The sequence below is a fragment of the Patiria miniata genome, unplaced genomic scaffold (genome assembly GCF_015706575.1).
Source record: "Patiria miniata isolate m_02_andy unplaced genomic scaffold, ASM1570657v1 HiC_scaffold_6, whole genome shotgun sequence".
Classification (NCBI taxonomy): domain Eukaryota; kingdom Metazoa; phylum Echinodermata; class Asteroidea; order Valvatida; family Asterinidae; genus Patiria; species Patiria miniata.
In genome coordinates this window covers 10,566,633-10,703,694 of record NW_024037073.1, presented here as the reverse complement: position 1 = coordinate 10,703,694, position 137,062 = coordinate 10,566,633, and the positions used below count along the sequence as shown (strand labels likewise).

Genomic DNA, 137,062 nt, shown 5'->3' with positions numbered 1-137,062 from the left:
ATGAATATTGAAATTTAATTTTACAAAATGTGCACTTGTTTTTAGTTGTACTACTTAAAGATCAGAGACATTTCAAATTAAAAGTCCGTTGCCAAACCATATACACGTAGCGTAGGAGGACTTAAGACGATGGAATTCACTAAGATAAAATTACATTTTGCTTATGAAAAAAAATCCCTATCTAAAAGGCTTACTGTGTTTTCAAACTATGCAAATTCACTCTTTGTACATGAAAAAAATTCGCTCCCTATGTGAACAAGACATAATTGGGTGAAATGTATGCGTTCAAAAAGATCTAGCTTTGACCGAAGTGACTCCTGTTCAAACAACGTATAGGCCTACTTTCGTCTTTTCACTCAAAATCTATTCCCTAGTTTCTCTTCTTTGGAATTGTATGTGGGCACATTGCATGATACTTTACGGTTCATTTGGAATGGGTCTTCCGTCTACTCTGTGTTATTATTTTATAAAGTCAAAGCATTAAGGGTGGGTTTGTCTCACAGAAATCCATTGCAATTAAGACAGAGACTACGCAACCAAAAAGGCCAACAAAAACATTCTGTTAGTTTGGCAATACTTTTTTTTTATCGGTAACTCTCGTGACAAGAAAAGGACATGGCAAAATTAAAAAAAAAACCTTCATTTGAAAGTTTTCCCAGTCATATCCTACCATGATTTCAATTATTAAAACAATATTAAATTAATCATAAATCTCCGGAGGGATATGTTCCAGGAACTCACGTTACAGTTTGTCCGCCCAGCTTTGTTACAAAGACATATTTGGTAGGCTTAAATACCTTGATTAATACCTATGATCTGCTGGCCGAATTCGCCCAAGCCATTCAAACTTCCTAGAAACGATAAGTTTGTACATACACCTTATATTTTTTTCAGTTGTGGTCTTAGCCTAAATGTGGGGGTCTAATAATGGTACTTTTTCGTTCAATTGAGGATCGAGACCACATTTGGTAGGACTCCATTGTACATGTGTATATAATTTGAGTAGCTCGAATGTTATAACTTTGGTAATCCTATTATGTTCAGCAGCAGACATTATACTAACATAATTATTTAGTTGTGTTCATTACGTTTAAATCTTGTTTAGAATTTAAAGGGGATACGCTTTGTTCAAAAACAGTGTACTTGTTTGAACACTTTTTTTAAATACATGTTTAAGATTTATAATTATTATATTCAGTTTTGATGTTAATAGTCCAGAGGATATGTGAAAAAATTGTGCACTTTTGCATAAAAGCGTGAAACTTGGCACAGATGTTTATATATTCGCGAGAAAATGTTTTAGATGTGGAGCCATCGCAAATTTACCCTTTTAGGGGCGTGGCAACCATTTAAAAAAAGGGGGGGGGGGACTTGTCGTGCCCGCAGTAAAAATGTTTTTTCCCACTTGTTACAAAAGCAGGAAACTTCACAAGACATAATTATATAGATTGTTAGTGTTTTCCAGATTCGGAGCCACCACAAAAGTACCTTTTTAGGGGCGTGGCAGCCATTAAAAGAAAAGGGGGTTTAATTATTATGCCCACTTTGGAAAACATTGTGCCCATATTTCATGAACGAATAAAACGTCCCACAGACGTTTATATTCATGAGAAAAAAAATTCCAGATGTGGAGCCATCCCGAACACACCCTTTTAGGGGCGTGGCAACCATATAGGAAAAAAAAGGGGGCGGGTTTTTTATTATGCCCACCCTGGAAATATTGTTCCCACACTCATAGAGAAATGGAACTTTCCACAAACATTGACATTCATGAGAAAACAAATTCCAGATGTGGAGCCATCTCGAGCACACTCTTTTAAGGGCGTGGCAACCATATCAGGAAAAGGGGGGCGGGGTTTTCATTATGCCCACCCTGGAAATATTGTTCCCACATTCATAGAGAAATGGAACTTTTCACAGACATTGACATTCATGATAAAAACAATTCCAGATGTAGAGCCATCGCGATCACACCCTTTTAGGGGCGTGGCAGCCATATTGAAAAAAAGGGGCGGGGTTCTCATTATGCCCAACATGGGAAAAATATGCCCACATCTCATAAACGAATGAAGCTAATTTCCACAGACATTAATACTCACGAGATAAAAATAACACGTGGAGCCATCTTAAACACACCCTTTTAGGGGCGTGGCAGCCATAATAAAATGGGGGGGGGGGGTAGTCATGATGCACCTATAAAAGAAAGTTCTTATGTAGAGCCAGAGCAAACTCATCCTTTTAGAGGTGTGAGGGGCCTACTCACTGTGCCCACAATTGCATTTTTATATTTTGTTGTTGATTTCTTATAATGTTGATTGGCCTATAACCTATATTATTTGGTAATACAATGACTTACCCCAAAGAGCATGGGTAAGTACCGGTAGGCTAACCCGTGTTATATTGTTCAATGTGTGTACTTGCACCTATATTATCATGCACATCTAAATTCCAGAGTGATTTCATAATTAAAAATACACAGCACACAATGGCAGCCCTAAACTCTAACATTTAGCATTAAAGGGCCATAGAAATCCTTTTTTTACGGGGGGGGGGGGGAGTGTAAAATCCCCCTACTTCTTACCTGTTGCGCCGCATTGACAGCAGATTGGGTAACAACACGATGTACTCGCCTCACAAAGTGGTGGACACATCCACTATGACTTCACATTCAATGAATCTGTGTACCCCCACCACACAACACCTCTGTTCTCTTAAAAATGGTATATCAAGCTCTTATGAGTGTTTTTTTTTTACCCCGACCAAATCCATTAAAAAAAATTATACGTTATACAGGTGCGACACTGCATATGCCTTTTGGTCTGTCAGAAAAAAAGGCAGGGGAAACAATGTATTTGAAGAAGTAACACTAGTCTTTCCAGGACTAACTGAGGTACCCCAGTTTATACCCCTAATTCAGATATTGCTGCAGTTGAAAGGTTATCAATAATTCTATAGACGAAATAACCAGTAACTGGGTTAATATAGATGAGGCAAGAATGCAATAGTGTAAGAAAACAAAGGGTTTGTCAACAGTAAATTCCAACTATAAAGGCGGCCCTACTCCAACACATTAAACAGCTATCTGAGGTGGATTTTATTATATGAAACGCGGTCAAAATTGTCCACGTTGTGCATATTGAGTACCCCCCCCTTTTAAAAATGGATGCCGCACCTCTAAAAGGGTAGGTTTGTGATGGCCTCACATTAAAAAAAAAGATTTTTATGAATGTACTGTCCGAGTGGAATTTAATCCATTTATGAAAGGTAGGCACAACTTCTTTTATAGGGGCATCATGACTACCCCCCCCATTTTATTATGGCTGCCACGCCCCTAAAAGCGTGTGTTTACGATGGCTCCACGTGTGATTTTTATCTCGTGAGTATTAATGTCTGTGGAAATTAGCTTCATTCGTTTATGAGATGTGGGCACATTTTTCCCATATTGGGCATAATGAGAACCCCGCCCCCCCTTTTTTCAATATGGCTGCCACGCACCTAAAAGGGTGTGTTCGCGATGGCTCTACATCTGGAATTGTTTTTATCATGAATGTCAATGTCTGTGAAAAGTTCCATTTCTCTATGAATGTGGGAACAATATTTCCAGTGTGAGCATAATGAAAACCCCACCCCTCCCCTTTTTTCTGATATGGTTGCCACGCCCCTAAAAGGGTGTGTTCGAGATGGCTCCACATCTGGAATTTGTTTTCTCATGAATGTCAATGTTTGTGGAAAGTTCCATTTCTCTATGAGTGTGGGAACAATATTTCCAGGGTGGGCATAATGAAAACCCCTCCCCCTTTTTTTCCTATATGGATGCCACGCCCCTAAAAGGGTGTGTTCGGGATGGCTCCACATCTGGAATTTTTTTTCTCATGAATATAAACGTCTGTGGGACGTTTTATTCGTTTACCCCCCCTTTTCTTTTAATGGCTGCCACGCCCCTAAAAAGGTACTTTGTGGTGGCTCCGAATCTGGAAAACACTAATAATCTATATAATTATGTCTTGTGAAGTTTCCTGCTTTTGTTACAAGTGGGAAAAACCATTTTTACTGCGGGCACGACAAGTCCCGCCCCCTTTTTTTAAATGGATGCCACGCCCCTAAAAGGGTAAATTTGCGATGGCTCCACATCTAAAACATTTTCTCGCATGAATATAAACATCTGTGCCAAGTTTCACGCTTTTATGCAAAAGTGCACAATTCATCGATATTTTGTCACATATCCGCTGGACTATAAGCCTCATGGTAAAGATATTATACAAATATTGAATGCTTCGAGTGGTGTAGTAAAACTAGCCTCCCGAGGTGATCCATGGACATTCTATTTTCCCGAGGCGAAGCCGAGGGAAAATAGAATGGTCCATGGATCGCCGAGGGAGGCTAGTTTTACTTCACCACGAGATAAAGCATTCAATATTTGTTTTATAACACTTCACCCACAGATTCTGCTTGATTTTAATATTTTAAATTATTTAAATCTGAACACAGTTGAAATAAACTTCAATTTCAATACAAAATTGGTGGAAAATGTATTTCTCTCTTAAAAACTACCCCTTCATGAAATGTTTGAACCCAAGTCTGCGGCGCGCTCTCTTTGGAATAATATGCGCTACGCACAACGCGCAACGCGCACACCAGCATGCATTTGCACACAAATACCGCGCCGTGGAAATAGTACTTTGGTTGCTATGCGCATAGTACTTTGGTTGCTATGCGCATAGTACTTTTGGCTGTGCACAGAAAGATAGCAAAATTAGAAAGTAACATGTGACTCGCTCTCGGCCAATCAAGACACAGAATCTGTGGGTGAGGTGTTATAAAAAGATATATGATTAGATTAATCATAAGTATGCATTTTCGTCGTTATTGAAATTCAGCCAGATTATGTATTAATGTAGCTCAAGGGCGGATCCAGAACACAATTTTTTTGGGGGGCCAAAAAACATTTTGGTCTCCCCAAAAAGTGGGTCAAACAAATTACGGCGTGGGGTTCGGGGCCCGCTTAAGGGCCCTGAAATTTTTTTTGGATTCTAGATGCTCTGTGGTGTGATCTGAGGCAATTTCTGACCACTTTAACCAATGTTTTTTTGAGGAAAAGATACTGGTGTACTCATTGCCTGCCTCTATATTACGATGTCACATGGCCCCCTTTGGCCCCCCTGGATCCCCCCTTGATGTAGCTCCTATTATTGTCAGAACAAATAGTGATGGTCAGCGTTAAAGCCTCAATGGGTGACGGTAAACTTGACAAAGTGTGCCCCCGACCCCACACTATTTTTGTTAAATACATATACTGCATGGAGTATCACTGGGACCTCGGCGTTGCATACAAACACCGCTGAATGACAATCATGTTCAGAATGCTAATAAGGGACTGTGCCCGATACATGGGTTCACACCTGTAAATAGGCCTAAACCCATCTGCCGATCTCATGAATAAAAGTTATACCCTCAAACTATTCGATATTAGAGAGTTCTGAGCAGTGGCGTATCCAGAGTGGGGGGCCCGGGGGGGGGGGGGGGGGGGGGGGAGGGGGTTGCGGGGGGGGGGGGGGGGTTGCAGGGGGGCATTTGCCCCCCCCCCCCGGCGGATTTTTGTGACAATGTGTTTTTGTCAGCAACAATTTAACTAAATGTTTATGGACTTTTTCTGACATCAATCCCACCAAAGAAAACCCGCTCAACAACAGTTACAATGCGCCGTGATAATGTCCATATAATATGTAGTATGCATAATAATGGTCAGTTTTGAAGAGCGCCCCCATTTGGAAGATGGGTACCAGCTGCCCCCCCCCCTCCCCGCTTTTTGTTTTTACGGAGGCCAAGTGTCCGGAGAAAAAAAAATCTCTACATTTCGGCGCGGATGTGCGGCTGCCCCCCCCCCCCCGACATCAAAAGCTGGATACGCTGCTGGTTCTGAGAGCAATCCAATTAGGGGAATGGAATAGATATGGCAATGAAGCCCAGGCCCGGGTTTGGGGCTTCCAATTCTAAGTAATTTGGAAGCAGTTGGGCTCGAAAGTGGCGCTATTTTGCCATGTTGTGGCGGGATCGTTTTTCAGGATGGTTACTTTTACGCTTTTGGAAAAATAGGGGTCGTCTTCTTTGGGTGAGAATTTTTCAAAAAGTCAATGATCAACCCACCAAAAATTGAAAAGAAAATGAAAGATGACATGTTGATCATTATTTTTCTGAGCAGCTTAAACAGCTGAAAAAGTTCTGAGAACTTTAAATTTTTGCAGTATGGGCATTTAGCACTGGTGTCTATGGGCATCTGAATACATGGATGCATCCATAGGGTGCGAATAAAAATATGAAGCAACATATTTTTTGAATTGGTAAGGCAAGTGACGAAATCTCTTTTAGTATCCCATTTACCTGTGTTTAGTATTTGCTGTGCTCAAACTTCATTGGTTGTTTCGCACCCTACTTCCGATTTCGAGATATTGTATTGCTGCAAACGATAACAAAATGTACAAATTGCACAACGATCCATCGTTGTAATGGAGGATCCCCACTTTCCTTCCTCCTCAAAATAAGAAATTCAAATATAAAGAAATACATTAGGAGGAAGGATCCATAAATCATATTTTAACAAAACAAAATGAGGGAAAAAACTCGGATGTCGATATCGGGCCTAAACATGGTCAGCTTGTATGCGCCTTGCCCTGCTGTGCATCAAAGTAAGAGCTGCCATGTGTACGCATCAACGTTAGGCCAAAAAATAAACTCGGTCTCTGGTCAGACCAAAGTTCTGGAATTGATACGGTGACGCGGCTTTGTTTTCGCTTTTTTTTAAGCTTGGATTGTACAGACAAGGTGGGGTACTATTTTGCTTTTTTTAAGGTGTCCTCCTGTACATTGGTGTCCTCCATAATTTGCCTTGGTGCCCTTGATCATTTGCCTTGGTGCAATTTCCCATTCCTTGGTACTCTTTAGTGCAAGCATTTGAGGAGGTGCGGTAATAGAGGGCGCTGTTGGAGCTACCGTTCGCTCGTACCCCTCGCCCTGCAAACAGGACACTGGGATACTCTGATGAATTAACGCTCTGATTGGTTTGATTTTGCGTGACCTGTGACCTGCGCGTCATCACGGTCATGACTCTGCAAGGTTTGAAACGGCCGTTAAGACTGATTCATGACTCTTTTATTCCAGTTTAGAGATGTTTTTTTTTTCGTTGAAAAGCGTAATATTGTAGAAAATCCTGTAAAACTTATCAGTGTTGTAAATTTGCATTTCCTGTCACTTGCTCAGGCTCCGTTTCGAATCACGAACGGTCGGATTGCATTATGCGACGCTCAAAATTTTCTCCACATGGTCCGCAATGAAACAGAAATCACATCCGGTATGGAACATGCGCATTTCTTTGGGAAGTTTTCGGATAGCATTTGCGCACATTGTCTAACTGCGGTCTTGAACAGCTGCAGCCAGATGCTTTATACATAGGTCTTAGGCCACTTCCTTCACAAGATTCTGTGAAGCTCAGAACATTCCAGCGTCCTGTTTGCAGGGCTGGGGTACGAGCGAAGAGCTATCGCGGAACATTTTGGGAAAAAAGATTGACGCGCATAATTAAAATATACGCACGCACTGACCAGAGAACGACTTTTTTTTGGCCTTACGTTAGTTCGTTCCGGTTCAAAACGCATGAACACTATTGGAACTTATCTACCCGTAGTTGTACGCTTCCACCGCTCTGGCCCCACTGCCTGGTTCATGCCAATTGTGCAAAGACATGTCCGGTACCGGTGCACTGCATGCATGCAGTGGGGATGTACCACTCTTGAATCGTGCGGCACCAAGGACGCAGAAGTTGGAGAAAATCTCCTCGCCCAAGAGACTTATTTACGTGTGGCAAAAAATTTCCGCCACGTCAAATGTAAACAACTATTCCCCCCCCATCTTTCTAAGGACCGGTGAGACATTAGATTAGTTTCATTTCAACCAGATCTTTGAAATGGGGTAAGTAAACAATCTGAAACATAAAAGTTTCGGCGATTTCAGGACGATGTGCCCCTTTAAAGTAGGTTAAGAATAGATCCCACTGGAAAACTTAGGCCTTAATTGTTTTTGATAGAGTAAAAAATGGGATTTCTCACAGTTTGCTGGCTGGATGCCAAAATCGTTCCTTTTTGAAAACCACATGCAACTTGCATATAAAATAACCCGTGTTTCCCACGCGACGGTGGGTTTTTCTGGCTTGGAAGTTCCACCGCACAATTCTTACTTAAAACAACCTCAGGCAAAAAAAATAAGTCTCCGGTTTCTGGTATGGAGCTTTTCCAAAAAGTGGTACGGCAACGCGGCTTTTTTTTTGTTTTACCTGACTTTTTTGCTTCAAATGTCGCTGATGACTGCAAATGGTGCCCGACTAAACTTAGTGCAAATATATGGGAGTCCAGATGGGCCACATAAAAGCTTATTCTCGATCATAACCCCATCTAAAAACACGTTAAAATTGTGCAGTAGCAGGATTCCAGTCAAACCAGTGAGTTTGGCGGTTTTGAGACATCATCTTTCATTGAAAAAAAACTTTTTTATTTTGCCGACGGGCATGGCTACGGCGACGCGCGTGCATACCAGAAACCGGAGACTTTTTTTTTGGCCTAAATAGTGCGGCTCTCGCTTCCGCGACGAACAAATACACAACCCGGAACAAGGTTATTACTGACGTAGTTGTATTTAACAAAAGCATATACGTGGCCAACTGCTTATTCATCTCATCGTGCTGCTTCGTATAGCACATTGCTTTGGGTTTAATTAAAGCCTTTATCCTGGCCAAGTCACTCAAAACTAGTTGGCACCAAATTGTGCTGTATGTACTTCCTCCTGTGGTGTAAAGGATGTGCGTGAGCAGACCTACACATAGGAATAACCGTTTGCCGATCATTTATACATGTATGCATACTTTGCATGTAAAACTGTCATATTTCATTAAAAAAAGCTAGCATCATGGCTGACGAAATCAATAAATCAAGACAGCTGCTACTGATGATCACCATTTTGCGATTTCTGAATTTTGCACCAACGCTGTCATCAGGTAAAGACATTTCTTCTTTAACAAGACCTTTTATCCTTCCAATCCTTCGTATAATTGCGTGAGCAAGGTACGTTGGTCAACAGTGCACTATAAAACACTTATTTTATTAGATCCGTTGAATCGGGTATGCCCACACAGTTATTAAAAAATAATGTTGATGTCTGGTATGTACAAAGTTATCACAAGCTTTATGAGTGTTTTTCCTCATAGCTTTATTCGACTACCCAGGTGAGACAATGGGAATGTTTGTGTTTAACTTGGGACATAATTTAAGGAAAATGTGCCCACAGGCCCTCTAATCAGTAGTGGATTAACGCACGTGCCTATTGGGCCCGGGCCCAGACCGAAGGCTTCGAATATTTGGGGGCCTCCAACGAAACGAGGACCATATTTCATCCTTCCTCAGGGACAGCTGCAATTTCAGGACATTCATTAGCTGGGCCAACATGTGAATTCAGGTATCCACAGTTATTAAAATCTCCAATGATGGTTATATAACTACCAATGTGGTTATATACGTCTGCTTGACTCCGAACGTGGCGTATTTAAAGTATCAACCCAAATCCCACATGAAGACGAATTCCGGTAAGCGTCTTGCACTTGTAGTCCAGTCAATGTACGACAAAATAGGCCTTGACCTTGAAGTAATTGCAATATAATTGATTTTAACACTCTCACATAAAGGAAAAATCACTGATTAGCATACTAGAAATCTAATTTTATCCAGTGACGGAGTGGAAGGGTGGTTTTACTCGCCTTTTCTTGACTGTTATTTTTTTCGCAACGCCTTATAGGGGCCATTCAAAATCTTCGATGGTTTTAAATTTCGATTTTTTTTTTTCTCGAAAATTTGGGTGGGTGGGTCAAATTAATTTATTGAAATTTTTGTGAATCGAAATTCACTTTTTTTCAATTAAACAGATAGAAACATAGAAAATAAAAGCTCTTTGGACTTTCCAATTCAACTCTGTACGTTCCGATTCGTAAACCCTTTGCCCGTACCGTACCGGACGGGTACAGTTTGCATCCGGTACATGTACAATGTACCGTTTATTGTGTATACGCCCATCGGAGCGCCATATGCATGGGGACCAGAAGCATGCATAAAATCAGTGCGCCGTGCACATGGAGCGGGATACTACGGAAACGTATTACCGCCACACATTTATTTATTTTTTTCACGTACGTACGTGATAAGTTTCACGTACGTACATGATAAGTTTTCTGTTTCACGTACGTACATGATAAGTTACACGTACGTACGCGATAAGTTTCCCGTACGTACATGATAAGTTTCACGTACGTACGTGATAAGTTTTCTGTTTCACGTACGTACATGATAAGTTTCACGTACGTACGCGATAAGTTTCACGTACGTACGCGATAAGTTTCACGTACGTACATGATAAGTTTCACGTACGTACATGATAAGTTTCACGTACGTACGTGATAGTTGACATGCTCCCAGACCAAAAGATTCTGGCTATTCCCGATGAATCTTAGGTCCGGTAGCCTTCGGTAATACATTGTATTACAATTTACGTCACGTGACTAAAACGGGAGAATTCCTCCTTTTTCCCGAACATTTCCGAAGTTTGCCGAATTCGTTTCGTCGACAATCGGATAGCACCCGAGTATTTCCGAATATAATATAGGTTTAATTAACTGTTAATTGCAATTTTTTTTTTTAAATGAGTCGATAATTAATATTCATTGCTTTCATTTAGAAATCTTGTAAATTCAACGACGATTTTGTGCATCAAATATAATCGGATCGCATGGGCGAACTTTTTGCTGCGTCATGTACAATTTTGAATTTGACGACCATTACTGAGATTTCCAAAACTCTTACTCTTATACACAAAACATCAAACGAAATTTTGTACCCCCAAAAATTACTCTTACTCTTATCTTTAATACACAAAACATCAAACGAAATTTGTACCCCCAAAAATAATTGATTTTAACACTCTCACATAAAGGAAAAATCACTGATTAGCATACTAGAAATCTAATTTTATCCAGTGACGGAGTGGAAGGGTGGTTTTACTCGCCTTTTCTTGACTGTTATTTTTTTCGCAACGCCTTATAGGGGCCATTCAAAATCTTCGATGGTTTTAAATTTCGATTTTTTTTTTTCTCGAAAATTTGGGTGGGTGGGTCAAATTAATTTATTGAAATTTTTGTGAATCGAAATTCACTTTTTTTCAATTAAACAGATAGAAACATAGAAAATAAAAGCTCTTTGGACTTTCCAATTCAACTCTGTACGTTCCGATTCGTAAACCCTTTGCCCGTACCGTACCGGACGGGTACAGTTTGCATCCGGTACATGTACAATGTACCGTTTATTGTGTATACGCCCATCGGAGCGCCATATGCATGGGGACCAGAAGCATGCATAAAATCAGTGCGCCGTGCACATGGAGCGGGATACTACGGAAACGTATTACCGCCACACATTTATTTATTTTTTTCACGTACGTACGTGATAAGTTTCACGTACGTACATGATAAGTTTTCTGTTTCACGTACGTACATGATAAGTTACACGTACGTACGCGATAAGTTTCCCGTACGTACATGATAAGTTTCACGTACGTACGTGATAAGTTTTCTGTTTCACGTACGTACATGATAAGTTTCACGTACGTACGCGATAAGTTTCACGTACGTACGCGATAAGTTTCACGTACGTACATGATAAGTTTCACGTACGTACATGATAAGTTTCACGTACGTACGTGATAGTTGACATGCTCCCAGACCAAAAGATTCTGGCTATTCCCGATGAATCTTAGGTCCGGTAGCCTTCGGTAATACATTGTATTACAATTTACGTCACGTGACTAAAACGGGAGAATTCCTCCTTTTTCCCGAACATTTCCGAAGTTTGCCGAATTCGTTTCGTCGACAATCGGATAGCACCCGAGTATTTCCGAATATAATATAGGTTTAATTAACTGTTAATTGCAATTTTTTTTTTTTAAATGAGTCGATAATTAATATTCATTGCTTTCATTTAGAAATCTTGTAAATTCAACGACGATTTTGTGCATCAAATATAATCGGATCGCATGGGCGAACTTTTTGCTGCGTCATGTACAATTTTGAATTTGACGACCATTACTGAGATTTCCAAAACTCTTACTCTTATACACAAAACATCAAACGAAATTTTGTACCCCAAAAATTACTCTTACTCTTATCTTTAATACACAAAACATCAAACGAAATTTGTACCCCCAAAAATTATCCAAAAACTAGCCGACCTTAGGTGTCACCCTAAGGTATAACGTATGACGACAAATGTCTCCTTAAGGGTACATTTAACAGGAATTCCGCTTACGATGTCGCCAGATGTTCATGAAATTAATTTGAAGGCCGGTCATTATTATACAATTAGCGGGAAATGAAAAGGGCGGCAAATTCCGCGTTGTGTGTTGTACAGTATGGCAATTAATTCACTGTACCATGACTTCGTGTTATGTAGAATGAATTGGTGTGTGCTAAATATAACCCTTGCACAGGACCGATACACTTTAAGAGTTCATGTTGTACATTAATAGAGGTTAAAGTCCTTATGTACTCCTTTAACCAACACGATCCAATGTACAAAAGCCACTTCAGATATTTTTTTTTGTGCCACGCACTTCCTACATGCTATACTCGGCGTTGGAAAGAATGGTTGGACTTTTATATTGAGTGGTATACAAATAACAATATTCCCATTTTTGATTCTGACTGTTTTTCTATTTATATCTTCTACGGCATGCATGCAATCCTATTCTATATATATTGTATATCCTTGTACATGATAATTAAAAACATGCGTGATATGATGTCTATTTTTTTCGGGTAATATAATCATTATTGTACAACGGGCAATAGTGGTATATATTGACACCTATATGTGGCAAACACAGGTGCTGTGTACGGTCGTTATAGGATATTTTCTTGATGGGCATAATTATTGTTAAGTTTTTGAGTGATGTTGTGAGGTTAAATAGATCGGTTTGTTTCTCTGTCTTGACGAAACATCATAATTTGAAATGAGAGGGAGTTTCAACAGTTTATAAATAAATGCTATATATGGAAAGAAGAGAACTCATCGTGTTTTTCTTCAACTTTCTTTGTCAGTCTTCGACCTTACATGCTGCCCTCAAGCCGGACTCCTTTACCCTTTGATTGGTTAAACCCTCTCACGTGACCGGTCACTCTCCTAACTATCTTCGCTTTACCACGCGCAATACTACCAATGAGTCCGTATTTCATAGAAACTAGCTAAATACACGCCACACCGGCCTCACGCCATCTCGCTATCCTGTTTCAAGATGGCCAGAGAAGAAGTGATGTAGGCCTAAAGGTTGGGAAAGGGGCGTGGTTGATCGTGTGTATTTGAGGGGGCTCCTCAGATGTGATGGGTGTGGGACGTGTCTGATTTAATAAAAAGTCGATTTCTTTTTAATAATTATAGTTTTAAAAAATCTACATCAAGGCGATATAGGCACAGAAGTTAATAAAAAGGGTTCAAAAAAGATGAACTGTAATTTCAGTTCTAACAAAACATTGATATACTTGTATAATACAGAAATTGTTAAAAAACAAAATTCTGAACGCTTGGAAATAAGGAGAAAAGGAAGGAATCAATGGATGTTACTCAGTTCAAAAATTGGTTTATTTAAGGGAATGGTTTTCAACAAAGTGGAAGTTGATCGAAACGAAGGTCTTGACCGGGCATATCGTCAGCCATCATTTCACATAGCAGCAGATGGGATGTTGGGATAACAAAAAATTATTATCGAGTTTGAAATGTGCACCTTCCATGGAGAATTATATAGACAAGATAATTCCCTGTCAGGCATCTTCATGTAACGTAATTAGATTAGGGCAGTGCCATAAGGCATGGCGGTCCTGAATGCTATGTAGTTTCGTGAGTCGTACCCAGCTTTAAATTGTCACTAGAGAGAATACCATCACTGATTCACTTAAATTGAAACAAATTGCACCTGAATTGTTTTTTTTGGGGAACTGAGTAACTTAAGCAGGTGGCTTAGGTATTATTACGCTGGTAGTATATAGTGTGTCATATTGCATGTATAGCACATGGCTAATGAGGAAATATCGTGAGAAGGTTGAGGGTGTCATTTCGTTTCGGTTCAACAAGTACGCCTTTAAACTCAACATTGTTTGTATGAGTTTTACTTTTGATACAGCCAGTATCAGAAGTGGAAGGGGGGGGGGGGGATATCAAGGAGCAAGGAAGCAAAAACCATGCAGCCGCGGCTACACAAAATGTGGAGTGATGTGGCCTCGTGGTTAAGGGCATTGGATCCGTGGTCTGCAGGTAAAGCTGCAGGTGGTGGGTTCAAGTCCAGCTTGGGGTTATGGTGCGTGTGCCCTTGGGCAAGGCACTTTGTGCTTCTCTCCACCCATGGGTATACCTGCGAAGGTACGAACCGTATGTGCTGATATTGAGCTGCCGCAGAAGTGGTCTCGTGGCCTGACGAACAGGGGTAATAATTGAAAGGTGCATTGACACCTTAAGGCGCTATACGGTATAAGGCGCTATATAAGCACCACGTTATTACAATTATTATAAAATAACCTTCCCACAAAAAGAAAGAGAACGAAAAATAAAACTCTGAATCACATAAGCTCGTAAGTTGGCGCCATGACAAAACTATACACTTACAACAAGTTAGTCGTGTTTGCCACGTGGACGAACACAGCTGTTTCGGCTGTTTGAAACGACTTTGTGACACGTGATTAAGTCATCATGACGTCGCATAAAATTGAAATACATAACATATCCCGGTCTAGGTACTGCAAGCTAACAACAAAAATTGCTTCTGCATAAAACAAGAACACGAAAAAGGAAACTCCCAATAACATGAACTAGTAAGTTGGCGGCATGCGGACAGGAGTACAGCAACAACGAAAAGCAAAAGGGCGCACGCGAGAAAAGAATAAGCACACAACAAACAAACAAACAAACAAACACCCCAACGAACGAACAAACGGAACGAATAAACAAAATTGATTCAAAACTATATCAAATTGTTCGTTATACAGTTATTAGCATAACTGTATGATATTACGAAGCAAGTGATTAACTTAAAAATTTGATCAAAACATTAAAAAGCTAAACGTGATAAAGCGAAATCGGAAACGAAGCCGAGCTTTGAAAAAGGGCCATCAATGTCGTCATGTTTATTTTTAGCCACGGAGGCTGCCTGACCTAAGATTCATCAGGAATAGTCAGAATCTTTTGGCCTGGGAACCAGACTAACTAAACGCACGCTGTAAAACACGTGATATACTGATAGTTTTCACGTACGTACGTGAAACTCATCGCGTACGTACGTGAAACTTATCGCGTACGTACGTGAAACTTATCGCGTACGTACGTGAAACTTATCACGTACGTACGTGAAACTTATCATGTACGTACGTGAAACCTATAACATCACGTACGTACGTGAAACATATCACGTACGTACGTGAAACTTATCACGTACGTACGTGAAACTATCACGTACGTACGTGAAAAAAAATAATAAATGTGTGGCGGTAATACGTTTCCGTAGTATACCATGCAGGTTCATTTTGTCGTAATACACGTCACGAGTATCGGTTACGAATCGGGACAAAGAAATAAACCTACTTGTGCTCAAGACTACTTAGGCAACCTGCATGCGCTGTACTGTGCGCATGGTATATCTGCGTGCAATGAACATCATGGCAGCGCCCACTTGTCTGGAAAGCGCGAGTTGAGACTTTTTTCTATCAAAAAACGACTGCAATTTCTGAATAAACTTCATGATAATGAGAGTTATCACACCTCTTTACGGCAAGATAAAAGTTATTTTTTTTTAGAGCGAGCTGATAATTATTATTACCGTTTAGAGCGGATAGTTTTACGTGTTTCCTGGTGGATTCCCTATACGTACGGGAATGCTGGTGGGCCGTGTTGTTGGTAAGGTACTGTATACGGACTGCAGCTGCATTCCACCGTCACCGAACTGGGCATTCGTTAGGCCTATGTTTTTATTGAATGGAAAATCAATATTTTAAGATCGAAAATTGGGGTAGGTGCACTGGGTGGGTCAAAACAATTAGGAAAAAAACAATCGGAATTTAAAAACATCGAAAATTTTGAATGACCGCTTAACGCGTAATTAGGACGTTGACATGTTTTATGCTGAGCTTCTGTTGCCCGTCAGCACATCCTTTGACATCACGCAGGATGTGATCTGATCACAACAAATGGCTTTTTCTTGTCGATATATTACTGAAATCTTTAGTATTTTACCTTGCCGCGAAGTTACCGCACAAAACTGTTAGGTATTGTGATTTGTTTTAATAAAAATGGATTTTTTGTACTAGCTGAATTATTATCCACCAGTTGACTAAACTTTGACCAGAATTTCAACTCAGTTAGTCATTCTTTCAGGGGAAATCCTTGCATCAGACCATTTGTACTTATTTGCTATACCCCCTTTTTGGAGGGGGATACATCGGAAATCCAGAATTCAACGAGAAATCATGGTCATTGGCACAATGACATAACTTGACATGACATATTTTTTTTGGAAATTTGTAAAACCTAAAAAGTCGAAATGAAGATAAATATAATTGGATTAAATCATAGAAATCGAGCAGTGAAACGTTTGCTGTACTCAGGACTGACAAAAGGAATTTAACAGACAAATTAATAGGCAATGTAAACAAATAATTGATTTCCATTTTTCAATAGTGAAATAGTAATTAAATAAACCCAGCTTTGGACATTTTGTTACTTACATTTTGTTCCAGTCGCTGTTCCACTTTGAGCCCCCCAGTCTCAGGTAAGGTAACGGGCTTGGATAAACTTGCAATTTCATTATTTGTTCCCATTTTTTGTTACTGAGCAAAAAAGTGAACAAAATACAAGGAATAATCTACAAAGTTTGCTCCTGTTCAAAACCCACGATTATACACTTACGGGCAATATAAGGTGCTTTCCAAGGCGATACATGCGCGAAATGTAAAGAAAAGGGACACGTACCGGCCGATGGAACCAAACCGGGCTCAACTTATTTTTTTTTAAAAGGGCACTTGTTAAACAAAAAGGGCACATGTTAACACAAGAAGGACACTATTAACAAATATTGGGGGGGGGGGGTAAACAGCTGGGGAAAAAAGGGCATTTGAATGGAAAAGGCAGTCTTTAAAAAGTATTGCCTACAAAAATCCCACACTTTTCCATCACTGCTGGTGTACTTCACTTTCATTCTGTGAAAAGCCTAAATATGAACCCAATAATCTCGGTAAAATCTTAATATTCACGTTTGACGGCAAAAAATAAACACTTTATCACGTGAAATTATACTTTTCAAACTTACCGGAATTAGCTGTTAATTAATCCACAAAAGGTGCTTGAAAAAAACACCTTTCCACTCCATAGAAAAAAAATAGATTTTTCACATGTTGTTTCTGGAATTATTTGAAGTTGATTGGTGCTTGAATTATTTCTATTGCAATTTGTTCTAGGTCAAACCGTCAATTTACCGGACTTTTCTATTTACTGACCCGTTACAAATAATAAGATAAATTAAATTTCGACTCGATTTCTAGATTTTATTTTGAAGTGTGCATACCGTGAACTCTTTTAATTGCGCCGTGAAGTTATTATTAAGGATCACAATCATGATGCTGTATTATGCCAGTAGACTTATAATTATTGGGGTTTTTTCAGCTTTGACCAATGAGAGCTTAGAGATATATTTTGTGATTCAATTAAAACATTTGGGATTTGTTTCCTGGGGCCTTCCACATTTCGTGGTCCGGTGGCCTCCTAATAACGTCATCCGGCCCAGATTATGAATAAAAAGTAATGATTCCCGTAAGCGTATATTTCCCGTTCACTGAAACATAGGAATACCTACAATAGTTTTGTGTTGACATTTGTGTTTACACTTTAAATCCTTTTGGTGTAACCCCCCCTCCGACCCCCAAACCTATCAAAACTAAACAAACCAAAACAGACAAAATGTGTTTGTAGATCCTTTTCTGTTTGCGCATTCACTCAGTAAAGTCGAGGAAAAATTGTGTTGACGGTAACGCCTTAAACATTATTCGGATAGATAGGTACGGAAAAATATATATTAGAATATTTTATTTGTTTATGCATGTTTGTCGGTCCTTTGTACTATTGCATTTCCTTTGGGGTTCCTTTAACATTTTTTTTTATTAACTTGCTTATTTACTAAAGTAACACACACAATAACTCTTAGGGAAACTTTATAATTTAGAATGTATGTTATATTTTAAATTGTTGGTCAAATATGGCAATAAAAAGTTTGAAGTCGGCAATCTGGCCTCCCAAATTCAGGTAGGTTGGGTTACCGTCAACAACACACCGTTTTCTTTAGCCTAAAGCGTAATAAAAAAAAGACAAATCATTACAAATGTAGTCCGTTATATTTCCAAGGATTCCATTGAAAATACATAGATATTTCGAAAAACAAACAATCAAACAAACATATTTTACAGAACTAGCACCAACTACAGAATTAGCAACAACTACAGGGCTACCAACCACCACGGAGCTACCAATCACCACAGGGCCACAGACAACCATGGGGCTACCAACCACCACGGAGCTACCAACCACCACGGAGCTATCAACCACCACGGAGCTACCAACCACCACGGAGCTACCAACCACCACGGAGCTACCAACCACCACGGAGCTACCAACCACCACGGAGCTACCAACCACCACGGAGCTACCAACCACCACGGATCTACCAACCACCACGGAGCTACCAACCACCACGGATCTACCCGACACCACGGAGCTACCAACCACCACGGAGCTACCAACCACCACGAAGCTACCAACCACCACGGAGCTACCAACCTCCACGGAGCTACCAACCACCACGCTTTTTGAGTGGTGGTGTGACTGTCTATCAACCACCGCAGAGTTACCGATCGACCCGTGGTGGTGGTGTGACTGTACCACGGAGCTATCAACCACCACGGAGCTACCAACCACCACGGAGCTACCAACCACCACGGAGCTACCAACCACCACGGAGCTACCAACCACAACGGAGCTACCAACCACCACGGAGCTACCAACCACCACGGATCTACCAACCACCACGGAGCTACCAACCACCACGGATCTACCCGACACCACGGAGCTACCAACCACCACGGAGCTACCAACCACCACGAAGCTACCAACCACCACGGAGCTACCAACCTCCACGGAGCTACCAACCACCACGCTTTTTGAGTGGTGGTGTGACTGTCTATCAACCACCGCAGAGTTACCGATCGACCCGTGGTGGTGGTGTGACTGTACCACGGAGCTACCAACCACCACGGAGCTACCAACCACTACGGAGCTACCGACCACCAAGAGGTTGTGGTGGTGGCTACAAACCACCACGGGGCTACCAACCACCACGGGGCTACCAACCACCACGGAGCTACCAACCACCACGGAGCTACCAACCACCACGGAGCTACCGACCACAACGAGGTTGTGGTGGTGGCTACCAACCACCACGGGGCTAACGACCACGGAGCTTTCAACCACCGCGAAACGACCAACAACTCCAGGGTTACCGACCACAGCAGAGCTACAAGCCACTACAATATTAACCGAGCCTAGCGAGGATGCTGGTAAATTTCTAATTCATTAATCAGACCTTCACGTACTATGTCAGTTGACAGATTTGGAGTCGGCATTAAAGTCTGTGACATGATTTTTTTTACAGCTGCAGCAGATCCTGTCTCAAATGAAGGCATATGCCAATTCACTTTGACAGCTTAAGGTATATTGTTCGGTAATTAAAAACAGAAACCTTTCCTGTACATGCATAGCCAGTACATCAATTCTTTGGTATGATTTGAGGTTTCCAGTCGCTACTCGACCACCACTTCATGACAATGGTTTGTTATTTTACTTTTGTTGCCAGATAACGTGTCTCCAATTCTCATCTGCCCATCAAATGCTGAAGTAACTCTTGATGCTGGAGTAAGCAGTGCTAGAGTTGAATGGTCACCAGATCTACCGTCTGGTAGCGATAATGTTGACGGAATTATCGACACTGTCGTGTGTAGAGACGAGGGCAATGCATTAGTGGTATCAGGTGGTGTTTACGCAGAGGGGGTAACGATAGTGACATGCACAGCCAGAGATTCATCTGGAAACGAAGGAACGTGCAGATTTACTGTCATAGTTCAAGGTAAATGGAAAGTGTGTTCTTATAATAACGGTCTCAACTACTTATGTCGATCTGGACCTGTTTAATACAGTCCTCACTCCAATTGTTCTCATTTGCATATCAGATGCGGATACTGGAAATAACACTGCTATTATTGCAGTGATTAGTGTTCTCAGCACGCTGTTAGTCCTTGTGGTCACAGTTTTCATTGTGCGTTACGTCAAGGCAAGGATTCAACTGAGAACACAGAATGCTGAGGGTGTGAACTCGTCAGATATTGAAATGGTACGTCTGATAAATCCCCCCCCCCACATTCTTTGTCATAGGGCATATAAATATTAGATTATTTTGATTGAGACTCCGAAATCCTGCGACGTTTAGATAAGATTCAAGGTTTTAGGTAGTTTTAAATGCAGTTTTAAATTTTAGAAGGTGTGTATGACAGCGGCGTAGCTAAGGGGGCGGGGGGGGGGGGAGCAGTCGGCCGTTTTCAGGAAAACCCTGTTTTTTTCGCGATTAACTGTTAATTTAAGCGTCCCTTGGAAATAGAATAGCGCCAATTTTTGTCTGACAATGACGATGATGTCGGCTTTGAATAGCGTCCCCCCGGGATGATGGTGTCTCTCCCCCCTTTGATTTTACGGAGGCCAGGTGTCCGGTGTAAAAAAAAACCTGTCTACCTCTTCAACACGGATGTCATTTTGTGCGTCCCCCCCCAAAAAAAAACCCCCTGTAACATCCAGCCCCTACTCGCCCCCTCCCCCAGGATGAGAATCCTGGCTACGCTGCTGGTGTATGATATAAAACTCTGTGGATTGAAATATATTTTGTTCACAAGGAAGCAGTTGCTGGTAAAAGAAAAAAAGTGAGGCTATTATTCGAAAATATATGTTCGTTTTTGCTGGGCGCATTTTTTTTTTAAAGAAAAGGGTTATTACACTCTTTACGTTTGGTTTAGTGGTTTAACAGGTTCAAGGAAAGTTGTAATCCCCAGGATATTGTTATAGTTATTTTGATGACAGTAATATCAAAACATACGACGAGGTTATTTCCCTCTTTTGCCTAAATTCTGCTGTTGTGCGAAAGGAAGTGTGTTAAAGAAATGTAAAAATATGCTGTCCGCTTCAAAAGACGGAAAGTTTAAAGGGAATGTACATCATTGGCTTTTGCTGTAATTTTCAGAAATGGAGTATTTGAGGGGTTAGTAAATATATCAATTATTGTTACACTGACATGTTTGAAGTTTTATGTTCAAAAATGCTGGAAAAACCAGGAAAAACAAAATTGTTCAAGTAGTCTGGTTCCCTGACTCCACTAAAGATGAAATGGATCAATTTATAGTTGCCAGAAAATTGTAAGGTAAGGGAACCAGTCTAGCTGGCCTGCACCCGTTCATGAACATGTAACTAATACCAAAGAAAATTTGGACTGAAAAAAGGTAAATTTGGAGCAGTAGTTGAAATATAGTTAGGTTTTTCCAACGGTGGTCGGCCGACCACCGTTGGAAATGTATACAAAAATACCATTTTCTTGAAAATTGACTTCACACCAGGTGCCATAATTGTACAGGATGCTTTAGACTCTCATTTACCAACATCCTAATAAGGTATTTCTTAAAAACTTGGTGGTTTTATTTTTCGATGTTTGCAAATGTTGTATATTCCCTTTAACACCGACATCTTCGACTGCATCTCTGCAAATAATCGACGTAGTTATATTCTCCTTTCAACAGAATTTAACCACTGTTTATGAAGACAAGATCACCCCAGAGGGTCAAACATCTACTGTTTATGAGGATGTCGGCCTCCCATCCTGGGCCGGTATGTGGGAAATCCTGTGGAGCAATCTAGGTGTTGATGATCACGTCCTTGGCAGTGGTAACTTTGGAGAGGTCCGATTGGGTACTGTGCTTGTTGGTGGGAAGAAGACCCGATCTGCTATCAAGATACTCAAAGGTAAAATGAACCACACTTCTTCACATTGTTTCTGTGTTATTAAGATCAACGTGCATAGCCCGGGCCGTGGTCAGAATTGTGATTCCTTCATACATAAATATAGACAGAATTCATTCGCGTATCACGAAAATTACACTGAATTATCAAATCATAAGGATCGGCTGCCTTTTTTTGTGTGCTCCTTTTAAATGTAAATTTCGATCTTTCATACGAGATGTGGTATAGACAAAGTGGCATAATTATGTTGATAACATTTAATGTTCTGGTCACGCCATGCCATCTTTTACCGCAAATGGTTCTCTTCGGCACTGCATGTATATCTCTTGAAATACAGGGTGAGTAAAGAAGAGCGGAACCCAAACCCCCGAAATTATATTATATTATTTTAAAACATATGTGGCACCAAAAATAATAATAAATGGAAGCCAACTTTATAATGATACTTTTAGATGAAAACAAAATACTGAAATTACCATTTAAACACAATGACCGTAAAACCTCTTTCGTCCAATAATGCGATTTCAAGAATCGTCGTCACAATTGTCTTCAAACACCATCAGCGATAAAACCTCAGTTGAAAAGTTAAAAATATTCAACAAAGTCCTTTTGAAGGCCCGTCTTAAAAAAGTGGATTTTATAAATAACACTGTTTGCCTAACCAGGGTTTTCAATAAAGATATTGTGTACTACAGTTGTTGACAGTTGTTGAAAAAAAGTATTCTGTGTCATTTTCTTTGTTGTTCCAAACTATCAGAATACATAATAAATTTTTGTTTTTTGGACGAAACAGGTTTTACAGTCATTGCGTATAAATGGTGATATACATATAATGGTGATATACGTATATATTCTTTGAACGGATTGAGCAATTACAGTATTTTTTTTTCATCTATAAAGTAGCGTATGAAATTGGCTTTCCAGTAATTTTTATTTTTCGTGCTACATATTTTTTTTAATTTAATATGCAATATTATTTTTGGGGTTTGTGTTCCGCTTTTTGTTGGACTCACCCTGTAGCAATGGTTTGAAAGTGTTTACATATACTATTTAATGTGTGCGAAATAACATGCAAAAGATGCTTGCAATAATGTTTGGAGTGCCCAACGGTTGCTTGTCGGCATGACGCCACCTGACACATGATTTATATTTGGTTGCGTTTTTGCAGTAGGAAATGTGCACTGATGTTCCAAAAATAAAAAAGACACGTCTCTTACTGATTATTTACAAATATTGTAAGTAATACCTTTTGATGATGACAATGATGACATAATTATTTGTACTTGTTTCAGGACAAGCCTCAGCTAGTGAACGTGCCGACTTTATGGACGAATTCCGTACCATGTCCTCCATCGGCCACCATGAAAATGTGGTCTCACTGCTCGGTGCTTGTCAGCATGACGGTAATCTGAAAATATCCACGAAATTTAGGCTTACTTTATAAAAAACTAGCGAAAAGTATTGACCATAACTGCAGCTTTTTTTGTGAACTTATGCCTGACAATTTGCCCAAATTTTCCTGAAAGTAAATTGATTCCTAGATAATATCTAGAACCCAGAAACCCAGACTGTGACATTATTCGAAATTAAATTATTGTTAAAAGAATACTGGAAACATTTCCCTGAAATGTTTTCTACCCTCAAATTTCTAATCCAGGGATTTCCATCATCACTATTGTTTGGAAACACTGATTGACAAATTTATTTGCTTTTATCTCAGACGTCCTGTACGTCGCTCTAGAGTATCTTCCAAACGGTGATCTGCAAAGCTATCTGAGAGCGAATTTTTCGACGTCCAACTCTAAGGCTGCATTGACGTCAGACCAGCTTGTCACATTTGCTGTGGATGTTGCCAAGGGAATGAAACACCTCGCTGAATCAGGGGTAGGCCTGCGCGTCCTTTCATGGTCTTAGATGAAAACATAATAATGACATTTGGAACTTCTGCGATCGAATTCATTCATGCTTTTGTACCGATACAGGTTATACATCGCGATTTAGCAGCGAGAAATGTTCTGCTTGGGGAAGGATTAATCGCAAAGGTTTCCGATTTTGGCCTGTCGCGTGGAGAGGATATCTATGTTCAGACGTCAACTGTGAGTTTCCTTTATATATGAATCATTTTTGTGTTAGTATATTGCGCCGTTCGGCAAGTTGCGGGATTGTAACCATTGTGGGGAACCATTCGAATGATTGGTCCTGTTATAAGTTATCACGAATAATGGCCGACGGTCCTTTGCATACAAAGCATGATTTGTATGTATGAACTTTCTAAGAAGGACATGCTAGTATGTGTTCTACATAACCCCCCGAGGACCGACACGAGAAGGAAGAACAACAGATCCTTTCAGTCCTCGGGAGTTGGGTCTGTTGTTGCAAACGGTCCTCTGTAGTAAGTCTGTGTACATAGTGGAGAGTGTTATGTAACAGCGACAAAGGGAAACACAGAGCATTGTCCTCAAGAGTATAGTAAAACAAGAGTTGTATGTACTGGTACGTGTGTTGGGTTGAGTATGTAAACACCGGCAATCGTAGACCTAGGACAAAAGGATTAGGGCACAAACTATACGTCCACGATTGACCGAACGTCCACCATTGAAAATCGTGTACAAAACCAATGAGAACTGTTGCTAAAAAGCTTGAGTACAAACAAAGGAATAAGGATTAGGGACAATGGGGGGGGGGGGGGGGGGGGTCCACGATTGCTGGTGTTTACACAGCTGTCTGGGTTGGGGGCGGGGGGGGGGCCTGATGGATACTTTCGAAACCTTCCTGTAAACAGCTTTGTTGTTTTTGTTGAATATACTCCTAGAGACGTGTTCCTACCCGCTGGCTGGCAATGGAATCTTTAAGACACCAGACCTACACTACTCAGAGCGATGTGTAAGTTATTATCGGTTATGCCACAATCGAGCCATGCACACTTTTTTTTTACCCCTATTCGTCTGAGAGACATGGGTTGAAAATTGTGGTGAAATCTGTAGAGGGCGACATGGCGTGGTTGTAAGGGAATGTTAAAGGAATTGCGCATGGACTGTTTGAAGGTTCGATAGATTCGTTTGTGATGACATGGGAATTTTTTTCTTGCAATAATCTTGCCCAGTGTTTTCGGGTCTTTCAATATATTTAACTTTAATTCATTTGAAAAGAGAATTTGTGAAAATAGCCCACGGATTTAACAGTTACTAGGACCTAAACTGAAAGACCAATTTTAAAATCTTCCACAGGTGGTCGTTTGGGATCCTGTTATGGGAAATAGCAACCCTCGGTAAGTTCCTTTTTTCAATTCAATCTAAATATCGATCTATAGCGGCTACAACGCTTTGTTGCTTTAGAATTCATCACTTGATAGTTTCAAACCATGCTGAAATATAGGCCTACATTAAAAAAGAAGTCATTGTAACGAGTGGCTTAGGTGGTTTCTCTTTCTTCCCTTTTTGTACTGAATACAAGTGGCCAGCCAACCGTTCTACGACTAAGAACTATAAGTCAATACTTGATTGACTAAGAAGTCACTGAGTTTGAAATATCCTATATTTAAAAAAAAATCGTCTAGCCGACTAGGTGAAGCTGTGTAGTCTTTTCCATTCGTTTTCTCTTGAAGGATGAAACCCGCAATTGCTCCAGTGGAGATGCCATTGGTAAATGAGTTATATGTGAACAATCAATAACAATACAATAGAGACGTACCAGTATATAAAGTGGTCAAGATAGGGGAAACATTTGGGAGAGTTGTGCCTTTGATGATACAAGCATCGTGTTTGGCACACAGTCATGAGAGAGATAATTGGCTGTAGGGCCATCGCAGATTTGTTCATCATTGTTCATCAATGTTCATCACTTTTTGAAAATGGCTGCCATTGCTTGTTATTTTATATATATTTTGTCAAAGGACAAATATGCGACTGTGTGCCAAATGCCATTACATATCTGCGTAACTAAGAAAGTCAGTTCGTTGTTTAAGTAACAGGGATTAATCGCATAATGTGACGTTTGTTTCATCTGTCTGAAGGTGGAACCCCGTATCCAGATGTCAAGAATGCACGATTTTTAGCAGACCTGTTGAAGGAAGGATATCGCATGTCTAAACCAAGAAACTGTGACGATGAAATGTAATGCTGTTGAATTATTTTTTTATTTCGCCATATCAGTTCACTGCACATTATGACTGAGGACATTAAATGACAAGTGTTTGTACTGCACTTGCTCAGCATCTCTTCGAGTAATATACACATATTGACTGCTTCGACTGGTATAGTAAAACTAGCCTCCCGAGGTGATCCATGGAGCATTCTTTTTTTTTCGAGGGGGAAGCCGAGGGAAAATAGAATGCTCCATGGATCACCGAGAGGGGCTAGTTTTTTTTATACTACAAGTTAAATCAGTCAATATTTGTTTTATAACACCTCACCCACACATTCTGCTTGATTTTAAGAGATAACTGTTTAATTTAATATGAATACAATTAAAATGTATTTCCTTTTCATTACGAAATTACTTGCAAATTTACCTGAACTTTTTAAAAAACCACCCTTTCACGAAATGTTTGAACCCAGCTCTGTAGCGCTAGCTGCGCTTTGGGAACATTATGCGCTACGCGCAACGCGTACACCCGTATGTATGTTTAAAAAAAAAACCGGTTGCTATGCGTATGGTACTTGGGTCGTTATGCGTATAGTACTTTGGTTGCCATTCATACAGTCTTTTTATTTTGGCTAAGCAGCAAGATAGCAAAAAAAACGAATATCATGTGATTCGCTCTCGGCCAATGAATACAGAATCTGTGGGTGAGTGTTATAATGGTGTCACAATGGGAGAACCCATCTTCTTGAAAATTATTTTCATAATACAAAAGGGAACACCGGAATAAACGTGTTTAAAGACTACAACTGAAAATTGTATTGCAAGTGGGAAAATATTTAATCAAATCTAACAAGGCAGATCAAGCCTCCATTGAGTATCGAAATAATCATTTTATTACCATTTAGAAGCATTTTGAAGCCATTCAAAACATTCCTATTTCTCCCAAAGGCAACAACGTCAATTCGTCCACTGATGTCATTATTTCTATTCATCTTTTTTTCGTTACATATACCCAGTGATTGGAGGTTTGAACTCTTCCTGTCGACAAATGACATGGTTATAAAATAGGGTGCCCCTAACATAAAACATGTTTAGAATTAATTCATTTGTTGTTTTTTTATTCTTTTATCATACAGATACAACATGATGATCCTGTGCTGGAACGATGATCCGAACAAAAGACCTACGTTTACTGACCTGGTATCCATCTTGAGTAAGATGGATGCAAATAAACTAGAACATGTGAGTTCAAAGTTAATTCACAAAAGTAGTTTTCATCAGAAACAGCGAGTGTTGACGTTAAATGAAGCACAAGGTGTTATGCATTTCTTCATTCAGTTTTGCACACTTCTTGTGTTTTAAAAGCATACATTATCCTACCTCTTTAACCATGTGGATTATCTCTAATCGATCGAGGAACCTGATATCCTTTACCCCCGGGTATTTTTTTGTCTCCTCCCTTTCCCCTTTTTGCGACCTCGAGGGGGAGGGGAGTCAACCCACTCCCCCACGACCCACTACTGATACCGATGACTTTTATGATACATGTATATGATATCATATCATTAACACATTTTCATATTTCGCTTTTACCCAGACCTACATGGCCGTGGATCCAAAAACATATGAAAACGTGGTTCGATTGGAGCTCGACGACAATTAAGCCAGATACCGTCACGTTAGCAAAGTGTGTTCACGTGAGTGATGATGAGAGGGCTAGGGCAACCTGTCCAAATGTTTTTAGTTTTTCTTCCTTTCGATCCATAAATGTAGTAAGAAACCTATTGTAGTTTGTATCGGCATTAAGTTAGTAGCTGCGGCCCGAGCTGCTACGACAGAAATACGTTTTATAGTGGGCAGTCATTTATACTTCGGCATAAAGTCAGGATTTGATGTTCATTCGTAGTGTTTATTTCATTCTTGAACCAAATGATTCTCTCAAACAAATAAGGTCATCCATGGTGTAAATATTGTAATCGGCTATTGGTACTGATTGAATTGTCTGTCATCCATTATTATCCGTGTTCATGCAGATTGGTCTTAAGCAGCTTCTCTGAATTATAGTTCACGAGCCACTTTTTCCCCGGTGAATTAAATCCATAATAGTTTAATGAATATTAAAATTTAAGGTAAAACATTTGCACTTGTTTACACAGACATATTTTCAGTTGTATTACTTAAATTCAGAGACATTTCAAATAAGAGGTTCATTGTCAAAATATATACACCTAGGGTAGGAGGACTTCAGACGACGGAATACACTTAGAAAAAATTACATTATGCTTATGATAAAAAAATCGCGATCTAAAATCGTGAAATGTAAGCCTTCGAAAAGATCGAGTTATGACAGAAGTGACTCCTTTTCAAACTACATAGGCCTATATTTCAATCTTTGATCGGTTTTCACTCTGAATCTATTCCCTAGTTTCACTCCTTGGAATTCGATGTGGGCAATTCCATGATAATTCACGTTTCATTTGGATTGGGTTTCCCGTTTACTCTGTGCTATTATTTTATAAAGTCAAAGCATTAAGGGTAGGTTTTTCTCACAGAAGTCCCTTGCAATTAAGTGACTAAGCTACCAATACGGCAATCAAAATAACATCCTGTTGGTTTAGCAATACTTTTTTTTTTATCGGTAACTCACGTTACAAGAAAAGGACATGGCAACAATTTAAATACCCTGCATTTGAAAGTTTCCCCTGCGCACTGATGGGGGGAACAATCGGTTTAGTGCCCTGACATCAATATGATACAAGTCATATCCTACCATTTCAATTATTAAAAAAAATAATTGATTGATCGATTATATAAAAAAAAAAAGCTAATAGATTTCAATTTTAAAAAAAATATTCAATCAGAAATTTCTAGAGGGATATATTGCGGGAACTCACGTTCAAGTTTGTCCGCCCGTCTTTGGTAAAAAAAAAAAGAGTATTTGGTAGAGTTAATACCTTGATTCTTGAATTGTTGGTCGTAGTATCACCGTGTTGTGTTCGCCCAAGCCATTCATACTTCTCCTAGAAACGATGAGTCTGTATTTTAAGATTTTTCTCGCTTGTGGATTTGCACAAACACATGAACTTATTGTACTCTTTCATGGAATTGTAAATAAGTAGCCTCCAATAAATAGACTCCATTGTGGCTCGAATGTTTCAACATTGATAACTCTGTATGTGAAGCAGCAGACATTATACTAACATATTAGTTGTATTAGTTACGATTTAAATCTTGTTTAAAATTTAAAGGGGATATGCTTTGTTCAATAATAGTGTACTTGTTTGAACTCTTTTTTTATACACGTTTAAGCTTTAGGCGTATGTTATATTCAGTTTTGTATCAAGCCTTATGGTAAAGTTATAAAGATATTCGTGAAATGTTTAGATTAATCATAAGTATGCAGTTTCGTTGATAATAATATTCAGCCAGATATATATTATTTAAGCTCTTAATACGTCCAGAAAGAAAAAAAAACAATAGCACAATGCGTTGTCAAAGCCTCAATGGGTTACGGTAAACTTCACAAAGTGTGCCCACGACCACACGATTTTTGTTAAATACATATACTGCAAGGAGTATCACTGGGACCTCGGCGTTGCATACAAACACCGCTGAATGACAATCATGTTCAGAATGCTGATAAGTGACTGGACACGATATAGAGTTGCACACCTGTAAATATGCTTAAACCCATCCGCCGAGCTCATGAATAAAAGTTTTACTTTCAAAATATTCTATTTTAGAGAGTTCTGAGAGCCACAAAATTGGGGAACGGAAGAGATATCGCAATCTGGGCCAGACTTGGGGCTTCCAAATCTGAGCATTTTGGATGCAGTTGGGCTCGAAATTGCCGCTATTTGCCATGTTGTAAAGGGATCGTTTTTCAAGATGGCTACTTTCCGTTTTGGGAAAAATAGGTGTCTTTTTTGGGTGAGAAATTCTCGAAAAGTCAATGGTCAACCCACCAAAAACTGAAAGGAAGGTTAAAGAAGGCATGTTGATCATCATTTTTCTGTGTAGCTTAAATGCATGTGAGAGTTTTGAGTCCATTAAACACGAATTTTAAATTATAGGCATTTAGTACGAAAGCCCGTTAGTGCCAACATTTTTTGGGGGGAGGAAGTTTTTTGGGGGGGAAATTTTTAATATTTTAATTTTTTTTTACGTACTTGCTGTCAGCGGCGCCTTTCCCCTGAGTAGTCTGGTTCCCAGATCAAAAGATTCTGACTCCTCCTGATGAATCTGGAACCAGACTACTCAGGGGAAGGGCGCCGCTGACGGCAGGTAGGTAAAAAAAAATCCCCCCAAACCCCGCCCCCCCCCCAAAAAAAAAAAATTACAAAAAAAACCAAAACATTCCAAAAAAAAAAAATCAAAAGAAAAATAATAAAAAAAATGCCCTGAAATCGTTCTTGTTTATTATGGACATGAAGTACGGCAATGCCCGCGTACCAAACCTTCGTTTCGTAGTGTAAAAAAAAAAAAAACAATTTCCAAAAAACAAACAAACAAACTTCCCCCCCCCCCCAAAAAAAAAAAGAACGTTGGCACTAACGGGCTTTCGTAATTTAGCACTGGTATCTATGGGAATATTAATACAGGGGTGCATCCATAGGGTGCGATTGAAAATAAAAAGCAACATGTTTTTTTTGAATTGGAAATGCTTATGACGGAATACGTCTAGTATCCCATTAACCTGTTTTCTCGCGAGGTTTAGTATCTACTGTGCTCAAACTTCATCGGGATTGTTGTCACGCACCCTTATTCAGATTTTGAGAAATTTTATTGCTGCCAACGATAACAAAATGCACAAAATTCACAAAGATCCTACTTTAAATACTAGAGGATCCCCACTTTCCTTCCTCCTCTTAATAAGAAATCCGTGTAGAAATCTTACTACGTGTATCAGTGTGGTTCAAGCTTACTCTTCGATTTCGTGATGATACATAGCCTTACGCGTTGCAGACCATTTCCCCTCAATAATAAATACCGCCACTTCTCTAGATTACGAAAATTCCATCCAAAGGCAATCCCCTCTACTTAAAAGTAGTCCTGTAGCCCATCCCCATTTTGCAAAAAAAATATGCCCACGTTCCTTTGCGAAATAGAGCAACATTAGGGCCTAGTTTCTTCTACATTTCACACAAATACTGCAGTACTGATGTACAGTACTAGTACTGATGTACAGTACTACAAATGTTGCATTACTGATCACGGCTTCCACCCTTCTTCATAACAAACCCTCAAGTTCATGGCCCACAAAATGCGAGGTGGTCGATATCAGGTCTGAACTTGGGCAGCTGGTTTCGCCTTGTCTTGGCAGCATTAAACTAAGAGCGCCCCATGGTGTTGAGTCTAAGCCCCTCCCCCTCCCCTCCACTATCACCAAGGGTGCACAGGATGCAACCAAGTAAGTACATTCCAATAGACACGAGTAATAAATCCCCATACTTCAAATTTCTTTAAAAAGTACTCAAAACTCCCACAGGTGTTCAGGCTGCACAGAAAAAAGTGATGAACAACAAGTCGTCTGTCATTTTTCGTTCTTTTTGTGGTGGGTTGACGATTGACCGAATGACTTTTTTGAGAAATTCGTACCCAAAGAAGACCAACCCTCAAATGAATTAATGACTAAATAACAACAATGCTCTTGATATCATTGTTCTGTTTCTTGAATAAACAAACTGGCCCTATTGAAACTATTGAATTATTCATGACTTTAGAGCAACCCACCTACGGAAAAGAAATTCGCAGGCGGCTTGTATGTGCATGCCCTGATTATAGAGCGCCCTCAAGGCATTGATTGAGTTCCAGCTCCTCCCAAACCCCCATCACCGTCACCCCCTATTTTTTCCTCGAAATTGTTTTAATCGGCCGGTGGCGTTTCGGTCCCCTGAAGATTTGTGAGCATTTGTTGCAGATATGCCCTTGGTGACCCCTTTGAATGATGTTGTCCCCCTCACTCTAGGTTCCGCCCACTGAAAACCCAATGCCGCGACATAGCGCATGCATGCGGGCCTATTGGGTAATCCAGCCCTGCAACCGAAACAGAAACAACCCAGCTCTTAACCACTTTGTAATCATTTAAGAAAGAGCCATAGTATTGTCCCACATTAACCTTTCGAGCCGACAGTTGTGATCGGTTTTCACTCTGATGCTTTCATGATGCTATATATTCATGTTAATTTTACTTTTTTTTTTGAAGATTTTTATACGATAAATTTCAAATATTGTCCTTTTTGTTTTACAGTTTACATGATTGCATTAAGTTTTTATCTTTAACTGATTACTTTTAAGTTTTCATCTTATTTTATACGGTAAATGGTTTAAGATGGGCAGTAAGGTCTTTCCACAACCCATGACTTTGTCAAAAATTTATAATAATAATAATAATATTAATCACCCTGGATTGGATATTTGGGAGACATCCCCATAGACTTGTGCACAACATCATTTTCAAACTTAAATGTGCCCTACCCCAATATTCCCTTGTCCTTTTTCCACGAATTTCGGTATGTTTACTAATTAGACCACGAGCAACAAATGTGACGGATGACAACAAAAAGGGACCCCTTTGATGACGATTTAAAAACTCTTTTCCCTTGTATTGTACCAATAGAAAATGTGTAGCAAAATCTGCGACGGGTATGTAGAAGTTTCGTTCAATCTGCAATTAATATAAAACCAAAAAATATAATAAGTCTCTGAATTATGTCAAAATGTACCTGCACATACACAATCACTGAATCAAACTGACTGATTTGAAGCAAACTGACTGATTTGATCCCCAAACTCATGAAATTGTGTCTAGTGTGAATTTTTTCCTCATGGAAAATAACTACAATTTGTGTCTATATAAACCTATGCCTCAATATATGTACCCTAGTACATCCATGTTCACATTAAAATTAATATTCAAGTCTCCAAAATTTAACCTGGGTGACATTAATCCATACAAACTGATGAAACTGACGTGAGATCATGTCACGTGCATCCAATAAACGTGTATAAAACATGTATCGCTGTTTTTTCCCCAAATTTATCCTCAAAAGTTGACCCAAAATTACTATATCTAACGACCGTTATTCTTACCCTCTTTATACAAACTAATCTATAACCCTTTATCTCAATTTCTAAACAATTATAAGTACTCACAACACTGGGCGTTTCAAATGTAATGCAAAAATCAAAGGAACCTTTTGACGGAATTCTACAAACTTAAGAAAATTTGTGACAATGCTGGCGCGCTAAGAGCGCCCTCTGCTGACCAAGAAAAATCTACGCTTATGACGTCACTAACGAACTTTTAAGCTTTCCTACCCGCAACAACAAATATAATCTAATTGGACACCAAAATGTTGCCTCTAAAGGGTGGCTGTGACATTAGGGAGACATGCAAATGTCTCCCTAATGACCGATATCTCCCATCGTGCGAAGATTACGATAACGTCTCCTTAATGGTACCATTACACGTATAATTATAATAAATTTAGTAATAATTACTATTATTCTGAGTAGCTGGACCAGGTATATACACTAATAATTCTTTCTTATACGTTCGTTTACAACTTTGTTAGTTTCTTCCCTAACGCCCGGTCAATTTACACCCTATCAATTTACACCCCGGCCAATGAACACCCTTTGTCTACACACACCTTATGTTTGACCATCTGGATCCCTTCTGTGTCTGATTTTGCAGTAGCAGTTCCGCACATGTCCAATGTACCTAGCGGCTGGTGTGTGACGACAAGTCCCAATGCAGTGGTTGTGGGTGAATATCCAGTATGAACCACTATAAGGATCTGAACTTTTATAAGCTTTTGCCTGATCAGGCCACCATTCGGTCATGTATATGGACATTTGTTTTAACATTAAAAAGGCTTTGAAATACCCTTAGCAATGGCAATAGGCTGAACATTACTTTGATAAAATTAAGGTGCATTTCGTTCATAAAACTGAACAAAATATTTAAAGCCCTTGTAACGTCGGACTTAACTTCAAGTCTACATTATGTGCTCCAATTATGTGTTCATTTCTTTGCCGCAGCTGAAATCTTAATTACGTGTTAAATTAGTCCACTCATTTTTTTAACACTTACTTAGTTAAATATGAATGCAAAACCTGAAAAAGTTCGCTTAGCCTGTGCATCACTTCCAACGCAGCATTTTTGGGCTTCTCTGTATGAATTTCTTCCCCTACTCAAAGTATTGAAAGGTCGCTAAACAAGTCTCCAGCCAGCATGGTATTCCTAACATTTGTTCTCATTCCCGCAGAAGACAAAGCAAATGGACGCAAGGCAGTAGGAAACGCCGAAGTAACTGCAGCTCATTCAAAAGAGGGCTTAACGCTTTGTCGATTCCTTAATATCAAATCAAAAGAGGGTGGACGGACGCTGAGAACTTCCTGACCGATTTTAAATGCATTCTGTAAAGTCTTTCAATGCAGTTTTGATTTGAAATCAGTTCGGCAGGCACGAAGAGTGCTTATTACAAACAACCATGGACTGATCATATCAATCTACGCACAAAGTAGTGAAATAAATTAGTTTCCACAGCAGCAATCCAGTAAACGTTCAACTGCAAGGGACGCGACGATCACGGCCGATAAACCTCCAAGAAACAAAAATGACAACTCGTAACTTCCGGTGGCATCATATAGGAAACCTGAGGGGAAAGAAGAGGAAAAAAAGGTAAAAGCTCACAAAAAATTATTAATTTTTCATATGCACTATTATTACAGTTTGACTGATTTTTTTGTTCAACGTATAATTCAACTATTTTATAGGATAGTGTTTGCAGTGATGACACAAACTAAACATCTCTGTGTGTTGTTTTCTTAATAGACTTTTAGAGTTGCATGCACCTTCGTGATTGTTCTTTGTTATTTTACATGTAACAATGAAACAACTGTGCGTTTCCAAGTGATACCAAACCTTTAATTGCCCTCTTACTCCATCTTGACTCATAAAGTATATTAATATGTTTTCATCTAAATTGAAAAAAAAAAACTCAGGGAAAAATAAAAACGTCATAATTGTACCTGCCAAAGCTCCTCCAGCTAATTCCCCAATCGCAAAGGTGACACTCAATATACCCCACGCCCTGTCGCCTATTTCCCCCTCCAAGACTTGCTGGGACACAAGTATGAACATACCGGCCATCACTCCGAGACAAAGGCCATTGATGGAAGATAACCCAACCAGTCCTGGATAGTTATCTAAAACGATTGGATCGAGCACAAATGCTCCAATATTGCCACAAGCAAGAAGCATGAACATTTGAACCGGTTGGATGTATCCACGGTGCAATATTGGTCCGTATACGATCCTGCCAACGAGGGTACCAACTCCTCCTGCCGTAGATAGAAGAGAAGCTCGCTGGTTCTCAATACCCCTGACCACTGCATGAGGAACGAGGTAAATCATCCAGGCGCTATACATGATGCCAAGTAAAAAACACGCAAAAGCATATATGGTGAACATTGGTTCCAGTAGTAATACATCCAAGGATACAATCTTACTGAAGCCCTTCGCAGCTTTCTTAAAGACGTTGATCACATTGTTCAGTTTACTGTCACCAGATTGTGAAAGCGCTGGTATCATCTCTTGACGTGGAGTGGCAAGGGCTTCATACAGCCGTGGCGGCGGCTTGATCAAGGCTCCAAAAACGCAAATATTTGCATTAAAAGCTGCAAATATGAGTATGGTTCCACGCCATCCATATATCTCAATCAAGGCTTCTGTCAACGGGGGATAAATCATCATCCCAAAGGCACATCCTGTTTGAGTGATACTGATTGGTACAGCCGCATTGGTTGGAAAATACTTGATCACTGCGGCAATGGGAGGGACGTAGGCAAGGGAAACACCAATTCCTGGGGAAGAAAACAAGTTTGATCGAAAAGTAGCATTTACGATTGTGCACTCAATATCTTTGAAACAAGCAATGTAGATTGGATACAGAATATATGATCCATTAATTTCAAATGGCATTAATAGGCTTTTCGGCCTTCTATAAAACATCTTTTAATAGCTACAGCCGATCGGCAAGAAATTTGGTGACTTTTCCTACCTTGTATTTCTTGGATCAATTTGGTACCAAAACAAAGTCTGTAGGATCTCCATTATTTCCAGGGTAACCGATTTTAAAACACTACGGGGGTGGGGTGGTTCGCTGAACTACATTGAAAATAATGTGAACCCCCCCCCCTGCTCTGACACCCTAAAAAAGTTATGACAATTATACCAGTAATAACATCTGCCTGTGCACAAAATTCGGTCAGAGTCAGCTGGGTTACGAGGGTATTTGTATACTATTCTGTAATATATAGTGATGATGATCTTCGGATTTGAACATCGTCCCCATTTGAAAGTATGGCAGGAGCCCCGCCCCCCCCATATTGATTTTACGGAGGCTAAGTGTCCAGAGAAAAGAAAAACATGTCTACATTTCAGCATTGACTTGCTGATGAACCCCACTAGCAAAAAACTTCCTGGATACGCCCTGACTAATCATAACATTAGTTTGTTGTGTATAAAAACATACAGTTTTGTGAGTGAAAACCCGAACATTTCAAGTACTCACTGAAGACTAACTTCATGGTCACCCTATACAATGTACAACGCATGCTGATAACCCAATATGGCCGTCATTGGCGTAAAAGGCCGCTTTCAATTTTTGTCACCTTATTTCTTTTTTACAGTTCATGTATAAAAAGTGTATAAGTACTTAAGATTTTTTTAGTTTCTTTTTTTAGCTAAAAGAACTCAAAATGTTGTCAAAATTAAGAAAAAGGTTTATTTGAATGAATATTGGCCCCCAAAATGCTTGTACCAAATATTGAAGCAATTTGATTAAAAAAAATATACAGCAAAGCGTCATCATGTGTTCAATGAAGCGCAACCAAATGACGTACTGGCATTCTTGTAAAACACCGGAAAACCGGAGAAAAAAATATTCCTGCCAAACTTAAAGAAAATCGGTCGTCGCATATGGAAATGAGGATGTGGAGGAATGTGCCACCTGGACCCGAGAAGACCCAAAATATCTCAGTCCTGATAGGATTAATATTACATTAGTTCAATTAGAGGGGCTTTATGTCAATTTTAACAACTGTATGGGACAGTGACCCGGGTAAGAGTTAAACGTCATGTCGTATAAAAGCTAGGCCTACTTGAAAATAGTTGTGGAGAGTTCGCTTACCCCATATCATTATGAGAAGTGAAAACACAGCAATGTTAGTCGCCAGCGATATTCCAAGGAACGCAAGAAACATGATGATTCCTCCCAGCATGACGAGTCTTCGTGAGCCATACCTTTCGGTCAAGATGTTCACCAGCGGAACTGATAACGATAAACAAATTCATATGCAAAATTCACTCGCTACGGGATTTTTCATATAGGGTCGAACCTGGTCGAAATAGAACTGACCTTTATGGAACACCTTGTAAAAGAAATTAACACGAATATTTGTGCACGTCATAACTGCAAATCACCATGCCATTTAGTATTATGCTAACTTGCTCCATTATCTAAATTATCTTCCTCTAAAGACAGTTATTTAATATTGACGGAATTACTCCTTCTCAGTTAACAAGTGGGCAATTCCGTAAATTCCAGCTCTTTTTGTACGTCCGACCACCATGGGTGTCGCGAACTGGTTGGGAGACGGGGGGAGGCGCTTCCCCTCCCCTGGAAAGGAAAAAAAAAGGAAAACAAAACGGAAAAGGGGGGGGGGGGCTGGTACCATCTGTCGATGGGGGCGCTGTTCAAAACCGACAATTATGCACACAAAGGGCCAATATATGGTGCTTTTCAGGGCGATACATGAGCGAAATTCTGAAAAAGGCACCCAAAACGGCATATGCCACAAGAAAGGCACCACTTCTTTTTTGAAAAGGGCACTTGCTTAGAAAAAAGGGCACTTTTTACAATTTTTTTTTGGGGGTAAGCACGTTGAAAAAAAGGGCATTTGAAAAGGCAGTCTTTACAAAATATTGCGGGGGGGGGGGTAAATACCCCCTTACCCCCCGCCTATGAAAGATGGTAGTACACTAGTTTGGCCTGTAATTGTTTTCTCTTCATTAGATGTTATTAGTAATGTATCACACTTACACTACCAACAGAAGATCATTAAACTGTCTGAAATGTAAATCCGAATTTACAGAATCACCGAGGTGCAAAAGTAGCCACATATTCCTAGGTAATACACATTTTGTGTGGCAGGCTATCAGTAGTACTCGGCTATGTTTGCTTGGTCTTAGTATTGAAATCACGACAAACAGGCTTAATTATTCATGATACAATGGATTTAATCCATTTCTGTAAAGCACACTGTTTCGAAATGAAAAACAGCAAGCGGCAATCAATTCAGATATGTTATCACGTTTATGATAAAATCAATTATACTAAACGGACAAATTGGTTTGGTGGCGTGGGCAAATATCCATGCTTGCCGTCTTATATCTCACGATTGCGGACGTAATATGAATATCTCGCCTTTATACAGCAGCAGTCGGGATTCTAGGCAGCCAATCAGCGTTGGAGTTCTAGGCAGCCAATCATCGATAGTGGGCTGCCGCCAAAATGCCAGGCCAATCCGTAGGCAGGAATACGTATTAATAGCTGTGTTTGTCATTTAAAGTCGCGGATTCAAAAGACAAACATGCAAGTTTAGTTTGAAAAAAAATTCCTTCCTCCTCAGGAGGCGTTTTTTTCGTGCCAAATAAGAAGTCGAACAGCCAATCTTGTTTAGAAATGGGATTTGCTAACTTCCACAAGATGGGACATTTCGCTTGTAAATATACCTCTAAAGTTTTATGTGCTAGATGTCATTTGTAATGTAACAATATAGCGCCGTGATGTGCCACAGTGTTCCCTACCATACCTGGGAGTTTATCCTTATTGTAAACATACATGTGTAACAAATAGCCCGTGACATCCCACACGGATTATACCGGCCGCATGTTCCAGCGGTTGGAACAATTGATTGTAATTTACTAAGAAAGTTTTTGAATAACTTAAACTTATTTGTTCACCTTTATGGTCTATGGTTTTACTGGAGCGATTCCTGTTGAGTAAAGAACATTGATGCATTTGTGTGGATAAGTCATGGGTATCATATATCTGTAGTGACTGCCCCTTTAACCATTACGCGGCTTAATGTAAATAACAACATTGGCGTCACATGTAAAGAACTCGCCAATCAACGCCAGCGAACATCTTTGACTGGTACCCTGTATTGTACATACATGTATATATTCGCTGGTGCGTCCACATGTGCTCTGTGTGGGTTTTTCCATGTGTTCTGTGGTTGGTGAAAAGTTACGAGTTATCGCGTTTTGACATTTTTGAGCACCAATCTTCAGCAGTATTTTATCAGCGTTTATCATCGTCTTCGTGTGTTTTTCGTCAAGTCAGTAATCGTCTGTTTGTGTCCTGAACAATCCTCGTGGATAAAAACTCTATACGAACAGTGGTTCGTGCATCCGCGCCAGGAGAAATATCGCGATCGACAGAGTCAATATTCGTCCCGCGGCGAGAAGACCGAGCGTGTGGACTCGTGCCCAATTCTCGGACAAATCTCTTGGTGAGTTGACAACAGCTTTCGTACTGAGTATAACCAAAAATACCCTACATATCTATATTGTGGTTATTGTTATCACTGCGTCAATGTTGCGTTCTTTATTGATGGATTGTGTGGTGATGGTCTTGGGTATCACTATCCATATACATGTAGTGGTTATTATTACTGAGTCCTTTTTGAGTTTGGGTTTAAACGTTCGTCTATGTCGGTTTTTGCTATGCTTCCGAAGATTGGCTTTGTGTTTTCCTTTGTTTCCCTGATCTAAACCTTTCCCATAGACTAAGCGCACAAACCTGCGTTCGAGGACAATAGGCACCGTCGTTCGAGGATGAATGACCCCTTTGTGCTCCTTTTGTTGTCTGTCCTCGAGCGTAATGCAATGCAGGAACACACACACACCCACACACACCCCCACACCCACCAACACATACCAAATTTGGGTGTCTGTCTACTTTATTGGAGTTTTGAGTATAATTAAGTAACTGATACCTATTGCATGCCAAGCGTCACTTACCTAGAACATAGCACGTCGTGTGCGATGCAGCCATTGCAGTTCCCAAGGAGGAAATTGAGCAATCCAACGATTCGCGAATCGGCAAAATAAAGACGCCGAAACTTTTGAAAGTTCCAAGCTCAATAGCGCCGATTAGAAAACCTAAGACGGTTACAACCCATCCGTAGCCACGACCTATTTTCTGAAGAAAAACAAATGTGGAAAAAATACTTTAACGTTTAAAATCCAAGCAATATTACGCTGACATTAATTTAGAAAACACCAAGGAAACTATTTGAAAGCTTTCAAAAATTCTTTGAAGCAAATATAATTTTTCTGTTACCATTTTTTTTTTTGGTATTCAGCTATATCTCCAGATCGGCCACATGCCCTTTTAATCACCAACTTCGTAGTCTCATGTAATGTGTAATCTGACAGGGTTTTTGTTTATGTCTGACATGAATTATATCTTCGACATCGAGTCTTCAATTGCTTTATCATAAAATGGTAAAAATAACCTCGATTTTTAAACATGATAATATTAACACCTAATAGCCTCACTGTTTATGGTTATATATCATCCATTATAAATATACTTCTGCCATGGGGATCCATGGGCAAACTATACACACAGGGTGGTACACCATCTGGTCCTAGTGACACATCAGTGTCACGGTCTACTTCAGGCATGAGTAATTATGGAAAACGGTGCTTCGCCTCGCCCGCTACGCATACCGAATCACTTAAATACCCCCAGTTACGTAACCATGCAACATCTCTCTAAATATCAGCCCACAATATGTTTTTGTATTACTTCCATCTTCATCGTGAGTGCATGGGTTGAACAATCTTGAGCTGTTTGTTTCTCTCTATTTCTGTTTATGATTATTTCAACCATTTCCAATAAAAATTTAACAAACGTTTATAGAAACAAAGGTAGGATCAACGATATAACATGAAAAGGAAAATAACATCAAAAACAAATGTTGTCTCTGCTTCCTTTAAAAAAAGGTAAATACGAATCAAAATGTGCATACCACAAAAATACATTTGAATTGAGATATGTAAAATACTGGTCGCAAGGAGGGAATTCACTCTACGCTTGTATAAAAAAAAATGCCATCAAAATATAACGGAGTGCCAGACGTAGAATGTGTAACCAACATAAATAATACAGGTACAGTGTGAAAGATACGCCTTTCCACTTTAGAATGAGACATCAAACGTCCAAATCAGATAGTGTTTGACAGAGTTATGAGTAATTTTCCAAGAGAGGTCAATTGACCATGGGACCAAGTTTTCAATTTTAGGCATTGGGATGAAGGTAGCCTAATTGCCTCTGTATGGATAATTGCCTGGCCTACAAAAAAATCAGTTTAGCGAGTAAACACAATTCTAAACACTTTCATGCTATCAGTTTGTAACCGTGTTTACATGCTAAACATTTTTAGCATGAGGTGATAGCAAGAAATTGTTTAGAATCGTGTTTACTCGATAAACACATTTTTTGTAGGACAGGCAAATATACACACGGAGGCAATTAGGCTGCCTATGTCTTAATGCCTAAAATTGAAAACTTGGTCCCATGGTCAATTTGACTCGGAAATTTACTGATAACTCTGTCACAAATTATCAGATTCGGACGTTTGATGTCTCATTTAAAAGTGGAAAGGCGTATCTTTGAAACCATACCTATGTTATCTACGTTGGGTACACATTCTATGTCCGGCATTCTGTTATATTTTGTTTGCATTTTTTTATACACAGTATAACTCATTATAATACGTTTCTTGTTTGATTTCAATTTAAAAAAATGAGGTATTATTCTTAACTAAAACTGAAACAAAAGTATACGTTACTCCTATCTTCTTTATGGGTGCCTGTGTTGTTTAAACTTAACCTATTACCATATTACTCTTACAGGAAACCCAGCATTTACATACCCCTTGACACAATTATTATATCGTTTCAAAAGCAGCCAACAGACCGAGTAATAACTGATGCAAGTGAATTAAAATATTATTTGACAATTTAGTACTCTACCTACGTTAATTAAGCTTAAAGAGGTTGTGGAATGCTCGAAGACATTTCCGTCATTTTTCGGGTATATGTAGCCTAGGGTGTGATGAAATAAAAACAACTATTGTTTCTGTCATGAAATGAATACAAAAGGTACTTTTGAGAGCTGTTTTTCAGGTCCTGTTTCGACCCGAACGTGCAATTTGTGTAAAAGTCGTCGTTGGGGGCAGCAAACAAAACATAGTAAATCGTGACGTAATAAACAGGACTCCCGATGCAGCGTAGTTCCAGCGAAACTTTTTGCAAATCACTCCGCGCAACGACATGACTTTGTTTACAATTACACTGAGCGACATTTTGTATGGGCAGCCACATGATCCATAAATTCAACCGTAGTTGGCAACAGCTTTTACCCCCGAAATTCTAATGGGCAAGTTCAGAATTTAATAGGAAGATATCTCCATTGACTTGTTGGTACTTTCTATTGATTATTCAGTGTTTTGATAGTTACACATCATTTTATTTATAGATCGGGGATCATTCTTTTGTGTTTGCCCTAACGGCCAACCATAGTAAGAAATGTCTGCGTTTACCAACATCGTTCGATCGTTCACATGCACATCGCATCACCGTGTGACACGCGCTATGTAAAGCTGGCTGGAAATTCACGGGTGTACTTGTGCCGCTGGCAAGGCCGCTGGGACCGTAGATTTTCATTTTGACACCGGTAAACGGTGTTGGAATTTCAAAATAATTCGTTGTTGATACGTGTACGGGTAGCGAACGCACTAGGCCAAGGCAAACCTATATGCCTATAATTGTGTCAGTCGCTGGCTGTAATCACACCACATTTTGTTTGCAATAAATTTCCAGCTTTCCCGTCCGGGTGTCTGCATGGAGGAATAAGAATCCTCCGTAGCCATGCAGTTTGTCCGAAGGGTACCGTGCGAAAACACGAGATCGGATTTCAGCCAAATTAACGGATAGAGCGCTGATCATGCACTGTACATTTTGTAAGACAAGAGTCTTCTTTTCTCAAGAGATTTGTTGAAATTGGAAAAGAAATAATAGAGATATGATTTGTTAATGATTGATAGGGAAGACTGTTTTGGACCATTTGTCCATTGCCAAACTTGGAGAACCGTAGACCCGTTCAAATGTATCCTCGATCCTCCATTATCTGCGCAGCGTACGCGCACGCGTTGTCACACACAAATTGAAGGTAAATGCGTAGAAAAAGGACCGCGTAGTTTTCCTTACGTTAGTGCTGATTAATGTGCATGTGACAGGCCTCCATTTTCCCAAGAACTTCTTTTGATCGAATGACAAATTCTCTGCCACTGGAATTTCTTGAATAAAGTCTTAATTAGGTACTGAAAATAATGATAGTGCTCGTTAAATTTCGGGACCAGTGAATTTTGTTTTCAACCGGGATCCCAGAGATTTTTGTTTTATGAACGGAGCATGACTATGATATATGAATTGTACTTTTTTGTAGCCACGTTTACAGGCCGAGGTGAAGCGGTAGTCCTATGGTCTCCTGACGTTGTTTTACGGCTTTTTGGGGGGTAAACAATAAAGTTAACAATTTCGAAATTCAAGTAAATTCGTAATTATCGTTTCAGGATGTTAAAACAAGAGTTAAAATGCACAAGGAAAGAAAAGAGAAGAGGACTATTTTTTGTAGCGAACGTATACATAAAAAGCACCAGGCAACGAACTTGACCGGGGCCCGCGACGCTGCTAACCGTACAACATTAGTTCTGGACACGGTCGACCACATCCACTGCCGTGATGCGTTATGCGTGCCGTACGCGTATAATTCGAAAACAACCTGACGATTTGTCGTCTCTTTGGACTGAATATTCACCAGAATAACGTTTAAGATTGTCTGTAAATCACGAAGAAACTTGTGGTAGGACTGTTGATGCTCATCTAAAAATGTTATCATGAACATAATACTTTGAGTCCTTGGATAAAACGCAGCTCTTTTTTCACACAAACGTCGCAGACCTACCACTCATCAGAGCCGCGTTGCCTGGCGTTTTCAGCTGGCCAGTTGCAGTATCCGTGTTTTCGCTGGTCTCTTTTTCGGGCAGTTGGGGCTCAAATTTATACGGAAGAACAGCTCAGAAGTCACCGTGTCCTTGTTCAATATACTCATCCAAAAATTAAGCAATGGGAAGGAATATCAATCTCCGCGAGTCTTTTACAAAATGTTGATTTTTCAATGCTTGACTGCGAGTCACACGTGCTGACGGGGCGGGTTGGGCAGCAGTAAACAGTCGTTGTATAAACGAGTCCTGTTTATTACGTCACGCTTTTTCTGATTTTACGAAGAGCCCGACGACTGTTGATTTCAATTATGCGCTCGCCGACCAACAAATTACTCGATGAATTTCAGTATTATAAACATATAAACGCACATTAGAAAAGAATGGAAGTTTGTCATTATGCTATATATGGGTCTACTCTACAATATAAAAATATAAAAAACAAACGATTTTCAGCATTCCACAACCTCTTTAAGACCCAATAATCTCACTGTACCTTATCAAAAGTAGTGTCTCCCATTTGCCAGATATAATGATAATAGGCCATCAGCAGCCTTGGGGTTTGGTCGGTATCGAACGAGGGGAACAATGCTCATTGTGATTTTTGGCACACAAGCTATGCACCCCTGTAGCCCCATAAATGTGGCCAATTTAGTGGACTACCTCCGTAAATAAAGGCCACACTTCCACCATGTACAACTGAAACATGTCGAACTTTGTCAAATTTTGATTTTCACATTTAGGCTTAGTTTGTATTTTTTTTTGTTTTGCTTTAGAAGCATACTCACCCTCTTTATAGGCTAATCAGAAAGTGCTGCCTTTTTCAGATGTCAATTTTTTTTGTGAACTTTCGTGATTTGTTTGCACGGTTTGCGTATCAAAATGTCAACATGAAATTTCAAGAAAATTAGACATCTGAAAAAGGCAGCACTTTCTGATTAGCCTATACAGAGGGTGAGTATGCTTCCAAGTCAAAAAAACTACAATTAAGCTGAAATGTGAAAATCAAAATTTGACAAAGTTCGACATGTTTTTGTACATGGTGGAAGTGTGGCCTTTATTTACGGAGGTAGTCCAGTAAATTGGCCACATTTATGGGGCTAGCACCCCTGTATAGTTGGAAAATATGTGATAGCATTGCAGCTAGCAGCTTTTTGGGTGCTATCACTTTTTTTTAAAATAAAAATGGCGGCCAAAACATGCTTATAATTGATCCGATAACAAGCATATTGGCGGCCATTTTGAAAAGAAAACAATTAAAAGTGATAAGACACCAAAAAAAATAAAATAAAAAAAAATAAGCTATCGTACAGTTTCCAACTGTAGATGGACATACCTTGCCAAAAATCGCTATGAGCATTGCTCCCTTTGATCATTTGATACCGGTGATACCGGTGATTTTTTGAACGAAGCTGATAGCAGTGTAAGTACCATGTACCGTGACATGACATTTTATTTAAGATTGCAACCAGACAGTTAAATCTTATTTTCTGTGGATTTTTTTTTGCGAGAGACCCGTAACCAAAAACTATATACGGAACTTGTTTTCCATAAGTCCTATGTGGTGCTAGCCCCATAAATGTGGCCAATTTACTGGACTTCCTCCGTAAATAAAGGCCACACTTCCACCATGTACAAAAACATGTGGAACTTTGTCAAATTTTGATTTTCACATTTAGGCTTAGTTTGCAGTTTTTCTCGATTTGGAAGAATACTCACCCTCTTTATAGGCTAATCAGAAAGTGCTGCCTTTTTCAGATGTCTAATTTTCGTGAAATTTCATGTTGAAATTTCGATACGCAAACGCGTGCAAACCAATCTGGAAATTTCACACAAAAATAGACATCTAAAAAAGGCAGCACTTTCTGATTAGCCTATAAAGAGGGTGAGCATGCTTCTAAAGCCAAAAAAAAAAAAAAAAATACAAACTAAGCCTAAATGTGAAAATCAAAATTTGACAAAGTTCGACATGTTTTTGTACATGGTGGAAGTGTAGCCTTTATTTACGGAGGTAGTCCAGTAAATTGGCCACATTTATGGGGCTAATGTGGTGCTTAATCTTTCAATTTGTTTATGAACATATACCTAATGTCACGACTTTCTTTAGAGAGTTTGCACTTAATAAAATAAGCCTACATTTTACACAACTTACTCCAGTACATGGCATCTTCATTGAGCGTCCTTGCTTCTGTGTAAGAACAGCGATGTGGCGATCTGCAAGCCGATACGACAACCCACCGTTGGAGCGAGGCTTCTACGTCGAAATGCCACGTTTTATTAGCTTGCCAAACATTTGATACAATTGACAGGCTTTAAGCACGGATCTTCTATACTACAATCACGAAAATGATTCGGGGGCGCTGCCATTTTCCCGACCGGTCTCCGACCGGTCTCCCGTCCCCATCGCGCCTGTTGGCTGCGGGGGATGCGGAACGGAGCCCGGCTATTTTCACCCCATATTTCCCAGAATTCCTTTCCCCATTAAGCCGGCCGCCATCTTGCGTACGGGCCGGTGTCACGTGAAAATTCGACTCCTATGAAAATCGGACCCCTATTTCCCTATTATTGGTTGATCCCTCGCACGTACGTGACAGGTCACTCTCCCAAAATGATCCTAAAAATAGCACAGTATCGTACTCACGCGTGCGCAGGACTACCAATGAGTCCACATTTCATGGAGTCGGATATTCACGCTACACTTGTCGTGCCACGTACGTATACGTATACGTTCGTATAGAGGAGCAGCGCATGCAACGGTATTCCATGCAACATGCAAAGCTGAAGGCAAGCTTGCCCCACATTTTCTCAGCACTACTAGCTTCGTTTGATGGTCGTTTCAATGGTAAGTCCGGTTTGTGCTATGACACATTATAGATTATAGTTAGTAGTAATTCTTTCGAACACCTCTGGCAAAGGATTATAAGTATTCTTTCGAACACCACTGCTGGCAATGACAATTGTTGTTTGTGAAAAGTGTGACCCAATCGCGTGGGCCTCGGACATGGCGATCGTGTAGTATTTAGTAGAAGGGCCCGGTTCCTATAGGGAACAAAATCCACTTTAAAAAAGCCCGACCAAAATAGTTGGAGACATTCTCAATAAACAGGTATGTCATAGATAGAGGGCCGGGTTTTGATTTTTTTTTTAGAGAAATTTGGGGGGGGGGGGGGGAAATTACGATGACAGCACAGCGAAAACACGCAACCCGAAAATAAAGATGGCGATTTCTGCGCGATGTGCTGTGAGCACGAATGTCGGACACTTCGCCCCATTTCCACGTTGCCCCATGTCACTTCGCCCCTAACCACTTCGCCCCATCCCCACTTCGCCCCATCCCCACATCGCCCCATCCCCACTTCGCCCCATCCCCACTTCGCCCCATCCCCACTTCGCCCCATCCCCACTTCGCCCCAGCCGTTACATGTAAAAAAAAAAATCTCATCTATTTTTTTGGCTTAAAAAAAAAACTATTTCAATAGATTCACTAATTGCTAACCAACGGAAAGAATTAGCCCATCACCAAATGAACAATTCATAACCAACCTCTCAAGCTAGGCTGTCCCCTACCGAGAAAAAAGCTTGAAGTAAAAGATCCAACTTTGTTCCCAACCCGGCTATACCAACCCGTCTCCCACTTATCTGAGAACGACAATACCTTTGACATCCTAATTTCACTCTTGGAGGAACCAATCTCATCAATGAAGTTGTAAGTCTCACATATCAGACACATTTTGACGGAACATTTTCCTCAAGGCAGTGAGTTCCTTTGAACTCACTGACCCATACCTACGGGATTCTTTTGAATCCAGCGGCTGATGATTTTATTTAAGCCATCATTTCTCTCATCTGTGTCTCGAGCACCTCATCAGAGAGTTTGTATTTTTCCTGAGTTTCTAGAATTGGGAGCATTTATTATCTGGGGTCTTTGGCAGTTTATTTGGTCTGCACCCCTAGCCTTCCCTTTTTTATACTACATGGGGCGAAGTGGGGATGGGGCGAAGTGGGGATGGGGCGAAGCGGGGATGGGGCGAAGTGGGGATGGGGCGAAGCGGAGATGGGGCGATGTGGGGATGGGGCGAAGTGGGGATGGGGCGAAGTGGTTAGGGGCGAAGTGACATGGGGCGACGTGGAAATGGGGCGAAGCGTCCGACACCCGTGAGCACGCACGGCGCGCAGAATCGTAAGGCACAAACCGCGCAGGAACAATTTATTTGTAGCTATTGTTAGCCGATGTATTTTTTTACAAGTTTTCTTTGTTACTCCTTTACACAGGACTCCCGATGACACCCACATCACATGACCAGCTCCAACCATGCTCCAAGCATGCTCCAGTGCATGCTTCAACCAGTTCCCAAAGCAAGAATCTCGACTCAAGACGAAGACGTGACGTGCTTTTTCTCTTTACACGGCCGTTTCAATCCCATAGACATAACGTAATTAACTTGAGCAATTTTGTCCGCACAGCGTTTGTTTACTCCAGTGTATCAAAGTGATGACGTCATGCAATTTTGGAAAATTCAAGATGGCGTCCTAAATTTTCACGAAAACAAAACACGAAAAACATGCCCCAAACTTGCCCCTAAATCATGACTCACACAATGTCTTATGGTGCCATACTATAATTCTGACAGATAACGTGAGTTTCCACACATTGGGAGATTGAGCTGGCCCATAAAGTTCAAAATACCTGTAAAAATCAGGTTTGATTACGCTTCGTGCGTAAGGTTTTCTGTCGCTGTTTGTTTTGGAAGTTGTTAAAAATCCCCGACGAAAATCCCGTTTTATTATTGATACCAAGTTTTCCCCAAATATTCCTTGGTCACTTCTTGTAAATAAGGACCATCTTAAATGACTCATGAAGTTTCATTCGAAGGCCAGCGGTAGATTTTTTTTTAGAACCGTTAAAATACAGCCACTTTTCACGAACACCGTGCGGTATACACGCACATCACACGGCACAATAGCTGTAGGGCGTGAACGCATGCACACACCACCGGGGCACGCGCGGCGTTAACACGGCGTTGTCGCACTGCCCTACTTGCTGAACTGCAGCGCAGCGAAACCGTGCGCTGAGCGTCACAGGCCGGTGGTTTGTGGGGGAAATATTCAGCAGAACTCCGGCCAGATCATGCATGTTAAGAATACAAATAATTTTGTACGAACACCAATAATATTAAGCAGGATGAGCTTTCTACATCAGACTCCTGTAGGTCAGACGGCCTTATGATTATATGAACAAATGTAATGCTCCAAGTTTGCTTGAAATTGTTTTAAAAATTCATAAAAGAAACAATATCCTGCCCCTATTTGCACAGCAATATTCATGAAGTTAAACCACTACGGGTGCAACACTTATCACTTCAAACATTTTTCATTAACCCTAACTCCCTGGGTGGGGGGGGGGGGGGGGGGGAGCGTATTAAAATTCCAGGATTCAGGCCTGTTCGGGCTATTAGGAAAACTCGAGCAAATGCAGTCCTGCATATGTCCACAAGTGCCCCAGATTAGCTTCATCCAAACCTCGAAAACTTCGAAAACCTCCCCTGTTCAGTAGTGTTTTGCTTCGGGTCGGGTCCACTACAGGCCAAACCGATGCGAAACATTATAGATATAATCCAAATCCTGCGCTGTGTTAATTTCCAAACTGTTTCCATCTTTTTTCCCCGTTTATTTAACACAAAACTGACCAACCCAATTGAAATGACGGACAAACCGACCCGACCAAACACAAAGTTGGTTTTTGGTTGGGTCGGTTACAGTTTCGAGTCAGGTCAGCACAACAGTTCTGTCCAGAACCCTTCCAAGAAGCAAAAGTAACCAGCAAGGTTGCTGAAATCTATGGCCACATGACATCACACAGCATATATAGAGATTGCCGCATTCCCCCAGAGATAGTAGAGGCTGCAGCCAATCATTGCATGTGGCACAAGCAAAGGCAGACTCCAATTGAATATTAGATTTAAAAACTGGCAGGGTAATATTTATTTTTTACTTTATTTCATTATTTAAGTTGGCGGCCAATTTAGTGAAATCCTTTGGTCTCCCATTGGTCACAGTACACCTAAAAAAGCAATCCACATACAATGTACACGTAAAAGTCTCATCTGTTTTAAAGTACGGAAAAGAAGGCCAACTTAAAACTTGTTATTAGTAGCCTATTGACTTACTTTAAAAAAAGCGCGATAAAAATATCTAATGTAATAATAGCATTTTAGTAGTGTCAACAATTAGTTGATTTTCAGTGAAAGTTAATATCCAGTTGTATTTCAATTCATAATTTTGGCACTTGAGAGTGTCGTTCGCAGTAGTCCTGGAGGAATTCCTACCAATGTATACAAATTAGCCTAGGTAACAATTCTGCCCTTATGTACAAAATCACAATGATAATGTAAGCATGGATCCAGCCCATTCAAAGTGGCAACAATGTTGTCATTAATGCAGTTTCAGTAGAGACATGACCATTTTGCCTACTGTTTATGGTTCATGTACGAGTCAGTTTTGCGATAGCCATGCACGAGAAATCAGAATGTAAATATCATTTTCCAAAAAACAAAATTGTACTGCACATGTGCAGAGGTGATCCAGTCAATGGCCATAAATGGGCATTAAAATGTAAACATGTCCGATATTATGGGAGCGAGAACCAGTCCATCGCGAGTGATCATGTGTGACGTGTGAATCCTGAGCTTAAATTCCAGAGTGATTCCTTGGCACGTAGACAATAGAAGTTCTTAATGTGTCGGATCAAGGTGGTGCAGGGTTTGTTCAAATCTAGCAGTGCCCATGGCATCACACAGTTTTGCACACATTCAGTTACCAAAAATACACCCAACACATGCTCATGTCTGTGTAATCCTGATCCTCCATGCACAAACGTGGGATGAAAGATTCACTTCCACTGTACGCTACGGCTCATCACGAGGAGTCAACGGCTCATCACACCACCATCTCACCAGAGCTCCAGAAGATACGAGAAACCCTCTTGTCAGGAGAATGATACTGCAAACTTCCTGAAAAATCATAACAAAATGCTTTTTTTCAGAAAACAGGATCACATGTACAATTGCTTTTATTAGGGGGTGGGAAGGGGGTGGGGCATGGGAGAAATGTAGCCATACATTCAAAGTTCTACATGTACCGCCAACACTAAAGCAGTGGTGCATGTCACATGTACATGATGTATCATGACACCATTACTTTATCGGGGGGGGGGGGGGGGGGGGGTTGCACACTGCACAATAAGGCCTGTGCAAAGTCTAAAGTGGCTGGAAAATTTGGGAAGGTTGGTGATCTAGAAAAAAAAGATCCATTTGTATGGTACAGGATCACACAGAAACAAAACACCTCAATTTAGAATTGCCAATTTTTTCATGTCCCCATGAAGCTGAGGCACTAATGTGTTTACATGAAAATGGATTTGGCATTTGGCTAAGCATTACTGAATAAATATGCAAAGCCTGAAATAAATTCAACGTCAGACATGCCAGAATAAGTTCTGCGAACACGAAAGGTGGCATGTACAATTAAAAAAGATTTAGTCCGACATGTTAACTACTTTCATCCTGTTCATGTCAGAATCAAATTGTTATGAAATGTTCATTTTTTTTGGGGGGGGGGGCATTTTTCTCTCTCTGTTTTCATGACCTGTTCGTATTGTTTTTATTGATTTTATACTGAATCGTGCAAATAGCATTTTTTTTACCTTCCAATTAAGGCCTAGTTGATCATGTTGATGTAATTTATGTATGGACATCTTTCCCATGTATAACAAAGTTGTAGCACAATACACGACATGTCATGTCATGTACATGTGCATCACGCCAATGGAGGAACTTCGTCCACACATGCACGAACCTAGGTACGGGTTAGATCCGCACGCGTGCCCGTACAAATACATGAACACGCAAACGGTCGAGTTGTCTCTAAACCATCAAGCGCTTGGGCTATGCATGCGTGATACACACGCGCGTACCATGTACGCTTTACAACCAACTCGACCGTTTGGCATTCCGCGCACACACGAAAATATGTCACTTTTTGCACCTAAATATCAACAAATCTACCGCTGGCCTTACCTTCAAACCGGACACATATGCAGCACGTATCTCCAAAACAAAGTTGATGTGGGCCTTACATCGGGGAAAACCTCTTGTTTGGAGAAAAACACCTTTTAATGTGACAAATTTGTCACATGACCGCACACCGCGATAATCAGTTCGGTCGAACACCAGTTTTGACGGACGCCGTTTTCAGTAATTTAATATTCATGAGCTGATATTCATATATGGAAATAAGGGGAAAATAACAACCTTTTGAATAAGAAACATTTTGAACTTTGACCGATTAATCTACCAATGACATTCCAAATATTCCCAGATATAAATATTCATGATACGAAACTCGCTTGGCCCGACCCACGAAGAGTGTCGGTGACGTCATTTTACGGAGATTTTCGATTGGCGCGATTAGAACGACAGAGGGCGCCATTATTTTGCGCTGGAACAGCCGTAATTTACCCATTCAAAACACATTTTTCTTCTAGCCATAATTTTATTATTTAGAAGTCATGAAAATGAAATAGTGCAAAAATAATCACTCTTTTCTGCTGTTTTATGTCCATCCTTTTTTAAAGTTATATCCTTGGCTTAGTTGTATCCAAGAATAATTATGGAATGATTACCCGTCTCGCTTGAAAGTCTTTCATGGAATGTTTTTGCCTATGCTAAACAAGCCTGGACCGACGTCCCTTACGAAAATCGCTCCGAAAATTTGCTACAATTATATCCCCTGAGTTTTGTCAAAGTACTACCCTGTATTGAATGCAAATACATTATTACTAAAAAAATTGTGTGTGCATTGTACCTGGTTTCATTTTCACAGTTTTGTAATAAATACATTTAACATGTGGTGCTTGACATAATTATGAAGTGCTCCAATATGTCCTTTCTTATAGTTTTACTCTCTTCTGCAAATAAACGTGTTACAATACTTTGCTCTACAACCCCATCACCATAATAAAAACACGAACTGTTATAATGACATTAACTACTACTTAATACATAAAAAACACCCCCTTCACCATAACGAATATAAATTGTTGCCCACTTCCCCGGAAATATAAGTGACCATTCACAGGTGTAACATAAGTAGGCATGGGCGTCGCAAGGGGGTGGGGGGGGGGGGGGGGGGGCAAGGGGGGCACTTGCCCCCCCCCCCCCCCCCCCCCCCCCCCCCCCCCCCCCCCGAAAGCAAAAAAAAAGAAAACAGAAGGGGAAAAAATGAGTTCAATTTTAAATTTAATGAGTTGGGGGGCTAAATGTCCCTGCCCTTCTCTAAAACTGATAAATGGAGAATGTGTTGAGAAAAACAGGCATTTTTTTGGCAAAAATATGTTTTGCCCCCTCTAGAAAACAAATCCTGGCGACGCCCATGTAAATAGGCCACACAATATCCAACCCCCATCCCCACTGGCTTCCCCCTCCTCTCCTCTGTAGTGAGAACTATGAATACGACGTTGTAAAGGTCAAGATCAAACCGCGTTTCATCTAAACTACCTAATTGTACAGTTGGTGTATACATGTACGTCCTTTATGGTTTGGCACCTTGAAAAATCAATGTTCAATTTGACTGGACAATATTCCAGCACAACATTAGTTATGAGCTTTATATACATGTAATGAGACATTGCATGAGACAATCGGTCGGCAATAAATACTTAATTTCATTCAACTGTTGACAGCAAGACCTTCCTAATCGGTGCGCAATTTAAAACAACATTTAAACGGTATGAATCCCAGCACAAACATAAACCTCCACAATATCAGCGATTTCAATATCACCATCTCCCCTCTATAACAAAAACCATTTCTCCCCGTCCCTGGAAATATTTCTCCCCATCCCCGGAAATATTTGTGACATGGTTGACGGGTTGTACGGAAATTGGGCGTTCCGACTAGCACCTTTCACCCTAACTAGCCCCTCCCCTATATTGACAATATGTCCTGGACCCTCGCACAATCTATTATTGGAGTTATTATCGAGATTTCACTGTATACAGTAATTATTACGAAACAGTCAACTCCACCCATCTAGCGGGTGCCGCGCGAAGCGCGGCATCCCGCTAGTATACTAGAGAGAAGGATGTCAAACTCTTGGTTAAGATCCGCGATAACGGCCCGTACAGTTGGGAATACCATGAATACCTGTGTAAACAAAGACACGGTCAGCTTACCAGCTTCACTGCGCGCGGCGGCTTTCAAATGTTCTTATCTTTGGCTTTAAAATGAATTATGTTTGTTTTTTTCGGTTCGGGACCACATTTAACGAAAACTTTTTGATAAAAGATTAATTCAAAGCGAGATTTGGGTAAACGATGTTCTCAGTGTGAATCTTAGTAAAAATATGCGGGGAACAAAAATATTTATGAAAACATATGAATAACCACACAAGAAACTTCACAGCGCTGAACTCCAACAAACACTTATTTCCGTACACAAACAAAATCTAAATAAAAATAAAAAAAACATTTGTATCAATACAGACAAATGCAATGTGAAAAAAAACCCACAATTCATCGAAAAAGGTGTCACATTTGACTTTGTCCTACGGGTAAATACTTCATCTATGACGACAAAAAATGTACAATACCATCTGTTATATCCTGTAGTATTTGGGTTTTGTTTAACACTTTTGTTTCAAGTATATCTTTCCCAAGGAGTGGTTTTGCTTAATGTTTTATAAATATTTCCGTTTTAGATGGCGTTTGTTTCTCTCTGTTTCTGTTCAAAATGGCGAACGGGGAACATTTGAACATTTCCAAGTGTCGGAAAAAAGTCTTTCAAAATGATGAAATATATGTTCCTATCTTGAAAATAACGTATGTTGGCCTTCTCACAGCCTTTAGTCAACTATAATCACTGAATTGAAATTATGTGCCGTTCCCAACTCAAAATTGTTACTTTTGTAAGGTGACCTTTCTTACGCAAAGAGCTCGAGGACGGTCGCGAGATCTGACGGGTTTTAACGAGATTTCATGTAGGGCGCCAGGTGTTGGTGATTAACATGTCAATGGGTATCAAGGCCCATATCACGCATCCAACTAATTAAGTAAATCCGTTCGGTGCATTTTGTACTAGAGCTCAGAACAGTCGTTCATCCTTCTCTCTGGGATCCGTGCGCGTTGTTGTTGGATATGGGATAGTATAGGGCTACGTAATTACGCCATTACCTGCCGCATGAGGGCGTTATCACAACTAATCACCTTTACTCATAAACCGCAAATGCAATGTCTTGGGAATCTTGTATACACTTTAAAAAATGTGCTAATTTAAACACAATCTCGGAGTGACTCTGTAAACATGTTTCCTAAACATCGATGTTCCATTGGCGTAGCAAAGTCATTTTGATTAGGGTGGGTGAGGGTGGTGGGGGTTAAGGAGGATGGGGTGGGGTGGGAGATGTGAGCGGTGGCGGGGGGGGGGGGGAGGGTGGGGGCCTTGGAGGGCTGGAGGAAAGGGGAGGGCTGGTTGCTGGGTGGGGGTTTGACACCATCTTTCCACGGGGGCGCTGTTCAAAGCGGACGATTATGGGCACTATCGGACAAAGTGGCGCTCTTCATTGCCGATGCCCGTTGGACGTTAAAAAGACCCTCCTATTCCTAAGGGCACAAGTGAGAATACTGGGGGTAAATACCCCCTTACCTCCCCCCACGATGTTACGCCACTGTGTTCAATATCACTATTCATTAATACTCTAAACACTTTAACATTTTTTAACATAATACAAACTGACAGCAAGAAAGTCTTTAGAAAAGTGTTTAATTCGCTCGTACAAACAGGACGCTGGGATACTCTGATGAATTCACGCTCTGATTGGTTGGATTTTGCGTGACCAGTGACCTGCGCGTCATCACGGTCATGACTCTGCAAGGTTTGAAAACGGCTGTTCAGACTGATTCATTACTCTTTTATTCCAGTTTAAAGATTTTTTTTCTCGCAGTTGAAAAGCGTAATAATGTAGGAAATTCTGTAAAACTTAACTGTGTTGTAAATTTACAATTCCCGTCACTCGCTCAGGTTCCGTTTCGAACGGTTGGATTGCATTATGCGACGCTCAAATTTTGTCCACATGGTCCGCAATGAAACAGAAATCACATCCGGTATGGAATGTGCGCAATTCTATGGTGAGTTTTCGGATAGCATTTGCGCACATTGTCTAACTGCGGTCTTGAACAGCTGCAGCCAGATGCTTTATACATAGGTCATAGGCCACTTCCTTCACAAGATTCTGTGAAGCTCATCAGAGTATCCCAGCGTCCTATTTGCAGGGCGGGGGTACGAGCGAAAGTGTTTAATAAGCCACTTGCGTGTTAGATTTGAATAAAATCTGGAACGCTGACTTAATACAATGCTTTGCACGTTTTAACCTAGCATTCTCCCGACCAAAGAGACTGTTACTATATCACGTGATTCGGGGCAAGCCTTATGCTAGCAACCGCCAGCTCCGGCATGGTCTGGTGTCTTTGTGCCATTCTCACCCATTGTGAACGATGTATTGGTGCTGAGCGTCTCTTACGTAACCATGCAAGAGCTTGCCCCGAATCATGTGATTAGCAACAGTGTCTTTGGTCTGGAGAATTCACAGTTAAAATGTGCCAAGCATTCTGAGCAAGTCATTGTACCAGACGTTTTTCAAATGTAAATCCCAAAGGGTATAGGTTACACGCAAATGGCTTATTGCTTTACACAGGTTTTGCAGTGTTGCGGTTCTGCGCGCGCACCTGTTTTGCCTGATATAAATAGGCAGCGCGCATTCAAAACCTTTCATGCAGTGTGTCCCAGTAAAAACGCGCCCGTATAAATCAGCGGCCATTTCTAAACAAATATTTATGTGAGAATATATTTTTTTATGTGTTTTGTCATGCTGTTGATTTATTGCCTGTTGAAAAACTAAATTGATCAAAAACTTTCAAAGCCATGACTAGAAATGTACGAGCTTCATAAAATCGAAATTTGCATTTTTTTGCTGCATTATCTTGTGCTGGTAAATTAGTGGAGCGAGGGAGACTACGAATCTGTATCACACACGGGGAAGTATTTTATTTTATCAGAATCAGATTTAATTTATGAACATTACAAATTAATGTGTTATGAAATAAAGACATTCAAGGGGAAGTATTTTATTTTATCAGAATCATTATTTTATCAGAATCAGAATCAGAATCAGATTTAATTTATGAACATTACAAATTAATGTGTTATGAAATAAAGACATAGTCTTCTTGTTTGCATGAAGTTTAAGATTTTCGTATTGTTGTATCTGGACATAATTTACCAAGACGTCCTCGGCTGGAGGGGTTGAGTCGCGCAGCTGATGTACCCAATAGGGGTGGAACACACTCAATGAGAGGAGACACACGTACACAGGTTGGATTCAGGATCACGACTGACTCGTGGCTTGGTCGCCTGAAGGCCAATCAACGGCCATGCATGGCTGGTTTATTACATAACCCATGTGGGGATTGCTCACTACATTATGTAAGACGCATGAAGGGGTGTCGGAACCGGGGGCGGGGGGGGGGGGGGAACTTGCCCCAGTTTTACCCAAAGTGACCCTTTAAGCCACTTGAACAATATTCATATACTTCTTCGTTCGTGCCCACCATAATGTACATGAGGTTACGTAACCGGTACCGGGGGCGGAGGGGGGGGGGGGGCACCTGCCCCAGTTTTACCTAAAGTAACCTCTAAGCCACTTTGAACAAAATTCATATTTTTTTTCGTTTGTGCCCACCATAATGTTCATGAGGTTACGTGATACTGTATGCGTATTATACTAATTACCGGTACGTGCTGAGCAAAAAGTCATTCGAGGCCGTTCTGTCTTGCGAGGCCATGAGGCTAAAACCTCCCCTGTACGTTTGATTCTTTTCGACGAAGCTGTGTTAGGGACACGGTGAGAAAAAACCCTCTCTCCCTTCAGTTAACTCGTACGTACGACTTATAACCCGTTCGTACGACATATATGTCGTATACGTACGACTTGTGAATCATAACTCGTACGTACGCCTTATAACTCGTACGTACGTCTTATGACTCTTACGTACTCCTTATAACTCGTACTAACGCCTTTAACTCGTACGTACGCCTTATAACTCGTACGTACGCCTTATGATTCGCACGTACGCCGACAAGTTGATCATCGTTTTTCTGTGCAGCTTAAATAACTGTGAGAGTTCTGAGTATTAAAAAAAATGAAGTATGAGCATTCAGCACTGGTGTCCATGGGTATTTTAATGCAGGGGGTCCACATGATAAGCGATTTTGCTCAGCATGTAGCTCTTGTGCGACGAGCTTTGGGCACGGTCGTTAATTTTGATCGACATCTGTCCCACTAGGCCTATTATGCCCGCACTTCTACCGACCAGCGTTTTATTTTGTATCTGATAATTCATTTGCCTATATAATTAATTTGCCTTAACTTTTGTTCTTCCGGAAACGTGACGTAAGAATAGCCCCTTTTCTTATTCACGGTGCATGTAGGCCTATTGATGCTTGGTATTCAAATTGCCGCTAGTCTTTCGCAGATGATCTTAATTGATTTACTCTCTTCCCATGCTTATCTTAAGCAATCCGTGTTTTTACGAATAAGCAAAGCTACTAGAAAATCTCATTGACAACTTACAGGTGATCAGTAGGGAGATACGCTTTTGTGTGCATATGTCTTGAGAATGTTTAAATTGAATATTTACCTATGATATATTCGACTACCTATCGATACAAGTTAGTCTAAGAACTGACACCATATTCTGTCGACGTTTCACAAAATAAAACCAATGAATATTTCTTTAGAAATGTAGACGGGCTGATTTTATAATTTGTGTCGTCAGAAACATTTTTGTGGGGCATATTTGTTGGAATTGCTGAGAGAAACTTAAGAAAAAGAAAAACTAAAGACACGTTTCGCGTAACCGCAGCGCCTGTTTGAATAATAATGATGTCACACATAAGCGGACTGTGAACGGTTTGAAAGGCAAAACATGCAGAGTCTACAATGAACCAAACTGTAATGTATGCTCCCGCACTCAGTAATGCATTTACAGTATACTAAAGTGCGCCCTCAGTTGTTACACAGTTACAATCCAGGCTTCCAACATAGCTGAATAAACCAGGTGAGCTCGTTCCGAATTGTATGTCAGAACCCACTTAATATCTCACAACAACAGGCAACAACATCGCGAATGAGAGGAAAGTTTCAGCACTAATCAGCCTGATTGGTAGCAAAACGTATACACTTCTCAAGAATCTCACTGCACCTGAAAAGCCATCCTCAAAACCTAAACCTGTGGTCATCCCAGAACGTTTTCGTTTTCACAAACGTGACCAAAAGGAGGGCGACCGGTGTCAGTACTTATTTGGCTGGACTGACTAACATTGTCAGTTTGGAGATTACCTGAACGAGGCACTTTGCGACAGATTCGTCTGTGGCTTGCGGGCAGGCAGCATTCAGAAACGACTGCTTGCAGAGGATAAACTGACACTGAAAAGGGCAACTGAAATTGCATCAGCAATGGAAACTGCAGCGAGAGATGCCAACGAACTTCACCAGCTGCAGACAACTTTAAGTTCTGCTGTACACACTGTACCACGACAAAAACAATCATCATGCTACAGGTGTGGCAGATCAGGACATTCTGCCGACAGTTGACGATTTAAAGATGCAACATGCCATTTATGTGGAAAACTCAGGGCCACATAGCAACAGCCTGCCGCTCCAAACCTTGTTCCCAGGGTAATACACCACAGAAAAAGCCCTACAAGCCCCAACCCAAGCAGAAAGGGAAGGTGAAAACCATTGAGGAAATTCCAGACACCGATAATGTGGATGATGACATACTGATTGCCAGGATGAACATTCACAATGTGGGTCATAATAAGTGTGACATGAGCATAGGTCACGATCCACATTAACGACCGCCTAGTAAAGAGGGAGGTTGACACCGGTTCAGCAATTACATTGCTATCCATGGCTGACTATCAGAAATTCTTCCCTGGAGAACAGTTGCAGCCGTCAAAGATAAAACTGCAGACATGCACTGGGAAAAACAGATTTGCCCGGTAGTCATGATTACACCCTCGAATACAAAAACACTGCTAAGCACTGCAACGCTGACGGGCTATCCAGATTACCCTTGGGCGAGACTGTGTCTGAACCAGCGGATCCTGATGAAATACTCTAGTGTCCCAACTAGAGACACTACCGGTCTCCAGTAGTGATGTTCGCAGAGAAACAGCCAGAGACAAAACGCTTGCCAAGGTGTACGAGTATGACCTTCAGACACCGATCCAAGCCTAGCAGCATACCACAGCCGCAGAAACGAAATCACAGTGCACGACAACTGCTTGATGTGGGGACTTCGTGTCACAGTCCCTGGCAAACTGCGTGCACAAGTCCTAGAGGAGCTAAACGAGGGTCATCTCGGAGTAGTCAAGATGAAATCTCCCTCACGAGGTCACTTTGCTTGGTGGCCGGGAATTGACCATGACATATTGAGCAACTAGCCAAAAAATGCTCTGGTTGCCAGAAAACCCAACGTAACCAAACTCTAGCTCCACTTCATACCTGGGAATGGCCTGCGAGACCGTGGCAGAGAATACACGTTGACTACGCTGGCCCATTCTTGGGACAGACGTTCCTGGTAGTTGTTGATGCGCATTCAAAATGGCCGGAAGCTGTCCAGACTACCACCGCGACATATCAAGCCAGACCATTGACATCATAAGGGGCATATTCGCACAACATGGTGTCCCTGAGCAACTTGTTAGCGACAACGGTGTCCAGTTCAAGTCAGAGGAGTTCGAAACCTTCCTGAAACGCAATGGGGTGAAGCACATAACTTCAGCTCCTTACCACCAAGCGACAAATGGACTTGCCGAGCGCTTCGTCCAAATCTTCAAGAATGGACTGAAATCGATGGAAGGAGAGAAAGGGTCAGTAAAGCAAAAGTTGTGCAGCTTTCTCCTTGCTTACCGCAATGCACCACATGCTACCACTGGTCATTCTCCGGCGTTTCTTCTCATGGGACGAAATCTCCGATCCAGATTTGACATCATCAAACCAGACATCCGTCAACGCGTTGCTCGTAAACAATTGGAACAGTCAATCTATCACAGATCTGGGAAGACGACTCGAAATCTGCACACGGGCCAGTCTGTGCTCGCTCGCAACTATCGAGACAGTCAGAAGTGGATTCCAGGCATAATCCACTCCCAAACTGGCCCACTCGCATACAAAGTTCGAGTTGGCCCCGACTCAATATGGCGCAGACACATCGACCAACTTCTTGATGTCGACACTGGGAAGCCTTTCTTCTTCAACCAGCAGCCAGATCCTGTACCCCCACTTATCCCTGATACCAGTGACCAGATGACTCCCAATTGTCCAGTAACTACTTCACCAACAAATACACCTGCCGACATCCAGCCCAACGCAGAACAACCATCTGTTGTACCTGAGACAGCAACAAAACCGCCTAGCACTAAGAGACGCTACCCCCAGAGGAAGCGGAAAGACAGGATCTCTAAACCCCATACACACACAAGGTCCTAAAAGGCTTGGGTAGCCCCTATACTTGTGTTCTATACTTGTATTTAGTGTTCAAGTTATTAGACTTGTAGTTTTAGTGTTCAGAGCATGTGTTAAAAGAACAAAAGGAACAAACAACCCAAACTCTTACGAATGACAGACAACTTCCTACAAGAAAGTTCAGACATTTTGGGATTTAATGGGACAATTAGGGATCAACGCAACTACATTTTTATCGTGCGGGGCAACCAGGCATGTTTACCTTATATAGCATGGACATTTCTTTGAAAATCATTTTACTCGCACTGTTAATTACACTCGAGATCTCTGATCTCTTAACCAAAACTGCTTTATATTGATTTCCCTGGATAGTTCCTCTTCATTTTGTGACGGATACACTGACAACAAAATGCCCCTAAAACTGTTTTTCAGAGGGGACTGGGGAACCTTGTGTGGACGTGGGCGAGTCCACAAAACGTATTTGCTACCTGCAACGTGTGGACATATTTTGTTCAGAGGTCCACACAGTGACTGTACTGCTTGTACAACGAAATACGGACAAAAGAAAAGCACGGAAACTAAAGTGAACCAAAAAAACCCTTCAGTTCCTCCAGAAGCGATTCCAAAGCCGTTCGACTGCAAGGGCTGCAGCGATAAAGGCCGACAAACCTCCCAGAAACAGAAAGGGCAATTCGTAACTTCCGGTAGCTTCAAAGAGTAAACCTGGATAAAGGGGAGAGAAAAAACACAGACAATAGATCCAATTTAATAGTCGACATAATGAGTTTGACAGCACGGGGGGGGGGGGGGGGGAGAACCCTATTTGCTCATACAAACTGTCAACTTATTTGGGGAATACCAATAGTTTGGGTTTTTATTTCCTCGTCATTTAAAAAAATAAATTCTTGTTTTACTTGCGTGGGAAATTTTAGCAAACATACATCCTTTATAGGGATTGTGCGCTTCGTGTATTCTAGAATACGGTGGCCCTGGTGTGATGAGAAGACATCAAAGACGTAAATATTTTATCTCACGATATCGCACAATATTTCATATCACACATTTATTATTCACGACATCACGTACAAACTAGTACGCGACATGACTTTTACGACTTGCATTTTTGATGTCGTGAATTTGTTTTGTCGCGATATTTTCTAAACACCTTAGAGATCTTTTGCCATATTTCACATACATAATGATTGGGTTATAGTGTGGAAATAGAATGAAATCGTCTATGACTGGATAACAGTTGACGAATTGTATACATGTGTATAGGCGTAACTGACGTCATCGAACTATAAAGCACGTGCATGTGAGCGACAGGGGCTAAGTGATTTTACTGATACCGTGGAGGAAGTGGACAAACATAGAAATACATAAGAAAGAAGGGATGCTTTGAAAAACGTATATTGAGCGCACAAGGCCTGTTTATGACCCTTTAATGTGGTAGGAAAATATTCGCAAATACGGTGATTTTTTCGGGACAAAATCGCTGTGCAGTGACGATTTGGCGATGTAGTGTCGTAAACAATTTGCGGTGTTGCGAAATAAACTATTTGCGTCTTTGCTGTCCCTGAAGGCCACCAATAGGTGAACATGTTTTCTCGTTGAATTGCTCCATAAAATTTGATACACTTAATACAAAATTTAAAAAACCTTGAGTCTTTTCGAAACTAGTAACCAAATCAGTCTAAAAATGGTGTACCTCAACTGCAAATACATAACTAAGAATGACAATATAAAAACTGATAGTAAAAGTATATCGTGAACAAACGTGAATATCAAGGATTTTATTGCGTAATTCCCTTGAGTAGAAATGCCGCTGCGAAGAACAGAAAAAAGACCAAAAAAGTACACTTTACCGGCAAAAGCTCCACCGGCCAATTCCCCGACCGCAAAGGAGACACACAATATACCCCACGCCCTGTCGCCTATTTCCCCCTCCAAGACTTGCTGGGACACAAGTATGAACATACCGGCCATAACCCCGAGACAAAGGCCATTGATGGAAGATAATCCAACCAATCCTGGATAGTTATCTAACACGATTGGATCAAGAACAAATGCTCCAAGATTGCCACAAGCAAGAAGCATGAACATTTGAACCGGTTTGATGTATCCACGGTGCAATATTGGCCCGTATACGATCCTGCCAACGAGATTACCAACTCCACCAGCTGTAGATAGAAGAGAAGCTCGCTGGTTCCCAATACCCCTGACCACTGCATGAGGAACGAGGTAAATCATCCAAGCGCTATACATGATGCCAAGTACAAAACATGCAAAAGCATATATGGTGAAAATTGGTTCCAGTAGTAATACATCCAAGGATACAATCTTACTGAAGCCCTTCGCAGCTTTCTTAAAGACGTTGATCACATTGTTCAGTTTACTGTCACCAGATAGTGAAAGCGCTGGTATCATCTCTTGACGTGGAGTGGCAAGGGCTTCATACAGCGGTGGCGGCGGCTTGATCAAGGCTCCAAAAACGCAAATATTTGCATTAAAAGCTGCAAATATGAGTATGGTTTCACGCCATCCATATATCTCAATCAAGGCTTCTGTCAACGGGGGATAAATCATCATCCCAAAGGCACATCCTGTGGTAGTGATACTGATAGGTAGAGCCGCATTGGTTGGAAAATACTTGATCACTGCGGCAATGGGAGGGACGTAGGCAAGGGAAACACCCATTCCTGTGAAATTTAAATGAGAAATCAAAAAAATACTGAAATTGTTAAATCCTTGCATGCCTGCGGACTGTTAGTTAAACTTATTATGGGAAAGCAACGCCGAACGCCACATCCCATAATTGAGAAGGTGAAGTGTGGATTTCGTCTTAATAATCTTTATGCTATCTGTAAGGTTCGCGTTCAGAAAAGGTCCGGTACTGTTATTTCTATTAAGAAGGTCAATCGATGGCACTTAAGGCCTATTTGAACGATTAAATAAGAACTTTTGGAGTTAATTATCGTTTCGCGAAAGCCTTTTACCACAATCGACCGTGCACAACTGTTTGAATTGTAACGGGTTGACTCACCCCAAATCACTATGAATACTGAAAATACAGCAATGTTAGTCGCCAGCGATATTCCAAGGAACGAAAGAAACATGATGATTCCTCCCAGCATGACGAGTCTTCGTGAGCCATACTTCTCAGTTAGAATGTTGACCAGTGGAACTGAAAATCATTGAAAAATTACAAAGTGAATGCATCCTGTAAATGTCTGGAACCTCATTTCATAAAAAAAAACATTATCAACAATACAGGAAAATGTGAATATACCAGTGTATGACACATGGCGGTAAGACAAATAGTTTATGATCTTTTCAAGCAATTCAAATTAATAATCGGGTTGAATGAACGAAACTGTATAAGTAACTTGTCCTACAATCGCAACCGTTTGAAAGTGGCTCAAAATAATATCATTCGAGCTAGATTTTGTGTGTGACAATCTTAGACCAAGTGTAAGATAGTACAAAATATACTTTGATGCAGGCTGTACTAGATTGATATCCGTACATGACTGTTTTTGTTCTTCTAAATGTTGATTGTTTACTCGTTATCGACGGTGACGGTATATATTGACTAACACTGTTTGGTTTCTTATAATCTGTAGTTAGTGTGTGACTAACCCAGAACATAGCATGCCGTATGAGATGCAGCTATGGCTGTTCCCAACGCTGAAATTGAACAATCCAAGGACTCCTGAATGGGCAAAATGAAGACGCCGAAACTTTTGAATGTTCCCGGCTCAATAGCTCCGGTGGAGAAACCTATAGCGGCTACAACCCATCCGAAGCTGCAACCTACTCTCTGTAAAAATAAATAATTTTAAGCGTTAACAACGATTATGTTCACCTCATACTGCATTGAATAAGGGACGCCACGTTTTGTCGCAAAAAAGGCATGAACGTGTGTGCGGGAATTAACACCATACACCTTTTCAACTCTTCGCCCGTGATGTTCTTGGTCAATCGTTCATCTTGAATGAATAAACGAACAAAAATATTGGTGGTTACCCATAAATTTCCAAAAGAGTAGGGAATGCCAGTCTAATGGTTCAGTACCAAGGGGTCAATAACATTGTGATTTATTACCCAGGGTACATGACTGGAGATTTAAATGATACATTAATACAATCTAACTATTGCACACATCTCTCTCAATTTTTGCCCGCTTCTCTCTCCATATTTCCCTTTATGCATTTTCACACGTTCCCTGCCTCAGTCTTTGCACTATAATCACTCTCATTAAATCAAGTGACTAGTCACGTGATCCTTGGACATGAAAGATTAATATGGGGTTCATGCCTAAATCAATGCTTTGTATGAAACCCAAGCCTGCAGTTGCCTATTAAATAAATACCAGAAGTCTGCAGTATTTACAGCAATGCAACGAACCAACCAATAAACGCGGTCCGACGAACCCTTTAATCCGATGTTTTGTGGCGAACTCGAATGCTGTGTGCAAGGCAAATTCATTATGTTGTGCTGCGAATCAAAATGTTGTTCGGCAGATTCTTGTTATATGAATCGATCCCCGATTCCCGATGAGGTTGAAGGCTAGGAGAAGTACATATTATATTTACACATACATGGTCTTATTGGGTACAGGGAACAAAGGTAAACAATAAGGACAGTGACACCTCGCCGGGGGGGGGGGGGGGGCGCTCGATAGTAAAAGTCCGATAGTCCGAAGGTTCTTTAGTCCGAAGGCTCGATAGTCCGAATGCACAAAATTTCCATAAGAGGGGTTTCGTTAGTCCGAAAAATAAAATAAGGTTCGTTAATCCGAACAGATGCAATAGTCAGAAGGTTCATTAATCAAATGGTTCATTTAGTCCGAAGGTTCATTTGTCAGAAGGTTCAATAGTCCGAAACGAAAATAAGGTTCAATAGTCCGAAGGCTCATTATTCGGAATTGACAACAAGGTTCGATAGTCTGAAAAGACTATAAGGTCCGATAGTCCGAACCAACAGAAAGGTCCGATAGTCCGAAATGTCAGACTGACGAACTGTATTGCCCATTCAGAATATCGAACCTTATTCTCAATTCGGGCCTTATCTATTCAGACTATCAAACCTTATTGTCGATTCGGACTTTCGAACCCAACTGTCTATTCGGACTATCAAACCTTCGGAGTAATGAACCTTATTCTATTTTCGGACTAATGGACCTTTCGGACTATCGAACCTTCGGACCATCAAACCTTCGGACTATTCAACCTTCGGACTAACAAACCTTTGGACTCAGGGGCGGATCCAGGATTTTCAAAAAGGGGGGGCACAAAAACTTTGTGCACTTGCACACATAACGAGACTGAAGCACGAAATCCCTTGCGGGCGGGGTTGAGGGCACTGGAAGCTCTACGATTTTAGATGTTCTCTCCTACATCATGAGTATTTTAAGCCAATAAGAGCAAAATTCACAATGTTTATTTTTTAATTTTAATAACACTATTTTTTTCTATCAAATATAGAATTTAAAGTCACTGTTGATGTTAGTTGAAAATGAACCCCAAAATTAGAAGGTGCTGATGACAGCCCCCGGGTGAAAAAAAAAATGAACATGTGTTATTTTGTGAGCGAGCGGAGCGAGCGAGCCAAAAAAAGTCATGTTTGCTATTAAAACATACATTTCTACCCAGAAATTTGCCTTGCAAACAAAGAAAATAAAATAAATTGAATTTCATTAGGGGACAACCTGCCCCAAGCAGCCCCTACCCCCCCCCCACCCCAATTTGGTTGATGTTATTGTCGTTTCATTTTTTTGTTGCTTCCATCATCATTAATAATATCCTTTTCGTTTTGCCCCTCTCCTTACTTAGTATATACACTAGTCTTGTATACACTTTATCCACCATTTTTTCCATGTTCTTTTGAAGTCTGCAGGCTAAATAATTTAAAGGGAAAATACAACATTTGCAAACATCGAAAAATAAAACTACCAAGTTGTTACGAAATACCTTACTAGGATGTTGGTAAATGACATGCTAAAGCATCCTGTAAAATTATGGCACCTGGTGTGAAGCCATTTTCAAGAAAATGATATTCGTATACATTTCCAACGCTGGTCGGCCGACCACCGTTGGAAAAACATAACTATTTTTCAATTACTGCTCTAAATTTACCATTTTTGTTTAGTCTAAATTTTGTTTAGCTAGCTTTTGGTTCCATGTTCATGAACGGGTGCAGGCCAGCTAGACTGGTTCCCTTACCTTACAATTTTCCGGTATTTTTGATCCATTTCATCTTTAGTGGAGTCAGGGAACCAGACTACTTGAATATTTTTGTTTTTCTTGGTTTTTCCAGCATTTTCGAACACAAAACGTCAAACATGTCAGTGCAACAATATTTGATCTATTATACTAACCCCCCAAATAGTTCATTTCTGAAAATTACAGCAAAAGCCAATGATGTACATTGACGAAATGAATCGTCTGCATTCTGCAAGTGTTGTCGAATCACTTCAAGAAATGTCAAGGCCTGAGGAAAATTGTTTATTTGTATTTGGGGGGGGGGGGGGGGCTCCGATTTTCTTAAAAAGAAAACAAAAAACAATCTTTTATTAACGGAAATGCAAACTGCATCCAAATTCCAATTTCCAAAATTTGAAAAACTTTGCCTGCACAAATTTCCCGAAAGCGGCAGCATTCCTGAGCTGCCGCTTTCACATACAAGGTTTCAAAATAGTCACATACATGTACAAGATTTCTGGCTACGCAACCGGCAGTCCCAGGCATTACAGGGGAGCCTCCTAGCAACAGTATTTCTAAGCAACCAGGTTGGAATGTGATGGGCATGCAGCCATGCACCTGTGGCTCAGATAGCTAATCACTCCAGTTGCGCGTGGAAGGAAGTCATATTCATGAAAGCAGACGGTCCGTGATGAAGGCAACCAATGGCATATTTATTGCCGGGAACCGGCTCATTTCATTGGCTGAGATACTATCATCACTGTTTATCATCTTAGAATCTTCCAATTACTGGCGGCAAGTTCTCAAAGGCCTTAAAGTTCGGTGGCCTACAGCTGAACCCAAATGTATATGCTTTGTAACGAACAAGAGTGGCATTGTATCAATTTGAACAATGCGGCTATCAATCATTCTCTGAAAAGGCTTTTCGGCGCTGAGATTTTATTTGGGCTTTTTTTTTCTCAGAGACAGGGGAAAACTTTATGCGAAAAATGTGGGAAACTGAATTGAACGTGAAATTTCACCTCCGTGTTGTGTACATGCACATAGATAAACGATTGGGGGATGATATTCCAAGTCCAAATAATTAATTAAATGTAGGGCTCCCGATGTCTTTTTTTAGTAGTACGATTTTATTCTTCGCTTATTTAAAAAATAAAACTGCATGGCCTACATTATTTTTGTAAATGTTACTCTAGAATATAATTATTTCGGAATACATTTTGAAATTAAGTTTGAAGTCAAAGGGCTGTTGATAATCTTATTCGTATTCCTTTTAAAATTAGGAAAAACTAAGCATAATTCGTATTAAAATTTCCCCTGGAATCTACAAAAGAATTAACTGAGAGTTCAGAACTTAATGGGCTAGGGTGTTTGAAATCGTTTTACGTTTTAGCATGATGTTATCAAGATTGAAGTAAAACTATATCTCCAAATCAAGGTTGCGCTCCTGATCTAGCTTGCAATTAAGTGCAGAACCATTTAGGTCAATATGTTCATCATACAAATCCCATAAATCGATGTATAAATTCAGAAACTTGCAATCCTAATGCCCCAACAATAAAACTGGCAAATGTTGGCCCACAAAGTGTTTGAAGTCCAAAATAAGCAAATGGGGGCAAATACATAATTAAAATGTTGTATGTATACATGTCAAAAGTATCAGCTTCCAATTGTGATTACCTTTAATTCATCAGGCTCATCTTGAAATCATGACATTTAGCTATCATTGCTCCTAGGAAAGGCGAAAACCCAATAAAAAACCCATCTTTGTGGGAAAAATTGGGGAAAATTCCTTTCCGGCCCCTGAATCGGCGACCAAGTTTCTTTTTGGACTCTAGGAGCAAAACTGTAAGTATTAATATGAAGAGTTTGAGATACACGTAGATGGGCAGCATCCCTTTTCTTACTTCCATGGCATCAAATATTATATTTAAAGTATTAATACACCTTGAAAAAAGCTATGCACCACCGCAATGCACTACTTTGAATCAATATGCTGGGTACTCTCCTGGTTACCTTTGGAAACCTGTACCATACAAAAGCAGCCATGTCTAATATACGCCCACCTACACCAAAATTCTAAGGGTGGATTCAAACTTGAAAATGTGTTATGGTGCATATACCTTGGAAATTATACTATGTATACATGTGCCAGAATGTGTCCAACCAAAATTATCAATTCCTTGTTGATATTTACAATGCTGACCAAAATTCAAACCATACATGATGTTAAAGATCTGATCTGGGTCAATCAGCCGCCGTATTTGCTACACTGTAACACGCGTGGTTAAAATATTAGAAACATTCCTAAATCACATCAGTGACACAATACACTTGTGTCTTAAAGACCACCAGGAATATTACTTTTCATGCTTCTTCTGAATGTATCAGGAAACATCTATTGCATCCTATGCCGATTAAATTCAAACAGATGTCTGTAGAAATTAACAGATCATGTTCGCAAAGTAGAAGTATGCGACTCCTTCTGTGTTAAGGCAGTTTCCTGATGAGTGCATTTAATTCGGCAACAGTTGATATTCTGCACGTTACCAAGTTGCTGAGCGATCATCAGTAACCCACCGACCTTGCTATAGGCTTCCGAACTTGGAAGACAACCCGCAGAGTATTCAATGGTAAAAGTTCCTGTCCCCAACCAATTTGCAGCGTCCGCCTTGCCGTGGCATCCTGTAAAAAACAATACTCAAAGCAGCAGCTATCCATTTCATATTTTTTTTTCTTTTTAAACATGCGTTTATTTATTTAGGCCCTATTTATAATTTATAAATTTATTTGATTATATTGGGAGTTTACCATTGCGCCCATGAAGGGAGGAGAATGGTCAGGTTATAGGCCCTAGGCCTATTTATTTTTGTAGAAACAGATGAAGAAAGAATCAGCTATAGGCCTAGGCCTACTCAGATTTAATAAAATTCCAGCACTCGCCCGGAAAATTACTTGCTTGGTTCCAATAGTTTACTATAGAAAAATGGAACAAACTCACTGCAGGCAAATAATTAGGAGGCTCCATCAAAATGTATCTGAGTAGCCTTTCTCCCCCATATTCCGAATGACTGAATTTTAACCAGATCTGCCAAAATTTGTCAACACTGATAAGTGACATTGAATTCAAACATCATCTTTTTCGGACATTTATTTCAGTTGTCATTCAACTTCACAACAATTATAGTCGGTCCATCTTAATTGTACCATTCAATTATCTTGGCCCTACTCAAATATCAATCCAGCACGATCGATTCATTCTCGCCTACGGTATGGTTGGCAGTGAGGCCGAGCCTCTTTGAATCACGGGTGCGGAGCCCCAAAAACTTCACACTAAACTACACAGCAACACTGACAAAAATTGGCCCGAAACCAGGGCTATAATTGGAAAATTCTCACCTCGAATTCCATCCATGATAGCATGTTTGCGCATGATGTCCAATACTGTATAAACGCAGGAAAAAATCCCGGGACCTGGACGTCATGAACAGCGTTCAGGCCTGCATATAGACGTGGTTTCACACTGCACTCCCGCGTTTCCGCGGCCAAGCATGCCGTGAACCTCAGCCGGTACCGGGTGGACTGAAATCTAGGCGGGGGATTCGCCGACCGTACTCCGCCGGTCATAACGTTGCGTACTTCAGTATTCGTAGACTAACGACAGAACATGATTCAAGCACACAAGCTTCACTGATGGACTAATCACGATCTCCAAAACCTCACCAAGAGGTTGAACAAATAACTGAAAGTTCAAGTCAGCTGAAGAAACGCACATGAAGTAAATTAAGTACGATCTGTCTGATGATTTAGCAGACTGCAGTCACCAGGTGTAGGGCCCACTCTGCTCAGCGTACGGCATCACGCCCACGGCTGGGCGAAGCATCGAAATGACGAAAAGTTGCAAAAACTCACAAGATCACTGCAGCCAGTTGTATAACAAAAATCATATACCATCCCGGAGACAATTCACCAAACGATGTTCAATTATGAACGAAACACCCATGGAAATATAAGCGAACAACGAAATATTCCCGGAGAAATTTATTTTTGATGTAGCGGTCTCAAAAAGCTACGCCGAACTGGCCTTTCTTGCCCCAAATGCACTTAGCGCGTCAATGCGCGCACGTGAACTTAATACATTTGTACCAACTTAGCAAAAAGCATCCATCCTTATGCCAAGAACATCGCTTTTGGCTTTATACCATCAGGGGGCGGCAAACTGCAATTAGGCCAATCGATATGTTTACTTTTCCTACACCATAGCAACCATCAGCTGATAAAAGGAAGTGTAGGACTCAACTGTGCGTTTGTGGAGAATAATGTATTTTATCTTTCAGTGATAAAATGAATTATTTGATGTCTCTCTCTATCTGAGGCCGGGACAATATAAAAGGGATGACGATTAATTCTTCGTGTATTTAAAAAATAAAACGCATGGCCTACATTATTTTGTGAAAATGTTTTACTCTAGAATATATTTGGGAATATATTTTGACGCTATTATTTGAGGGATGTTGTTAATCCTGATCATATTCGTTCAAAAATAAGAAAAACTGAGCATAATTCGTATTAAATTTCCCCTGAAATCTACAAGAGAATTAACTTACAGTGCAAACTTTAACGGGCTAGGGTTTTTTAATCATTTTGTTTTTAAAAAAATATTTAGAGAACCAGACGTAATCTCTCTCTGAGGCCGGGAAAATAAAAAAAGGGAATGACAATTTTATTCTTCATTTATTAAAAAACACATGGCATACATTATTTCGTGTACCGGTACATGTTCTACTCTAGAATATATATTTTGGAATATATTTTGACATGAAGCATTAAATGCAAGTGCTGTATTAAATGTGCCCCCTTTTTCAGCCGGGAAATAGAAAAGTGTCTTATAAAAATATATTCTTGCTTTGAAAGAAATTTTGAGACAATGATTGACAGGCGACCTTCAAAACTTATACATTGTATATTTTTGTTGATAATTATGTACGATAGTTATGTTCAAAGCGATTGATTTGATGACCGCCAGTCCGCCCGCCATAGTGACTCCTCAAAAACGAAAAAGATAGCCATGTTCTCAAAGGGATGTATTTAATGCCCGCCCGCCCTAAGACGACTCTTAAAAAAAAGAAAAAAAAAAGAAAAACAGTTGCGAAAAGGGGGGGCACGGGCCCGGGTGTGCCCCCATCTGGATCCGCGCGTGTCTGGACTAATGACCCTTCGGTCCAAAGAACCTTTGGGCTATCGAACCTTCGGACTGTCGGGCTGTAACCCCTCGCAGGTCGGTATTTTGAGTTCTCACTCCTCAGTACGTACGGCCATGAATGAATCGCTTTGTACAGGGTGAGTAAATCAAAACCGAAACCCAAGTGTAGAGACCATCTGTTAAGTGAAGATCTGTAAATAGGATATAAAAGCCCAATTCATACGCCTTCCTTTAGTACAAGAATCATTCAAATCACTCATAAACCTTTCAACTAGTTACATAATTTTAAACACAAACACCATTTTAAAGTTCTGCCTACGGATCACAAAATGGTAAGTGTTCTTTCAGCTAAACGAAAACAATTTACATACTTCCCTGTGTGAATTGTTTTGGTTTGCTGAAAGAACACTTACCTTTTTTGTGATCCGTGGATAGCACTGTAAAACGGTGGTTGTGCTTAATATTCCGTAATTTGAAAGGTACAGAGTGATTTGAATGTTTCTTGTACTAATGAGTTTGGCTTTCACATCGTACTAGATTTTTGAAAGTGCTACTTGCAGAACCTCACTACAAAAATCGTCCCGACATTTGGGTTTCATTTTTTTTTACTCACTCCGTATAGCCAACCCTTTATGTCCAGCACATCCAATAGCACTGCGTTTCCCATGCATTAACCCAATCTTGACTTGAAATTATATCTCACATTTGCAGTTACTTACTGTGGTACTCGGCATATTCTTTGCGTTAACCATCCTTGTTTCTGTGTAAGCCGTGAGATACAGCTACATCAGGTGGAATTACAGGCAATGACCGTGGCTGTGTGTGGACTACAGACTGTATTACAAACAATTATTTCCGAAGTTGTACAGCAACCAAATAGAGCGAGGTCAGGTCAGGCCAGGTCAGGTTTTCTGATTGAGCACTCATAAACAATTGCTGTCTGACCAGCAGCTCCACAGTCACACTCAGGTGTTGGCTTCATATATGCCATTTGTGTGGCATGTGGCCAGTACGCCCGTGGCCTGTGAGGAGCCAGTTTAGGCGATGTACACCAGCTTCTTCTGGGGCTGTCGAAACCAGCTGGTACTACGGAAGGTGACCGGAGTTCTTTGGGGCATTGACGTCATTCTCCCACTCTGCGCACCATTTCTTAATGACGAGTTGATAAGCAGCGGTCTGCAAGGTAAGGGTATAAGCCCTCGATTGAGAACGAGACGCGGGATGAGAGCCGAGTCGGTAAGGCCCCCCAAAAAATCTCCGGTTTCTGGTATGGAGCTTGCCCAAAAAGTGGTGCCGCGATGCAACTTCTTTTTTTTTTACCTGTTTTTTTTTTGCTTCAAATGTCGGCTGATGACTGCAAATGGTGCCCGACTAAATTTATAGTGCAAATATATGGAGTCCAGATAGGCCACATAAAGCTTATTCTCGATCATAACCCCATCTAAAAATACGTTAAAAATGTGCAGCAGCAGGATTCCAGTCAAACCAGTGAGTTTGGCGGTTTTGAGACATCATCTTTTATTGAAAAAAAAAATAAACCATCATTTTGCCGACGCGCGTGGCTACGGCGACGCGCGCGCATACCAGAAACCGGAGACTTTTTTTGGCCTAAAGGATAGTCTGGTTCCCAGACAAAAAGATTCTGACTATTCCTGATGAATCTTAGGTCCGGTAGCCTCCGGTAATACAATGTATTACAATTTACGTCACGTGACTAAAACGGGAGGAATTCCTCCTTTTTTCCGAAAATTCCCGAAGTTTGCCGAAGTCGTTTCATCGACAATCGGATAGCGCCCGAGTATTTCCGAGTATATAATTTAGGTTTAATTAACTGCTAATTGCTTATTAATTTTATTTTAAATGAGTTGATAATTAATATTCATTGCTTTCATTTAGAAAACTTGAAATTCAATTTTGTGCATCAAATATACTCGGATCGTACGGGCGAACTTTTTGCTGCGTCATGTACAATTTTGAATTTGACTACCGTTACCGAGATTTTCTAAAACTTGGTCTTCATTCGGCTCCACCTGCTAACAGTGCTATTTGGTTCCCTAATTTTGAAGATTCCAGATCAACATTACTCAATGTTATCTTACAAAAACATCAAACTGTATTATCATAACTGTATGATATTACGAAGCAAGTGATTTATTTCAAGATTTGATCAAAACATTAAAAGCTACAAGTGATAAAGCGATATCGGGGGGGGGGGGGGGGGCTAGCAGGATGGATCCAGATTTTTTTTCAGGGAGGCGTGCTGAAATGTAGACCGGTTATTTTCTCCGGACACTTAGGCCTCCGAAAATCAATAGGTGTGTGTGTGTGTGTGTTGGGGGGGGGGGGGAAACTCATGCAATATTTTCAATGGGGAGCGGCAATAAAATCCTCAAATTATTCACACTATATTATCTACAAATGCACCCTTGTCACGACTATTTCTTTAGGGGGAGACCGTTCGCATGTACATCACAATCCTTCTTTTTGCTAATGCAATTTTTTTTTTTTTACGGAATTTTTTTTTGGGGGGGGGGCTAGACAAAATTGGGGGGGGGCAAAAGCCCCCCCCCCCCCCCTAGCTCCCCCACCGTAGAACCGCGCCTGTGCCTGACCTACAATTTAAGACGTGAACGTCGGGAATAATTTTTAGGTCTGGGAACCAGACTACCTAAAGGATCGATTATACCTGTTATCAGCTATATGTAGGAGATGGTTGCTGACAGATGATTTAAGGCACTAAGATGTCATTACTGCTATTAAGTTGTGCAACAACCCGAACCATGGGGTCAGGTCACCCGTTGTGATTCAAGGAGGGATTCACATGAATAGAATTATTAAGTTGTTTTCGAGGCGAGGTCAGCTGACTGATTCACTGAATTCACGAAGTATTATGTGGTTATCAATACGAGGCAAGGTCAGGACACCGCCCGTTGGCGTATATTTTTTCCTAGGAGGGTTAGGGGCAATGTCATGAATAATTCAGTTTTTCCTTTGAATCATTGCAAGACTTCTATTTTCCCCTTAATTTAAAATTATCTCAGTGATAAATTTGAAGAAGAAAAATAACTGATGAAAATGAGCAGCGACGACGTGGATTCGAACCAGGGATCTTTGTATCCATAGCTCATCTCGCTATCCACTAGGCTACTGTGTGGTAGCTCGACGACAACCGTTCTTTGAAATGCTTTAATGTATTGTAACAAGTTGAGTAACTAACAACAATGCTGTTGATGTGATTGTCCGTTCTCATGGATAAACATGAATTATTCATGACATTGCCCCTAACCCTCCTAGGAATAAAAATTACACCGGCCGTTGCAATAAATGGAGGGATCCACAGAATAGATTATTTGGTTAACAATACCAGACGAGGTCAGGTTACCGTTGCAATACATGGTGTGGTTAATAATACGAGGCGATGTCAGGTAATTACCATTGCAATACATGGAGGGATCCACAAAATAGAATTATTACGTGGTTAACAACAATAAATAATACGAGGCGAGTTAATTCAAGTTACCGTTGCCACACATTGGGGGATCCACATAACAGAATTATTACGGCGCACGTATGTTTCAGCCCCATAGACCGTGTGTGAATTTAGTTTGTCTTCTCACGCATGCGCAATGGTTTCCTCCGCATCGTCGGCTTGCAAACAGCGGTAGCAGACGACGCACTGAACGATTGTTTGGTTTTCCTGTCTTAAAATGTATCCTTCTCGAACGTACTTAAAAGATGATTCAAACCAAAAATGATCAGTAGAGCAAGTGAACAAAGATATAAATTGTGTCTACAGTGTGGTGACGGCGCTAAAAATCCTTTCAAATATATGAAAACAAACAATAATTATTGCCAAAAAAAACGTACAAAATGAAATGGAAAAACATCGTTCGCTTTTGAGTTTGGTTTACACATTTGGAAAATTTGCCGAGTTTACCTTAGATCAGCAATAGTACCATCGAAAAGGATGATAGATTATTTCCATTTTACAGGTGATTTGATGTAAAAAGTAAACCTGTAGCTTATAAAAATCGTCATTTTTCGAGTAAACCCATTTTGAAAATTTCGTGCACAAATAAACTGGTTCCAGTGCCCTCTATGATCGTACTTAACTGCATTTCAGGGGCGGGAACCAGTCAGTTGTAAATCGTTTCAGTTTAAATGTATACATTTCCAACGCGTCGAAAGATTACAAACGGAGCGTGGCGCGTGGCGCGTGGCGCGAGGCTAGACGGGCCCGGATCCAGGGTCCGTGTACAGTGTAGGTGCACAATAACGTTACATTCAACGAAAAAACGTATAACGTGAGACCTTACTTTTCTCATTAAAACGGTTTCCGACTTGAATGATATTTATATATTGCACTTTCCGTGGCATCCTTTACCATTTTTCAGTGAAGACAAGTTTACAGTAACTCGGCAAAACTGAAAAATTATCCCCTAAACTGTCGCCTGTTTTGAATTTGTGTCCCAATACTTTCGTACTACACGACACGGAAAAAAATCATCAAATAGGACTACTCTCTGTTTTTTTATGGTAAGGTTTGCAAAAGTGACTTTGATTGCCTTAAATTCCTGTCCATGTGGACAGAAAATTTATCAAAATACTTCGAGCGTGATGTTGACCGATACTTCAGTGGGTACTGCTCTTCATTGAAGGATTCACATGGCACTATTTGTAAAAGGGAGTTAAGGGACACTGTACGTCCTGGAACGCACCCAATGGACCGATCCAGTAAGCACCGCCCAATGATATTCTGACCAATCACAGCCGTGATTTATGTCCGACATGCGTTCACAAAAGTCCGACATGCGTGCACGCGCGTATGATGCGCGCAGCAGGAAAATGCAGTGTGGCATTGGAGAGGAGCACGTGTTAATTTGCCCACGTGCGCATTAGGCGGGGCTTACTGGATCGGCCCATTGTGCAACAAAACGCGTTTTAAACGAACTGATATTACATTGGAAAGAACATTTAGAAAATAAACGTCCGAACAACGCTTTAAAAAGTGGCCAGTTTTTGGTGTTTTTCTTGCGAGAACGCATTTCGGGGGTCATCAACATTTTGACTCTCAGAAATTGAGCTGTTTGGGTGCTAGTCGTTAATCAAGCCGCACATGTTTCAACGATGCATCGCAGGCTGCGTACGTATACGGAACCAACGTAATGTGTATTGGTGCTGATCTGATACCACGGTACCCTGTGGAGACATGGGTATAATGGGGAACAAAATACTGTATACGTCTCCAAATGGCAATTTCTGTAGGTGAATACGTCTCCACAAGGTTATCACGAAATAGAGATATGGATTTTACTCAAAAACTAGGAATTTCCAAGGTGTGTTAATGCGTCGCAAATTGAAGTATTTTATAACGGAAATTAAGTCCGAAATTCCGCCCAGGAAATTAAATCTGGTTAAAACAGGAGCATTTTAAAACCAATTTTTTTTTTACGTTCTAAAATTTTAGTTCACAATCGACATGTCCTGGACATTGAATCTTCCTCCTCACGGGAGACCACGAAGGAGATTTAATATTTGCGGCTAGACATACGAATGCGCATGCCACAAAATGTATGCCGGGTCGATCAGGAACAGTGTTACATAATGTTAGTTTCCTTCTGACCAGACCTTTCAAATGTGATAAGTAAACAATCTTAAACATAAACATTTCGGAGATTTCAGGCAGATTTCAGTTAGTGAGCCGCATGCATCGATATGCCCGTATATGCCTCTTCTACTTTTGAGAAGGGTAGTGCAAGATAGTGATAAACGATTAGTGTAAGCTACATATTTGAACAAGTACTAGTTCTTACACGTAATCTATTGTTTAGTTCCAAATGTGTACATTTAGTCTAAAATCGAAAGGAGCTCTACGAATCTTTCTGTCATGCAATGAATCCAGCACGCTACCAAGTGCGTGAATGCACTTACCGTGTGGTGTAATCTCTTCGATGACCTACCTTTAATCGAACCACAAAACGTTGTATCTAGTGAAACCCTCTTAACATTTCACCTTTATTCCTTTAGGCTTCTAAATGTAATGTCCATGGTTTCACCATTACTCGCAGACTTTTAAAGAAACTCCGTTATAGCTCGACATGTGAATGACAAATTTAAAAAGCAAATGGTCTTATCCCGACGTACTGTATTTTCGTTTGTACTGCTGACAATACCATAGTTGCGTGCAAGCCTCAAGAGTAGGCCGTCATTTTGTTCATAACTCGAACTCCGTGCCTGCCTTGTATGACGATCCGGGATGTTTTTTCGCTCAAAATTTCTTTCAGTTTAATAATAAAAGTTGCGTACTCCATGGTGTTTAAAAATAACGGGATTCTTTTTGTCATCGAATTTTTAATTGTTATGTTTTATTTTAACGAAAACTATATTTTGTTTTGATTTTGGGCCTCTGCAACTTTTAAAAAATGGCTCTTATTTCGCGCCAAAATAAACCTGCCCTGAGAGAGCTGAATTATTGTCTGGAAGCCAATAATTCGTATTTTATAAAGTCGCCCCTTTCCAATCCCCCATTCCTATTACTTTTATGACTGCAACTCACCGTACTCTTCCAGAGATGGTCGATAACTTTAAAACCAAAAAAGAACATTTTGTTCTTTATTTCACTTCGAGTAAAAAAGTAATTTACATCTAGTGTAAATTTAATTATTTGACAAGACAAACGCATAAAAGAGGCAAATTATAAGAGCGTCATTAAGATTGTTTGACGTACAACTTTATATAATACAAATCAAAAGAGGGCGCTGTTTGTAAATACAGGTTCTTTTTTAGTATCTCATTTACGAGGACATATTTAACATGCAAAATTGGTTATCCACGAGCATAACTGTTTTAGCAATAATCCGTTTATGTAATCAACAGCAATATACCTTCAGATTCGCTTTTTCGTTGTTAACATAGCGTTTAGCATTTCAAAATGCACCTTAAAGATTCAATACAGGATCTACGAGATGAATTTTCTGTGGAAGACATTTTGTGCAACTTTCTACTCTTAAATGTATCAAAGCTATTCGACATCCCTTTTTGGCTATTTTTTTAAAACATTTAATTAATGCTTGTCTGAACATCTGAGGGCGCTGCTGCTGTGAGCCATTTCTGGAAGACACTGTTCAGTTTAGAAGTTTTCTGTTCAAATTGTGAACCCAAAAAGTTATACGCACTTAAAACATTTGTTAGGAAAGTGTGCTCATTCATGTATATTGTCATGTATACTGACAGAAAAATGCATCACCAAAGAAAACACAATTTACGGCAGCAAGCTATTCTAACTTTTAGCAACTTTTGGTGCTAAAATAGCTGTGACATGGAGGTTTCTGCCTGAAATGACATCACATGGAAATGTTCGTTAGCACATAACCCTATAACAGAACCACAATATACCTTCGAAAGTGGCAATCGACATTTTATAATAAGGTTAAATGGGACACAAAGACGTATTTTCAATGATTGCATTACAATATGACATGGCTCCTTAAAGCTGACACAATAATTTCATGCGTGGAGTACTTTCCAAAGAAACATCAACCACTGATTAAGATTAATAAAATTTCATATTTATAACGTTTTCGTGTCGAATAAAGCCTATTTATATGAATAAATTGATATTTTCGTCCCTTCCACTTCAAGTTTATGAGATTCAAATCTAAAAATAAAATGAGCTGAATGTTTCCTTTGATATTCGATTGCCTATTATGAAATAATACATAAAGAGGTAATATTTAAATGTCACTCGCGTTGAGTGTGTTTTCTCGAGTACTTTTTTTTGCAGTTGACAAACACATTTCTTGAGTACATGTTAAACGTCATTAAATATTATTTCGTCGTAAAAAAATTAAGAATCTTGATTATAGGCCTAACATGATGATTATACACCATTTCAAATTTGATCTTTAAAAAGAAATGGCGACTCCTGCATTGCTCTACTGCTTGCGGTTGGTATCTTGATTTCATGTATGATTGTTTTCTTAGGGCTAGACTTGGACGGGATATCTCTAGAGAATGGAGTCCTGGTAGATTGGTTCATTGGTGGTTTCCTTGGCTTCTGCATATGTTCCCCCCATGAAGAGATCCTTGGAGGTACGGTATGCGACGTCAGGAGTGTTAACCAACTCGTCCCCGTAACTAGCTGTCCTCTTGCTGTGTCATCAAATTTGGGAATAACAGAAATTGGATGTCACCTGAGACTTTAAATATAGCAGCAAATAATACACAACCTACTTATGTAGAATTTCATTATAGAAACCAAGTATTGTTTTACGCGAATGTTATTAGTTATTAAAATCTGGCAGCAGAAAACCACGAGTGTATTAACACCCGAACTTTTTTGTTTTTCATTTTCTAGAAGATGGAAATTGTGATAAAAATATGATTCGATACATAATCCATGAGTAGCTTTAGAGTTGACCGTCAATAAATTAAATCGATCAACTTAAGCTAGAGGCTATCCAATTTGGAATACAGATAAGCTATTGTGACAGGACAGTTCGGTATAATGATAAGGTAGAGAATTAAAGGGAATATACAACATTTGCAAACATCCAAAAACGAAAGGATCATATTATCACGAAATATCTTGGATTGTAAGGGAACGACATTTTTAAAACCCTGTAAAATCGTGGCTCCTGGTGTGTTGACATTTTCAAGAAAAATTGTGGGTTTTTTCAAACGCTGGTCGGCCGACCAGCGTTGGAGAAAGCTGGCTTTTTTTTCTCAAAAACTGCTCTGAATTTTTTTATTATTAGTTTTTCTGCATTTTCTTTGCGTTGATTACACACCTGTGTAGGGGTAAAAGTCTGCCGGCCTGATTCTTTGACCTTACAATTTCCCAAGTCAACAAACTGCTCAGTTTCATTTTAAGTAGGTCAGGGAACTAGACTACAAGAACATGATGTTTTTCTTGCTTTTCCAGCATCTTCAAGCCCAAAACGTGAAAGAAGTCAGTTTAACAATATTTGCTATAATATTCTTATCTCCTAAGTCCATTTACTACTAAAAATTGCAGCAAGAGTAAATGTTGTACATTCCCTTTTAAGGAGGTTTTGAAGGGATAAGTGAAAGAACGTATAACTCCACTGGTTTTCCATCTTTTTTTCATCCATTTTCCATCAATACGCGTCTATGTCTACGCCCAGACATTTTACATTAATAAACGAAGTAATAGATCCAGTTGATAAATTTTGAAAGACAAACATTTTCATTGAATCGTATTTTTTAAGATACTATTATTCGCGATAAACAGGCCGGTTTAAACCGCAGGTTTTTGTTTTATCTGTCGTATGGCAATGTAACAAGACTAGTGAAAATATTTTTTTTCCATTGGTTGAGTTATAAAGTAGAAAAGTGGCAGTGAATTCCACCTACCGTATGAAGAAAGTGATAGCAATAGCCAGAACTACAGCAAAGAAGATGACCGCCCCTATACCACTGACAATGGGTACCACAGGTACTGCACGACCATCACTTCTCAAACCTAAAACACAAGTAAGAAAATCACGTGAAAGGTTTCTCTAATTTGGTTCAATAATCAAACTGGCAAGCATGGTCATAGAATATTCATCATTATAATTATTAATGTATGCATAGAAACATTACTGTTTACTTACTCGTCATGAGGCACTCTGCTGGCTGCCCGGACCACTTTGAATCCGCCTGGCAGATCCTGGTAGCGGACCCACGGAGATGATATCCGTCTGGGCAGGCATACTCGACCGAGTCACCAGGAAGGTATACAGCCTGCTGACCTGCTACTATCGTGAGGACATCGGATGAGTTGAGGGTGAGCACGCAGTGGGCAGCTGTTCGAATCCAGAGGAAAATAGTTGCATTTGTAAGCTTTATAGTATATCAATGAGACGAGCGCAGAGTGGCACAAATATATTTAAAACAAAACTGCCACTAACTTCTTGGACTAGTGAAGCCCGTGTATCCAAACATATCGACCTTCATTGGCCTAAAGCTTTCCGAACCTTTTTCAAACAACAACAATGTACCTCAATCTAAGAGTAAAAAGCGATATTTCTGATACGACTTGTCAAAAAAAGGCTTGAAAATCTCCCTATTTTGCACGGCTTTTAATGCCCCCCTCCCTTCGGGGTCCCCCAATGCATAAAAAAAATCGTCGCCCCCCCCCCCGGTATCATGTTTCCAAACATATTGATATAATTCCTGCACTAGCCAAGCACGTGTATCCAAAACAGATCGACCTTAATTGGCATATCGCATTTCCAACCTTTTTCGAACTACATCAATCTGAAAGTACTAATAACGATATTCTGGAGCAACTTCTCAAAGAGTTGGAACAACTTTTACTACAAGACAACTCAAGTAAAGTCGATCAGGAATATGAATTGGAGAATAGGAAAAAGTAAGAGTGGCATTACTCATCCTGGATCACAGCAAACAGATGTAAAATGTTTTACGGTACATTTTAGGGAAAGGAAAGGAAAGGTCAGCTTGCTGCACAGAGAATTAAAAATTCGGGAAGTGAGTGTCATGACTACAAAATATGGTTAATTAAAAAAAAATCCCTCAACTAAGATATGACAAAATGATGTAAGAACAAACCTAGCAGTTTCCTAAATCAATTTGAAAGGCCTTAAAAGTATATTTTCCCTAAAATGATTAAGTTGTTGAACTGCATTAATTGCAGGAATGAAATGATTGTAATAAAATGTTGTTAGACAAAATCGCCTACTGGTTATATCAATATTAGAAACTTGAACTGAAAATTCAACAACAAAAAATATCCCCAAAAAGTAAACTTTCATTCAATAGTGAATTATCTACTAATGTTGTTAAGTAACGACAAACCAGTAGCTAGTTTTCTGTCAGGCCAGTTGATTTGTGGTCTTGAGAAAAAAAACCAGTGTCGCTAATTATGTTTCCTGACAATGATAAACTTACTAGAAGCCCGATCTTCCATGACGCATTCAGGCTCATGCCCGGACCACGAGAAGTCTGACCGACAATATCTCGTGGCGGACCCGCTGAGGTGATATCCGTCAGGGCAACCATACTCAATCAAGTCACCAGGAAGGTATACAGCCTGCTCGACCGATACCACAATCAGAACATCCGATTGGTCATTGGTAAGCAAGCAGCGAGCAACTATTCGAAGGGAAAGGGAGAAAAATTAAGATGAAACCTGACCAATCCTAGAATCAAATGTTTGGGACCTCGAGCGCTTGAGCATTTCTTTTCAAAAAGGGGAAGGGGATTAAGTATATAGTATCTTGGCTATTTCAACACTGAATTATTAAAACTAAAAGGTATGTGTAGCTGATGGTTAAAAATGCGAGGGAGGCACGCAGCGTTTTAATTTATTTCCTGAACATTTATGGCAAAAAGGTATCGTCACTGTTCCTTAATAAAAAACAAATACAAAGTTTCAGGGGTGGGGATGAGGTGGGGCCATGATACCGTTGGCCCCTGGATCCGCCAATGTATCAAATTTATCACGAAGGTCCCCTTCGATGGCGAAAGCTTTGTGCTAGATAATCTGACTCATGGCAGATGTATTGTACAATAGCGTGCATAATTATGGTTCCTTCATAAAAGGGGGACTAGGGAGTGCACCATGATCACTTGAAACTTTACCGCTGTCACATGTTAATCCGTCGTAGCCAGCAGGGCACTGACAGGTAAATCCGCCGGGTACATCAATGCAAGTTCCCTCGTTAACACACGGTCCACTGTCACAGAGGTCTGGACCGCAGTTAAAAAAAATAATAATTACAACACGTTACGTTAACTGTTGAGATTTAGTGCATCCAGCAGCCAAGGCTGCCAGCCATGTCAGAGGTATGTATCCAAACATATTGATACAATGATCTTCCTTTATAGCAAAGCCCGTGTGTCCAAACACATATCGACCTTGATTGGCCTGAGACGTAATGACGTCACGCTTTGTTTACATGTGCGCTTTCCTATGTAGTAGACGGTCCGCACTTTACCTGGCGTCCCGACTTCGCTCCCATAGGAAAGCGAATATTTAAAAAAAAGCCATTACGTCATTATAATACGTCTCGGGTTATGTTGGCCTATATCATTCCAAACCTTTTTCGATCTAAGAGTAGATAGCGATGTTCTGGAACATCTTGTAGACAAAAGGGTTGAAACTCTTCTCATTTTGCAAAGCTTTTTACCACAGGACTCAAGAAAAGTGCCGGATTAATCATCCGTGGATCATATGAAACAGATATAAGATATGTAACTGTAAATTTGGAGGAAAAAAGAAAAGGTCAGTTGGCTGCACAGTGAATTCAAAATTCGGGAAGTGAGGGTGATGATTAGAAAATATGGTAAAATGAAACAAAATCTCTCATATGATATGACATAATGGTGTGAGCGCAAACCTAGCAGTTTCCGAAATTAATTAAAAAGGCTTTAAAACACAATTTTCCTTACATGATTAAGGTGTTGGACTGCATTTTCTAAAGGAATTTACCCTCAAAGAGACACGTTATTATCACAGTTATGCCGTAGGGAGACAAGGTAGATTAGGGAGACATTTGAATGTGTCCCTAATGTTTCAAGTCCTATTTCTAGCAAAACAACATCATTAGCCTGCATGGTTCTCTGTCCCTCCATTGTCCTTTGGACAAGTAGCGGGTAATATATGAGGAATGCATTCGGGGGATTTCATCCTAATGTATGCAAATTATATGCCAGAGGTGGCCAAAGGTCTGAGTCCCGCCCCTGAATACATAATCACAACAATAACGTAAGCACGAAAGCAGCCTACCAGTGCAAGGCTACCACTAATGTGCAGTTTTTGTTGTGATAAGATTCAATTTTTCGCTGAATTCGCAAGTGCCTCTGGCAACTACCAACAAAGAGAGGGGCACTACTTTTCAGTATTTGAAACCTATGCAGTTGAGATGCTTGAAAGTTGCTTTTGTGGAGACACTGGCGATTTTGCCTACTGGTTATATCAATATGGGAAGCTTGATATGAATACATGTATTCACACAACAGTTGACCAAAATATAAACTTTCATTAGTGAATCATCTAATAATGTAAGAAGTAACGACAAACCAGTAACCAGTTTTCTGTCACACCGTTTGATCTGTATTCTGGAATACACAGTATAAACATGTATACTGAAGTTTGTGTCCTTGTGGAGACATTTCTTTGTTCTCATGTACTAAAGTTTTCGAGTTTGAAAGTACAGTTTCAAAATGCCCTTATTTTAACCAGAATGAATTTCCTTGGCTAAAATTCGTACTTAATATCTCTTTTCTAAAACTCTACCATTTGCGACCAATCAACATACCTTGAAAATTCCTAGTTTTTGAGTAAAATCCATATATCTTTTTCGTGAAAACGAAAATGCCCTGTAGAGACGTGTACAACCTTTTATCCCTATTGTGTGCATGTCTCCAGAGGGCACGGTGTATCAGATCAATCTTTTTGAAATATGTGTTTCTTGTAAATGATAAACTTACTGGAGGTCCGATCTTCCATGATGCATTGAGGCTCATGCCCAGACCACGAGAAGTCTGACCGGCAATATCTAGTGGCGGACCCGCTGAGGTGATATCCGTCAGGGCAACCATACTCAATCAAGTCACCAGGTAGGTATACAGCCTGCTCACCCGATACCACAATCAGAACATCAGATGGGTCATTGGCAAGTAAACAGTGAACAACTGTTCCAATGGAAGGGAACAAAATTAAGATGAGAATTTGTTCAAAACAAAGGGAATTAGTATGACTAGCATCATGCGCCATTTCCACATGGTAACATTAAAACAAAAAAGTATGTGTAGCTGATGGTTAAACATGCAATGAAGATACGCAACGTTTTAATTTGTTTCCTGAAAATTTAAGACAACATGTGTTTTCATTCCTCCGATACCAAAAAAATCGTTGAGACCGGTGGGTTGGGGTTGGGGGAGGGGAGATGGCCCCCGTTGGCCCCTCCCCCTCTGATCCGCCAATGCGTCAGTTTCATCACGAATGCCCCCTTCAATGGCGAAAGCATTTTGCTTTTGTTCAGATAATCTGTCTCAGGGCAGTTGCGTTGAACAATAGCGTTCATAATGGTTTCTCCATTGAAGGGGGCCTCGGGAATGTACAATTATCACGTGAAACTTTACCGCTGTCACATGTTGGTCCGTCGTAGCCAGCCGGGCACTGACAGGTAAATCCGCCGGGTACATCAATGCAAGTTCCCTCGTTAACACACGGTCCACTGTCACAGAGGTCTGGACCGCAGTTAAAGGAAGACATTCATTACAACATGTTACGTTAACTGCTCAGTATAGATCGATGCATTCAGAAGCCATCTTAAAAGGTGGCATGTACAGCGGCGAAGCCAAGGGGATGGGGGGGGGGGACATGGCGGCCTCTTTCAAAACTCGTCGCCCCCAGGCGCCCCCCCCCATTCAAAAAAAAAAAAACATCTCCAAAAGTTACCAAAAATAGACTGCGCGGTCTTTATGAAACAATGGACCAAGAAACGGCACTTCGGCTATGGCCTGAAATCGTTCTGGTACATAATGGACATGAAGTACGGCAATGTCCGCGTACCAAAAGTTTCCCGAGTATCGTAAAGTTAAAAAAAACCCTTTCCCCCCTAAACCCCCCCCCCAACAAAAAATCTTCCAAAAAAACAAAAAAAAAATAAAAAAACAAAAAAAATGTTGGCACTAACGGGCTTTCGTAGGTTAGCATGATTAGCGGGTTTAACATAAACTGCCTTTTTAAAACGGTTTCTATTTATTCTGACACAGCGGCATTTTCTTTAGAATAAAGACGCAAATTGTAGTACCGCCAGAACTTGAACATGCAGGGGACCCAGAAGGGCACAGACAAGTAAATCCGTTGACAACGTCCATGCAGGTCTCTCCGTGGTTGCAAGGGGAACTATCACAAAAATCAGGCTCTGCAAAGAAACACATATTTTTCTCACAGATCTCATCAGGTTTTGAAAACAGAATGTCATTGAGGGCAGGCACACATTTAAAGGCAGGGCTTAAAATCAGTTATTGACAGAATGTACCTTGAGAAAAAGAAGGAAATGTTTCAATTGCGCACGACACGATTCCGGAGAGAAAACGTTAGGTGATTCCTCAGCTCAAGTTTGATCTTTCCTTCTTTGCGAGGAATACAAACAAATGGGGGGGGGGAGGAAGTATTCGCGGCATATTAAAAAGTCTGAAGACATATTTGAATTACTAAACAAAAATAAAAAGGACATCAAACCTTCTTGGATATGAATTCCCCCAGCCAACTGCAACAACGCTGGACCGAATATATCTAAGCCCCTGCCGTTCACGTGGACACGAATGACGGCTGTGTAACGCCAGTCTGTCCAATACACGTTGTCTTGGTACACGGCCAAATCGAAAGGATGGATTTGGAGGAGGTTAGTTGTGTTCAACACAAGCTCCCTGTTGTTACCCCGAAGGTCACTGCGCTCGATTTTGTCCAGAAAGGCATCGCACCAATACAAATGATTTCCTATCGTAAAAATATATATTATAGCACAATGATAATGCTAAAATGCAATGTGCTCTGGCCCAATTGGGATGGTATTCTGAGTAGACAATTGGCACAATTAGTCCAAATCCAGCTGGCCTTCCTAGTCATTTAAAATGCTGCGAAATGAAACAAAATTATTATAGAGCTTTAAAAGAAGACCGACGATTTCAGCAATTTACTCTCAAAGAAGAGGCTAACAATGTATACAGGGTGCCCCTCCCCCCAAAAGGTAACCCACAAATAAAGGGATAATACGATTAAGCCATGAACGTATTGACAAATACTATGGATTAATCATAAGGCCAAAAAAAATAAGTCTCCGGTTTCTGGTATGGAGCTTGTCCAAAAAGTGGTGCGGCGACGCGGCTTTTTTTTTTTTTTACCTGACTTTTTTGCTTCAAATGTCGGCTGATGACTGCAAATGGTGCCCGACTAAACTTAGTGCAAATATATGGGAGTCCAGAGAGGCCACATAAAGCTTGTTCTCGATCAAAACCCCATCTAAAAACACGTTAAAATTGTGCAGTAGCAGGATTCCAGTCAAACCAGTGAGTTTGGCGGTTTTGAGAAATCATCTTTCATGCCGACGCGCATGGCTACGGCGACGCGCGCATACCAGAAACCGGAGACGATTTTTTTTTGGCCTAAACAAGGTGCAGTAAGCTTTCCAATAGTACCTTTATACAAGGGCGGATCACAGGGGTGGGTGGGTGGGTGAAGGGGCCCATGCCCCCCTCCCCCATGGCCCCTTGCCCACCCAAAAAAACACCATTTTTGTTTAAGTGACGTCGCAATAAAAGCAGGTAATAGGTATACAATCATCTTTTCCTCAAATAACATTGGTCAAAGTGGTCAGCAATTGCCTCAGATCGCACCACAGAGCATCTAGAATCAAATAAAAAAAAATGTGGGCCCTTAAGCGGGCCCCGAACCCCACGCCGTCATTTTTTGGACCCACTTTTTGGGGGGCGAATTGTTTTGCCCCCCCCCAAAAAATATTGTGTTCTGGATCCGCCATTACCTCTAGATTGCATTCCTCTGCTCATGCATCACTAATAGCTCCATTGTCTTGAACATGGTATATGAAAACCCTCTTGGGACAGTTTGGTGTAAAACATTTTGCGCATTTCCAGAAATAAGACAAGTAGGGCCACCGTCCAAGACACATTTAACTTCATGAAACATGAACAAACCAGAACTTTCTGTCAATTAATGATGTTGAGCTGCAACTCTAGTTGTATTTTGAAAGTCAAGGAAATGGTACCTTCCGGCCAGTTTTGGTGGGCACAAGGTAATGCCCCAGCCCCAGTAGCGTATCCATATTGTTATGCCCGGGGGGGTATGGGGGGGGGGGCAAGGGGGCACTCCCCCCCCCCCCCCCTGGAAAAGCAACCCAAAAAAAGGAAGAAAAAAAAAAAAAAAAAGAAAAGAAAAAGAGGCGCGAAGACAAAGTGGTGTAAATTTAATGAGTTTGGGGGGGGGCAAAATGTCCCTGCCCCCCTCTAAAACTGATAAATCGAGAATGTGTTGAGAAATACGAGCATTTTTTTGGCAAAAAAAAATTGTTTTGCCGGCTCTAGAAAAAATCCTGGCGACGCCCATGGACTTGACTGTATCGTCGTCCGGACGGTCTTAAAACCGTCTTAAAAAACAAACATCAAAAAGTGCTGCCAGGTGGGCCAAGTTGGTAACAGAGTTCAAAGCTTGGTCAAGTTATCCCTTTATTTGTGAGTTACTTTTTGATTGGATTGGATTGAATTGGATCGTCCAATTTGTATTATTGAGAGTATGTAACATTTCAATAATCGTTTATTGTGGCTGTGAGCAAGAATCTGGCGAAATTCTGTTAATATACTTTTCATGATTACTTGCCGTAAATCGCGACACCGTGCGGAATGCCCAAGTCAGTTTCAATGATTATCTGTCGACTGCTTCCATCCAGGTTGGCTCTCTCAATCCGAGAAAGCCCCCAGTCCGTCCAGTAAATGTGTCTGAACGGAGAAATACGTGCAATGAAAATGGTACCGTGCATGTGTATATGTAAATTTACTAGCACGACATTGTCGATTCATGTCACTTTAATTTTGAGTAATTGTATTTTTGAATAACAATTTATAATCTCTGGAAACAAACAATCTATTTAGAATCAGGAAAGGTCATCTTGAATTTCTTAGATTTAGGCCTATGTCAATATCAAATTAAAGATGCACATAGAGATTTACTGGAGAGGCATCCGGATTAAAGGTGTATCGAGTCAGTTCCCCTGTGTTTTATTAGTTGATTTATCAAATGATCAGTTATCTAATTTGACAATCAGTTACTATACGAAGGACAGACGCGACAAAATTGCTCACCCATTGTCGTGATCAACAACTACGGTTTGAGGACTGTCCAGACTGTCAACAATAATCTCCTTGCTCCCAGTCCCGTCCATTCGGGCACGGCCGATGTGTTTCAAAGCAAAATCTGACCAGTACAGCATTCTAGATTCCACATCCAGAGACATTCCCAGTGGTGCTGCGTGAAGGATTACACGTCAGAAAGATTACACGTCAGACTTTCACAGACACTAATTAGAAGTTAAGGAAACTCTGACGGACTGACGAGTTGATACAACCGTCAGCTGAGACTGCCGTTAAGCCAACCAGTTAAGCCCCTGTCACACTTTTGCGTATCCCATTTCCTTATGAGTTCCTTATCAACAATTTTCAATACGCAGCCGTTCGATCAAAAACGTCGACATTTTTTGATTACTTTGACATATGTGCGACGCACATCTAGCGAACAAGTAACGAATTCAGCGCATCCACTGCGTATGAGTTGCGTATGCTGTGCGCAAGTTCGCCATCTGTGCGTTTCTCATAAGTTACGAATAAGTACAATGCGCTGCCCGCTCGCAGGACGAGCGGTACTAATTCGTACAATACGTCGCTATGTATACGTCCAATATAGGAGGTCAGCGTATTGCCGCGTATGAACGGCTTATCCCTCACGATCACATAGCGTACTCGTACCGCGCTCGACCGATGCGGGACCGATGCGTTGCGTATTTATAACTTATGACCTGCGTAACAGCGTACGCAGCGTAGTTTTGTGCATGCCCAAAACTATCCAGCGTACTGGGCCGTAAAATGCGTATGCCTGCGTACATAAAACTTACATAAAACGATAGAGATGCATATGATGTGCGTATTGTGCGTACTACTGCGTATGAAAAAAGTCCATGCGCAACTCATAAGGAATTAGGATACGCAGAAGTGTGACAGGGCCCTTAAACCTGCATCGAACTGACGTAATGTATAACCAACCTACATGTACATATATAGTATACAAATAACGAATGTTTGTGAGTGCGATGGTAAGAATAATTTCATGAGGTGACAGATTGAATGTTCTATTCCACGAGGCGAAGCCGAGTGGAATAGAACATTCAATCTGTCACCGAATGAAATTATTCTTTCCATCGCACGAACGTAAAACATTCGTTATTTGTTTTATACAACACCTGAATAAATTCTCGTCATTTGATTGGTAAATTATAAACTACAATTTGCATTGATTTTAAAGATGTTGAACTACCCCTTCACGAAAATGTTTGAACCCAACGCTGTAAGGCTGGCTCTTTGGAACAATACGCGCTACGCTGAACGCGCACACCAGCATGCATTTTGCACGCAAATACCGCGTCATGGAACAAGCGCAAAGTGAAACGGTATAACGCATGGGTATAACGCATGGTCGCACCGTGCATTATACCGAATAATAATATGTCACGTGATCTACAATTCACCAATCAGATGACGGGGATTTATTCAGGTGTTGTATAATACACCATAACCCATCAAACCTAATGAGCTAGCAGAGTAAAGTTAGAACAGCGGCGGCGGAGCAATTTTCAAACTGGGGGGGGGGGGGGGGGGGTCACCAAAAGGGGGCACTTGCTCAGCATTATTTTATTTTGCGCATCGATCGTACTGAAAGGTCGCCACGTTTTTTTCATCGGACACTTGGCCTCCGTAAAATCAAGTGGGTGCAGGTGTATGTGTTCTACATATAAGCCCCGAGGACAGACACACTAAGGAAGAAGAAAGGATACTTTCAGTCCTCGGGCGTTGGGTCTTTTGTTCAAAATGGTACTCTGTAGAAGGTTCGTGTGCTTAGTTTATATGGAAGCGTGTTTTATTAAAGGGACAAAAGGAAACACAAGACATTTTTCCTCGGGAGTGTAGTAATTCTAGAATGTGTCTATGCGTATGTGTGTGTGTGTGTGTGTGGTGGGGGGGGGGGAGGGGAGGCTGGTACCATCTGTCAAAAAAAGGGTGCGCTCTTCAAAACCGGCCATTATGCAAACTACGCATTATGTCCCCGTTTTCAGGGCGCATTGTAAGGGTTTGGGGCTTGGTTTTTATATTCCTCGTTCATATCAGAATTCTCTATTCCATTTTGAGAAAACGTTACTGAAAACAAATTATCCGAAACTTTTAGGGGCAGTTTTGTTTTCATCTGGAGGGGGCACATTTATGCTCGAGGGGGGCACAATTATGTCCGCAAAGAGGCACTTGTTTAATCGGGGGTGGGGGTGCCCCCAGCCCCGGTTCCGCCGCCCCTGAGTTAGAATCAATATTGGGTTTTACCCTTCCTCGAGGTATTTCATAAACACTGTATACTTAGTGTTGGCCGAAGTGATAATAATCCACAGAGTACTTTAGTTGGACTCGAACCACGACCTCCTGCTTATAAACCATACGGACGTATTACCACTCGACCACCACTAGATTGTAATCAACAATTTGAAAATTATTGGGGGAAATGACAATGGTAGATTTTCCAGCTTTTAATGAATATTTCACTGGTTAATAATCTCCGATATGAATGGTCTTTGTTCTTGGGGAAAAAAAGCTGTTCAAACTTACTACGAAGATCATCTACAACTATCATTTGGTTGCTGCCATCAAGGCGCGCTCGTGAGATCTTGTGAGTTGGTTGGCTGCCCCTGTCAGTCCAGTACACCATCTTCTCTACCGGATCGTAGTCCACGGCTACGGGGCTGACTAAACCGCTGAGTGGCAGGGCCTCCGCGTCTGCCAGCCTCTGGCTCATGCTACCCGCGTAGATGGTGGCATTGGCAATGTCAACAAGGAGTGCAAAATCACCTGCGTTATCGAAGAGGAATCGTATCCTCTTAAATTCACAACATGCAGCCAATTAAGTACAGGGAGAGTCAACAAAGCGGAACCCGAACCCCCGAAATGATATTTCATATTTAGAAAAATATGTAGCACCAAAAAAATAATAAAGACTGGGCAGCCAATTACATGAGCTACCTTTAGATGAAAAAAATACTGAAATTGCTCAAGACGTTCAAAGAATATCACAATGGCTCTAAAACCTCTTTCGTCCGACAAAGGTGATTTCTAGAATCGTCGTCACACTTGTCTTCAAACATCACCAGCGCTAGAAACCTCAGTTTAAAAGTTAAAAATATTGAACAAAGTCCTTTTGAAGGCTCGTCTTTAAAAAAGTGGATTTGTGGATCATATTGTTCGTCAACCAGGGTTGTTAATAAAGATATTGTGTACTACAGTTGACATTTGTTGAAACAAGTGTTCTGTTTCATTCTCTTTGTCAGAATACACAATAAATTGCCCTTTTTTGACGGAAGAGGTTTAAGGGTGACTGCGTTGAAATGATTCAAGTCATTATTATTTTTGTTGCTATATATTCATTTAAATATGAAATGTAGTTTTGGGGTTCGGGTTCCGCTTTGTTTTACTCACCCTGTATTTGTTCAATTACTATTTTGAGTAAACGTTTTGTTTTTGTGAATTTATTATTATTTTTTTCCAACTGTGACTCATAAATGTAGTATTTTGCGTATCAAGCAGGAATCGTTTTTTCGGTATTGAAAACAATAAAGAATAAACTAATCGAGAAAAAGTCCCATCAACGCATAAAAGCTGCGACTTAACCTTTCATTTTATTTACCTGAATGAAAATAATGAAAATAAAACGCCTGACCTAACCGAAAGTCGATTTGATCAGCGCCAAACCGAGCCGAGCTTATACCTGAACATAGACAGTCTCTGAGACGGACAAAATACTTTCATCTGCTTAAGTTGGTTGATTAATATCGAACAACAACAAAGATATATGAGAAATAAACATGCTCACCCGCGTCTGCGAATCGGAAGGACATATCCATCATCAGAACAAGCGTCAGCAAAAACTTCATCATATCCATGGTGCTTTGACAACTTAGTGTACACTACAGGAAAAAAAAAATGCATTTTGATAAAAAAAATTATGCATGATGAACATTCCTCCTTAATTCTCTCAAAATGTGTTCGAGCCATTTGTGAATAGGAAAAACACATAGCGGAAACTTAACCCGGAAATATATTATGTTATGATTTCCGTTGATAACCATGTAATATGCCCCTTCAACATATCTGCATGGGGACTTCCTGTACTCAAACTAAGATTCACTAGTACATGTAAGTCCTCACCGCATGAACAATGCGGAAGATCACATGTTTTAACGAGGTTATTTTCTGGATTTTTCCGTCATAGAGTAGTTGACATATTTGCAACTAAGTTTGATAAGGGTGGTCTGTTGTTGGGTGAGGGGGAAGCAACGATTATTGATATGCAGCGAAATAATTATGAGGTGAGGACTATATACCACACTTTCCGCTAACGATTGAACATTACGGGTTGTTTACACATATGTTAATTGTATTCGTCCATCTTTTTGTTGTTTTTACGTAGCAGTGAAGATACATATGCACATTGTATTGATTGTCCTTGGAACAGACATTAACATTGTTCTTCGTTCTCGGTGAACACCGAAATTCAGTCAATTAGCTTTTTAGGTTAAGCCGCTAGATCTATCGCGGTTCAAAGAATTAAAATCAGTACACAAAATAACCTTTTTAAAATGTCTGTGCTTAGAGAGAAGTAAACGTGAGCTGAATCACTTGATGATTGATTGGTCTAAAGCACTAAGGCGGAACAAAGTCAGTGGATGAATTTGCACTACGTGTCAAGAGAAATGTCCTATACACTTTTGATGCTAAATAACTCGGTTGTTTACAAGTGGAATTACACCAAAATTTCAGATCCTGTAAACAAGGCGTGACAACTTTGGGGAGCGAGTTTCATCATACTTACTTACACAATCTACCACTTTCGACTTAACGTCCTCCAGGAATGCAGGATCACCCATGATGTCATTGCACACCTCCTCGATCATTTGGCTTAACTCGTGATAAAGGAGGTGTGCAGTGACACCATGGGTGATCCTGCTTCCTTCGGAAGCTTTGGGTGCAGCACGCTCCTCCAGAGTTGTAACGAGTCACTGATTTTTGTGACTCGAGTTGAGTCGAGTCATTTTAAAGAAGTGACTCGAGTCGAGTCGAGTCATTAGGTCAACAAGGTCGAGTCGAGTCGAGTCGAGTCGCAGTGTGTGGTCGAGTCGAGTCGAGTCGAGTCAACTATTTAGCTCGAGTCAATTCCAGTCACAAATATTTAATCACTATACAATAAATACAATAACAAGCAACAAACATATAACCGTCTCCATTACTGTATCGACATTCTGAAAGTGAGTATTTTTTTCGTTTGGCGTTACATATCACCCAGAGCTGATGAAAATTGCTCCATAACATTTGTTATGCCTTGTTTACATGATCTAAAATGATGGTTTGATTTCATTGGTAAACAACAGAGTTATTTCGAATCAAAATTCGGCCATGCAGTTTTGACACGTAGTACCTTCCCCTGTACAGCCTGCTACAATTTCAACGTTTGAGTGGATTTCACATATTGGTCTTAAAATAGAAAAATCTCAAACAAAGAATCAAAGTTCTGTAAGCGTGATTTAGTATTGAAAATCGTTAGAAGGTTTTTAACAAATACGCAATAAAAAAATTCACTTACGTGGTCGTTGGTGCTGCACTCCTTTTTGATGTAATGCTCCAATCCTGTCAGTGAAAGTTTGCGAAAGTAGCAGGCTAACCACAGTGTTACGCATTTTACATAATAAGTTCTCTTTGCGAGATGAGAAATGCGCGTGCGCCGTGTAACAGTGACTTTCAAATTTGGGATAGCGAAGCCATCAATCACGTTGATTTTTCAATCAAATCGTTTATTTCAAGAATGAAACAGGTGTTTCGTGTCAGAAATCTAACGCTGCACTCCCTATATAATTACTGACGACGAAGGAATATTTCTCACGGCAAGTTCCTTTATGCAGGCCGAAATTCGAAACTTTTGTTTCGGGATTCGAGATATGGTCACTTCGCCATTGTTATTGTTAAAAGTCTCCTGTTTTGTTTTAAATTTAAGAATAACAAAAAATACAAAGGATCTAGTTTTAACCATAACAGTGATAAAACAACATTTTCACATTATGAAGTATAGAAGAAAAAAAAATAACCCCACTTAGCCTCAATACTGATATGAATTGGGTTAAGATAATAATACAGGCACGGGACCCTAGCGGGGGTGGGGGGGGGGGGCTCGAAAGACCAACGCCAAATTCGACGTCAGTCTACTTTAACTTTTGTTTGAATGTTTCATTTGATAATTTAAATTTTCCAAAATTTCCTGGCCACGAGCCGGAGTGTTATCATTGTAATGGAAACCATATCAAATGAAATAGTTTCGTATGACCCGATGTCATCTTTGGACTAAATATAGAAATTACTCTGCCGTAACAAAAAAGTCCCATCCCTTTTGTTTTACAATTTCTCACCATGAACGCGTTGTCATAAACAATAAAATGACCTACAAGAGGAAATTGTAGAAAAATGCTGTCATCCAGGGGTCAAAACGGATTCGTTTCTGGTTTTTCTGTGGAGTGGGTTTCTTTGATGATTCTCTCGCTAGAGATTATGAAATGGGAAGTAGGGGACTGCTTTAAATATTTACGTAAAACGGCATGAACACAGCATTGTTCGCGATGTTGAACCTGTGCTGCATAATTCTGGTGATAAAATTATTGAAGAGATCCATTTCTTTCTTTCACTTATCAGGACTTTTGAAAGTCGTCTTCATACAGGGTGTGTCCAAAAAAACACCGGAACCCAAACCCACAATAATATTTCATGTAACAAAATATAGCACCAAAAATGATAATGACTCAGAAAGCCAATTTCATAAGCTAACTTTAGATGAAAACAATTACTGAAATTGCTCAATCCGTTCAAAGAATATCACCGTTTAAACACAATGACCCTAAAACCTCTTTCGTCCAAAAATGTGATTTTATGAATTGTCGTCACAATTGTCTCAAACATCATTAACGATAAAAACTCAGTTTAAAACTTAAACATTTTCAACAAAGTCCTTTTGAAGGCCCGTCTTAAAAAAAAATGGATTTTATAAATCATATTGTTTTCCTAACCAGGGTTGTGAATAAAGATATTGTGTACTACAGTTGTTGACAGTTGTTAAAACAAGTGTTCGGTGTTATTTTCTTGGTTGTTCCTAAGAGTCAGAATACACAATACCCAACAGGTTTTAGGGTCATTGCGGTTTAAATGGTGAGTTTCTTTGAACGGATTGAGCAATCTTAGTAATTTTTATCATCAAAAGGTGGCTTATGAAATTGGCTTTCCAGTCATTATTATTTGTGGTGGTATATATTTTTTAAAAGTATGGAATATATTTTTGGGGGTTTGGGTTCTGCTTTTTTTGACTCACCCTGTAGTATATTCCGATTATTTTCCCTCTTTTATTTTTCAAAATTAAGTAATAAACTTCGAGATGAAAATAAGAAAACCACTTTGCAAAAGTGTATACATCGATTTATTTTAAGGTGTAATATCATATAGCATTTATATAGTTGTTAATCAAACCAAAACTATTCTATATTCAATCAGAATATTTCAAAATTGTCCAAATAACTTCGAATTTTGGCATGGAAAGAGGGAACTTGCCTCTTATATAAAAAATAATAGTCATTTACAGTCAATAACAGCTTTTTGAGAATAATACATACAACAATACAAAAAAACAAAAGTACGTATCAAACTTGTCATGCAGGAGGTTGAATGGAGAATGTAAATGCATAGGTGGGATACATTTTTGCTTGCTTGGAAAAATACTTGAAATCCGTCTATACAATGAATCGGTACGTGTCACGTTACGGAATTTTAAACACAACCACCGTTTTAATGTTCTGTCTACGGATCCCCAAAAATGTGTGCGTTCTTTCAGCAAAACGAAAACAATTCACACACATGTGATTTGTTTTCGTGTTTTTATTTGGGATCCGTGGACAGAACTTTAAAACGGTGGTTGTGTTTAAAATTTCGTAACTTCAAAATTACATAAGTGATTTGAATGATTCTTATACTAACAGAAAGCTTATGAATTGGTCGTTCATATCCTGGATTTTGAAGGGGCTTCATGCAGAACTTCACTAAATTAATAGTCCCGACATTTGGGATTCGTTGGGTTTTTTTTACTCACCCTGTACATGTAAACACAGTATTTCAACACAATGTGTCACGGGCTTTGTGACAGACTGGGAAGGTTTTGCTTGCCTCCAACATGGACGTCGCAAGGGGGGGGGGGGGCGCAAGGGGGCTTCCCCCCCCAACGAACCCCCCCCCCCCCAAAAAAAAAGGGAAGAAAAGGGAAAAAAACACGTAAAAATAGGTGCGAAGCCATATTGTTGTTAATATGATGGGGGGGGGGGTGGGTAGGGCAAATGCCTTTCTTCTCACGCTCGAAAAAAATGATAAATTGAGAATATAATGAAAAAGTTAAGGAATTTTGGGGAAATATTGGCTTTTGCCCCCCCCCCCCCCCGGGAAAAATTCCTGGCGACGCCTATGGCTTCCAACGTTTCAAGTTTTACTGTTTACCCATGAATTCTACTGTTCATGTAAATTATTGACCTATCGAACTGTTAGTGTCTGAAAATATGCCGTTTCGACTAGGCATGGGCGAATCGGTGGGGGGAGGGGCGCTTCCCCCATGAAGTTAACACTTTTCTTTAGTAATTTTAACATGATGAGCAGTAAACACAATATGTGCATGAACATAATTACAAGTTTTCCATATGCATGCACAGGCAATACATTAGTGGAGCACGCATGTATTACACATGTGACGTTTGTTTACAAAATTGGATGTCGTATCGTCAAGTAAACCATCTTTCAGTAAACGGTTCTAGTTTTAGAAGTCTCTTGCAATATAATGAGGTTAAAAATAAGTATGTTGACATCATACTGTTTAATATGGCCCAAATAACATTTAAAAGTTGCGTGTATAACGGTTGGGTTGCCCGGCGGTTGTCTGTCGGAATGACGTCACAGGGCACATGATCTATGTAATAATGCATGATTCAGCACGGCTGCCACGCAGGGACTCGCACACTGAAGTGATGCAAACAACTCTTCACTCTTCATATAGCTATGTGTTAACACTGAGTAGGAGGCTACCACGAATATTTTTTATCATCTTTGCTAAAATACTACAGTGTCAGCTAACTATGCTAAAACACCTAATGATAAAGTGCAGTCATGTGCAATGCAATCATATATAGGCATACAATCATATATAGGCATACAAGCGGAAAGTTAAAAAGCTTTGTAAATATAACACGAACATTTTGCCGTAAGTTTTTAAAATTTCTTTCCGAGTAAATATTTGCATAAAGGTACAGTTTAAATCTGCCCGTGCATGTTAAAATTTGTACAATGACTATTTTGTGTAAAAAGGTGTGATTTCTCTTGGTAAAACTTTACCAAGATAAGAAACTTTCAAAACAGTCATAACCTTTCACACGCCGAGTCATCCACCGCATCTCCAACCTCACTATTAAATAAATCGATCGGACTATAACACATTACCTTAATCACATAACCTTATCAAATTAAAGCAAGCCCGACCCTCAGATGAGCTTCATTAACATGTTAACTTCCCAAGTCGGACATAAAATACATAGAAAAGGAAATGAAAATAAAAGATCAATTTAGTGGGAGAATGTGAAAACAAAATCCATGAACATTTCTATGGCGAAGATTAATAGTCCATAAATTGAGCCCGACTGCACACTGTGTGGAAAGTTTTGTTTTGACCAGTTTATACCATCACGAACAAAATCACGACACTGGAATTATTTAACTTTGAACTTGAAAATAAATGAATACATGGGAAACAGAAGGCCGCAATATTAAACATACTCAACGTACAGCGATGCATACTTAAGGAACTGAACGGTTCATGTCCATATAGATAGGATCGGGAGCAGACACGTGTGGCGGTGGAGGAGGATGTCCAAGGGCCTGCCAGGATTGACGCACCGAGGTTTCGTGTTGGTGGGTGGGATTGTTCAATCCCTGCTGTGCTTCTCCATCGTTGGTTTTGCCTTCAACATTCAAGTCCATATTAAATGGAACTTGTACAGTTCTGCCTCCATTTTGAATTCGCCTCCTGTTTGTTTAACAAAACAAAAATCACATTTAGGTGACAAAAGAGTCTATGTTGAGAGCTCGGGATGAAAGCAAATACAGTATTTTGAGAATGTTCACAATGAAGGTACACTTGGGGTGACGAAAAACGATTTGTTTTTACCTTACGACGAAAACACCAAAAAGGACCAGTATGAGAAAGGCAAGTCCGCAACCTCCACCGGCGATGGCGGATACGTAGCTCTTCTCTGAAAAGAGACCAAGAGGTATCATCCCTTATCAGTAAACATGATGACAGTGGACATGCACGACTGTTCCCAAACACCTGAGGCAAAGTTAATAATCTCGGTCACATACGAGCAAAACAGTCAAAAGCGTCATTACAAACACTTCATTTTTAAAAAGCGCTGACAGAAAGATGAGGGAAGAGATGAAAAAGAGGCAAAATCGATTGTAGAAAGAGAAACAAGAAAAGAAAGTACATAATTAAGCATCGACTTTCATGTCAGGCCGTTACTAAACAGTTCAACAAAATCAAAAAGAGCAGATCCAACAAGAAGCGTAAGAGCATGGTTTACAGATATCAAAGTGCAGGCATAATTAGTTGGAGCGTATCACAACAGAGAGGATGCAAGAACGAGACTATTGTTCATAAAATATCGGAAGAGGTGATTAGAACCTTCAATCCGATACAGAATGTACTTTAATTGTGAATGCAATGATAAATCATGTCCGGATTAATGTAGCAATAGCAATCATGAATACTGCCAACATGTCTCCAGAATAACAACGGACACTTTGTATGTACGACAGCAATGATCACTGAAATTGACAAGAATTAATCGCGAGTAAGTCAGAAGTCAGATAAAGATATAAAAGATATCCGTCTGGACACGAAAACACAACCGATTCACCGGGAAGGTAAACATCCTGCTGGCCTGATGTCACCATGAGGACATCGGATGGGTCAAGGGAGACCACGCAGTGAACAACTGGTAAAGATATGATTATTTTTAAAGAATAAATTAGCTGCATGTAATTACCAGTACCTGTTCAAGCAAAGGGAGGTTCATCTATGGCTTTACCGCTGCATATAAAGCCATATTGTGCTGTAACTGTAACCCTCAAGCAGCAGAGAATGTCTCATATCAGAATCGGACAATATAAGAGTTTATCATTCTTTAAAAAGAGTCTTCCCCTCTGAAATCTATTGACACAGTTTTCAAGTAGTATTTGACAAGTACGTTCTCACCTATCATGCAAGTTGGTCCAGCGTAACCAGATGGGCACTGACAGTTGAACCCGCTGGTAGGCAAGATGGTGCAAGTTGCCCCGTTTGCACACGGTCCACTACCACAGGGATCTAAACACACAGGAAACAATGCTTCTGTTAAGATACCATGATGTTTTATTGTGTGAACCATTTCATTAATGGCGTGTTAATGTGACAGCAGTTACGTCCACAAAGGTCAACCACACAACTATATTACAAAAGTTCCAAATGCCCGAAATTAAATTTGCTTTTTATAATTCAGGACAATACATATCTTTATAAGTGTTTTTTACTTGTTCGTTTGTATTGCTCAACCATTGTACCTCAGTCTCTTGGCCAACTGACAAATCAAGCTTGCTCATGCAATGATTATCCAAAATGCCATTCTTTTCTGTTGAAGTGTATCTTAGCTGGTTTTATGTTGATTCTCCACGAAAAAAAGGAAACACGTGTATATTGTTTTATAAAAGAAACCGCAGAAATTTGCATTTGAGATCGTTGGATCGGTACTTTACCAACTAATGGCAGCATTCATAATAAGGTGATACCGTTATGGTAAGCTACTGCACGTGTTACGGTAGAACAAGAATAAACCACTGAGAGAAACAATTCAAATACAACAAAAACGCTACCTTCAAAACAGGTTATTCCTTGGTAACTTGCAGGGCAGATACAGGAGAATCCATTGATTACATTGACACAGGTGGCTCCGTTGTGGCAAGGAGTACTGTCGCAATAACTGGGCTCTGCAAAGATGTCCAACAGCATTATAATGTATTGTTTGATTACTCTAGCGGTAAAATGTCGCCAACACTTGGTGACAGGGCCTTTCCAATGACAGCCCCTAAGGGTTCTGGTATGGAGCTTGCCCAAAAAGTGGTGCGGCGACGCGGCTTTTTTTTTTTTTTCCTGATTTTTTTTGCTTCAAATGTCGGCTGATGACTGCAAATGGTGCCCGACTAGACTTAGTGCAAATATATGGGAGTCCAGCGAAGCCACGTAAAGCTTATTCTCGATCATAACCCCATCTAAAAACACGTTAAAATTGTGCAGCAGCAGGATTCCAGTCAAACCTGTGAATTTGGCGGTTTTGAGACATCATCTTCCATTGAAAAAAAAAACTTTTTCATTTTGCCGACGCACATGGCTACAGCGACGCGCGCGCATACCAGAAACCGGAGACTTTTTTTTTTGGCCTAAGCCATGGCATGCTCTGCCACGGCATGTATGAAGTGAAATGTGCGTCTTTAAAATATAAAATTACATTGTTCGTGGTTCTATATCTAGATACTTCAAAGTCTATTATTAATCTCATGCGTAATCGGCTCTTGAAATTAAAACAGGGGCAGATCCAGGATTTTTGGTAGGTTGTGTGGGGGTGTGTGCGTGTGGGGGTGGGGTGTCATCAGAAATCAATGCTGAAATGTAGACAGTATTTTTTTGTCCGGACACTCCGTAAAATCAATAGGTGGATGGGTTGGGGCGGTGTTCAAATCCGACGATTATTAACAATATGTTACAGAATAGTGTATATAACAGAATATGACAGAATTCGCCCCTCAACCAAGCTGGCTCTGTTCGTATTTTTCGCACAGCCGGACATTGTGACCAGCATAATTATTTTGGGGTGTCAAAGCATGGGGGATTGCAATATTTGTAATTAATTTCTATGAAAATCTACATGTCTATGACACCCCCGGATCCGCGCCTGTTAAAAACAAAAGCCCTTGGGCCACGACCCGCCGTTCGCCTAGTGCTGTTTATAAAGACCACGAACCTTTTTCAATATGAAGACCACCACTTCGCTGAAAAGTATGTGGACCGTAATTTTGCGCGCCCACACCGGATGTGTGGACGCGGATGAGGGTTACGTAGCCCCAGTCAGTCCAATAGACGTAGTCGCCGTAGACAGCCAAATCGAAGGGATGGATATTCGTGTATGATGTCAGGTCAATGAGAAGTTCTCGATTGTTGCCTAACAGGTCACTCCTCTCAATCTTGTCCAGGTTTGCATCACACCAGTACAGCTTGTCGCCTAGGCAAGGCAAAGAATCATATTTTCTTGCTGGTTATCAAAGCCGTTATTTACGGTACAGAGGCGAAGCCAGCGCGGGGTAAGGGTAAGGGTAAGGGGTGTTTACCCCCCCCCCCCCGCATTACACAAGTGACCTTTTCTCCCCAGCGTTTTACAAGTGCATTTTTTTACCAGCGGCCTTTTACGGGTGCCCTTTTTAGGAATTTCGCTGCTCGCCACCGTCTTATTTTGCCCTTCAAAAGTTTATAGATTGAGCAAGTACAATAACAAAGTATTTATTTCAAAGGAATTTATTTTAACATTACCATCTATCACAACGCCATTGGGCCAAACTAAGTTGTCAGAAACTAGAGTCATCCTATTACTTCCATTAAAGTCAGCTCTTTCAATCTTCGACGAATTTCCCCAGTCCGTCCAGTAGATGAATCTTGAAAAGTAGGGGATTGCTATTGTAAGTTATTAATATATGAAGACAATGGACAAATATTTTTTTTGGTTGGTGTTATTCGGTTGAAGAGTTTGTTGCAATGTGCAATGTGCGACTGCACAACCAAGCAGACTGTAAGTTAATAACGAATATAATTCGTACAAATCCCTCTTACTATATGGGACACGATTGTCCATCTAGTGTGTGGTTGAATTTTACCCCTCATGATGCCGGTGTGCTCCATAATGTCAAATGCAACTGTTCTTGATTTGACTTGGTATCTGGTTTTAAAATAACTTTCCACACATAGTTAGAGCTCAACATGAAGAAAGTTGGCCAAAGAGCTATCCTACATTGACTGACAGAGTAAAATAAACTCACCCATTTTCATGATCAGTTATGATTGTTCTTGGTTGATCCAAACCATCCACAATGGTCTCTCTACCACCTGTGCCGTCCATACGGACTCGCCCGATGTATCCAATGATGCCATCAGTCCAGTACATCATGCGTGCTTCAACATCCAGTGCCAATCCGTCTGGAACTATTGGGAAAGAGGGGTATAAACAACACAAAATACAGTCGTGACCCCTCTTATAGCTTCATGCATAAATATATAACGAAAAGCCAAAAGCGTTAAACGTGGCTCTAGGCATATCTTAATGCCTGCATGATGGGGTCAGAAACAAGTAAAGTAGGTGAGACCACGTGATGTTAACCAACGTATGGAATGTTTATCTTCAGTACAGGGTGTGTAAACAAAAAAACGAAACCCAAATGGCAGGACCAAGTTTTGAAAGACGTTTTGCCTGTAGTACTTTCAAAATCTAGGATATGAACGCCTGATTAATACAATTTCCTTTAGTACAATAATCATTCAGATCACTCATGTACTTTCCAAGTGACGGAATTTTGAACACAAACTCCGTTCTTTAAGTTCTGTCCACGGATCACAAAAAAAATGTAAGCGTTCTTTCAGCAAACGAAAATAATTCACATGCATTGTTTTCGTTTTGCTGAAAGAACACTTACTTTTTTGTGATCCGTGGACAGAACTTTAAAATAGTGTTAAAGATCAAAATGCCGTTACTTGAAATGTTTATGAGTGATTTGAATAATTTTTGTACTTAAAGAAAGCTTAATATCTGGGTTTTTATATCCTAGATTTTATAAGTGCAACAGGCAAAACTTCATTCAAAAATTGGTCCTGCCATTTGGGTTTCGTTTTATTTACTCACCCTGTTTACTCACCCAGTAGACATCTATCTTTTGCTGGTGTAAACATTTAAGCACATTTATAATGCTATAGATCCTTAGAGACAAAACCACGAATGTTTTTTTTTTCTCGATCCCTTTATAAACCTTCAGCTGCAGTGAAATCGAATGAAATGAGTGTTTGTAACACAAAGTATTTAATGATAATAATAATAATAATTTGGGAGACTAATCATCCTTACTCGCAGCTGGTATGCTGAATTGCGAGGGACACGGCTACAACGTGGTCGGGCAGCTGGCACGTAAAGGCGCCTATGACTGCCGGCCACATCGACCCTTACATGACCACGGAGCACAGCCTGAGATCAAAAGTGTTTGATTTTTCAGCGGTACGTGTCAACACAAGGGCGGATCGGGAGGGGGGGGGGGGGTTCATCTGCAAATATTTCTGAAATGTAGATAATTGTTTTTTCTCCAGACACTTTGCCTCAATGGGTGCGCTCAATGGGCGCTGTTCAAATCCGACGATAATTAACACTGTATTACAGAATAGAGTACAAAATACCCCCTTACAAAACTGGCTCTGTCCGGTTTTTTTGTGCACAGGCAGACATTATTACCAGTATACTTTTTTGGGTGTCAGAACAGGGGTTGGGGGTTGGATTATTTTGAATGAATTTCCATGAAAACATTTTTTTTTTGACAGAGATGCCCCCCCCCGGATCCACGCCTGCAACATTACAATCGACTAACTTACGATGGAGTTGGTTTACAACTATCATTTGGCTGCTACCATTCAGATGAGCCCTGGAGATCCGTGGAAATGGTAAGCTTTCCAGATCGGACCAGTAAACCATTCTGTCTATCGGGTCATAGTCAACAGCCACTGGGCGCTTCACATCGTTGAGAGGGAGAGGCGCTATGTCGGCAAGACCACGGCCCATGCTTCCGGCGTAAATGGTACCATTATGCAGATCAGCAACAAGTGCAAAATCTCCTACATGAAGATAATAAATATGAAATGATATTGTTCAAGATTTACCTAGTCACGCAATCAAAATGTCCTTTTTACCTCTCAAAAATGTAGTTGTTGTATGCGATTATTATACTGTTCTTATAATATGTGTAGAACCATATTAATGCAAGTAACCAATAGCAAAATATTGATTAAATGATCGTACTCCCCGTAGGCCTACTGGTACTAAACACCCCTTGACAATTTGCCAGGCTTGATGTCATTGAGAAGAAAGCAAGAAATGTTGGTGATTTACTACGATGTCATTAAAAAAAAATGTTTCAGGAAAAATGAGAGCTATCGCCGAATTCGTGTTTTCTGATAGTCTAGGGGCTAGACATTGTTATTCGTCAGATACGTACGCGAAAACACGCCACCGCGATATCCCGCTGCCGCGAGAGGGCGCTTTCACGACCAACCAATATCACCCACGAACCCGTCAGAACAACGTCTAGGCCAATTCCTATTGGTTGTGTAAAGCGTGCACCTATTTAGCCTAACATACGCAGCGCGCAATTCAAACAAAATAATAGTAGTTCCGACGCAAACTTTCAATTTTTTTCCTGTAGTATGCAAGTTGTAGCAAGACTTTTGTGCATCTTCACTCGCTCTTTTCTTGTGAGTAGTAGGTGTGGGACTGAAAATGGACCGTTATTGCCTGCAGAAGTCGCGCATGCGTACTATAGTTTCCCCCATCATTCAGGGGAGATTTTAGGCAACTTGTCCTAGACGTTGTTCTGATTGGTTCGTGGGGGATGTTTGTTGGTCGTGATAGCGCCCTCTTGTGGCGGCCGGTTATCGCGGCGGCGCGCGGTTATCGCGTATCAAACAATATCACGTCTAGCCCCTAGACTAGTTTTCTGATGAAACATAATGTGCATACATTTGCAGTGTAATTTCCTCTGAGCTGAATCTTCAATTGGTTGGGTTTTGAACATTTTCCTTTGGATTTTGAGCGGTGTTATTATTGAAAACGAACAATGAAAATGAATGAAAAGCAAATTATCATATTATGCCTTTACATCTCGCTTCCGAGTGTAATGGATCAGGGCGATAGAGGGCGCTAAGTGAGTTGGGAATTATGTCCAAGTTGGGCTCTAAGCTGTGAAGAGCATGCACAAACCCAATGTACTCATGGTAATACTCACGTCTAAGTATCGAAATAAAGCACTTTAAATAACAAAAAGAAAGAACCCCCCCCCCCCAAAAAAAAAACCTTCAATAAAACTTCAAGTAGTTATACTGTTACAGTAGTTTTATTGATTAAAAAGTTAAAAAGGCAATTCATTACGCCATTTGGTTTCTAATGTTGTTGCGTTGTTTCGTTAGTCGCACTGTCCTATTTTGTTTGGCTGTTCGATAATTTGCTGAACTATTTTGACACCCTAGTTTTCACCTTATCAATAATGAGATTAACATTTCCTTTTTCCCGGCGAGGAACCGCACTTATATGATTCTAAACAGCAAACATTACCTGCTTGTACTGTTCGGAATGCAGCTCCGAGTAACAAAAATACCCGAACAACCCCCAATAATCCCTCGACTAGCAGGTGTCCCATTACCGGCAGAAAGCTTGTCCTGGTATTCTGAAAAAAATATAGAATAAAAAAAAATGTTATGTTTCCTTCGGGGGCCCCCTACCGCGTAGGGTTCTTTTGACAGGGTGGAATAACGCCCCCGCAAAGCAAAGTAAAGCTACGTTACTGTAGGACTTACATCAGGCCATTGTCTATTGCTATTGCAGTTTGCATTCCCACAGCACCCGCGTCCGTAAGATGGTGCTGTTTTCAAACGCGCAGTTTCAAATATAAACTAGAACGGCGAAGCCGCCATGGCTTGCTGTCGAAGGCAGGAAGGGAGGCTGAAGGTAGGGTTGGGGGATGGGCATGATGGGGATCAGGATTCTCGTTGATGTGCCAAGGTGTAGGGGTCAGTTTTTAAATGCCAATATAAAAAGTCAACAAATGTCCTAATAAATACATGTACAAATATTTCCATTTATACATGAAAAGTTTTCCATTGTTAGGGAATTAGGTTCCCTGTTGTGGAGCCTTTTTCCAGCCCCCACGGAATCTTCTGTCCCCATACATGTATTACCATGGAAGAACTACCGGTATTGTGTAGTCCCCACAAATGCGGAACATCAATGGGTATGTACATGTAGACACAGCATCATCACCACATGCCTCAAACCTTACCCTTACCCCATCCCTTCCTTGCCCCCCCCCAAACCCACTCCAACCCCCTACCCACTCCATCCTCCCCACCCATCCCCACCCCATCACTTACACATCTCAACCCCACCCAAACTTCAATCCCTATCTCCTCCCCCTTCCACCACCATCCCTTCCCCAACCCCCTACCCACCCCAACCCCTACCCACTCCATCCAACCCCTACCCTCTCCATCCTCCCCCTACCCATCCCAACCCATCACCTACACATCTCAACCCCACCCAAACTCCAATCCCTATCTCCTCCCCTTCCCCGAACCCTTCCTTCCCCCATCCCCCTTCTATACCACCCACCCCATTCTCCCATACCCATACATCCCCACCCCAACCCCTACTCCAATCCCTACATCCCACCCCCTGCCCCACCCTCCCTTTACCCAACCCCTACACCCACCCACCCCCACACATCCCCAACCAAACCCAAACCCTACTTCAATCCCTATATCCCGCCCCCTCCCCCACCCCCTCCTAACCCAACCCCTACACCCACCTACCCCATCCTCCCCTACCTGTCTCCCCTACATTTACCTGTCCCCACCCCACCCCTACACATCCCAACCTCACCCAAACCCATTATTCAAACCCCCCATCCTCCCGTACCCCATCCCTACCAACCCAAACCCCTATACCCCACCCGACCCCACCCCATCCTCCCCGACCTATCCCTACCCATCCCAACTCCAACCCCATAGAACTAAAAGATCAAACCAGAAGCACATGCACATAAGTATACATATGAATGCTCCCCCAAAATGCATAGTGTACATGTTATACAGGTACATGTATAATGTACATGTTCTCCCACTATACATACATTTAACAATTAAAAACTGTAACATTTTCCTTGATTAAAATTCCTCAATAAAATCATAAAATTAACTGCAATGAAATGAAACTAATTGTGAGTTATAGAGATGATACATGTAAACTGCAATTTTTTTTACCAAGTTAGCTGGAACCCAAAACTTCAACATTTTTATCTGAACGCGGACGGCCAGACAGACGTACGCCGGACGGACGGACGGACGGACGGACAGACGGACGGAAATCGGTATTACATAGGCTCGCATCTGCTTCGTAGCTCGCCAAAAAGGGGCGATATTAAGGGTTCTAATTCGATTATCGTCTCAGGTGAAAACAACAGATCGCAGACGACAGCCTTGCTGCATCAGATTTCTGTTACTTTAAGCCCCTCTCGCTTGGCCGTGTGCTTTACTTTAGGCTGAGCTCTCATTTAACAGAAAATGCCAATTTGGCAACCGATCTACAGATTCATGAACATTGACCATTGGGTGTACATTGTCCATGGCCAGATATCTTGAACTCTGGACAAAGATGATCCTCAGGTGTCAGTGTACATGTATATATCTTTTTTTATCGTATGAAAATATTTTTTATTGTATGAAAAGGCTGGTCGCGCGCAACGACTTATAGCTGGTTATCGGTAGCATTTTCCATATCAAAGTGCAGTGGGAACCAAGTGTCAACAAAATGGCGGATTAAACGAAATTGTCAGCGCCAAATGTCATTTTCATTGCACAGTTGTTTCCATGTTAGTTTACGATTATGTCACTTTTGTCACCATTGCACAATAATATTGGCGATTATGTAAGATGTTGTAAACTATTCACAATCACTATTATTGTGTAAATAAAGAGAAACAAGTGTTGAATGATTGTGCAACCGCCATTTTCTGACAGTCGTTGACATGACAATAGTTCGACTAGAGTCGTTTGCACTTCAACTTCGGTGCGCATGCGCTAGCTACGTCACGAACCAACCACTAGTTAACAACTGGTCCTTGTTCGAACTTTGTTGTTATTTGGTCATACTGTTACATAAAAGCGTTTTATAGAACCAAGTGTCGTAGCTACCACACATTAACCCTATTGTGCATAGCAATATGAGTTATGAATACAAATATCACTGGTTCGAGTCCACGTTGTCTCTACGCGTTTTCATGGACTATTTTTCTTTTCCATTCATCATTGAGATAATTTTAATTTAAGGAAAAAAGAAAACGAAACCTTAGTGTCTTGTCATGATTCAAAGGAAAAAACTTAATTTTTCATGACATTGACCTAACCCTCCTGGGGGAAAAAATTACGCCCGGCGGCGTATTTTTTTCCCCGCATACATGGTATTTTATCCAATCACATCATGCACCCTAACATGAATATTTATCACTCTGTGTGGATGGAAGACACTAAGATTCTCGTAGTGTTTTCCATTCAATTAAATTATCCCAACTAACAAAAATATTGGATGAAAATGATCATGGTTCGAACCACAGATCTCGCGATTCATAGTCCATTCCACTAACCCCAAGGCCACCGTGGCAGCTCGCCGAAAACTGTTCTTTATCATGCACATGCATGACTGAGCGATAGGAATGGTGTGACGTCGTTGTTATTTTCTTATGAATAAAGGCTAGCTAGCCGAATAACCTTGATCCATTGACGATATGCATGTGCTAGCTGCAGATAAAAGCACTGCGCCTCTGCAGGCGTATTTTTTTTTCTGCAGCATAGGTCGTATTTTAACCAATCAAGTGACGAACGCTAACATGAATATTTATCACGCTGTGTGATTGAAAGACACTGAGGTTCTCGTAGTGTTTTCCCTTCAATTAAACCTATCCCAACCAACAAAACTATTTGGTGAAAATGGACACGGGTACCGGGTTCGAACTACAGATCTTGAGATCCGCAGTCTGCGGCAACTCGACGAAAGTCGTTTGAAATGCTCAAATGTACATACATGAGTGATAATAATGATGACTGATAATAATGGTGTGACGTCATTGTTATTTTGTTATGAATAGACATCGAACTGCTGAATAATCATGATCCCTTCACGACGTGCGCTGCAAATAAAAACACCGTCGCGCAGCCAGAGCGCACCCTCTGTCGCGCTTTGAATATTCATAGTGTCCAGGGCTTTCGGTAAGTAGTGATAATTATAATGATATTATTGGAATTACAGAATCAATCAGCAGTCGGAAGTAATCGCGGTGTCTAATCATTTTGAGTAAGGCCTTGTTCGCCAAAGTTTTTAACTTAATGGTTCTAAACAAAGACCCATAAATAATAGGCTATCAGCCGGGAAGAATTTTTTTGTTTGAATACGCAAAACCCGTGTGGGTTTAGTTTGTCCGGAAACAGTGTACTACATGTAATAATATGCATGTAATGGTCGTAAGTAGTGGACAGAAAATGCTAAATCATTCCCATGACGTCAGCTTTTGTTGATTCATTCATTGTAACACACACATAACAACAAAAAAGAAAACGGAAAAAAAATCTGTTCATGAACTGGGGATTTGTAACCTTTGTATATGACTCAGGGCTGAAAAAATGTTTGGAGGAAGTAAATTTCCAAAATAACAAGGATACCATCAATGTGTGTTGAAATTAGAGGTGGAGAGGAGCGAAAAAGCAAAGGGAAAACGGCTTATTGAAGATTTCTGTTTTGACTTTAGTTGGTATCAAAACATATTTGAATAATTGCATATTGGTTTTGTACAAAAACCCCATTGCAAAAATTACTGATAAAATTATGTTGCAGAAAATATTGTGTTCGACCCCATGACTCAACAAAATCAGTTTTGTAAATGCTAGCAACTTTGGCGAACCAGAATTTCGCTTAAGATAGATTTACATGGGGCTGGGAGTTTGAAATTCTTTATGGACAAAGAATAACACAATTTAAAGAAATCTGGAACAAGCCAACATACTTTAAATAATGATCCCTAATTTCTTTCTGAAATGAACAATTACAATGCAGCAGCAAGCTGCTATTACACGGTTTTTCGCTATGAATAACAGGGGCTTGTAATTCGTACAACATTGTAACATGTTTAGGTACTCGTTGATCAATCCACGTTGTTTATATCGAAGCTATCCTAAAATTGTGGGGGGAAAATCATATCTTGAGAGAAACTATCGTTGGTCTTGAAGGCAAAATGATTTCGGAGATAACGAGTTCTATGTCATCATAAAATTATGTATTTTGAAAATTCTAAAGGCATAGAGGATCATTGTGTTTCTTTGTATTTTGTTCGTTTCTAAAAAAATAAACAACTCAACATCCAAAGAAAAATGTCCAAAATCTAGTATGTTGAACTCTCAGTTCAGTGGATAGCACACATGTTGAGAAAACAGTGCAATATCACGCTCAACCTCTTCATCATGAAGCACGATTTCGTATATATAGAACTCTTTTTTTTTCAATATAAGAATCGATTAATTGACTGATGGTTGGAAATCTCCTGCTTTTCCTATTTTCTTCCTATAAATGACATGCAAAACAGACGGAATGATTTCACAGAGTGTTCAACACCAGTGCGGTGATCTTCAATACATTGTCAAGTTTTTGACCAAAATTCGGTAGGTTACTTTTAAAAAATGCGGATGATTCTATATACCTTCAGATATTTTTTACATTGAAGTATTGCATTGATTCTTGTATGTGCATTTAAAACCCAGATAAACCGTTGTTGTAGAGCACGTATTAAAAACAAGCTACAAATACAGTACTGTGCAAGTAATTAATTCAGGGCTACTGAACAAATAAAAAAATACTCTACATATTTGAAGACAAAACATTCACATGCTAAATACAGACTTGAGATGACGTTCCATCTTCAGACCTTGCAACATGTTCATTGTAAATGTCATTCATTTAATTGTGCTAGTCTTTAAATCATGTTTTGCACAAAAATATAGACCTACATGACGAGCACTCAGGAAACGATGTTCCAAGTATTCTTACTTTCGTATTGCAATTGCCCTGAAAGTATAGACTAGATGTGAAGTTTATTCACATTTCTCGATGAAAAAAATGATGATTAAATCCGTGATTAGTTATGTAAACAAAGGTTGCTACATTGATCGCAATACACAAAACTACATTTTGTAACTTCAAAAATATTGGCGCTTACACTTTATCGTGCATAATAATCTTACCGCACGCCAAATCAGTCTGTATATTTAGTATAACTGTTTCAGAATATATAGGGTGCAACTGCTTTTTTGTTTTATATAACATCTTTTCACGGTCAAGTATGCTCCGACATTTGTTGAAAAAGAAATACAACTAATTTGCACGAACCTTTTTTTTTCAGAAGCCGAATTGTCACGTCAGCTTAAATGATTCAACTTGGAAGGCTTTATCAAGTTATTTCATATCAACAGCGCGGATAACACGAAGACCATCACCTCCACAGTAGTAAGAGATAAAATATCAACTGCAACTACGCGTTTGGATAAACCAGGGACTAAGAATAAATATGATTTGTATTCAGGGAGTGTCTACGCATGCGCACAAGAATGCGTCACTTATTTCTGGGGCACGGGAGGTAAAGTCCCGTTCTTTGTTGTTTGTCTGAATTTTAATAACAAGTAAACATCAATACAAATAAGTAATTTTGAACATTTCCAAACGTACTGGCAAGTTCAAATTTATGCAAACGTTGATCATGGGCGGCGCAAGGATTTTTTTCAGGGGGGGGGGGGGTTGTAAAGCACATTTACCCCCACCCCCAAAAGTCTTGTAGTTTCTCTGGCGTATTCGCATTTTTTTTTTCGAAGGTGGGAGGGGGACATTTACCCACCCCACCCCATTAACAGCCCTACATACTCCCATTAAAAGTAAATATGACTTGACACCAATTTCGCAGGTTTTTTTTTTACTTCCTCCCCCTTTCCCCCTCTTTTTCCACCTCCACCCCTTGCCCCATCCTGGCGAATCCCTTGACGTCGATGGGATTCCACTGCTTCTTCTAGAGCTCATCCTCCGGGTCTGAAAATAAACCCAGGCCTTACAATACATATGATTGATATTTGGAGTGTGCATATGCATAAGAATGCGTGGCTTATTTCCAGGGTGCGGGAGGGAAAGTCCCGTTCTTTGTTGTCTTTCGTCTGAATTTCAATAACAAATGTAAATATCGATACAATGTGTAAACTTTGAACAGGCCAACGTGTCCAAACGCACGTACAGTTCTCACGACATGTGATTCCAACGTCAATGGTTCCTCTTCTTCGATAGCTTGTCCCCAATACGACTTCCACAATGGGTTTTCATGGACATGGAACAATCAGTCTTGCATAATAACTACCTCCATGCAGACTTGTTTTCAATAGAGCTAGAGGAGTACCAGCATGACCCTTGAGCTTTCTTTTGTGCTTTAACTCTCCGAAGTGCTTCGAAAACATTCCATCATCGATTTCTGTGGACTGCTCAGTGTGATGCGGGATATGCCGCTTTATATTTACAGACGGGGCGAATTAGCTGATGGCGCTAAAACGACATATCCCACATCAATCAGGGTTAAAACGACATATCACATATCCCACATCACAGTAGTCAACAACTGTTTTGTTTCATCTTGCCAATAAGTCAAACAGTTAAATGATTGTAACTTACACTGTCGGACAAGAATTTCGCTTAAGGTTAGATTTACATGGGGCTGGGGGATTAAAGTTATTTTTGGACCGTGACAAAGAATACAACAACCAACACAATTTAAAGAAATCTGAAAAATAATTACCCCAAATTTCTTTCTCAATATGCACAATTACAATGCGGCAGCAAGCCCTACATTTCGAGTTTTTCTCGCTATAAATAACAGGGGCTTGCAATCGGTGCCACATTGTATCATTTTCACGTACTCGTTTAGCAATCCAAGCTGTTTATATCGAAGCTATCGTAAAATTGTGAGAAAACAATCATATCTTGAGAGAAACTATTGTTGCTCTTTGAAGGAAAAATAATTTCGGACATTTTTTTATGTTACCATAAAAGCATGTATTTTGAAAATTCTAAAGGCATATGGGATCATTTGCTTTCTTTGTATTTTGTTCGTTTCCAAAAATAAACACACCTCAACATCCAAAGAAGAATGTCCAAAATCTAAACTTTTAAACTGTCAGTTCAGTGGATAGCAGACTTTTTGCGAAAAAAAGTGAAATATCATGCACAACCTCTACATCATGAAACACGATTTCGTTCATAGAACTCATTTTGTTTTTATATAAAGACATCGAATAATTGACAGATCGCTCGAAATCACCTGCACATCCTCTTTTCTTCCTATATAAATGACATGTAAGCCAGACGGAATGATATGGCGGAGTGTTTAATACCAGTGCGATGGTCTTCAATACATTGTCATGTTTTTGATAATAATTTGGTAGGTTACTTTTAGTATAAATGCAGATGATCTTATGCCTTTAGATATTTCTTAATGAAAAAGTATTACATTGATTTTTGTATGTACATTTGAAGCTCAGACAAAGTGATATTGTAGAGCACCAAACCAACCTGTGGCTTTTATTTCTACATGTATTAACATATAGATGATTTCCAACTATGTGGGGTATTAAAAACACACACTTGAGATGACGTTCCATCTTCAGACCTTGCAACGTGTAAACTGAAAATGTCATTCATTTAATTGCGCTAGTCCTTAACCCTAAAGGGGCCGGGGCCGGAATCCGCCCCCCTCAACTTTTTCTGCGATAGCCTTAATTTTTTTTCCCTCGCGACCCAAGCTGTTCTGACCTTTTAGCCTCGAGCCTTGCGCATCTTTTGATACCAAAAACATAAAAAATCGGACACGGGTTCCCGCGCAGTGAAAAAAAGTCCGTGAAAACTGAATTTCCCCGTTTACGTAGTGTACACAGCGCAGAATTACCATTCGTGCATATTAGCCATAATTCAAAAACCCTTTAATCTATAGTCATGAAATTTCTTGGGTATGTTAATGAGAGGTTGTTCTATGCATTTACTGAGTTTCAAATTGTTTCGTCATTCGATGGCCGAGATCTTTGGGGGGGGGAGGAATTGCCCCCCCCCCCCCCCCCCCGCTGAGAGATGGTCAAAATAACCCCGCCCTTTAGGGTTAAATCATGTTTTGTACATAAAAATAGGCCTACGTGACGAGAAATCCGGAAACGATATACCAAGTATTCTTACATTTGTGTTGCATATGGTCCTGAAAGTTGAATAGAATAGTTGTAAACTTTATCTACTGTTCCCGATGAATTAATAACTATACTATAAGTATGATGAAATCTGTGGTTAATTATGCAAACAAGTTTCTACATTGATCACAATACACAAAACTCACTTCAAAAATGTTGGCGCTTACCTTTTATCGTGCATAATAATCTTACTGAACGCCACATCTGTCTGTATGTTTAGTATTACTGTTTCACAATATATCGGGTGCAACTGTATTTTATATAACATCTTTACACAGCCAAGTATGATCCGAAATTAGACGAAAAAGAAAAAAAAATCAATTTGCACAAACCTTTTTTTTCAGAAGCCGAACTGTCACGTCAGCTTGATGTTTCAACTTGGTAGGCTTTATCAAGTTATTTCATATCAACAGGCGGATAACAGATCAACTTTCGATACTTGATGAAAATGGCACCTACGCATTTTGGAAAAAAACAGGGCCTAAAGATAGATATGATTTGTATTCACGGTGTCTACGCATGCGCAGAATAATGCGTCACTTATTTCTGGGGTGCGGGAGGGAAAGTCCCGATCTTTGTTGTCTTTCGTCTGGATTTCAATAACAAATGTAAATATCAATACAATGATGTAACCTTGAACAGGCCAACATGTCCAAACGCACGCAAAGTTCTCAAGTCATGCAATATGCCAACGTCGATGGGATTCCTCTTCTTCGAAAGCTTGTCCCCAAGACATACACAATGGGTTTTCATGGCCAATGAACAATCAGTCTTGCATAATACCTACCTTCATGCAGACCTTTTTTTCAATAGGGTTAGAGGAGCAACAACACGACCCTTGAGCTTTCTTTTGTGCTTTAACTCTCCGAAATGCTTCAGAAACATTCCGTCATCGATGTATGTGGACTGCTGGGATGCGGGATATGTCGCTGTATATTAACAGCCGAGGCGAATTAGCCCATGGTGCTAAACGACATATCCCACATCACAGCAATCGACACATTTTTTGTTTCATCTTGCCAATAAGTCTAACAGATAACTGATTGGAATTATTACGATGCATTAAATAAATTAAATACTGCTCACTGAGTCACAACTCATGCGCCACGAACGCTGCACCCCTCCACCGGAAAGTTAGGTTATAAGAACTAAGAAAGAATGGGAATGAAAGTTTTTCCACAAAGTGCTAAAACAGCAGAGAGTGACGTATGACACAAGCTAGGAATAAAGCTGGAGGCTCAAGTAATGCACAAATAATTGAAACATGCATATAAGAGAAATATAGTTAACACAACACAATTAACAACAATGATATTAGACATAGTAAATATACTACTGAATAACACATTCATTTCTATATTCTGAAATGCCACAGTGTTAGCTTGATGAATATAGTGAGGAGGTGGGAGTTGAAAACCTTTTGATTGACACATCATTCACCGGGATGAATGCTATTGTCAGCATATCGGTATTTCCATAATGCAAGGAGTCTAGATACTCTCTCGGTCTTTTGCGTACTCCGGGACTGGGTAGGGACCCCAGAATTAACCGCCACCGCGAGAGGGCGCTATCACGACAAACCAATATCACCCAAGAACCCGTCGAAACGACAATCTAGGCCAACTGGTTTTCAAATGTGTCCGCACGTGCTTGGCCTAATATATGCAGCGCGCAATCATACAAATTCGTATTAGTTCCGAAGCAAACTTTCACATTTCTTCGAGTAATCTAAAAGATGCAGCAAGACGTCTGTGCAACTTCAGTGGTCACCTCTTTTGTGAAAATGGGCCGAAATCGCCTGCAGAAGTCGTGCATGCGCACTAGTTTACGAGTTGGCCAAGACGTTGTGCGGATGGGTTCGTGGGTGATATGGTTGCAGGCCAGTAAATCGGTCCGAAATTGCCTGCGCCGGCCAAATCACGATACGCATGCCCTCAAAATCTTCAGTATTTGAGCATGCTGTGGGCCATGAACTTGAGGGTTTGTAAAAAAATATGGGTGGAGGCCGTGCACAGGACTGTGAGCTTGTAGTTCCGTTCAATTTGAATGAAATTGGGGCCCTTAAAGCGCTCTATTGTGCAATGGAGTGTAGGCATCGTTTTTCAACATGGCGATGGGCTTCAGGACTATTTTCAGGGGTGATCATCTTCGGATGGAATTTCTCCTAAAAGTCATCAGTTAATCCCCCCCCCCCAAAAAAAAAAAAAAAAATTGAAAAGAAAATGAAAGATGATGAAATAAGCTTTAATTTGATGTGTGTCTCGAACAGCTTGGAGAGTTGTGAGTATTTTTCCCGACTTTTTGAAGTGTGAGCATTTACCATTGTGGTCTATGGAAGTTTATTTACTGGTCTGTTAATCTCAAAATGGCTTCTTCCATCGTTCGTTGTCAAATGAGGGCGCTTGCGCGTTATATTCCACGACAGTGTTTTTTTCGGCGGGGGGGGGGGGGGGGACCTGGGGGGGGGGGGGGGGGGCAGCGTTTCAAAAGGGGTCACCAATGGCGGTTCCGCAACAAATGCGCCCAAAATCTGAATGGGGCCGATAGACCGTCGTCTGATCACAGCAATTTCGAGCAAACAAGGAGGGGGGGGGGGGAATTTGGGGTTGGTAGGAGCAAAAACTCAATTAACTTCTCGCAATTTTTTGATGAAATATGAGTCATCCATCCTTCCTCGTGCCGCACAAATGCTTTGGGGGAATTTTGTTTAAACCTCGGTTGCAGGCCAGTAAATCGGTCCGAAATTGCCTGCGCCGGCCAAATCACGATTTGCATGCCCTCAAATCTTCAGTATTTGAGCATGCTGTGGGCCATGAACTTGAGGGTTTGTAAAATATATGGGTGGAAGCCGTGCACAGGACTGTGAGCTTGTAGTTCCGTTCAATTTGGATGAAATTGGGGCCCTTAAAGCGCTCTATTGTGCAATGGAGTGTAGGTATCGTTTTTCAACATGGCGATGGGCTTCAGGACTATTTTCAGGGGCGATCATCAACGGATGGAAATTTCTCCTAAAAGTCATCAGTTAACCCCCAACAAAATTGAAAAGAAAATGAAAGATGATGAAATAAGCTTTAATTTGATGTGTGTCTTGAACACCTTGGAGAGTTGTGAGTATTTTTTCCGACTTTTTGAAGTGTGAGCATTTACTATTGGGGTCTATGGAAGTTTATTTACTGGTCTGCTACCATATTGGTTGGTCGTGGTAGCGTCCTCTTTCGTCGGCGGGCTATCGCTGGGGCGGGTTATCGCTTATCAAACCATAACGACGTCTAGCCCTATATACTGCGCGCAATAAGCTTGCGCTTACGATTAATTGGTTCACAAAGAGGGCGCTGTGAGCAATTTTTACACTGGATATATCTGTTTGGTGGTTTCTTTCAGTTGGTTTCCAAACTCTAGCGGTTTTTTTTTTTTATCTGATTTTTTTCTTCGGGCGGGGGGGGGGGGGGGGGTTGTGCTGGTTTTAAAGCATTATTCAAAATAATTTTCATGAAACAAAACTAAAGTACAGGACTGGGTTACCATGTTTAGCCGATTACAACCAGCTACTGTCAAGTTTTGCCAAATTTCGAATACTGGGTGTGTTCTTGAAGGGCTGTTTCCAATCCACTCGGCTGTGTAACTGTTGGTGTCGTTTTTAGCAAATTGATTTAATTCGGGCGGACACAACCATTACCAAGTCATCGGACCGTTGTGTTGCGCATGTTTTGTTGGTATCTACTAGTGTTTTTTTTCTAGGCCTTCTTTGCTAGATTTGATGTCTTGAATATTATCCTGTTACTATCGAGGGAATTTGTAGGAAGTTTGTCCAAATGACTGCAGGTCATGGTCGAGATTCTTGATCTCGGTAAAAAGGCTGTTCATGAGTATAAGTATCCAGCCGGGGTGTTTGTGTGTGTGTGTGTGGGGGGGGGGGGGGGGGGGGGGGCACATGCACGCATGCGCCCTCTATACCCGATGATTACTGAAATCAAGCAACATCCGTCGTCTCGTTGCGCTTCGGCAAACCACGCGACTGCAGTCTGACTATAATTATAGGCAAAATGGAAAAGGAAATTCTTTTTTAGGGGGTGTGTGAGAATTTGGAGTAATAATTCGCAATGGGCATTTATAAATTAATACACGTTGCAAAATCACAAAGTACACGATATAATCCATTACCTGCTACTGCGTGGAGATCGAACAAAAATACAGGAGGCAAGTTATCCTCCCTGGGTCTATATTGTCTCAGGGTTTAATGCAGTCATTTGGAAAGGGTCAAAATACCGGCTGCCGGCTGGAACGGACTAAGCACATACACAATAAAAAATCAAACTAAAATGATTGCATGCATTCCTTTTTTTAATCATTGTTCTAAATACACATCAATTACTATATATTCTGATAAAAAACAACACTTTTTATTCAAATTGATCGATATGAAATTACAAAACAAAAATAGACTGTGATAACAAAGTGATTACAAAATAGATAACGACAAACGATCTCGGGTTTGCATTTATCTGGAAATGTAAAAGGGGCTCATATCGCCAACGTGTTATGCTAACATAGTTGGCGACAAGCAGAAAGGATAACTTGCACAATTATACCCATCCCCTCAATTGTGTCGAAAAGATATACATGTAAAAAATCAAACACAGCTTTTAGTTGGCAACAAGGCCGGTACTAATGCGAATTCGAAGCAACAAGGTAGTTCGATGTGGGACACTCTTGGAATGTCAAGGAAATTGCTGGAATTTCTACTCCCACCACTATTTTCCCAGCTGCAATATGGCGCTTGTATTGTGGGTAACCGATGCAGCAACGTCAAGACTATTATTTTCTGCTATTACGTCCGATGCACACGAGAGCTACGTGCTGAGCAAAAAGTCATTCGAGGCCGTTCTGTCTTGCGAGGCCATGAGGCTAAAACCTCCCTAGCTGTTTGATTCTTTTCGACGAAGCTGTGTTAGGGACATGGTGAGAAAAAAAAAACCTCTCTCTCTTCACTTAACTCGTACGTACGACTTATAACCCATACGTACGTCTTATGACTCTTACGTACGCCTTATAACTCGTACTTACGCTTTTAACTCGTACGTACGCCTTATAACTCGTACGTACGCCTTATGACTCGCACGTACGCCGACAAGTTGATCATCATTTTTCTGTGCAGCTTAAGAACTGTGAGAGTTCTGAGTATAAAAAAAAGAAAAAGTATGAGCATTCAGCACTGGTGTCCATGGGTATTTTAATGCAAGGGGTCCACATGATAAGCGATTTTGCTCAGCATGTAGCTCTTGTGCGACGAGCTTTGGGCACGGTCGTTAATTTTGATCGACATCTGTCCCAAATTATAGGCCTATTATGCCCGCACTTCTACCAACCAGCGTTTTATTTTGTACAGTGTATCTGATAATTTATTGCCTATATAATTAATTTGCCTTAACTGTTGTTCTTCCGGAAACGTGACGTAAGAATTGCCCCTTTTCTTATTCACGGTGCATGAAGCCCATTGATGCTTGGTATTTAAATTGCCGCTAGTCTTTCGCAGATGAACTTAATTGATTTACTCTCTTCCCATGCTTTTCTAAAGCAATCCGTGTTTTTACGAATAAGCAAAGCTACTGGAAAATCTCATTGACAACTTACAGGTGATAAGTAGGGAGATACGCTTTTGTGTGCTTATGTCTTGAGAATGTTTAAGTTGAATATTTACCTATGATATATTCGACTACCTATCGATACAAGTTAGTCTAAGAACTGACACCATATTCTGTCGACGCTTCACAAGCTAAAACCAATGAATATTTCTTTAGAAATGTAGACGGGCTGAAACATTTTTGTGGGTCATATTTGTTGGAATTGCTGAGAGAATCTTAAGAAAAAGAAAAACTAAAGACACGTTTCGCGTAACCGCAGCGCCTGTTTGAATAATAATAATGTCACACATAAGCGGACTGTGAACGGTTTGAAAGGCAAAACATGCAGAGTCTACAATGAACCAAACTGTAATGTATGCTCCCGCACTCAGTAATGCATTTACAGTATACTAAAGTGCGCCCTCAGTTGTGACACAGTTACAATCCAGGCTTCTAACATGGCTGAATAAACCAGGTGAACAAGTACTAGTTCTTACACGTAATCTATTGTTTAGTTCCAAATGTGTACATATAGTCTAAAATCGAAAGGAGCTCTACGAATCTTTTTGTCATCGAATTTTTAATTGTTATGTTTTATTTTAACGAAAACAATATTTTGTTTTGATTTTGGGCCTCTGCAACTATCTAAAAATGGCTCTTATTTTGCGCCAAAATAAACCTGCCCTGAGAGAGCTGATTTTTTGTCTGGAAGCCAATAATTCGAATTTTATAAAGTCGCCCCTTTCCAATCCCCCATTCCTATTACTTTTATGACTGCAAATCACCGTACTCTTTCAGAGATGGTCGATAACTTTAAAACCAAAAAAGAATATTTTGTTTTTTAATTCACTTCGAGTAAAAATGTAATTTGCATCTAGTGTAAATTTAATTATTTGACAAGACAAACGCATAAAAGAGGCAAATTATAAGAGCATCATTAAGATTGTTTGACGTACAACTTTATATAATACAAATCAATAGAGGGCGCTGTTTGTAAATACAGGTTCTTTTTTAGTATCTCATTTACGAGGACATATTTAACATGCAAAATTGGTTATCCACGAGCATAATTGTTTTAGCAATAATCCGTTTATGTAATCAACAGCAATATACATTCAGATTCGCTTTTCCTTGTTAACATAGCGTTTAGCATTTCAAAATACACCTTATAGATACAATACAGGATCTACGAGAAGAATTTTCTGTGGAAGACATTTTGTGCAACTTTCTACTCTTAAATGTATCAAAGCTATTCGACATCCCTTTTGGCTATTTTTTTAAAACATTTAATTAATGCTTTTCTGAACATCTGAGGGCGCTGCTGCTGTGAGCCATTTCTGGAAGACACTGTTCAGTTTAGAAGTTTTCTGTTCAAATTGTGAACCCAAAAAGTTATACGGACTTAAAACATTTGTTAGGAAAGTGTGCTCATTCATGCATATTGTCATGTATACTGACAGAAAAATGCATCACCAAAGAAAACACAATTTACGGCAGCAAGCTATTCTAACTTTTAGCAACTTTTGGTACTAAAATAGCTGTGACATGGAGGTTTCTGCCTGAAATGACATCACATGGAAATGTTCGTTAGCACATAACCCTATAACAGAACCACAATATACCTTCGAAAGTGGCAATCGACATTTTATAATAAGGTTAAATGGGACACAAAGACGTATTTTCAATGATTGCATTACAATATGACATGGCTCCTTAAAGCTGACACAATTTCATGCGTGGAGTACTTTCCAAAGAAACATCAACCACTGATTAAGATTAATAAAATTTCATATTTATAACGTTTTCGTGTCGAATAAAGCCTATTTATATGAATAAATTGATACTTTCGTCCCTTCCACTTCAAGTTTATGAGATTCAAATCTAAAAATAAAATGAGCTGAATGTTTCCTTTGATATTCAATTGCCTATTATGAAATAATACATAAAGAGGTAATATTTAAATGTCACTCGCTTTGAGTGTGTTTTCTCGAGTACCTTTTTTTGCAGTTGACAAACACATTTCTTGAGTACATGTTAAACGTCATTAATATTATTTCGTCGTAAAAAAATTTAAGAATCTTGATAATAGGCCTAACATGATGATTATACACCATTTCAAATTTGATCTTTAAAAAGAAATGGCGACTCCTGCATTGCTCTACTGCTTGCGGTTGGTATCTTGATTTCATGTATGAATGTTTTCTTAGGGCTAGACTTGGACGGGATATCTCTAGAGAATGGAGTCCTGGTAGATTGGTTCATTGGTGGCTTCCTTGGCTTCTGCATATGTTCCCCCCATGAAGAGATCCTTGGAGGTACGGTATGCGACGTCAGGAGTGTTAACCAACTCGTCCCCGTAACTAGCTGTCCTCTTGCTGTGTCATCAAATTTGGGAATAACAGAAATTGGATGTCACCTGAGACTTTAAATATAGCAGCAAATAATACACAACCTACTTATGTAGAATTTCATTATAGAAACCAAGTATTGTTTTACGTGAATGTTATTAGTTATTAAAATCTGGCAGCAGAAAACCACGAGTGTATTAACACCCGAACTTTTTGTTTTTCATTTTCTAGAAGATGGAAATTGTGATAAAAATATGATTCGATACATAATCCATGAGTAGCTTTAGAGTTGACCGTCAATAAATTAAATCGATCAACTTAAGCTAGAGGCTATCCAATTTGGAATACAGATAAGCTATTGTGACAGGACAGTTCGGTATAATGATAAGGTAGAGAATTAAAGGGAATATACAACATTTGCAAACATCCAAAAACGAAAGGATCATATTATCACGAAATATCTTGGATTGTAAGGGAACGACATTTTTAAAACCCTGTAAAATCGTGGCTCCTTGTGTGTTGACATTTTCAAGAAAAATTGTGGGTTTTTTCAAACGCTGGTCGGCCGACCAGCGTTGGAGAAAGCTGGCTTTTTTTTCTCAAAAACTGCTCTGAATTTTTTTATTATTAGTTTTTTTGCATTTTCTTTGCGTTGATTACACACCTGTGTAGGGGTAAAAGTCTGCCGGCCTGATTCTTTGACCTTACAATTTCCCAAGTCAACAAACTGCTCAGTTTCATCTTAAGTAGGTCAGGGAACTAGACTACAAGAACATGATGTTTTTCTTGCTTTTCCAGCATCTTCAAGCCCAAAACGTGAAAGAAGTCAGTTTAACAATATTTGCTATAATATTCTTATCTCCTAAGTCCATTTACTACTAAAAATTGAAGCAAGAGCAAATGTTGTACATTCCCTTTTAAGGAGGTTTTGAAGGGATAAGTGAAAGAACGTATAACTCCACTGGTTTTCCATCTTTTTTTCATCCATTTTCCATCAATATGCGTCTATGTCTACGCCCAGACATTTTACATTAATAAACGAAGTAATAGATCCAGTTGATACATTTTGAAAGATTAACATTTTCATTGAATCGTATTTTTTAAGATACTATTATTCGCGATAAACAGGCCGGTTTAAACCACAGGTTTTTGTTTTATCTGTCGTATGGCAATGTAACAAGACTAGTGAAAATATTTTTTTTTCCATTGGTTGAGTTATAAAGTAGAAAAGTGGCAGTGAATTCCACCTACCGTATGAAGACAGTGATAGCAATGGCCAGAACTACAGCAAAGAAGATGACCACCCCTATACCACTGACAATGGGTACCACAGGTACTGCACGACCATCACTTCTCAAACCTAAAACACAAGTAAGAAAATCACGTGAAAGGTTTCTCTCATTTGGTTCAATAATCAAACTGGCAAGCATGGTCATAGAATATTCATCATTATAATTATTAATGTATGCATAGAAACATTACTGTTTACTTACTCGTCATGAGGCACTCTGCTGGCTGCCCGGACCACTTTGAATCCGCCTGGCAGATCCTGGTAGCGGACCCACGGAGATGATATCCGTCTGGGCAACCATACTCGACCGAGTCACCAGGACGGTATACAGCCTGCTGACCTGCTACTATCGTGAGGACATCGGATGAGTTGAGGGTGAGCACGCAGTGGGCAGCTGTTCGAATCCAGAGGAAAATAGTTGCATTTGTAAGCTTTATAGTATATCAATGAGACGAGCGCAGAGTGGCACAAATATATTTAAAACAAAACTGCCACTAACTTCTTGGACTAGTGAAGCCCGTGTATCCAAACATATCGACCTTCATTGGCCTAAAGCTTTCCGAACCTTTTTCAAACAACAACAATGTACCTCAATCTAAGAGTAAAAAGCAATTTTTCTGATACGACTTGTCAAAAAAGGCTTGAAAATCTCCCTATTTTGCACGGCTTTTAATGCCCCCCTCCCCTCGGGGTCCCCCAATGCATAAAAAAAATCGTTGCCCCCCCCCCCAGGTATCATGTTTCCAAACATATTGATATAATTCCTGCACTAGCCAAGCACGTGTATCCAAAACAGATCGACCTTAATTGGCATATCGCATTTCCAACCTTTTTCGAACTACATCAATCTGAAAGTACTAATAACGATATTCTGGAGCAACTTCTCAAAGAGTTGGAACAACTTTTACTACAAGACATCTCAAGTAAAGTCGATCAGGAATATGAATTGGAGAAAAGGAAAAAGTAAGAGTGGCATTACTCATCCTGGATCACAGGTAACAGATGTAAAATGTTTTACGGTACATTTGAGGGAAAGGAAAGGAAAGGTCGGCTTGGTGCACGGAGAATTAAAAATTCGGGAAGTGAGTGTCATGACTACAAAATATAGTTAATTAAAAAATAATCACTCAAGTAAGATATGACAAAATGATGTAAGAACAAACGTAGCAGTTTCCTAAATCAATTTGAAAGGCCTTTAAAAGTATATTTTCCTTAAAATGATTAAGTTGTGGAACTGCATTAATTGCTGGAATAAAATGATTGTAATAAAATGTTGTTAGACAAAATCGCCTACTGGTTATATCAATATTAGAAACTTGAACTGAAAATTCAACAACAAAAAATATCCCCAAAACATTCACCAAAAAGTAAGCTTTCTTTTAATAGTGAATCATCTACTAATGTAACAAGTAACGACAAACCAGTAACTAGTTTTCTGTCAGGCCAGTTGATTTGTGGTCTCGAATAAACAGTGTCGCTAATTATGTCTCCTGACAATGATACACTTACTAGAAGCCCGATCTTCCATGACGCATTCAGGCTCATGTCCGGACCACGAGAAGTCTGACCGACAATATCTCGTGGCGGACCCGCTGAGGTGATATCCGTCAGGGCAACCATACTCAATCAAGTCACCAGGAAGGTATACAGCCTGCTCGACCGATACCACAATCAGAACATCCGATTGGTCATTGGTAAGCAAGCAGCGAGCAACTATTCGAAGGGAAAGGGAGAAAAATTAAGATGAAACCTGACCAATCCTACAATCAAATGTTTGGGACCTCGAGCGCTTGAGCATTTCTTTTCAAAAAGGGGAAGGGGATTAAGTATATAGTATCTCGGCTATTTCAACACTGAATTATTAAAACTAAAAGGTATGTGTAGCTGATGGTTAAAAATGCGAGGGAGGCACGCAGCGTTTTAATTTATTTCCTGAACATTTAAGGCAAAAAGGTATCGTCACTGTTCCTTAATAAAAAACAAATACAAAGTTTCAGGGGTGGGGATGAGGTGGGGCCATGATCCCGTTGGCCCCTGGATCCGCCAATGTATCAAATTTATCACGAAGGTCCCCTTCGATGGCGAAAGCTTTGTGCTAGATAATCTGACTCATGGCAGATGTATTGTACAATAGCGTGCATAATTATGGTTCCTTCATAAAAGGGGGACTAGGGAGTGCACCATGATCACTTGAAACTTTACCGCTGTCACATGTTGGTCCGTCGTAGCCAGCCGGGCACTGACAGGTAAATCCGCCGGGTACATCAATGCAAGTTCCCTCGTTAACACACGGTCCACTGTCACAGAGGTCTGGACCGCAGTTAAAGGAAGACATTCATTACAACATGTTACGTTAACTGCTCAGTATAGATCGATGCATTCAGAAGCCATCTTAAAAGGTGGTATGTACAGCGGCGAAGTCAAGGGGATGGGGGGGGGGGACGTGGCGCCTCTTTCAAAACTCGTCGCCCCCAGGCGCCCCCCCCATTAAAAAAAAAAACATCTCCAAAAGTTACCAAAAATAAACTGCGCGGCCTTTATGAAACAATGGACCAAGAAACGGCACTTCGGCTATGGCCTGAAATCGTTCTTGTACATAATGGACATGAAGTACGGCAATGCCCGCGTACCAAAAGTTTCCCACGTATCGTTAAGTTAAAAAAAAAACCTTTCCCCCCTAAACCCCCCCAACAAAAAATCTTCCAAAAAAAAACAAAACTTAAAAAAACAAAAAAAATGTTGGCACTAACGGGCTTTCGTAGGTAAGCATGATTAGCGGGTTTAACATCAACTGCCTTTTTAAAACGGTTTCTATTTATTCTGAAACATCGGCATTTTCTTTAGAATAAAGACGCAAATTGTAGTACCGCCAGAACTTGAACATGCAGGGGACCCAGAAGGGCACAGACAAGTGAATCCGTTGACGACGTCCATGCAGGTCTCTCCGTGGTTGCAAGGGGAACTATCACAAAAATCAGGCTCTGCAAAGAAACACATATTTTTTTTCTCACAGATCTCATCAGGTTTTGAAAACAGAATGTCATTGAGGGCAGGCACACATTTAAAGGCAGGGCTGAAAATCAGTTATTGACAGAATGTACGTGGAGAAAAAGAAGGAAATGTTTCAATTGCGCACGACACGATTCCGGAGAGAAAACGTTAGGTGATTCCTCAGCTCAAGTTTGATCTTTCTTTCTTTGCGAGGAATACAAACAAATGGGGGGGGGGGAGGAAGTATTCGCGGCATATTAAAAAGTCTGAAGACATATTTGAATTACTAAACAAAAATAAAAGGGACATCAAACCTTCTTGGATATGAATTCCCCCAGCCAACTGCAACAACGCTGGACTGAATATATCTAAGCCCCTGCCGTTCACGTGGACACGAATGACGGCTGTGTAACGCCAGTCTGTCCAATACACGTTGTCTTGGTACACGGCCAAATCGAAAGGATGGATTTGGAGGAGGTTAGTTGTGTTCAACACAAGCTCCCTGTTGTTACCTCGAAGGTCACTGCGCTCGATTTTGTCCAGAAAGGCATCGCACCAGTACAAATGACTTCCTATCGTAAAAAATATATATTATATCACAATGATAATGCTAAAATGCATTGTGCTCTGGCCCAATTGGGATGGTATTCTGAGAAGACAATTGGCACAATTAGTCCACATCCAGCTGGCCTTCCTAGTCATTTAAAATGCTGCGAAATTTGATGATCTTTCACATAGTAAAAATAAAAGGAAACAACATTATTATAGAGCTTTAAAAGAAGACCGACGATTTCAGCAATTTACTCTCAAAGAAGAGGCTAACAATGTATACAGGGTGCCCCTCCCCCAAAAAGGTAACCCACAAATAAAGGGATAATACGATTAAGCCATGAACGTATTGACAAATACTATGGATTAATCATAAGGCCAAAAAAAATAAGTCTCCGGTTTCTGGTATGGAGCTTGTCCAAAAAGTGGTGCGGCGACGCGGCTTTTTTTTTTTACCTGACTTTTTTTGCTTCAAATGTCGGCTGATGACTGCAAATGGTGCTCGACTAAACTTAGTGCAAATATATGGGAGTCCAGAGAGGCCACATAAAGCTTGTTCTCGATCATAACCCCATCTAAAAACACGTTAAAATTGTGCAGTAGCAGGATTCCAGTCAAATCAGTGAGTTTGGCGGTTTTGAGAAATCATCTTTCATGCCGACGCGCATGGCTACGGCGACGCGCGCATACCAGAAACCGGAGACGATTTTTTTTTTGGCCTAAACAAGGTGCAGTAAGCTTTCCAATAGTACCTTTATACAAGTGCGGATCACAGGGGTGGGTGGGTGAAGGGGCCCATGCCCCCTCCCCCATGGCCCCTTGCCCACCCAAAAAAACCACCATTTTTGTTTAAGTGACGTCGCAATAAAGGCAGGTAATAGGTATACAATCATCTTTTCCTCAAATAACATTGGTCAAAGTGGTCAGCAATTGCCTCAGATCGCACCACAGAGCATCTAGAATCAAATAAAAATTTTTTTTGGGCCCTTAAGAGGGCCCCGAACACCACGCCGTCATTTTTTGGACCCACTTTTTGGGGGCGAATTGTTTTGGGCCCCCCCCCCAAATATTGTGTTCTGGATCTGCCATTACCTCTATAATGCATTCCTCTGCTCATGCATCACTTAGCTCCATTGTCTTGAACATGGTATATAAAAACCCTCTTGGGACAGTTTGGTGTAAAACATTTTGAGCATTTCAGGAAATAAGACAAGTAGGTCCACCGTCCAAGACACATTTAACTTCATGAAACATGAACAAACCAGAACTTTCTGTCAATTAATGATGTTGAGCTGCAACTCTAGTTGTATTTTGAAAGTCAAGGAAATGGTACCTTCCGGCCAGTTTTGGTGGGCACAAGGTAATGCTCCAGCCCCAGTAGCGTATCCATATTGTTATGCCGGGGGGGGGGGTATGACTTTACTGTATCGTCGTCCGGACGGTCTTAAAACCGTCTTAAAAAACAAACATCAAAAAGTGCTGCCAGGTGGGCCAAGTTGGTCACAGAGTTCAAAGCTTGGTCAAGTTATCCCTTTATTTGTGAGTTACTTTTTTGGGGGACATCCTGTATATCTAAACTTATAGAAAACGAAAAGACACACATAAAGTAATTACTCAGAAAAAATAACAAGAAAAAAAAATGGATTGTCCAATTTGTATTATTGAGAGTATTTAACAATTCAATAATCGTTTATTGTGGCTGTGAGCAAGAATCTGGCGAAGTTCTATTAATATACTTTTCATGATTACTTGCCGTAAATCGCGACCCCGTGCGGAATGCCCAAGTCAGTTTCAATGATTATCTGTCGACTGCTTCCATCCAGGTTGGCTCTCTCAATCCGAGAAAGCCCCCAGTCCGTCCAGTAAATGTGTCTGAAGGGAGAAATACATGCAGTGAAAATGGTACCGTGCATGTGTATATGTAAATTTACTAGCACGACATTGTCGATTCATGTCACTTAAATTTTGAGTAATTGTATTTTTGAATAACAATATATAATCTCCGGAAACAAACAATCTATTTAGAATCAGGAAAGGTCATCTTTAATTTCTTAGATTTAGGCCTATGTCAATATTAAATAAAAGATGCACATAGAGATTTCTGGAGTGACATCCGGATTAAAGGTGTATCTAGTCAGTTTCCCCTGTGGTTTATTTGGTGATTTATCAAATGATCAGTTATCAAATTTGACAATCAGTTACTATACAAAGGACAGACGCGACAAAATTGCTCACCCATTGCGGTGATCAACAACTATGGTTTGAGGACTGTCCAGATTGTCAACAATAATCTCCTTGCTCCCAGTCCCGTCCATTCGGGCACGGCCGATGTGTTCCAAAGCAAAATCTGACCAGTACAGCATTCTAGATTCCACATCCAGAGCCATTCCCAGTGGTGCTGCGTGAAGGATTACACGTCAGAAGGATTACACGTCAGACTTTCACAAACACTAATTAGAAGCCAAAGAAACTCTGACGGACTGAAGTGAAACCTGCATCGAACTGACGCCATGTATAACTGACCTATATAGTACACCATAAACCGACCCATGAAACCAAATGAGCAGAGTTAAGTTAGACTCAATATAGGGTTTTATCCTCACCGAGCATTCATAAACACTGTATACTCAGTGTTGGCCCGAGCGATTGTGAAAAACATAATTCACAGATTTATCCGGTGAATCTCGAACCCACGACCTCATGCCTACCATGTACAGTACAGATGTCTTACCACTCGAACGAACCGCTAGGGTGTAATCAATAATTATTGCGGGAACATGACAATTGTAGATTTTTCACCTGTTATAATTTTGACAGCAGGTTGCCAGCGGAACAATTCTCTGTATAAGTTCAAATTTGAATAGTAAGTGTTCTTTAAAAAAAAAAAAGCTGTTCAAACTTACTACGAAGATCTTCTACAACTATCATTTGGTTGCTGCCATCAAGGCGCGCTCGTGAGATCTTGTGAGTTGGTTGGCTGCCCTTGTCAGTCCAGTACACCATCTTCTCTACCGGATCGTAGTCCACGGCTACGGGGCTGACTAAACCGCTGAGTGGCAGGGCCTCCGCGTCTGCCAGCCTCTGGCTCATGCTACCCGCGTAGATGGTGGCATTGGCAATGTCAACAAGGAGTGCAAAATCACCTGCGTTATCGAAGAGGAGTCGTATCCTCTTAGATGCACAACATGCAGCCAATTAAGTACAGGGAGAGTCAAAAAAGCGGAACCCAAACCGCAAAAATGATATTTCATATTTAGAAAAAATATGTAGCACCAAAAATAATAAGACTGGGCAGCCAATTTCATGACTACCTTTAGATGAAAAAATACTGAAATTGCTCATACCCGTTCAAAGAATATCACAAATTAAACACAATGACTCTAAAACCTCTTTCGTCTAAAAACAGTGATTTCAAGAATCGTCGTCACCATTGTCTTCAAACATCACCAGTGATTAACACCTCAGTTTAAAAGTTAAAAATATTCAACAAAGTCCGTTTGAAGGCCCGTCTTTAAAAAAAAGTGGATTTTATAAATCATATCGTTCGCCAACCAGGGGTGTTAATAAAGATATTGTGTGCTACAGTTGTTCACATTTGTTGAAACAAGTGTTCTGTGTCATTTTCTTTGTCAGAATACACAATAAATTGCTTTTTTGGACGAAAGAGGTTTTAGGGTCATTGCGTCGAACAAAGACGGACTTTCAAAAGGACTTTGTTGAATATTTTTAACTTTTAAACTGAGGTTTTTATGACTGGTGATGTTTGAAGACAATAGTGACGACGATTCTTGAAATCACTTTTTTTTGACGAAAGAGGTTTTAGAGTCATTGTGTTTAATTGGTGATATTCTTGGAACGGATTGAGCAATTTCAGTAATATTTTTCATCTAAAGTACCTTATAAAATTGGCTTTCTAGTCATTATTATTTTTGTTGCTATATATTTATTTAAATATGAAATGTAATTTTTGAGTTTGGGTTCCGCTTTGTTTTACTCACCCTGTATTTGTTCAATTACTATTTTGAGTAAACGTTTTGTTTTTGTGAATTTATTATTATCTTTTTTCCAACTGTGACTCACAGATATAGTATTTTTCGTATCAAGCAGGAATCGGTGTTTCGGTATTGAGAACAATAAAGAATAAACTAATCGAGGAAGAAGTCCCATCAACGCATAAAAGCCGCGACATAACCTTTCATTTTGTTTACCTGAATAAAAAAATGAAAATAAAACGCCTGACCAAACCCAAAGTCGATTTGATCCGCGCCAAACCGAGCCGAGCTTATACGTGAACGGATCTGAAAAGTCTCTGAAACGGACAAAATACTTTCATCTTCTTCGGTAATATCAGAATTGGTTGATTAATATCAAACAACAAGGTTATATGAGAAATAAACATGCTCACCCGCGTCTGCGAATCGGAAGGACATATCCATCATCAGAACAAGCGTAAGCAACAACTTCATCATATCCATGGTGCTTTGACAACTTAGTGTACACTACAGGAACACAAAAAAAATGCATTTTGATAAAAAAAGGAATAATCCAATTCGGCTGAAGTTGAACATTCCTTTATGCATGATGAACATTCCTCTTTAATTCTCGCAAAATGTGTTCGAGCCATTTGTGAATAGGAAAAACACATAGCGGAAACTTAACCCGGAAATATATTATGTTATGATTTCCGTTGATAACCATGTCATATGCCTCAACATATCTGGGGACTTCCTGTACTCAAACTAAGATTCACTAGTAAGACCTCACCGCATGAACAATGCGGAAGTTCACATGTTTTAACGAGGTTTTTTTCTGGATTTTTCCGTCATATGGTAGTTGACATATTTGCAACTAATTTTGATAAGGGTGGTCTGTTGTTGGGTGAGGGGGAAACAACGATGATTGATATGCAGCGAAATAACTATGAGGTGCGGACTATATACCACATTTTCCGCTAACCATTGAACATTGCAGGTTACTTACACATATATTAATTTTATTCGTCCATCTTTTTGTTGTTTCTACGTAGCAGTGAAGTTACACATGCACATTTATTGATTGTCCTTGGAAGAGACATTAACATTTTTCTTCGTTCTCGGTGAACTCCGAAATTCAGTCAATTAGCTTATTATGCAATTATGATTGATAGGTCTAAAGCACTAAGGTGGAACAAAGTAAGTGGATGAATTTGTACTACGTGTCAAAAGAAATGTCCTACATACTTTTGTTGCTAAATAACTCTGTTGTTTACAAATGGAATTACACCAAAATTTCAGATCATGTAAACGAGGCGTGACAACTTCGGGGAGCGAGTTTCATCATACTTACTTTCAGAATCTACCACATTTGACTTAGCGTCTTCCAGGAATGCAGGATCACCCATGATGTCATTGCACACCTCCTCGGTCATTTGGCTTAACTCATGATAAAGGAGGTGTGCAGTGACACCATGGGTGATCCTGCTTCCTTCGGAAGCTTTTTGCACGCTCCTCTTGCCACCGTCTCCAGTACTGTATCGACATTCTGAAAGTGAGTATTTTTTTTTCGTTTGGCGTTACATATCACTTGCTCCATAACATTTGTTATGCCTTGTTTACATGATCTAAAATGATGGTTTGATTTCATTGGTAAACAACAGAGTTATTTTGAATCAAAATTAGGCCATGCGTTTTTGACACGTAGTACCTTCCCCTGTACAGCCTGCTACAATTTCAACGTTTGAGTGGATTTCACATATTGGTCTTAAAATAGAAAAAAACTCAAACAAAGAATCAAAGTTCTGTAAGCGTGATTTAGTATTGAAAATCGTTAGAAAGTTTTTAACAAATACGCAATAAAAAAAGGTTCACTTACATGGTCGTTGGTGCTGCACTCCTTTTTGATGAAATGCTCCAATCCTGTCAGTGAAAGTTTGCGAAAGGAGCGGGCTAACCACAGTGTCACGCATTTTACATAATGAGTTCCCTTTGCGAGATGAGAAATGCGCGTGCGCCGTATAACAGTGACTTTCAAATTGGGGATAGCGAAGCCATAAATCACGTTGATTTTCAATCAAATCGTTTATTTCAAGAATGAAACTGGTGTTTCGTGTCAGAAATCTAACGCTGCACTCCCTTTATAATAACTGACGACGAAGGAATATTTCTCACGGCAAGTTCCTTTATGCAGGCCGAAATTCGAAACTTTTTTTCCGGGGTTCGAGATATGGTCAATTCGCCAATGTTATTGTAAAAGTCTCCTGTTTTATTTTAAATTTAAGAATACAAAAAAATACAAAGGATCTAGTTTTAACCATAACAGTGATAAAAACAACTTCACATTATGAAGTATAGACAAAAAAAAACACACTTAGCCTCAATACTGATATGAATTGGGTTTATATAAGAATACAGGCACGGGACCCTAGCGGGGGTGGGGGGGGGGGTCGAAAGACCAACGCCAAATTCGACGTCAGTCTACTTTAACTTATGTTTGAATGTTTCATTTGATGATTTAGATGTTCCAGAATTTCCTGGCCACGAGCCGGAGTTTTATCATTGTAATGGAAACCATATCAAATGAAATAGTTTCGTATGACCTGATATCATCTTTGGACTAAATATAGAAATTACTCTGCCGTAACAAAAAAAGTCCCATCCCTTTCGTTTTACAATTACTCACCATGAACGCGTTGTCATAAACAATAAAATGACCTACAAGAGGAAATTGTA

The 137,062-nt window shown here is 40.2% G+C and overlaps 9 protein-coding genes across 13 annotated transcripts; 1 reads left to right on the top strand and 8 right to left on the bottom strand.

The window, feature by feature from the left end:
• The first annotated feature begins 18,663 nt into the window (after positions 1–18,663).
• LOC119742849 (ephrin type-B receptor 1-B-like) lies at positions 18,664–29,772 on the top strand. The gene is made up of 12 exons (XM_038219050.1): positions 18,664–19,723; positions 20,020–20,289; positions 20,393–20,553; positions 22,001–22,223; positions 23,513–23,623; positions 23,941–24,104; positions 24,203–24,316; positions 25,033–25,103; positions 25,448–25,488; positions 26,233–26,332; positions 27,440–27,545; positions 27,901–29,772. Exons 1-12 carry the CDS (start codon positions 18,664–18,666, stop codon positions 27,964–27,966), a joined length of 2,487 nt encoding a protein of 828 aa, XP_038074978.1. The 3' UTR covers positions 27,967–29,772.
• Positions 29,773–33,762: 3,990 nt separating this feature from the next.
• LOC119743217 (monocarboxylate transporter 12-like) lies at positions 33,763–47,056 on the bottom strand. The gene is made up of 5 exons (XM_038219602.1): positions 46,606–47,056; positions 40,402–40,582; positions 37,505–37,645; positions 35,343–36,176; positions 33,763–34,966 (listed from the first exon to the last, which is right to left on the bottom strand). The coding sequence occupies exons 1-5, from the start codon at positions 46,624–46,626 to the stop codon at positions 34,845–34,847; spliced, it is 1,299 nt and encodes a 432-aa protein (XP_038075530.1). The 5' UTR covers positions 46,627–47,056; the 3' UTR covers positions 33,763–34,844.
• A 15,058-nt stretch (positions 47,057–62,114) lies between these two features.
• LOC119743188 (monocarboxylate transporter 12-like) lies at positions 62,115–74,616 on the bottom strand. Of its 2 annotated transcripts, XM_038219571.1 has the most exons (5): positions 74,162–74,616; positions 65,676–65,856; positions 65,080–65,220; positions 63,902–64,735; positions 62,115–62,759 (listed from the first exon to the last, which is right to left on the bottom strand). In XM_038219571.1, exons 1-5 carry the CDS (start codon positions 74,192–74,194, stop codon positions 62,638–62,640), a joined length of 1,311 nt encoding a protein of 436 aa, XP_038075499.1. In that variant the 5' UTR covers positions 74,195–74,616; the 3' UTR covers positions 62,115–62,637. The 2 variants fall into 2 exon arrangements, with proteins under 2 accessions (XP_038075499.1, XP_038075498.1); XM_038219570.1 differs by lacking the exon at positions 62,115–62,759 and having other exon boundaries at positions 63,565–64,735.
• Positions 74,617–81,052: 6,436 nt separating this feature from the next.
• LOC119743187 (protein jagged-1a-like) lies at positions 81,053–88,897 on the bottom strand. Its single transcript, XM_038219569.1, has 7 exons — positions 88,666–88,897; positions 88,232–88,345; positions 87,558–87,665; positions 84,360–84,563; positions 83,060–83,251; positions 82,818–82,926; positions 81,053–81,593 (listed from the first exon to the last, which is right to left on the bottom strand). Exons 2-7 carry the CDS (start codon positions 88,296–88,298, stop codon positions 81,449–81,451), a joined length of 825 nt encoding a protein of 274 aa, XP_038075497.1. The 5' UTR covers positions 88,299–88,345; positions 88,666–88,897; the 3' UTR covers positions 81,053–81,448.
• A 4,801-nt stretch (positions 88,898–93,698) lies between these two features.
• Positions 93,699–96,196, bottom strand: LOC119742848. Its single transcript, XM_038219049.1, has 4 exons — positions 96,119–96,196; positions 95,116–95,209; positions 93,858–94,097; positions 93,699–93,715 (listed from the first exon to the last, which is right to left on the bottom strand). The coding sequence occupies exons 1-4, from the start codon at positions 96,194–96,196 to the stop codon at positions 93,699–93,701; spliced, it is 429 nt and encodes a 142-aa protein (XP_038074977.1).
• Positions 96,197–99,637: 3,441 nt separating this feature from the next.
• On the bottom strand, positions 99,638–118,229 carry LOC119743087 (low-density lipoprotein receptor-related protein 4-like). 4 transcript variants are annotated; one of them, XM_038219431.1, is made up of 10 exons: positions 117,888–118,229; positions 108,809–108,920; positions 107,077–107,316; positions 105,486–105,648; positions 104,983–105,104; positions 104,420–104,677; positions 103,275–103,388; positions 102,622–102,732; positions 101,533–101,617; positions 99,638–101,391 (listed from the first exon to the last, which is right to left on the bottom strand). In XM_038219431.1, exons 2-10 carry the CDS (start codon positions 108,891–108,893, stop codon positions 101,163–101,165), a joined length of 1,407 nt encoding a protein of 468 aa, XP_038075359.1. In that variant the 5' UTR covers positions 108,894–108,920; positions 117,888–118,229; the 3' UTR covers positions 99,638–101,162. The 4 variants fall into 4 exon arrangements, with proteins under 4 accessions (XP_038075359.1, XP_038075361.1, XP_038075363.1 ...); XM_038219433.1 differs by having other exon boundaries at positions 108,809–108,923; positions 117,889–118,229; XM_038219435.1 differs by lacking the exon at positions 117,888–118,229 and adding an exon at positions 117,723–117,785.
• A 7,177-nt stretch (positions 118,230–125,406) lies between these two features.
• Positions 125,407–129,181, bottom strand: LOC119742847 (P-selectin-like). The gene is made up of 5 exons (XM_038219047.1): positions 129,018–129,181; positions 128,325–128,528; positions 127,018–127,209; positions 126,776–126,884; positions 125,407–125,551 (listed from the first exon to the last, which is right to left on the bottom strand). The coding sequence occupies exons 1-5, from the start codon at positions 129,148–129,150 to the stop codon at positions 125,407–125,409; spliced, it is 783 nt and encodes a 260-aa protein (XP_038074975.1). The 5' UTR covers positions 129,151–129,181.
• Positions 129,182–129,626: 445 nt separating this feature from the next.
• On the bottom strand, positions 129,627–131,460 carry LOC119742846 (low-density lipoprotein receptor-related protein 2-like). Its single transcript, XM_038219046.1, has 3 exons — positions 131,448–131,460; positions 130,121–130,378; positions 129,627–129,796 (listed from the first exon to the last, which is right to left on the bottom strand). Exons 1-3 carry the CDS (start codon positions 131,458–131,460, stop codon positions 129,627–129,629), a joined length of 441 nt encoding a protein of 146 aa, XP_038074974.1.
• Positions 131,461–132,100: 640 nt separating this feature from the next.
• On the bottom strand, positions 132,101–136,539 carry LOC119742845 (low-density lipoprotein receptor-related protein 4-like). Its single transcript, XM_038219045.1, has 5 exons — positions 136,206–136,539; positions 134,761–134,854; positions 133,259–133,498; positions 132,591–132,753; positions 132,101–132,227 (listed from the first exon to the last, which is right to left on the bottom strand). The coding sequence occupies exons 2-5, from the start codon at positions 134,828–134,830 to the stop codon at positions 132,101–132,103; spliced, it is 600 nt and encodes a 199-aa protein (XP_038074973.1). The 5' UTR covers positions 134,831–134,854; positions 136,206–136,539.
• Positions 136,540–137,062: the final 523 nt, after the last annotated feature.

Bases quoted from the DNA above. Each gene is read 5' to 3' on its own strand.
- LOC119742848 (XM_038219049.1), bottom strand. From the start codon at position 96,196: ATGATCGAGGAGGTGTGCAATGACATCATGGGTGATCCTGCATTCCTG. The intron at 95,210-96,118 runs GTAAGTAAGTAT...TTTTTCCTGTAG, and splicing joins AGTCGAAAGTGGTAGATTGT to TGTACACTAAGTTGTCAAAG. The intron at 94,098-95,115 runs GTGAGCATGTTT...TCGATAACGCAG, and splicing joins CTTCCGATTCGCAGACGCGG to GTGATTTTGCACTCCTTGTT.
- LOC119743188 (XM_038219570.1), bottom strand. From the start codon at position 74,194: ATGGTTAACGCAAAGAATATGCCGAGTACCACA. The intron at 65,221-65,675 runs GTTAGTCACACA...AATGATTTTCAG, and splicing joins TACGGCATGCTATGTTCTGG to TTCCACTGGTCAACATTCTA. The intron at 64,736-65,079 runs GTGAGTCAACCC...TAAATTTCACAG, and splicing joins AGTATTCATAGTGATTTGGG to GAATGGGTGTTTCCCTTGCC.
- LOC119742847 (XM_038219047.1), bottom strand. From the start codon at position 129,150: ATGTCTTCCTTTAACTGCGGTCCAGACCTCTGTGACAGTGGACCGTGT. The intron at 126,885-127,017 runs GTAAGTAAACAG...CTTGTGTTTTAG, and splicing joins AGCAGAGTGCCTCATGACGA to GTTTGAGAAGTGATGGTCGT. The intron at 125,552-126,775 runs GTAGGTGGAATT...TTGATGACACAG, and splicing joins GCTATCACTGTCTTCATACG to CAAGAGGACAGCTAGTTACG.
- LOC119742849 (XM_038219050.1), top strand. From the start codon at position 18,664: ATGGGGCTACCAACCACCACGGAGCTACCAACCACCACGGAGCTATCA. The intron at 22,224-23,512 runs GTAAAATGAACC...TACTTGTTTCAG, and splicing joins TGCTATCAAGATACTCAAAG to GACAAGCCTCAGCTAGTGAA. The intron at 24,105-24,202 runs GTAGGCCTGCGC...GTACCGATACAG, and splicing joins AACACCTCGCTGAATCAGGG to GTTATACATCGCGATTTAGC.
- LOC119742845 (XM_038219045.1), bottom strand. From the start codon at position 134,830: ATGGATATGATGAAGTTGTTGCTTACGCTTGTTCTGATGATGGATATG. The intron at 132,754-133,258 runs GTAAGTTTGAAC...TCCTTCACGCAG, and splicing joins AGTTGTAGAAGATCTTCGTA to CACCACTGGGAATGGCTCTG. The intron at 132,228-132,590 runs GTGAGCAATTTT...TTCTCCCTTCAG, and splicing joins GTTGTTGATCACCGCAATGG to ACACATTTACTGGACGGACT.
- LOC119743187 (XM_038219569.1), bottom strand. From the start codon at position 88,298: ATGGACGTTGTCAACGGATTTACTTGTCTGTGCCCTTCTGGGTCCCCT. The intron at 83,252-84,359 runs GTAAGTTTATCA...GGATTCGAACAG, and splicing joins CATGGAAGATCGGGCTTCTA to CTGCCCACTGCGTGCTCACC. The intron at 82,927-83,059 runs GTAAGTAAACAG...CTTGTGTTTTAG, and splicing joins AGCAGAGTGCCTCATGACGA to GTTTGAGAAGTGATGGTCGT.
- LOC119743087 (XM_038219431.1), bottom strand. From the start codon at position 108,893: ATGGGACACCTGCTAGTCGAGGGATTATTGGGGGTTGTTCGGGTATTT. The intron at 101,618-102,621 runs GTGAGAACGTAC...GTCTCTTTTCAG, and splicing joins TGGACCAACTTGCATGATAG to AGAAGAGCTACGTATCCGCC. The intron at 101,392-101,532 runs GTAAAAACAAAT...TTAAACAAACAG, and splicing joins TTTGGTGTTTTCGTCGTAAG to GAGGCGAATTCAAAATGGAG.
- LOC119743217 (XM_038219602.1), bottom strand. From the start codon at position 46,626: ATGAAGATGCCATGTACTGGA. The intron at 36,177-37,504 runs GTAAGCGAACTC...TTTCTTCCCCAG, and splicing joins ACTTCTCATAATGATATGGG to GAATTGGTGTTTCCCTTGCC. The intron at 34,967-35,342 runs GTACAATTATGA...CTTTCCCCTCAG, and splicing joins AGCTGGAGGAGCTTTGGCAG to GTTTCCTATATGATGCCACC.
- LOC119742846 (XM_038219046.1), bottom strand. The intron at 129,797-130,120 runs GTTTGATGTCCC...GTTTCTTTGCAG, and splicing joins GGGAATTCATATCCAAGAAG to AGCCTGATTTTTGTGATAGT.